The 133,296-nt window shown below is 33.5% G+C and overlaps 23 protein-coding genes and 1 pseudogene across 23 annotated transcripts; 15 read left to right on the top strand and 9 right to left on the bottom strand.

Annotated features, from left to right (window-relative positions):
* Positions 1-12,340: 12,340 nt before the first annotated feature.
* LOC133036386 (uncharacterized) lies at positions 12,341-14,674 on the bottom strand. Its single transcript, XM_061112993.1, has 2 exons — positions 12,969-14,674; positions 12,341-12,878 (listed from the first exon to the last, which is right to left on the bottom strand). Exon 1 carries the CDS (start codon positions 14,457-14,459, stop codon positions 13,359-13,361), a length of 1,101 nt encoding a protein of 366 aa, XP_060968976.1. The 5' UTR covers positions 14,460-14,674; the 3' UTR covers positions 12,341-12,878; positions 12,969-13,358.
* Positions 14,675-18,889: 4,215 nt separating this feature from the next.
* Positions 18,890-19,594, top strand: LOC133033773 (putative RING-H2 finger protein ATL50). Its single transcript, XM_061108817.1, has one exon. It carries the CDS (start codon positions 18,890-18,892, stop codon positions 19,592-19,594), a length of 705 nt encoding a protein of 234 aa, XP_060964800.1.
* Positions 19,595-20,550: 956 nt separating this feature from the next.
* LOC133033767 (uncharacterized) lies at positions 20,551-21,925 on the top strand. The gene is made up of 3 exons (XM_061108816.1): positions 20,551-20,777; positions 21,203-21,377; positions 21,473-21,925. The coding sequence occupies exons 1-3, from the start codon at positions 20,551-20,553 to the stop codon at positions 21,923-21,925; spliced, it is 855 nt and encodes a 284-aa protein (XP_060964799.1).
* Positions 21,926-25,023: 3,098 nt separating this feature from the next.
* LOC133033758 (uncharacterized) lies at positions 25,024-27,579 on the top strand. The gene is made up of 4 exons (XM_061108815.1): positions 25,024-25,027; positions 25,464-26,034; positions 26,235-26,673; positions 26,770-27,579. The coding sequence occupies exons 1-4, from the start codon at positions 25,024-25,026 to the stop codon at positions 27,577-27,579; spliced, it is 1,824 nt and encodes a 607-aa protein (XP_060964798.1).
* Positions 27,580-27,666: 87 nt separating this feature from the next.
* LOC133033750 (uncharacterized) lies at positions 27,667-28,026 on the top strand. Its single transcript, XM_061108814.1, has one exon. It carries the CDS (start codon positions 27,667-27,669, stop codon positions 28,024-28,026), a length of 360 nt encoding a protein of 119 aa, XP_060964797.1.
* Positions 28,027-29,512: 1,486 nt separating this feature from the next.
* Positions 29,513-31,127, bottom strand: LOC133033743 (uncharacterized). Its single transcript, XM_061108813.1, has 3 exons — positions 30,594-31,127; positions 29,746-30,263; positions 29,513-29,654 (listed from the first exon to the last, which is right to left on the bottom strand). The coding sequence occupies exons 1-3, from the start codon at positions 31,125-31,127 to the stop codon at positions 29,513-29,515; spliced, it is 1,194 nt and encodes a 397-aa protein (XP_060964796.1).
* Positions 31,128-31,233: 106 nt separating this feature from the next.
* Positions 31,234-32,518, bottom strand: LOC133033740 (uncharacterized). The gene is made up of 2 exons (XM_061108811.1): positions 31,754-32,518; positions 31,234-31,509 (listed from the first exon to the last, which is right to left on the bottom strand). The coding sequence occupies exons 1-2, from the start codon at positions 32,516-32,518 to the stop codon at positions 31,234-31,236; spliced, it is 1,041 nt and encodes a 346-aa protein (XP_060964794.1).
* A 3,453-nt stretch (positions 32,519-35,971) lies between these two features.
* On the top strand, positions 35,972-36,676 carry LOC133033737 (putative RING-H2 finger protein ATL50). The gene has a single exon (XM_061108808.1). It carries the CDS (start codon positions 35,972-35,974, stop codon positions 36,674-36,676), a length of 705 nt encoding a protein of 234 aa, XP_060964791.1.
* A 2,488-nt stretch (positions 36,677-39,164) lies between these two features.
* Positions 39,165-40,539, top strand: LOC133033734 (uncharacterized). The gene is made up of 3 exons (XM_061108805.1): positions 39,165-39,391; positions 39,817-39,991; positions 40,087-40,539. Exons 1-3 carry the CDS (start codon positions 39,165-39,167, stop codon positions 40,537-40,539), a joined length of 855 nt encoding a protein of 284 aa, XP_060964788.1.
* A 437-nt stretch (positions 40,540-40,976) lies between these two features.
* On the bottom strand, positions 40,977-41,882 carry LOC133033728 (uncharacterized). Its single transcript, XM_061108796.1, has one exon. It carries the CDS (start codon positions 41,880-41,882, stop codon positions 40,977-40,979), a length of 906 nt encoding a protein of 301 aa, XP_060964779.1.
* A 57-nt stretch (positions 41,883-41,939) lies between these two features.
* Positions 41,940-42,849, bottom strand: LOC133033724 (uncharacterized). The gene is made up of 2 exons (XM_061108787.1): positions 42,597-42,849; positions 41,940-42,475 (listed from the first exon to the last, which is right to left on the bottom strand). Exons 1-2 carry the CDS (start codon positions 42,847-42,849, stop codon positions 41,940-41,942), a joined length of 789 nt encoding a protein of 262 aa, XP_060964770.1.
* A 3,060-nt stretch (positions 42,850-45,909) lies between these two features.
* Positions 45,910-46,584, top strand: LOC133033719 (uncharacterized). The gene is made up of 2 exons (XM_061108781.1): positions 45,910-46,129; positions 46,271-46,584. Exons 1-2 carry the CDS (start codon positions 45,910-45,912, stop codon positions 46,582-46,584), a joined length of 534 nt encoding a protein of 177 aa, XP_060964764.1.
* Positions 46,585-48,070: 1,486 nt separating this feature from the next.
* Positions 48,071-49,628, bottom strand: LOC133033714 (uncharacterized). Its single transcript, XM_061108772.1, has 3 exons — positions 49,152-49,628; positions 48,304-48,821; positions 48,071-48,212 (listed from the first exon to the last, which is right to left on the bottom strand). Exons 1-3 carry the CDS (start codon positions 49,626-49,628, stop codon positions 48,071-48,073), a joined length of 1,137 nt encoding a protein of 378 aa, XP_060964755.1.
* A 30-nt stretch (positions 49,629-49,658) lies between these two features.
* On the bottom strand, positions 49,659-51,178 carry LOC133033711 (uncharacterized). The gene is made up of 3 exons (XM_061108766.1): positions 50,942-51,178; positions 50,313-50,861; positions 49,659-50,066 (listed from the first exon to the last, which is right to left on the bottom strand). The coding sequence occupies exons 1-3, from the start codon at positions 51,176-51,178 to the stop codon at positions 49,659-49,661; spliced, it is 1,194 nt and encodes a 397-aa protein (XP_060964749.1).
* Positions 51,179-54,493: 3,315 nt separating this feature from the next.
* Positions 54,494-55,198, top strand: LOC115704370 (putative RING-H2 finger protein ATL50). Its single transcript, XM_030631580.2, has one exon. The coding sequence runs from the start codon at positions 54,494-54,496 to the stop codon at positions 55,196-55,198; it is 705 nt and encodes a 234-aa protein (XP_030487440.2).
* A 9,188-nt stretch (positions 55,199-64,386) lies between these two features.
* On the top strand, positions 64,387-65,061 carry LOC133033700 (uncharacterized). Its single transcript, XM_061108744.1, has 2 exons — positions 64,387-64,606; positions 64,661-65,061. The coding sequence occupies exons 1-2, from the start codon at positions 64,387-64,389 to the stop codon at positions 65,059-65,061; spliced, it is 621 nt and encodes a 206-aa protein (XP_060964727.1).
* Positions 65,062-72,977: 7,916 nt separating this feature from the next.
* LOC115704371 (putative RING-H2 finger protein ATL50) lies at positions 72,978-73,682 on the top strand. Its single transcript, XM_030631581.1, has one exon. It carries the CDS (start codon positions 72,978-72,980, stop codon positions 73,680-73,682), a length of 705 nt encoding a protein of 234 aa, XP_030487441.1.
* Positions 73,683-75,515: 1,833 nt separating this feature from the next.
* LOC133033692 (uncharacterized) lies at positions 75,516-76,946 on the top strand. The gene is made up of 3 exons (XM_061108726.1): positions 75,516-75,741; positions 76,205-76,356; positions 76,518-76,946. Exons 1-3 carry the CDS (start codon positions 75,525-75,527, stop codon positions 76,944-76,946), a joined length of 798 nt encoding a protein of 265 aa, XP_060964709.1. The 5' UTR covers positions 75,516-75,524.
* A 10,718-nt stretch (positions 76,947-87,664) lies between these two features.
* Positions 87,665-88,179, bottom strand: LOC133029198 (uncharacterized). Its single transcript, XM_061101688.1, has 2 exons — positions 87,957-88,179; positions 87,665-87,876 (listed from the first exon to the last, which is right to left on the bottom strand). Exons 1-2 carry the CDS (start codon positions 88,151-88,153, stop codon positions 87,684-87,686), a joined length of 390 nt encoding a protein of 129 aa, XP_060957671.1. The 5' UTR covers positions 88,154-88,179; the 3' UTR covers positions 87,665-87,683.
* A 6,300-nt stretch (positions 88,180-94,479) lies between these two features.
* On the top strand, positions 94,480-94,618 carry LOC115715461 (small nucleolar RNA Z247; annotated as a pseudogene).
* Positions 94,619-100,588: 5,970 nt separating this feature from the next.
* LOC133033687 (ERAD-associated E3 ubiquitin-protein ligase HRD1-like) lies at positions 100,589-101,404 on the top strand. The gene has a single exon (XM_061108719.1). It carries the CDS (start codon positions 100,589-100,591, stop codon positions 101,291-101,293), a length of 705 nt encoding a protein of 234 aa, XP_060964702.1. The 3' UTR covers positions 101,294-101,404.
* Positions 101,405-110,115: 8,711 nt separating this feature from the next.
* LOC133033679 (uncharacterized) lies at positions 110,116-110,475 on the top strand. The gene has a single exon (XM_061108711.1). It carries the CDS (start codon positions 110,116-110,118, stop codon positions 110,473-110,475), a length of 360 nt encoding a protein of 119 aa, XP_060964694.1.
* A 17,613-nt stretch (positions 110,476-128,088) lies between these two features.
* Positions 128,089-128,961, top strand: LOC133033676 (uncharacterized). Its single transcript, XM_061108706.1, has 2 exons — positions 128,089-128,506; positions 128,648-128,961. The coding sequence occupies exons 1-2, from the start codon at positions 128,089-128,091 to the stop codon at positions 128,959-128,961; spliced, it is 732 nt and encodes a 243-aa protein (XP_060964689.1).
* A 1,496-nt stretch (positions 128,962-130,457) lies between these two features.
* On the bottom strand, positions 130,458-132,395 carry LOC133033673 (uncharacterized). The gene is made up of 4 exons (XM_061108703.1): positions 132,390-132,395; positions 131,542-132,300; positions 130,691-131,208; positions 130,458-130,599 (listed from the first exon to the last, which is right to left on the bottom strand). The coding sequence occupies exons 1-4, from the start codon at positions 132,393-132,395 to the stop codon at positions 130,458-130,460; spliced, it is 1,425 nt and encodes a 474-aa protein (XP_060964686.1).
* Between the last annotated feature and the right edge of the window lie 901 nt (positions 132,396-133,296).

The following is a 133,296-nucleotide window of genomic DNA, read 5'->3' as shown; positions in this document are numbered from 1 at the left end:
AGATACCCTACCCTGCATTTTACTGAGTCGTGTATGAGTTTGTTATGGTGGGTATGATACAATGATGTTACTGTTGAATATAGAGATACCCTATCCTATAACAATGGTAGGGCTGCATAGGCCCATGTTATTATATGGGCAGATTAGGCCCAGGATATTGTAGGGTCAGGCTAGGCCCGGGTTATGTAAGTAATGGCTATGATATGCCAATGTTGTGATAATGACATTATTATTTATAGTATTGATATGATTATGTTATGAGTATGATATTGGAGTTATGATCTCTGTGTATGTGTACGGTGTGAACAAATAATATAGACTTGTATGATAAAGGTTTCCATATGTACAGTTATTTGGTTATAGTTATAAAAGAGCATGTATGATATTGCTAAAACTTAATAAATACATTAATGGTATGTGTGATATTATATGGTATTGTTTGATAAGCATTTCCTTACTGAGCTTTTAGCTCACCCCCCTTACTTTCCCCCTACAGGTATTAGACAGGGAAGTATGTATAGTGAGCAGGGTCAGTTCTGGTACGTATACTGTGAGCGGCTACGGGCGGACAAACGATCTAGAACGCCAGTGGTGCCTTAGTGTTATGTTAAGCAGTTGATAAATCTAACACAGTGGAAATGCATTATTTAAAATTATTTACTTACGGTATCTTGTTTTACAAATGAACGATCCTTCTCTGTTGCATTTTGATTTTTTTTAAAATCCACTGTTGTATTTAAATTATTTTTTTTATCTTTTCAAATTATGCATGAAAATAGTATTTTTGTAAAATAAGGCAAAATATCGGGGCGTTACAGTTGGTATCAGAGCCGATCGTCCGTTAGCCCGAAGGATACTCACGGTATACATACAGAAGACTGAAAAAGATCCCTCTCACTATTATGTAAGTGTTAGTTTTAATTTTCTTGGTATTGCCATTAATAGTCTTCTATGTGATACATATAATTAGAGCCTCATCTTAGGTGGTACTTAGAGACATCAATAGTACCCTCTATCTCTTATGATTGATTACACTTTTTAGGAAGAAGATGTATAGGTTTATATTTCTTTATTGTCTTGAATTGAACTAGGAAGGACCGTGTTCCTTTCTTGAAAATTTAGAATAAATTATATTAGGAATTCATAAGACTTTATTTGATAAATAGAATATTACTAGTTAAGCTTGACAACATTAAGTTTAGATATGTACATAGAATCTTCTCTTCCAATAATTGAACTCTTTTGTTTCTTTTAAATCAACCTTTCTTGTAAGAGCTCACACATGAAATTAGAAGATCAATTAGAATCAATATGAAAGGAACGACCAATAGAGGTGGGGGCTAAGGATGTGTGTTCCGCTGACCCACAGATGGTTGATGTTCCAGAGAACCCAATAATAGTTAAGGCTAACGATCTAATAGAGGTATTGGAAGGACTACGAGCATGACTAAGACAATTTGTTGAAGAGTTTTCACAGGCTCAACAAAAGATCACCAACACTAGTAGTGGAACTTGAAGCACATAATGAAATGTACCAATAGCCAACTAAGTACCGACGCATATATTTTCACCTATCTATGAATGGTTGAAGAAGCGGTCTCTACACCTAGCCATGAATGGAAGCCCAACATATAGGAAGTAGGGATGACTTAGAATAGTAGACGTTATACCAGACTGGGACAGTATAATTTACGAAACCTCCTTATTAAGAAGGATGAAATAATAGATCTTTAAGGAGAAGGTACTATCTTGTTGGATATTCTATAAGTTACACACTCCTAAGTTAGATGGTAAGAAGTATGAGTACTGTATGCAAAGACATTGGAGATAAGTATGTTATAGAAATGAGTCAGGAGAGGACGATGCCATCATATAGAAAGGAGTGTAGTGTGCTGAATAGAATCCAAAATGAGAAGTTAGAAAGAGATATGATAAAATTACTAGAGGTAATAACTTATGAAGGTATCTTAAACACTAAGAGATAAGCAGAGCATCAACAAATATTAGATTACCGAAGGAAAGTTGTAAACTTTAAACTCAAGGTCATCTACTTGGTGGAGGAGATAATAGAGAAAAATGTGTATGGTTTCGACAGAGACATTTTCAAAGGAGAAAGACAAAAAAGGTCCAGGCACGGCTAACAATTTGGGTACAACATGAATGAGAGACAACTAAGAGGGTGACTACTCGGAATTGATCACAGCTACACAACTAAGAGATTGTGGATGCAGCTTTGTGGCGGGTGTACAACAAACAACTATAGAGAGTAGATCGCAAATTCAAAACTTGAGAAAGAGGAGGAATTAGCATTCAAGGGTGACATCCCTAGATTCCAAATACTCACTGATACAACAACAATGGTGTGGAGTATAGCTCAATGAGAAAATGTTAGGAAAGCCTCACTTAGAGACAGGAAAAAAAAAGTGAGACACAATTAGGACCAAAGTAACATATATTGAAGAATGTCATGGCATGTCAAGGACTATACAAGTTTTGATAAGTGTTGGGATTAGAAAATACACTCATGCAACATAAAGGAATTCAAGGCACAACGTAAGCAAAGGATACTACAATCCAATTACGACTTATATTATGGGCAATAGTATAAGTATGTTGGAGTGTCATCTAATGAGAAACTAAGAGGAAAACTCACAAAGTCCAGCCCTGCTGAAAAGAGATGGTGTTTCTAGGCCCTATAGTGCCCGAGAAGAAAATGACTATGGATTTGTCAAAAGCTAAAATTGTTAAGAGAAAAAAAAAAGAGGAAAATATTAGATATTTTTCTCAATCTAAAAAGCCAGTAATAGAGATCTTTGGAAGGACTCTCTCAAGCTGACAATAACTAACTTATTGCACACTACTAAGTCTTGTCCAATTGAAAGTGCAAAAGTTAGAAGAAGAAAAAAACAAGATAGGTATTGATAATTTTGTGGCGTTTGGATGTAAAATGAGACGCTTGAACGAATTATTGACTTGTGCTTAAAGGTAGTATGGGAAGTAAGAATAAAAAAATCCCTGACTAAGGAATTATAAATAGTGAGTCTCCAGTAATAAATCAAATACAAGTAGGGGTATAGGAGGTATAATAGTGATGGACAGAGTAAGGTCTGTTCGGCATAGTTTGCAAATTATATATATAGTATCCTTACCCTGATAACTTGGATGATCAATACATTATGAGATTGGTATGGTTGACTTATTGTTAAAAGTCAACAAATAATAAATAGTTGGGCTACGATAAGCTATGGTAGGATTGAACTTATTTTAAAGAGGTTATTAGTGTGCTTTCTATGTTTTAATACATATATGTTATAGTCTTAAGTAAATAATCAGTATTGGAATGTATGTTTAAGAGATTTGGAAGATTTAGAGGTACAATTAAGAAGTTGAGATATATATTTTTTTTTTTGGTGAATTAAAGAAGGCTACAATATATATAGGATATGAATATGGCTGGAATAATCAATGTTATGATAAGTATGAAGTTATGTGATACCTCAGATGGCTAGTATATTAGAAGAAGCAATCATTAAACATAACTATCAGAATCTATCGGCATTACAGATTTAAACTTCATCACTATATCGATGTAATACCAAAGTAGATAAAAGTTAGTATAGAAAACTAGCTAATCTCATAATCAAGTCAACTTGATTGAAGGGGGTAATGGAGGACCAAGCACCATAAGAGAGATTAGCAAAGAAAATACAATAGAGTGATACAAAAATCAGACAGCAAAAGGATCCAAAGACGATTATCTTGGAAAATGGGAAGTCATGACAAGTGCAACGAATGCATGGATAAACTAAATTAAGAAGTGAACGTTAGACAAAAAGGTGGTCGGATAGATAGTTAAATATTTATACATAGAAGACCTTTTAAAGAGATTCCATGTTTATTTCCAAGTGCCATGGAAAAAGTATCTATCGATGAGTAACAACTATGAAACTGCAAGAATGACACCGCAGCTTTACAGTGGAAAAAAAAAAAGACAGAGAGAGAGTAAGATTTTAGTCTGTAATAACATTCAACGAGAGAATGGGAATAATTAAAGAGAAGTTTGCATAAGATCTTTTACCCTACTCTTTGTGTTTGTTATTTTGTATTGTTTAATGTGTTCTCAAGTGACATGTAAGGATGTTCATTTAGAGAATAAATACTGTGACTCTTAATGGCATGTAAGGATGCTCATAGAAGAATAAATAATTTCACTCTTAATGGCATGTAAGGATGGTCATAAGAGAAAGAAAAACTTTTCATATATTAGGAGCATGTGATTGCAAAACTTATGTATTCAAAACATGTATATGTAAGTTATTATGATGGAGTATATTTTGGTATTTAAAGTAATGTATAGAGAAATAATAATACTTAATTAAGTTGTGTATATTTTATGTGTTATGGATTGACCGATAAGACATTGGTTAAATGCGTGTTTATTGGGTCCATATATATGGTAGATAATGAGGTAATGCAGTAAGTGGTGAAAGACATGAAGACTCAACACCCCGAGTGTTGGTAAGTTAAATTTCGAGGACGAATTTTTTTTAAGGAGGGTAGAATGTAATATCCAGATTAAAATAGTATTTAATTTTTTTTTTCTCTCCTTGGGATATTAATTGTGTGAGGATAATTATCTTATATATTTGTGTTGTTAGTGAGTTGAGATTGTTGCTTAGATTATTGTACCAATTTTTCTAGAGAGAGTTAAAGTTATATTAACTACGAAAGTAAAATATTATGGTATTTTTACAAGGTAGGTAATCATTTAATTAAAGCCCAATATGAAAGTTTATTAGGGTTTTATAAATTATTTAGTGGATTTTAATTAATGGTATAAGTGATATTAAATAACATTATTATAGAATTAATGTTAAAAATTCGTAGGTTTGGATAAATTCGCAGGATTAAAAACTGTTTTACTAAAACGATCATATCTGGAGTTCTAGAGCTCGGATTGAGGTGATTTCAGTGGCGTTGGAAAGATAATTCAAAGATCTATCAATTATGTAGAAATAGATTTATCGTAATTTTAACTTTATTGGGGTCAAAATTAAGGTACAAAGTGACGACCTGTTAAGTTTAGTATAGAAACCCTAAGTTTTAAAATTCAAATTTAAAACTTATATCTAACAAATAAGATTTTTATTTAATTATTCTATTTAGAGTTAAATTAGTATTAGATTATAGGGATTTTTTTATTATTTTCTTTTATAGGTTTAATTAGATTATAAAACCTAAATCTATCACATTCTTGATACGTAATATGCAGAGCCTCTAACCCTGAGAAAAATAAAACTCAATCTCAATCTCTTTCTTTCAGTCTGAATACAATTCTTAGAGAGGACACTCATAAAATCCTATACCCTACAAGTTATCCATCTCGCTATCTATCAAAGATTTATAATTTTCCTTCTTGTTTCATTCTCTTCGCCAAACAACTCATGATTTTCATCAACATAACATTGAGATCATCATCACCATTCTAATAATTTGAGATTTCAAGATCTAGCACTGATTAAGAAGAGTCATCAAGAGGTAGTAGTGACGAGATAACAACTCTTAAGCAGCGAGATTTGAGGTAAGGAAATTAGATAGTTTTCTATGTGTTTATCTGCATAAATTTAAATTCTTTATATATTGAAATATGATTTATGATTTGTTATTATGAATATGTATATGGTACTGAGAATGTGTGGTATGGACACAATATGAGTTTGTGAATTGATACATAGATTATGGTTGTATGACTTGTATATGTTGTATGTTGTATCTGTATGTTTCAGGTTGTATGTTGTATGATATATTTGTATGTTGTATGTTGTATGTTGTATGTTGTATGCTAACGTCTCAGGTAAAGTGGAGGACCATGGTGGGGTATGATACGGGATAAGGCCGTTGAATGTAGAGATACCCTACCCTGCATTTTACTGGGTCGTGTATCAGTTTATTATGGTGGGTATGATACAGTGATGTTACTGTTGAATATAGAGATACCCTATCCTATAACAATGGTAGGGCTGCATAGGCCCATGTTATTATATGGGCAGATTAGGCCCAGGATATTGTAGGGTCAGGCTAGGCCCGGGTTATGTAAGTAATGGCTATGATATGCCAATGTTGTGATAATGACATTATTATTTATAGTATTGATATGATTATGTTATGAGTATGATATTGGAGTTATGATCTCTGTATATGTGTACGGTGTGAACAAATAATATAGACTTGTATGATAAAGGTTTCCATATGTACATTTATTTGGTTATAGTTATAAAAGAGCATGTATGATATTGCTAAAACTTAATAAATACATTAATGGTATGTGTGATATTATATGGTATTGTTTGATAAGCATTTCCTTACTGAGCTTTTAGCTCACCCCCCTTACTTTCCCCCTACAGGTATTAGACAGGGAAGTATGTATAGTGAGCAGGGTCAGTTCTGGTACGTATACTGTGAGCGGCTACGGGCGGACAAACGATCTAGAACGCCGGTGGTGCCTTAGTTTTATGTTAAGCAGTTGATAAATCTAACACAGTGGAAATGCATTATTTAAAATTATTTACTTACGGTATCTTGTTTTACAAATGAACGATCCTTCTCTGTTGCATTTTGATTTTTTTAAAATCCACTGTTGTATTTAAATTATTTTTTTTTATCTTTTCAAATTATGCATGAAAATAGTATTTTTGTAAAATAAGGCAAAATATCGGGGCGTTACAAAGTCATTATCATTTTCTTATTGGTATATTTAAATTATTTTTTTAAAAATTTAATGACATTTTTCAATCAAGAATTGCCACGTGACAATTTCCATTTAACAGCCACCTACAAAAGTTAGGTATTTATTTGCAACTGAAAGTTAAAGTTAGATATTTATGCCCCAAATTATTTTTTTTTAAAATTCACATTTTTAAATAGGGTATTATATTTATTATTTTTTTCTACTACACTATTTGCTAACATGATTTTTTTAATAGTTTAAAATAATTGTTTTCTTTAGATTTTTTCACATCAATATATCAATCAATCATCAATATCTATATATCTATATATATATATAAAGTAGAAGTATGAACCGGTGATATGACAGTCTAAAAACGCTCGAAAGTACTATTTCTTTTTTCTTATTTTTTCTAATTTTTTTATTAAAATTAATTATTTTTTCTCACTCTAAATAATACTATTTGTTCTCTCCTTAATTTTTTTTTAATATTTTATTAGATTTATAAATATTTATTTATTATTAATTAATAATAGTATATATCAAATATCACTCGAAATCTATAGATGACGTTTTTTTAAAAAAAGAATCAAAAACAAAAAAATCTCTATTATAAAATTCAAAATCACAGTTTTAACTATTTTTAAAACAAAATATCTTAAACTATGCTACATAAATAATGCTATCAAGCCCCACGTATTTAAACAAATTTTATTAATCTAAATCTATATATAAGTGTAATCCTAAGTTGCATATATATAAAAGAGATTTCATCACCTAAGAAAGAAAAGTTTTTTTATCATGTTATTTTTAGTGTATTATGAATAGTATATATTTCCTTTTCTCATTTTTTTTAAAGAAGAATCGTGTAAACATATTTGTATATATATAAGCATACATATATAAACTACATTTTTTGTTTTGAATGATGAAAATTGAATGTTAGTTGGTATATAAATAGTATGTAATTATATAATTTTGGAGTGTGAATTGATCACTACTTGGAGATCAATATTAGTTGTCACAACAAGAATGCAACGAAATTATTTCGGAGATCATTATCAATTGTCACTACAAGAATGCAGGGAAATTATTTACGGCGAAATATACTCAGTACCGCAAAAAGTATTTTTATTTTTATGGGTGGACATCAAATAGCAAGAGTTCGCTAATACTATATATTATTATCGGTCTTTGTGCGGATGTACTTCTATTCATCAATTTACAATCTTTTTCAAGTTATTTCACAGTAATATTATAATTATTTTGTGGAAATTGTAAATACAATAAAGCAATTTTTGTTATTATTTTGTAAAAAAATAAAGTTAATTCATATATTGACGGTTAAATCTTGAGACTTTTTATAAATTATGTTTTATTTTTGAACTATATCATATCATTTATAAACTTAGTTTTCCTAATAAAAGTAGCTTGTAGTACACTAATTTAGTTACGGACCTTAAATTTTTCTAATAAACATTAATATATATAGTCTTAAAAAAGTTAAAACTAACGTGCGAGTCATTAATTATAAGTATATACGAAAGTATACATATCAAAAATTGACATTATAATACCAGTTGAATATTTCTTGATCAATATATGATTATGAATTTATGATCATGATAGAAGCACACAATTATTTATTATTTCAATATTCACAAATTTTTACTTTAAATACTAATTTTTATGATGGTTTCACAATTTTATCCTCGATGTACAATAATAGTTTATAATTTTTTTTCTTACTTTTCTATTGGGATTTTTATTTTATTTTTTTTAATGTAATTAGTTTATTTAATGCAATATATTTTGTTTTTTAGTAAACATCTAGAATTTGTATTTAGTAAATAACTAATTATTTGTTGAAAATAAAAAGTCATTATAAAATTATCAATTAGTTATTTTTCAAATCTTTCTTTTTTTAAAAAAAAAATAGTTATTTTTAATTATTATTTAAATCTTTTATTATTTTATTACTTTTTGGAGATCATTTTATTTATTTATTACTGTGTAACTTTTGTAACATTTTTTTTTTCAATTTATTTTGCTTCCTTATCTTTTTAGTCGATGTAAATTCTTACTTTTTTTTTTAGTAGTTGTTTTCTAACTCGCCTATCCCTCAGAGTCGGCCCTAACTTTAAATAATATAAAGATGATGTATTATAAGGGGAAGAGTGTTTAATTAAATAATAATAATAGCACTCTATTTTTTACTATAACAAGTTATTTATGAATTTTAACCTTTGGGGACTCTAAACTAAGTAAGTTTTTGAAAAAGTATAACACATTTTTATATTAGCGATTTAAAATTCATTTTTCTAACAATTATCAATTATAAAAAAAATATTATATCAATAAATAGTAAATAATAGAATAGGGAACAAAATTTTATCAACCTCATAAATATTAAGAAAAATATAATAATTATAATTAATATTAATAATATGCATGGTCAATATTTTTAAAGATATTCTTAGGAGATTTTTTTAATATAACAAAATTAATAATAATAATATGAAAATAAATAATGCAACTTTAATATTATTAAATATTAAAACGTTTTTAAATTATTATATATTGTATTAGTATGTTTTTTAATATTCTACTAAAAAAATTAAAAGAGCCGTGCGAAGAGCGGCTGTATTAACACATATAAAAATAAAAATTGAACCATAACTGAGTCAAAGTCAAACTCAAATCTGTCTTCTTCTTATTCTTTGGATTGGTCTCCGTTCAAGACCATTAAATTGGGTACCAATAAAATGATAAATTAAATTGTTAAGTTTAAAAATTTGAGAATTTATGCTACTATTTTTTGAATTCCAATTTTTATTAGCAATCAATTTAATATTTTAAGTATTTATGTCACAATTTTTTTAATAGTAAAATTAAAATTTTAAGATAATTTTATTAAGTAATTATTATTAATTAAATTACATAATTTATTTTTACATATAATTTAAAATATTTTACACATCCGCCACGAAGCGCGGGATGTTTACTAGTATATATATAAATGAGAAGTATAAGGCAGTGACATAGCACTCTAAAATCACTCAATTTAACTCTATCTATTTTCTCATTTAAAGTAATAAAATAATACTCTAAAATCACTTAAAATAGTTTTATCTAATTTTTAAATTTTTTATATATACTAATTGAATAATTAACTAAAATATTTATACAATTCAAAAAAATTTCAAACTAACTAAAATTAATACCAATCGTAGCAAAGCAACCAACAAAGATTTATTTTAATTAATTAATTAATTAAAAATATTTTTATACAATTTAAAAAATCAAATCTACAACAAAATATCTATTCCTATACAATATTAATCGGCTAAAAAAATAATCATACACAATCCAAAATATTAAGTTTATATATATTGATTAATTAGTTAATTTAAAAAAATCAGAAAAACACACTACTACAAAAACACCCTTTAGAGGCGGTTTTTAAGCCCTTTCAGCGTCGGTTTTCGTGAAATTCGCTACCGACGCTGATCAGGGCGACGCTAAAGGGTTTATATGAACCGACGCCATATATACCCCTATGGCGTCGGTTATTAGCTAGGAACCGACGCCATAGGGGTATATATGGCGTCGGTTCCTAGCCAATAACCGACGCCATATGTGGCGTAGCAACCGACGCCAAAAGTGAGCAGATTTCAGTTTTTTTCATTTTTTTTAATTTAATTATATAATTTTAATTTTATATTTATTAATTTATATATTATTTTATTTAATTTAAATTACATATTTATTTAAATTTTAAATTACATATTTATTTAATTTAATTATATATTAATTACATTTTAAATTAAATAGTAATTAAATTTGGGTAAAAACATAATTTGATTTCATAAAAGTAATTAAATATTACACAAACATGTAAAATTAGTTAAAAATATTAATAAGTTAATAAATCTAACTACAAGTTAATCTATAAAAATTACATAATGAAGAAAAATTCTTCGACCTTTGAACCTCAATCGTCACCGTGAATCACCGCCATCAATTGTTCGATCCACTTTCGCTGTAGTGGTAACAATTCTATTTTTGGATCGTATTGCTTCTTACCCCCAAACTGTTAAAAAAATTAAAAATTTATATTAGTTTATGTATATGTATATTATATATTTGTTATTATAGAATTTATATACTATAATCAATAATTAAAACTTACAGCTTTTTGATCTTGTATGTAACGGTTGGGGTTGGCACGTGCGACGATGTCAGTGATATATTTCAAAACATAAAAACCGCATTCTTGGCTTTTAGGTTGTCTTGGACAGTTTGCTTGTGAAATTCCTTGCCACGGGCCAAGATACTCATGTGCGTCCCCTATATACATGAATGCCCTGTTTGGGAAAATTATATTAGCATTTCAATTCGTTAGTTAATTTAAATTCGTTACATAAGAAGTCATTAAATTATTACCTTCCGATCATTTGTTCTATTTCTTCGGGAATTGGGCAGCCTTTTACAGGGTTTAAATGGATAATTTTCCTTGGCGCAACCACCACTAGTGTCCAATTAGCACTAAAGAATTTAATAAAGTTTACCCGATATTTCAAGGAATAAAGAACATTTGGTGGTTTTTGTTCATTAATGATAACCAATTAGCCAATCGTCTTGCCGCATCGTCAAAAGACTGACTCTGTTCTTCATCGTTGATCCCATGCACTGTGAGAAGCTCTGGGTCGTAAAACTTGAAAAATTTTCTCAGACCGTTGATGCTCTCCCATATGTGCCTGCCAAAAAAAGTGTTAGTGCCTTATAATAATTTAACTATAATTTGATATAAGGTTAATTAGATTAAAGAAGAGTATACATCATTCCAAACAGCATTCCCTGGTTGCCGATGTAGTCACACGTAGCAACCTGCTGTAAATCCTCTCCAGATAACATGATCTGGTACGCGGTGCAATGAATCCTCGGGGGACAGGAATTGTGATTATATCACGTTTATCTTTGAGCCTTAGGAATTCATGAATCATCCATTTTAGCGAATTAGGGATCAACGCCATCTTCTCTTCCGTGAACAAGTCATCTTCCCGTGCACCACGACCTTGTGGAGAAAGCATCGGAGCTTTCCCCTTTGACGCATCACGTCTTGAGGGCGGTTGAGCGAGTGGACCCTAAACAAAACAGAACATAATATATATATATTTATATATATATATATATATCAAATTTTATCCAAATTCTACCGAAATTTCGGCAGCATAACGGTTGTAATTGAATGACCCCAAAAATTTTGAACATGGCTGTATAACGACAAATAACACATATATAACAGTAGTTTGTTCATCCATCCCACCGCAGCACATATATTCGCAGAACCTACTTCACTACGGATGAATATTGAAGATATTCAAACTCCACTAATCATTAATAATTAATTTGAGTTGAGAAGTTACCTCGGTTGTTAAAATTAAGTGTTTAGGCCAAGGAAGGAACATCTGGTATACGTCCCTAACATATCTGCACTCTTCAATTGGGACTGGGATTTCAGCGTCCTCTTGCAGGATTTCCGAAACCATGATCCGGGCATGTGAATCATCGTACTCCTGGCAGTGAACTTTGATCATACCCACATGCTCGTACAAATACCCTCCGGCCACAATATTGTCGATGTTGTCAGAGCAGAGATGTACTTGCTGATTAAGGGCCGCATGGTCATCAAAATTGTATAGGATACCTTGGTCGTTGAGGGAAATAAACTCCTCAGCATAAATTTGTGGTTGTACCTCATCCTGAGGAGCGTATGATTGTGGAACATACGCCTCACCAGCCACCTTTCCTTCTTCCTCTTGTTCGGCAGCGTTCCTCTGCTGCTTAAGGGATTGGACTTCGGCTTTTAATTTTTCAATCTCCTTCGCTTGCCGAGCCACAACATCAGACACTTCCCTTTTCTTCCTACCGAACAGTTGAGATGCCCTGGTCAGGAACCTACAAATCATAAAATGCAAATTAGCAACGATTTCATTTGTGTAACTAAATAAATAACATTTGAAGTAATAGCATACCCAGCAGCCCTGACACGTCCAGGATGCTCTGGTGTCCCGAGCGCCTGCGTGAGGATATCGTTTTGGCCCTGGACCTGAATTTGTCCCTGACTAAGCTTCTCCTCTAATTGAGCCTAATGCACGCATATATTCAAGCAATTAGTATATGAATTATATACACTAACTCATGAGTAGAACTCAATTAAGGATTAATATATACTTACTATCTTCTCTGCAATTTCCTTGTCGTAATCAGTGACAAGTTTTCTACTCTTGGTGCGAGATTTAATCCAAACACGGTGGCGGGGGGGATCTGCAACTTTGACGTCCTTTTTCTACATAACGTTATAACAATGAAATGAGTACCAATTAAATTGTATAGCACATTATAGCACATTAAATTTTAAGTATTACTTACCACAGCTTCCCGTACGTTCACCATTCCACTCCGACCACTTCGATGTCTGGATTGAATTTTTGAGGAACGTTCACGTTGCACCTTACTCAATTCCTACAATGCCAAAAAAATACATTAGATACATGTACTTGTATTTAAGAGTTTATCTTAGTGTTAATATAATTAGCGTACCAGAAATTCAGGAGTTATTCGACTTTCAACAAATTTGCACCAAACAACCATTAGTTTTTTTATTTTTTTGCGTCTTTCCATACTTAAAATCTACAAGTTGAACTTGTTGGAGAATTTGTTCCCCAGACAGTGGCAAAGGAGCCATATCACCCTCTTCAGTACCATCGAATGCTTTCTTCTTCCGTCTATCAGGATGATTTGCAGGCAAGTACCGTCTGTGACCCATATAACACATCTTGTGTCCATTTGCCAAGCGACGAGCCGATGTGTTAGTGCAACAAATCGGACAACCTTCGTAACCTTTTGTGCTTAAGCCTGATAAATTACTATAAGCAGGGAAATCACTGACAATCCACAACAACACAGCTTTCAGATTAAAAAATTCTTTTTTAAAACCATCATAGACCTGAACCCCGTTCTCATACAATTCTATTAAATCGTCAATCAATGGTTCCAAATATACATCGATATTATGTCCAGGTTGTTGCGGGCCTGATATCATTAAAGAAAGCATGTTAAATTTTCTCTTCATCACTAACGAGGGAGGAAGATTGTACATAACTAGGAAGACAGGCCATGAACTATGACGACTACTTAGAGATCTATGTGGATTTACTCCATCCGCAGACAGACCGAGACGAATGTGTCTTGGTTCAGATTTGAATTCAGGATTTATGTAGTTTACTTTTTTCCAAGCTTGGGAATCTGCAGGATGTCTAAGTTTTCCATCTTTCACTCTCTTGGTCTCATGCCTAATCAAATTTTCAGAATGTTCTGCACTACGATATAATCGTTTCAGTCGCGGAATCAAAGGCATGTACCACATCACTTTTTGGGGGATAAGTTTCCTATTCTCCTTACTCTTGTTTACTTTATGGCGGGATAAACCGCAAGTCGGGCAATAATTCATGTCTGCATATTCCTTACGATATAAAATGCAATCGTTCGGACATGCATGAATTTTTTCATACTTTAATCCTATAGAATTTAACGTTTTTTTCACTTCATAAGTAGATTCCGGGAAGCAGTTGGCAAATGGTAAGATATCTTTAAAAGCAGCTAAAAATTGAGTAAAACATTTATCACTCACTCCATTTTCTGCTTTTATGTTGTAAAACTTTACCATTGTTGGTAATCTTAATTTTTTACAACCATCGAACAGAGGTTTATCAGCATCACTAAGAAAATTATCGAATTTCTCAGGATCATTAAGAAATTCCTCCTGTGCTTCGTTAAGCAAGTCCAATGGATAATCATCGAAATTATTACCCTCGATATCATCTACCCCCCGCTTTCCTAATGGATATGGTCCAATTAGTATAACTTCTATTGAAACCTCGTAAATACACATGGTCATTAATCATTGTAATATTCCCTTTAGATACATTACAACAATCTACACACGGACAATGAATACGATCGTGATTTGTAGAATTCTTTAAGGCAAACTCTAAAAATGCATCGAACCCTACTTGAAATCGCAGTGTGTCTCTCTCCTCACGCATCCATGATTTATCCATAACAAAAATCCTATCCAAAAAAATTCAGTAATTAGTAACTAATTATAGCTAGTTACTAATTACACAATGTAACTAACTAAGTTTCTCACAATTTATTCATATTAATTTATAAATTACTCAAATTCTCGTTTTAGATTAGTTCATATTATTAGGTTGTTTTGTTGATTAGAATGTTGGTAAAATGTTAAATATTTTTAATAAATAAAATTGAGGGGGAAAATTTTTGGTAAAGCAATAAAGGTATTAACTAATATTTTCCCCTTTTAATTAACTTTTGCTCTTTATTTTCTTTGAAAAATAAAAATCCACATTGAACCTCTCAAATGAAAGAAAAAAAAAATAAAAAAAGAAGGATTTTATATGTTTATTTTGTTAATGTATTTAGTAACTAATTATATCTAGTTACTAATTACACAATGTAACTAACTAAGTTTCTCACACAATTTATTCATATTAATTTATAAATTACTCAAATTTTCGTTTTAGATTAGTTCATGTTATTAGGTTGTTTAGTTGATTAGAATGTTGGTAAAATTAAAAAGTTTACATAAATGTGAATATTATTATTTTTTATGTGACCTAACTTCTTATTACTATGTTATAATTAACTAGTTATTTGTATTATGTAAATATTATGAATGGTTTTAGTAAGATTTATCCTAATTCTACCGAAATTTCGGCAGCATAACGGCTGTAATTGGACGTTCCCAAAAATTTTACAAGTGCCTAAAATAACAAACAAAACAGATAAACAATACAAAATTAATCCACCCATCCGACCGCAGTACATGTATTCGCAGAACCTACTTCACTACGGATGAATATTTAAGATATTCAAACTCAACTAACATGCATTGATAATTAATTATATATTAAGAAAAAGTTAGTTAAAGTATATACCTATAATTGCAAGCCCAAATACGCTACACACAAAATTATGCCGAACCCCTATAATATAAAGAAATACAACGAAATTACAAAATTAATTATTTCATAACTTATAACTAGTTATAAAAAATTGTAACAAGTTACTTAGTTACTAAATTATACATACATATATATAATCAATTATATCTCACACTATTATCTCAAAAAAATAAAATTATATCACACACTAATTCAATTTTAAAATTTTTATTTCTAAACTAATGAAATCCCTCCAATGTCATTTTATTCACAATAAATATATATTGCAAAAAATATATAAAATACAATTACAAAATTTATTTCCATAAAAAATATACACACACTATACACACACAATATATACACACATTATATACAAATATTCAATAAAATATACAAATACATATATATACTATACATTGAGGTATAAATTATTACCTAATAACCGCAATCCGACGACCACCGTAAAAAATCCCGGCACTATACACATAAAACACAAAAATATTACTAATAAAATAAAAAAAACTCAAATAATAATTTATAAAAACAAAAAATAAAACAATATACATAATACAATAAGAATAGAAGCAATATTTATACCTTAAACGAGGTTGAGATTCAAAGATTTCTCAAGAAAAATGGGTAGCCGGATTTCACACCCAAACTTTACTATTTGGGTTCGGATGACACTCAAAGAGGGTAAAAAATCAAAACTTTTTAGGTGTATGTTATTAAGTATCGAAAATGGAGGATTTTAAAAAAAAATGGGCTGAAATGGTTGAGAAATGGGGGAGATAGGGTGGGGAGAAGGTGGGTCGGCGAGGGTTTGGGCTGGATGTTTTGCTCTCTGGTTTTTGCTGGGTGGGGAAATGGTTGAGTGAAATGAAGGAGGAAGAGGAAGCCATAGGGTTTATACAGAGGTCGACCCTATGGCGTCGGTTCCTTCATAGGAACCGACGGCATAGGGTACACGTGTCAGGATATCGTGTACCCTATGCCGTCGGTTCCTATGCAGGAACCGACGGCATAGGGTATTTCAGAAAAAAAAAATAAAAATTAATTTCCAACCGCCTCTAAATGGTATAATGCAATTTTATACCTACGGTTTTTATCAAAAAACCGCCTCTAAATGTCAATTTCGAACATAGCGGGTATTTTCACACCCTTTAGCTTCCCTTTTTATAAATGGGGTTGAAAAAACTGCCTTTAACATTGTAGTAGTGACAAAAACAAAATATCTATCCCTACACAATATTAATCGGCTAAGAAAATACTCATATACAATTAAAAATATTAAGTTTATATATATTGATTAATTAGTTAATTTAAAAAAATATCAGTAAAACAAAAGTATCTGAAGGAAGTCTCATAAGTCTCATAAGCTTTACATATATAATTATAAATAATAAATATTTACTATTTCATTCTTCATTCAATGGTTTTTACTTTTGTCAATATATGCTTCTTATTAATGAACATTATAATGAGTATGTGTTATTGGATAGCATTGTTATGCTTAATCTCGTGAGGAGATACCATATCGTATTGTTATGTTTAGTCTCAAAACCACAATTGGTAATATTTACCATTAATATTCTCTTTTTATCTTCAACTCAATCTAACATTTTTACACCAAGCCATGTACAGATTTATTTCAATGATTCACATTAGAGAAAAGAGTGAATTATTTTCTTGTATGTTTAGTTAATAAAATTTTATAATTGATTTAAAATTTCATTTTTTTATGTACTAGTGAGAAAATATTTTATTTATTAAGCATATCTTTTTTCCAAATATGATGATATGTTTTTACTGTATATTCGTTCAATACATGAATCCCAATAATGTTTAAAAATTGCTATAAATCATTTTTTCTACTTATATTTTTATTTATGAGAGTAACCGACAAGAGTATTGTCAATATTAATCATCAATAAATTCTTCGAAACATGTCTAAGTCTATGAGAATGAATTATGCGAGAAGTATTTAAAAAAATAGGTGATGATATATTTTTAGTTAATTTTTTTTTAAAAAAAATAACTTATTATTTATTTATGGGATGTTTTTATTTTTTTTCTTTTCAATTTTATATAAATTTTTTCACTCTTTATTTATTGTTTTAATTAGATTTTTATTATAGTTTTATATAAAATTGAGGTATAATAATAATAATATTGAATGAATGATAATCAATATATATTTATATAAAATTGAAGTATGAGATGGTGACATAAGTTCAAAATTTGGAATAAAATCTAAGAATAAGAATTGAGATTTAGGAAGGAAGGTAGTGAGATACGATTATGAAAATTGGTAAGATTCAATAATGACAACATTTTTTTTATTTTATTTTGAATGACAACAATTTTAAAAGATCGATTATTAAAATAATATATTATGGGGAACTCCAATTTTTCCCTACACCATTTATTTATTTTAGTAATAACAATTTTTTTATTTTTTATTTTTAAAAAACAAAACAATTTATAATTTATGTATACATTGATAATCATATTAATTTTAAACTTTTTAATAAATCATTCTAAATAATAATAATAATTAATAATTTTATCATTACTATATATTAGAATTATTTGTTTATTATCATTCTAAAAAATTAAATTAACGGCGTGAAGAGCGGCTATATTACCTAGTTTTTAATAGTAATTTTAATTGTGTTTAACCATTCAAAAAAATTGTGCTTAAAGTAATGTGATTTTTTTTTTCTTTTTTTCATTTTTTTCTACTAGATTTTTTAATAGTTTAAATAGGGGATTGTTTTCTTCACATTTTTAAATAGGGCAAAATATACGATTTGTTTTGTCAGATTTTTTTAAAAAGATAATTTATAATTGTTTTGTCCCTTAATCACGGAAGAGTAAAATTAATATATCATCTTTCTTCTTTAAAGAAAAGAAAAAAGAGTAAAAGAAATATCTTCATCAAATAAGATTAAAAATTTAAAATATATAAAAACCAAATCCTAATCGTATTAGGATGTTTTAAATTTAACTTTAGTTCTATATAAGACCATAGCTTATGATTTTCCTCAATCACACCTTCACCTCTCAATCACACCTTCCTTCACCTCCAATAGAAAGAGATTCTCATTCTTCAGTTAGTGCAAGAATGGCGGTTGTTAGTCGTCGCTACGTGAGGTTGAGTTTTGATGATACTCCTTATATTCCTAATTTTACTCGTCATGATGGTATCAAATTTATAGTCTTTCATGTACGCTTAAGCCACACAATCATCGACTACTCTGAGAATTTATTATTACCAACTACCACTACTACTAAGACACATTACCTTGACCAAAGAAGCTTCTTGATAATGCATGACACCCTCACTCAAATCGTTCTCATGGGGTCGAATTTAGAGCTCCCCTTCATCGATCTCGCTACCCCCCACATATCAACTTTTGCGTTGCGCAATTTAGAAGCCAACCCCAACTCCCTCTATGTCGCTGTATCTATCAATATCCATACCATAACTGCACGCTTTCCTACTCCTCTTCAGCAACAGCAGCAAGACGAGGATGTACTTGACCGTAGCTTCAGAGAGGCGCTTGACACTGTTCAGACTGTCCCTGCCACGCAAGACTCCATTCGCGCCCTTCAAGACTTAAGCGATGATGACGACGGTTTGAGTAGCGAGACTTGCAGTATCTGTTTGGAGAAGATTTCATCTTTTGGTGATTGTAGAAGCAAAGGGGTAGAGATGCCTTGTTCTCATGTGTTTCACAAGGATTGCATTGTTCAATGGCTCGAAATTAGCCACTTGTGCCCTTTGTGCCGCTACCCAATGCCTACCACCACTTCTTCTTCATCTTGATCAATGATGATACTGTTAAATTTACTCCAACTTTACAGATTAATTATCAACTTCCTGTAATTTTCTGTTTTATATATATTCAGCAAACTGTAACTTTGTTTTGAGTTGTAATTATTGTTTTCTTTTACCTTTTCTTTCTTTCTTTGTTAGAATGGTATGCACTATTATATCTTTCACAAATATTTCCATAAGAAAACTGTAAAAACATGTCCAACTTAAATAATCATTCCAATATGAGTTAAAAGTTTTCAGGCTGATAATAAAGTGCAGCCTATCGAAAAAAGAAAAAAAAAAATTAGTGCCATTCTCTTGCAATTAAACGGATTTTCTCTAAAGAGCGATATTTAGTTCATATATTTTTTTTTGGATTTTTTAATATTTTAAAATATATTCAATATATAATAATTTTTGAAAGAAAAATACAATTATTTACATTATAATTTTTTGTAAAAAAAAATGATGATTTATAATTGTTTTATCTTTTCAATTTAAATCACGAAAAATAAATAATGTTGCCTGCATATTTAAATCTTCATTTAAAAAAAGAAAAAAAAAAAGGTAATAATCCTTAGGAAACTTAGTCAAAACTAATAAAATCTAAAAAGGAAACTAAATCCTAATCATATTAGTTTAGGAAACTTCTATATCTCCTACTCCTAATACGTTTATTATAAATCTCTCTACTGAAGTTTTATATATAAGATCGTATTTCTCAATTAAATACTCATAGTTTCAAATCTCCAACAATAATACTCGACTAAGTTTATTATCATATCACTCTCTATTAGTAGCAAGTTTCATTCAGGTATGTTTACTACTTTACTATGATTTATGTAGTTCATAATATAATATATATATATATGTAGCGTTTTTTCTTTTAAAATGCATATAATGTCGCATATATATATAAAAAAAAATGTTTCTTTCTTGGATGTAGATATAAGGCTTGAAGAATAATGAAGCCGATAAGGAGAAAAAATAATGTCTCAAGAGAAATCAGTATTTCTTGTACAAAGAAAATTCAGAAACAAAGCAAGAGTGACCCAAAATTTACAGATGATGAGACTAGTCTTCCAATAAATTCAACAAAGACTATTGATTGGCTTCCCAATGATTTAATTGTGGATATACTAGCTCATGTTGCTACCATATCAATTTCTGATTTTTTCAATGCTAAATTAAGGTAATTATTACATGTTTATTTTATTCCCTTAATTAATAAACACGTATCCCTTTCCCATAATATTTGAACCTTATATTTTGTAAATATATATATTTTAATATAAGCAATATAAGACTTGGAGTTTATCAACTTTTTCTTAAAAAAATTTTATATTCAAAAATATTTAATTTGATCAAAATTGAGCCTAAGTAACTATTTTTAATCTTCTATAAAACACAAGGTCCAAATATTACTTCTTTAAAAGCAACGGCTCCAAATGAGTAATAATATTAACACATCATCCAAAAGATAATATATAATAATTTATTATTATCATTATTATAAACTTAATTATTGTCAAGTTAATTTTTATTTCAAATTTAGTATTAGTGTTGCATCTTAAATTATTATATATATTCTTAATTAAAAATGTTATTTTTGTGCAGTTGGAAATTGTTTAATAAATTAGCCAAAGATAATGATCACTATATTTATAATAAACTATCACTTGATGAGCTTTCTTGTCACCCATGGGATTTGTACATGTCCGAGGAAGCAACTACCCTCTTCACGAAATGCCTCAACAGTCAAAATTCAGAAGCCATGTATCGATTAGGGGTGGTAATAATTACATAACTTTTTTAATATCACGCATAATTGTTTATTTTATTTTTAATTATATTTCTAATTTTTTTATATATATAATATTTATACAGACTGAATACTTGAATTTTCACAAGAAAAAGAAGTCTGGTATAGAACTGTTAGAAAAAGCTGCCAATGCAGGTCATCTTGGAGCTTCTTATTTTATGGGTATCATCTTAATTTGTAAAGAAGAAGATGAAAGTGATGATGAAACAAAGCAAAGTGGTATTAGGCATGGAATACAATTGTTGGGTCGTGTTAAAACAAGTGCCCAAATGAGAGAATGCCGAGAGAAATTGAAGCATATAGCTCAAAAATTATGGCTTACTCAAAATCATAACTTTCTCATTCCAAAGTTATTTCAGTGCCAATTTCCAAACCGAAAACGAAAGTCGTGGCCTTTGTTGGATGATTATTCGCATTCGTTATGTTGCAACACATGCCGATTTAACTATGAAATTGTTTATGTTTGCAATTTAATAGTTGGTACTTCTTTGTTTTCATGTCAAACTTGTCAACAATAATGGTTTAATATTTATTAATTATTTAAGAGTATTTGTTAAAGTACTCACTATTTGTTATATTAAAAATCTTCACTATTAAAAAAAATTGTAGAATTTTAATATTTTTTTATATAGTATTTATATAAAATTTAATACTTATCTTATTAAAATTATTTTCTTAAAAAAGATAAATAGATGCATTTATTTTCATTGCTTTGTAATCATTTTAATGTTTTTACGTTTCTTTTTGAAAAATAATAACAAATAATAATTTTTAAATCATATTCCAAGCAAAAAGATTTACCCTAACATTTTCAAAAAAAAAAAAAAAACTCGTTACAAGGTAAGTTAATTTTTGTTTTTTAGAAAAAATAAATAAATGACCTTTTATGTCAAAAAAAAAAAAAAAAAAAAAGCAAATAACCATTTTTTTTTTTTTGAATGAAAAGGATGCTTTTATTTAAACTTTAATATCATCCAGTACAATTCTTAGCAAATCATAAGGAGAGGTATCCTTAACAAAAAAACGATCTGACAAATAACAAGAATTACGCGCAAGGAAATGCGCGGCCTTATTAGCAGAACGTTTAACAAAACACAAACTAACATGAGACATCTGTGAAAGCAGGTGTTGACAATCTTGAACCAACATACCAAATGTAGAAGGCAAAGCAACACTGGTATGTATGGCTTGAACCGCCAGTAAGCAGTCGGACTCAAGCACAATTCTGCCCCATGATTTATCCTTGATCCAACTGAGAGCCTCTTTGATGCCAATCAATTCAACAAGCTCAGGAGAAGATGTCCCATTCTTATTAAAAGAACCAGCTTCAATGATCTCTCCATGACAGTCTCGAGCAATGAAACCAAAGCCAAAAGAATGCATTGCCTCAAAGATAGCCCCATCCACATTAATCTTTACCATATTCCTTTCCGGTTTCGTCCAGTGCTCTGCCTCCTTCCCTATCTCGAAATGAGACAAATGAGGCTCCAATTTAGATTGTTGAGCACACTGCCATTGGTAAAGATGAGTTCTTGCAGAAAGAATTACCTCAGCTGCTGTAGTAGATTTTTGATTCCATAGCAAATTGTTTCTTGCATTCCAAATGGCCCAAGCGACCATAAGAGCTTCCTCAAGTTGTTCACCTGAGTTACTACTCATTAAATCTTGGAACCAAGAATAAAAATAATGCTGAGAGAAAGAAATGATGTTGAGAGAAGATCGAACCCAGCAAGACTTAGCAAAGTTACAACTCACTAAAACATGCATTATAGACTCTTCGGCCGTGTTGCAGAAGCTACATAAGTTGTTAACATAGACATGTTTAGAGTTGAGTTCAACTTTAGTAGCAAGTATACCAGACATAGCTCTCCACCCGAAGTGAAGGACCTTCGGTTGCACCTTCAGCTTCCAGAAATTTTTCCATAAACCCGAATCCACACCAGCAGGAATTGACTGGTTTCTTAGCCATCTGTATGCACTTTTAACAGAGTAAAAACCAGTTTTTTCTTTACTCCAAGACCAGCAGTCTTCGTGTACAGTTAAAGGCAATGGAATACTCAAAATTAATCTTTGATCTCTCTCATTAAACAGGTCCTTAATGATGTCCATATCCCATTGTTTATCATTGATACACATTAAAGAAGACACCAACTGGTTTGCAAGTGCAGGGTGATCCGATTGAACAAAAGGACAATCTTCATGAGGCAGCCACGGGACATCAAGAATAGGAGTTTGCAAGCCACTAGCAATACTCTTTCTTACCCCTGCCAACATTAGATTTTTTGTTTCAAACAAGCTTCTCCACACATAGCTTGGGTTGTTTCCCAAAGGGGCAGCCAAGAAAGAACTTTTAGGGAAATACCTTGCTTTGAATACCCTTGTTACTAATGCAGATTCATGCACCAACAACCTCCATGATTGCTTTCCCAATAATGCAATATTATACTGTCTAAGATCTTTAAAACCAAGACCCCCACTATTCTTATGATTGCATAACTTATTCCAGCTCAACCAAGACACCCCACGGCTTTGCTTTTGTGATTGCCACCAGTACTTGCTCATAACACTTTCAATGGCTTTACAAGTCTTCATAGGCAACAGAAAAACAGACATTGCATGATTCGGATTAGCTTGAGCCACTGTTTTAAGAAGAAGTTCTTTACCTGCCTTTGATAAGAACCGTCCTTCCCAACTAAGAATACGCTTACACACTTTGTCCTTCACGAAATCGAATACTGCATTCTTATTTCTTCCAATTGTGCAAGGAAGACCTAAGTACAGGCTGTTCTCCCCTGCTTCCTGAATTCCCATCTTTTGACAAGTGAGAGTACGCATAGCAGGCTGTGTGTTACAGCTGAAGAAGACAGACGATTTCGAAAAGTTTATCTTCTGTCCAGAGGCAATTTCAAAGTCATGAAGAAGAGTTAATATCTTGTCGGAGTCATCATCATTAGCACGACAAAATACATAACTATCATCATATCATGACGTACTTATTCACCTGACATTTATTTTTAAAAAATATTTTTCACTAAAAGTCTCCACTTCATAGCTTCCATTTCTCTCATGTTTCAGAATTCAATAATTTATATTCTATTTAATGAATTTTTTTATATATATTTTTAAAATGACTTTTTTTTTATTAATTTATTAATAGATTTATACACTACTTATTTATTATAGTGTGGTTTAAGAAGGGAAATTTGACAATATATGCTTAAAAATAAATGGTACACTAAAAATATGCTAGCATATTTTACATTATGCAAAATATACTTAAACCATTTTTTCCTTACAATTTTACCCCTAAAACAAATAAAAAATAAAATTCATAACACTTTCTCTCTCTCTATCTCTCGGATTTCTCTCTCTCTCTCTCTCTCTCTCTCTCTCTCTCTCTCTCTCTCTCTCTCTCTCTCTCTCTCTCTCTCTCTCTCTCTCTCTCTCTCTCTCTCTCTCTCTCTCTCTCTCTCTCTCTCTCTCTCTCTCTCTCTCTCTCTCTCTCTCTCTCTAGAATACACACATTGCCACCACCGGAGCTAGTGTTCGACCGCCTTACTCAAAGGGAACTTGAAACCCAACCAAAGCTCTAAGAAAGTCATTCCTTTAAACAATAATGGGTATGTAATTTCTTTAGTAATTATTGTTTGATTTAGATGTATTTATGTTGAAAGTAATAGATCTACACATATCCGTGGTTTTTATGTACCCTTTTGACACCCTTTGTCAATGAAACACGAAATGCAGCAAGTCTGCGTGTTTACTGGTTTTTTTGCAATTTTAGCAATATTTTTCGACATGGTTAGCGACATTTAGCGATTACTAGCTGACAAGAGGTTAGGGATGACATTTAACAACATGTATCGACATGTCGCGACACAAGTCGCGACACATAGAATTATTGTGTTAAATTGTGGATATTTTTATTTTTCTCGACACGTTGGCGACGTTTGTCGACATACTTTTTTTGTAATTGGTTCGCGATAAGTAGCGATAGGTTCGCGATATCTTGCGACATCTTGGTTTTTTATAATTTGTGGTCATTTTGGTTTGCAGATTCAAATGTGTTTGTAGTTGTACTATATGATGGGGCTTGGGCAGTTGAAGGTTTCAACTGGATATTCAATAATCCAAAAAGTAAGATGTTAATGTTTGAGGTTGACACTACTTTAGAAAAGATGAATGATATTTTGTATGAAGAGTTGGATATAGACCCTATTGTGTATAAACTGAAAATAGAGGTGTGTTATATGTACATGAAAGGCAATATGATACCGCCAGAAGTTTTAGTGAAAGATAGTCAAGTAAGATTGTTCTTAAGAATGAAGGCAAAAATGAGTGTGGAGAACTTGCTGCCACTGTTTGTGACTAAGGTTAAAAGGCATGCGCTTTTGGGGCCTACTCCGCCAACTGTCCTCCCAAGAAGTGTTGTTGGGAGTTTTGTCCCAGAAACAGATCCAGCCGTAGGGATGAATGAGCAGGCCCCTACTAATATAGATGAGGATAATAGGGTTGACTATGAATTTGACCAGTTCAATGAGTTTGATGGTGCATTTTACAACAATGATCCTATAGTAGATTTGAACGAGGATGGTGATGCGGAGTTGGAAGTTCATGAACCTATGAGGTACCTTCTTTAAGGTTAGAACTACCTCCACCATCTCCACCACGTCCAAGGGAGCAAAGGAAAGACCAAAAAAGAAAAACCCCTCGGAGTGAAAATCATGAAACACCAGGCACCAGTAGCAGCCGCCCAGGTCCTCCTCATAGTACTGTACCATCTGATTTTGAAGTTTGTACAAAATTCAAACCTATTGTGTGGACAAGGGAAGACATAGAGGAAAATAATGTTTATACAACTTCTCTTACTGGTACACATTCAGGGGAAATATATGTTGGCAAGCTGTATACAAATAAGACTGAATTGAAAAATGTGGTTGGAAGGTTTGCATTGAAAATGAATTTTGAGTTCATGGTGAAGAAGTCTGGGACCGATGTTTTTTATGCAACTTGCAGGGGTTCAGATTGCAAATGGAGAGTGAGGGGGAGGAAGAGGGCACGTTGTGACATGTTTGAGGTTACTGTATTCCACAACGAACACACATGTAGCCTGGATTGTAGACATCCTGATAACCGTCAAGCAGTACCGTGGGTTGTTGGCCACCTCATTAAGAACAAGTTCAAATCAGATGGAACTAAGTATAAAGCTAAAGACATACAAAGGGATATGTTTCAGGAGTATGGGATCAAGATGAGCTATGAGAAGGCTTGGAGGTGCCGAGAGAAGGGACTTATGTATTCGAGGGGTACGCCAGCAGCAGCTTATAGTTAGTTACCTGGTTACTTTTACGTGCTGGAACAGAAGAATCCAGGTACTATTACAGACATTATCACAGAGGATAACAGGTTCAAGTACTGTTTCTGGTCACTGGCTGCTTGTAGGAGGGGATTTAAGTTTTGTCGTCCTGTGATTAGTATCGACGGCACGTTCTTGAAGACAAGGTTTGGGGGCACAATGCTAGTTGCTGTAGCGTACGATGCAAATAACCAATTGTTTCCGATTGCCTTTGCAATTGTTGACAGCGAGAATCATGACTCTTGGAAGTATTTCTTGCAGAAGTTAAAGGAAGCGATTGGGGAGGTTGAAAACTTAGTGTTTGTATCGGATAGGCATCAAAGCATTGAACATGTTGTCGAGGTTATTTTCCCCGAAGCATGCCACTGTGCATGCTACAAACATATTTCTATGAATGTCACCCACAAGTTCAAGACTGATGTATGTAACACGCAAATATGGCTGGCCGCTTACGCATGGTCGAAGAGGGAATGTGATAGACATTTGCAGGTGCTCCGACAGATGGATCCTCACATCGCTGCTTATGTTGACAATATAGGATTAGAAAAATGGGCTCGTCCTTATTGTCTAGGAGACAGGTACAACATCATGACAAACAACGCTGCAGAAAGCCTTAACAACGTGACTGAAGAATTCCGGGCATATCCAATAACTACTCTAGTTGAGTTCATAAGGTTCACACTACAAAATTGGTTTGCTAACCGTCTCGAGAAGGCAAGTAAGTGTGTTACCCCTTTGGCAACTCATTTTGAGGAAGATTTGATAAAGCAACACGAGGATGGTAGACGTAGAAGTGTCCTACGTAACGGTGCATAATTGTTTAATGTTGGAAGAGGTGCTGACGGTTCTGACTTTGAAAAAGGCGGAGATGTGAACTTAGTTGAGAGAACATGCACTTGCGGCATGTTCCAATTGTTGAAAATTCCGTGTCCCCATGCATGTGCCGCAGCGCTTACTCAGAATGTCAGTGTCTACGCTCTGTCATCCCCCTATTACACAAAGGACACGTGGAAGAATACTTACGATGCAACAATTAATCTTGTGGGCGAGGAGGATGAATGGGTGCTTCCAGAACACATGCAGAACATGAGAATCGGTGTACCAGTGGAGAAAAAACCTGTAGGTCGTCCAAGAAAGAGCAATGCAGGAAGACTACGGACTAACCGATTTCCATCGAACGGTCAAAAAGTCAAGGAACCACGCAAATGTTCAAACTGTGGCGCATTGGGACACAACAAAGCTACTTGCAAGGCCAGGGTTTGAGCATCATTTTCGTTTTTAAATTGCATGCTTTATTATTATTATGGTTTATGACATGTTACTTGTATTTTTTTATGTATGACTATGTTTTATCGACATTTTTTCGACATTATTTTCTGTGTATGTGGTTGTTTACTCACACTATCTCAGATTTTTGTATATAACTGTGTATTTCACGACACTTTGCGATATGTAGCGACATTTTCACGATATGTTTGGAAATTTAATTTATTCTGGACAAAGTGCGACTTTCCACGACTACACTAGCGACATGTCGCGATATAGGAAGAACTTTTATTAATTCTGGAAAAATTAAAAAATCGCGACTTTCCACGACTACACTAGCGACATGTTGCGATATAGGAAGAACATTTATTAATTCTGGAAAAATTTAAAAACTGCGACTTTCCACGATTACACTAGCGACATGGTGCGATGTAGGAAGAACTTTTATTAATTCTGGAAAAAATTTAAAAATAGCGACGTTTCACGATTACTTTTGCGACATTTTGCGACATTAATGGAACTTTTATTCATTTAGTGAAAAGTCGATATCTAGCGACGTTTAACGATTACATTAGCGACATGTAGCGACATGTAGCCTTGCAATATTTGCATAGAGATCCAGGCTTCACTTGTTTACCATTTAAATAACCTAACTTGCAGCTACGGCAGCCTTCGGGGAACCCTGGTGGTGGAGCCGGCCATACACCTGTTTTGTTAAATTTTTTTTCAAGTTGTAGAAACCTCCACTCATTCATAAATCGTTCATCTTCAAAACGTTTCATGTCGTCAAGCACTTTTTGCATTTGAGGCGTAATTTCCCCACAATCAGGCTCCTGCTTGATCTCTTCAGGAGTAAGAATCAGGTATTTGCCCTTGTTCCTTCTAGTAGACATTGCTAAGAGAATTATCTTGTAGGGGTAAAAATTAAGAAAATGTGTAACTTATGAGATAGACAATTGGCTTTTATAGACAAAACTAGTAGTTGGGAAGGTGGGATAATAAATGTAAAAATTGAATTACACAATTGTACACATGTTTGTCATGCACAAAGCAATCTAGCAATTTTCGCGACATGTCGCGACACCGGGCGACATGTTATCGACATAGTGAAGTAGTTGGTTAGGCGGGATAATAAATGTCACACATTAATTACCATTTAATGTGGAAACGTCTTTTGTATCGACGTTTCGCGACCTATTTGCGACATGTTAACGACATCAATTGAAGAGCCAAAACATGATTTTACTATCGACATTTTAACGACATGTTCGCGGTGCTTTAGCGACATGAAACCAAACACTCAGAAACTAAATTTTTTCGACATGTTAACGATTTTGTAGCGACATGTAAGTAAAAATTTTAAAATTGAACACTTTTCGATATATAAAAACTGTACAGTACTAAAAAACAACTATGCAACTATGTTTGTACAATTGTAATGGAGTTCTTAAAATACAAAAAAATTACAACCCTTGTACCTATTTTACCACGTTAAGTTCTGATAAAACAAGTCTACACACCACCGATCTCTGAACATTCTCATGTTATCATCTGTAATGTTGTCCAAGGACCGATTCAGCATTAGGTGTTCGATGTACTCAAGTGCATACACCCCGCAATCACCACTGAAAAATTAACAACAAACACATTTAGAGACTGAACTGCATTTAAAGAGTAATGGCAAATGAAATAATAATATACTATATTAACAATTACCTTGTTCTACTTTGGGGAACCACCTCACTCGGCATGCGTCTAGCATGCATTGATCTGAGTTGGCTACTGTCCCCTAAGTCCACATTCAGAATGTTGTTGTTCACTTGATCATAATAGCCAGTAGACCTCAGCAGATGTGGAAACAACTGAGTCCAAGGTAGCATGATGGCATCAAACTGTACGTCGGTGGTGCATGCTAAATCATTATCGTACACCCGAATCTGCCACATATCAATATCTACCTCAACAGCAACCCAATGTTTTTGATGATCGAAGTACAGGACGAAGTATATGAAGTTCAAATCCTTCCAACATGGCATGTAACGGCTCTCCATACCCAGATAGTACTGGTTCACTGCATCTGGCCATTCAAACGTACTTCTGTCACCAGTCTGGCAGCTCCAAATGCCTATGAGGAATTGTGGAAGTGTTGTGTCCAAAATCACACCTGGCTGAGGGTACAACTCTGGAAAATGATGGCGTCTCCTCATCATCAAGTGTGATATGGCATCTATGTGCTGCATAAAAAAAAGAGAAGATTAATCAATGTCGTAAATAAAGTCGCGAAACGCTGCGAACAATGTCATTAGATAAATTTGCCGAGTGTCGCGACAATGTCGTGATAATGTCGCGACATGTCGTTAAACAGAACGTACTAAAAAAATAATGATAATGTCGCGAGAATGTCGTGACAATATCGCGACATGTCGACAAATAAAACAGAAAGAAAAAACTTCTGTATCAGCAACAATGTCGCAAAAATGTCGCGACATTGTCGCTAACACATAGACAATAAAATATATGTTGCAAAAAACATCAAATATACTAATTAATTATTAAATACTTACATTATCGTGAAGCCACTCCGCCTTTAGAAACAATGTTGTGAAGAACTTGACATCGCCAACACCGGTGTGCACATTCTTAGGTCGGGCATTGGGAATGTCTCCAATCAACCACCTCTTGAACGTACGAAGCAATCTACGGTCTGTTGGTCTCTCCGGGTCTACGTTCTCTGGAAGAACTCGCCTCTTTTTCTTTTCCGCAGTGTAGTCGTTCAAGTACTTTGACGGCTTCCTCTTCCTCACAAATGGCACATTTTCTGGGGGTCCAGGTAGAAGTAGGACTTCGTCCTGTGATTGTGTATCACCAATGGCCGTGATAATTGCTTCCAATGGAGTTGACGGTGCCTCGTTATCATCTGCTTCCCAATCTTCTGGGAAGACATCTTCGTTATCACTCTCCACTTGTTCCTCATTTTGCGGTGCAGGTGTGGGCTCTCCAGGTGTGGGAGCTCCTTTTACCATTGCCATCAACTCGTCCATCTTAGCCAGTAGAGTCTCCTTCAGATCTTTCTGACTCTCTGTGAAGGACCGCCTCATACTGAGATGGCTATTTACTAACCCCGTCTGTGCCAACATGACGGCTTCCTGCTGGGACTCAAGCTTCTCCAGCCGGGCCTCAATGCTATCCAACCTCTTTGCAAGGTCAGTGTCCACAGTTTGTCTTGGTTGGAGCGAAGGACACCGCCGAAGTAGATGGCTCGTGTACTTCAGGTGCCGGTGGTGGTGGAACTAAATTTGCCTTTGTCACGGCCTCGTTGATGGTCTTCGCTTGAGTTTCAAACACAGACTCCTGTGTACCATCAACGTCCACCGTTTGTTCCACATCCATCTCAAAGCAAAGAGGAGCTTTACCCTCATTAATACTCTTGAAGTATGCCTCTTCACTGGGCCGGGGAAACAAGCACTTCTTCACCACCAACTGAAACAAAAAAGAAAACACAGAATAATTAAAAACTGTGAAAAGAAATCAAAAATTATGATAATCGCAAAAAGCAGCACAATGTCGCTACATGTCGATAACATGTCGCGACATATGTCGCGATAAGCGATGCAGCAATTTCTTTTGCGACATCGCATAATGTCGCTAACATATCGCGAACAATGTCGCGAATGTTCATTTTCAATAAATTTTTAAAAAAATACAGAACAGTAAAGAAACATACCCGACTGTTGAATAACAGTGCAATGTCGGTTGCCTTGACATCTTGTTTCCGCTGGCCCTCCGGTGTTTTCCAGCTCAACATTCTGGGGAACTTGGTCCCGTTGCAGTGGGCATACTTCTTCCCCAACTTCTCAATTGCTTCGTATGCCCAGTACTGAAAGGCAGGTACATAGCCACTAACAGTGTACTTTGCCTCCTGAGCAATCTTCTTCCCCTTCTTCTTGTCAACATTATCCTTGTAATGTTGCATATTCTTTCCTAATGTCTCCATCAGCTTACGAAAAGCGCGCTCGCCCCACGGATACTTAAAGAAGAATTCGAGATCGATAACAAACTTCAACATCTCAGGCCAAACTTGGACATTGCCCTCCTTTGATACTAATACACCTTCAATGAAAGCGATCAGTCCAAGCTTGTAGGCATCATCTTTATCTTCGCACCTCTCAAGTTGGAGCATAAGGGAGTCCAACTGAACAGAACTCTTCCCTTCAAAATAAGTCCGAACTAGATGGTCGTTGGACTTGGCGTGTATTTCCTCGTCTGTAGGGGCACTACCCATAGGTAAGCCAGTAATGAGTCCAAACTCTATCCGTCCGAATCTCATGTCATTTCTCCCTACATGAAACCAAACCTCATCCTCCTTTTCTGTGTCCACTTTCATTTTTTGTAAGAGGAGGTTGTGGACCAACGCGCCGGAGAAAGTCAACTCTCCAGCTTCCCAAAAGTGTCCGAAAGGACTAGCCTTCACTGTGTCAACCAAATCCATCTCAGTAAACTTGGCCTTGATATATCTGAACCTATCTGTACCCCGATAGGTAAGACGTCCCGTGAAATGCGAGGAAATTGGAAGTTTAAGTTCAAAAAGCATCTGCAAAATTGTCAACAAATTTGTTAGAAGTATGTCGTGAAACATGTCGCAGTATGTCGCTATACATCGTGAAACATAATCCTAATCAAATCGCCAAATATGTCGCTAATATATCGCTAATGAATCGCTAAACACAAAAAGAAGGATGAAAAACTAGTCCTATGTATAACTATTATATATCGCTAATCATGTCACATATGATCGCAAACATGTCGCCAAACACACATACAAGTCGATAAAAATCACGAAACCTACGTACTAAATGCAATATCGCGAATTATGTCGCTAGTATATCGCCAACACGTCGTGAAAACCACGGTTATCATAAAATCCCCAACTTTTCTAGACGATATCGCGTTATGTCGTGAACATAGTCGCGATACGTCGCAAATTTTGCACAAAAACCAGAAAATATACCAAAACAATGAAATTCAAACGAAATCAAACAAATTGAACATAAACTAACTACATTACTTTACAATGAATCACAAACAATTAAAAAGTAATGAAACAACAAAAAAGTTTAGAAAAATACCTTCTTTTATTGTTTTGAATCTGGGTTTCGTTTGGGGGTGTCGCGAATTGGGGTTTCTCGATCTCGTCTCCGGTGGTAGCGATGTCCTCTGCTGGTCGTCTGGGGTTTCACGATTTCTTCTTCGAAGAGTTCGTGATGTCGTCTGAGATTGGTTTCGCGATTTCCTCTGGACGTCTGGGGTCGGGTGGTGAGGGGGTGGTCCGTCAGTGGAGAAGAAATGGGGTGTTGTGGGTGGTCCGGTGAGTGGGGTGAGTGGGGTGTCTGGGTTGCGAGAGAGAGAGAGAGAGAGAGAGAGAGAGAGAGAGAGAGAGAGAGAGAGAGAGAGAGAGAGAGAGAGAGAGAGAGAGAGAGAGAGAGAGAGAGAGAGAGAGAGAGAGAGAGAGAGAGAGAGAGAGAGAGAGAGAGAGAGAGAGAAAGTGAGAGTTAGAGGGAGAGTGAAAGTTTAAAATGGGGAGGGTAATGTTAGGATTAAAATTAATTGGAGAGTATTTTTTTTATTTTTGTTTACCTAGTATATTAAAACAATATATGCTATTCTTAAGCATATATTGTCAAATTTCCCTTTAAGAATATCCCATACCACATAAATAATAAAATAAATATATCAAAAATTGAAATTAATATTCTATTTTTAGTTTTTTTTTTCTTTATTACTTTGATGATATATCATATGACATGTAAACGATATACATTAGAGCAATATGAATATACCGCAAATTTAAATTAATTTCTTATTAAATGAGTTTTTTTTTTCACAAATATACAATAACATACAAAAACCATATATCATTAACCTAAACATGTATACGATAGTAAAAAAAAAATAATATGATGTATCATAGCACATAAGAACAAGATATACCCTACCACAAACTTAAATTAATATTCCATAATTTTTTTTATTTCATTCATTATATACCATAACACATAAAAACAATATAGCCTAATGAAATAAACTATATCTCAAACTTAAACTAATATTCTCCACAACTTTTTTTCTCTCTTTTGTTCATTATATACCACATCATATAAAACTAATATACCACACTCTTAAATTACTGTTTTTAAGATTTTTATTTTTTTCTTAATATACTATAACAGATAAAAAAGATACACTATAGTGTAAAATAAATAACCACACACTTAAAGTAATATTCATTTCTTTTGTAAGTTAGAGTAATATAACCACAAATTTAAACTAATATTAAGAGTTTTCTTTTTCTTTTTATAATATATAGCATAACATACAAAATTCATATACCACAAACCTTAAGAGATATACCATAGTGAAAACTAAATATATACAAAATCTATCAGTTAGAAATAAATATACTAACAACAAATAAATTTCTACATTTTTTTCTCTTTCCTTTATGTTATACCATAACAAATAAATTAACACACCACAAAGGAGACAAGAGATTGAGAATGGATAGAAAGCTACAGTAAAACTTTCAAGATTATAATTGTACATTCTTTGTCGAAATTTTAACAATAAGGACATTTTGCTAAATATTTGAAAAGGGGGACATTTACTTACTTTGAAATTTTAACAATAAGGCCATTTTGCTAAATATTTGAAAAGGGGGACATTTACTTAGTTTTGAGATTTATGATTATTTTCCATCTCAACTATTTCTTTTTTGTAATTGCTCAGTGAATTTAATTGCTCATAATCTTGCTAAAATAATTTTCTATGAATATGGCAAGAGTTTCGTAGTTGGAATTACTTGAATTTGTATAAATTTTTCATTGTGCTTGGTCGATGCCTAATAAAGTGTTTCATCCTATTAAAAAAATAAATAAAGATTTCTTGTTTATTTTTCCCTCCAATTTTATTTTTAATATTATTTTTTATTTTAAAAAATACTTATATAATTACATGTAAAAATTTGTTTTAAAAAGAAAAAGAAATTAAAAATATCTTACATAGTGTCAATGCCCTTCCATCTTCATTTTTTAAAGAGTAATGTGCGTTATAAATACTCAAATTTAACTACCGATTGCAAATAAATACCTGGCGGTAGTAATACGTTTTCGAACTCTGTAGGTACATAACCATTAAATATTAAGTCATTATCATTTTTTTATTGGTATATTTAAATTAATTTTTTAAAAATTTAATGACATTTTTCAATCAAGAATTGCCACGTGACAATTTCCACATAACAGCTACCTACAAAAGTTAGGTATTTATTTGCAACTGAGAGTTAAAGTTAGATATTTATGTCCCAAATTATTTTTTTTTTAAATTCACATTTTTAAATAGAGTATTATATTTATTATTTTTTTCTACTACACTATTTGCTAACATGATTTTTTTAATAGTTTAAAATAATTGTTTTCTTTAGATTTTTTCACATTTTTAATAGTTTTAATTGTGTTTAACCATTCAAAAAAAATTGTGCTTAAAGTAACGTGATTTTTTTTTTTTTTTCATTTTTTTCTACTAGATTTTTTAATAGTTTAAATAGGGGATTGTTTTCTTCACATTTTTAAATAGGGTATACGATGATTTTTGTCAGATTTTTTTAAAAAGATAATTTATAATTGTTTTGTCCCTTAATCACGGAAGAGTAAAAAAAATATATCATCTTTCTTTTTTATAGAAAATAAAAAAAAAAAAAATCTTCATCAAATAAGATTAAAAATTTAAAATATATAAAAACCAAATCCTAATTCTATGAGGATGTTTTAAATTTTAAAATTAATAATAAATCCTAGTAACTTGTTATAAATCTCTCTAACATACTTCTATATAAGAACATCTCGAACTAAATATTCAACTAGACTCTTTTTCTTCCGTTAGTGCAAGAATGGCGGTTGTTAGTCGTCGCTACGTGAGGTTGAGTTTTGATGATACTCCTTATATTCCTAATTTTACTCGTCATGATGGTATCAAATTTATAGTCTTTCATGTACGCTTAAGCCACACAATCATCGACTACTCTGAGAATTTATTATTACCAACTACCACTACTACTAAGACACATTACCTTGACCAAAGAAGCTTCTTGATAATGCATGACACCCTCACTCAAATCGTTCTCATGGGGTCGAATTTAGAGCTCCCCTTCATCGATCTCGCTACCCCCCACATATCAACTTTTGCGTTGCGCAATTTAGAAGCCAACCCCAACTCCCTCTATGTCGCTGTATCTATCAATATCCATACCATAACTGCACGCTTTCCTACTCCTCTTCAGCAACAGCAGCAAGACGAGGATGTACTTGACCGTAGCTTCAGAGAGGCGCTTGACACTGTTCAGACTGTCCCTGCCACGCAAGACTCCATTCGCGCCCTTCAAGACTTAAGCGATGATGACGACGGTTTGAGTAGCGAGACTTGCAGTATCTGTTTGGAGAAGATTTCATCTTTTGGTGATTGTAGAAGCAAAGGGGTAGAGATGCCTTGTTCTCATGTGTTTCACAAGGATTGCATTGTTCAATGGCTCGAAATTAGCCACTTGTGCCCTTTGTGCCGCTACCCAATGCCTACCACCACTTCTTCTTCATCTTGATCAATGATGATACTGTTAAATTTACTCCAACTTTACAGATTAATTATCAACTTCCTGTAATAATTTTCTGTTTTATATATATTCAGCAAACTGTAACTTTGTTTTGAGTTGTAATTATTGTTTTCTTTTACCTTTTCTTTCTTTCTTTGTTAGAATGGTATGCACTATTATATCTTTCACAAATATTTCCATAAGAAAACTGTAAAAACATGTCCAACTTAAATAATCATTCCAATATGAGTTAAAAGTTTTTATTATTGTTGTTGTTATTTATTTGGAAATATAGATATATAGTTATAATCTATAAGAAACTAATACATGATTATATATGAAACTCAAGATATATAACAATCAAATTTGCGAGGGAAAAATATGGAGAGCATAGTGTAATAAGAAAAGAAATAACGACTTAAAATGGAAAATAAGAACTAAGAAATATTGTCATAAACTATCTTCAACAAGTTCTTACTACAAAAGTTAAACAAAAGAAAAAGGGTGAAGGGTTGAGGCTGCTTCAAAAGTTAAATATTTAGATTTTTATTTCAATAAGGTCAGCATCTGAATATATAAACTTGAATACTTTCAATGCTATTTTTGCTGCAACTGCTGCCGTTTATATATTTATTTTCATTTGATTTTATAAACAGATTTTGTCATCCATTTACCATGTCATGTTTGTTTATGTATTTTATGCCTTACAATAATTTGTATAGGATTCCTTTGAATAAGAAGTAATTTATATACTGCAGTTTGTTTCTGGTATAAGCCGTCTACTTGCAACTCTACAGAATCTGAAGACCTAATGACTTTTAAGATTGATTTGGACGGGCAAGTCATTGGACTTTTAACATTTTGACTTTGTTCAATGTGGCTGCCACTTTTTTCATATCTGTCCTATCTTCTGGTGCTGTGTAACAGAATAAGTTAGAGCCGATTTCACTATGGCAGATAGACATTCCGTTCTAAGCGCATAGTGTTCCTCTTCTGTCCTCAGTAAATTGAATTTATGACTTCAGTTTATTGTATGTTGAATTGAATTTTCAATCCTTTGTTTTAAATTCATTTCTCTAGTGAACATTTCATGAGTTGCCTTTTTCCAGTGAATGTCTCCAATCTCCATGAGTGTGATACCATAACTATAAACATCCCCTCTTTCTCGAAACCAAACCTTCCAGTCCATGCTCTGTATTAAAATGATAACCCTTTAAGGAAGACTTGAACATTAAATTATCTAATTTTAAATTTATAGATTCACTCACCCACAACATACATACCTCTAATAGTTATATCTTTCCTATAGCCATGTGTCTGAATGTCCAGAGTCATGGTTTGCCTCATAGAGTCTTCTCTATTTTATGAGCTTTGGAATACCAGTCAGCTACAGAAGCAACCATATCTTGATCTAGTAAAACATTGCTAAGCTTCAAATCAAAATGAAAAATTGGTGTCGAATAACCATGGTGAAGATATTCAACAGCTGATGTGCAATCTCTGTAGGAAACTCAAGTGGAGTTCATTCGAGTATGACCACTTCTCAAGGGCATATAGTCTAGTTCTAAGGCTTAAAATCAGGTTTACTAGATGAATGTTAATACTCACATTCAGCATCATAAATCTTAAGTCCATTTTCCAATACTTTTACTGCCACATCTTATCCCTCTAAAAGTGTTCCTCTATTTACTGAACTGCAACTCCCAATTCCTTTCTTGTTGCTTTCATTGATTCCACTTGTTACCCTTAAAAAGGTCATTATAGGAGTTGCTTGAGGTAAGAATGTACGTAAGTTTCAGGCTGATAATAAAGTGCAGCCTATCGAAAAAAGAAAAAAAAAATTAGTGCCATTCTCTTGCAATTAAACGGATTTTCTCTAAAGAGCGATATTTAGTTCATATATTTTTTTTTGGATTTTTTAATATTTTAAAATATATTCAATATATAATAATTTTTGAAAGAAAAATACAATTATTTACATTATAATTTTTTGTAAAAAAAAATGATGATTTATAATTGTTTTATCTTTTCAATTTAAATCACGAAAAATAAATAATGTTGCCTGCATATTTAAATCTTCATTTAAAAAAAAAAAAAAAAGGTAATAATCCTTAGGAAACTTAGTCAAAACTAATAAAATCTAAAAAGGAAACTAAATCCTAATCATATTAGTTTAGGAAACTTCTATATCTCCTACTCCTAATACGTTTATTATAAATCTCTCTACTGAAGTTTTATATATAAGATCGTATTTCTCAATTAAATACTCATAGTTTCAAATCTCCAACAATAATACTCGACTAAGTTTATTATCATATCACTCTTTATTAGTAGCAAGTTTCATTCAGGTATGTTTACTACTTTACTATGATTTATGTAGTTCATAATATAATATATATATATGTAGCGTTTTTTCTTTTAAAATGCATATAATGTCGCATATATATAAAAAAAAAAATGTTTCTTTCTTGGATGTAGATATAAGGCTTGAAGAATAATGAAGCCGATAAGGAGAAAAAATAATGTCTCAAGAGAAATCAGTATTTCTTGTACAAAGAAAATTCAGAAACAAAGCAAGAGTGACCCAAAATTTACAGATGATGAGACTAGTCTTCCAATAAATTCAACAAAGACTATTGATTGGCTTCCCAATGATTTAATTGTGGATATACTAGCTCATGTTGCTACCATATCAATTTCTGATTTTTTCAATGCTAAATTAAGGTAATTATTACATGTTTATTTTATTCCCTTAATTAATAAACACGTATCCCTTTCCCATAATATTTGAACCTTATATTTTGTAAATATATATATTTTAATATAAGCAATATAAGACTTGGAGTTTATCAACTTTTTCTTAAAAAAATTTTATATTCAAAAATATTTAATTTGATCAAAATTGAGCCTAAGTAACTATTTTTAATCTTCTATAAAACACAAGGTCCAAATATTACTTCTTTAAAAGCAACGGCTCCAAATGAGTAATAATATTAACACATCATCCAAAAGATAATATATAATAATTTATTATTATCATTATTATAAACTTAATTATTGTCAAGTTAATTTTTATTTCAAATTTAGTATTAGTGTTGCATCTTAAATTATTATATATATTCTTAATTAAAAATGTCATTTTTGTGCAGTTGGAAATTGTTTAATAAATTAGCCAAAGATAATGATCACTATATTTATAATAAACTATCACTTGATGAGCTTTCTTGTCACCCATGGGATTTGTACATGTCCGAGGAAGCAACTACCCTCTTCACGAAATGCCTCAACAGTCAAAATTCAGAAGCCATGTATCGATTAGGGGTGGTAATAATTACATAACTTTTTTAATATCACGCATAATTGTTTATTTTATTTTTAATTATATTTCTAATTTTTTTATATATATAATATTTATACAGACTGAATACTTGAATTTTCACAAGAAAAAGAAGTCTGGTATAGAACTGTTAGAAAAAGCTACCAATGCAGGTCATCTTGGAGCTTCTTATTTTATGGGTATCATCTTAATTTGTAAAGAAGAAGATGAAAGTGATGATGAAACAAAGCAAAGTGGTATTAGGCATGGAATACAATTGTTGGGTCGTGTTAAAACAAGTGCCCAAATGAGAGAATGCCGAGAGAAATTGAAGCATATAGCTCAAAAATTATGGCTTACTCAAAATCCTAACTTTCTCATTCCAAAGTTATTTCAGTGCCAATTTCCAAACCGAAAAAGAAAGTCGTGGCCTTTGTTGGATGATTATTCGCATTCGTTATGTTGCAACACATGCCGATTTAACTATGAAATTGTTTATGTTTGCAATTTAGTAGTTGGTACTTCTTTGTTTTCATGTCAAACTTGTCAACAATAATGGTTTAATATTTATTAATTATTTAAGAGTATTTGTTAAAGTACTCACTATTTGTTATATTAAAAATCTTCACTATTAAAAAAAATTGTAGAATTTTAATATTTTTTTATATAGTATTTATATAAAATTTAATACTTATCTTATTAAAATTATTTTCTTAAAAAAGATAAATAGATGCATTTATTTTCATTGCTTTGTAATCATTTTGATGTTTTTAAGTTTCTTTTTGAAAAATAATAACAAATAATAATTTTTAAATCATATTCCAAGCAAAAAGATTTACCCTAACATTTTCAAAAAAAAAAAAAAAACTCGTTACAAGGTAAGTTAATTTTTGTTTTTTTAAAAAAATAAATAAATGACCTTTTATGTCAAAAAAAAAAAAAAAGCAAATAACCTTTTTTTTTTTTTTTTTTGAATGAAAATGATGCTTTTATTTAAACTTTAATATCATCCAGTACAATTCTTAGCAAATCATAAGGAGAGGTATCCTTAACAAAAAAACGATCTGACAAATAACAAGAATTACGCGCAAGGAAATGCGCGGCCTTATTAGCAGAACGTTTAACAAAACACAAACTAACATGAGACATCTGTGAAAGCAGGTGTTGACAATCTTGAACCAACATACCAAATGTAGAAGGCAAAGCAACACTGGTATGTATGGCTTGAACCGCCAGTAAGCAGTCGGACTCAAGCACAATTCTGCCCCATGATTTATCCTTGATCCAACTGAGAGCCTCTTTGATGCCAATCAATTCAACAAGCTCAGGAGAAGATGTCCCATTCTTATTAAAAGAACCAGCTTCAATGATCTCTCCATGACAGTCTCGAGCAATGAAACCAAAGCCAAAAGAATGCATTGCCTCAAAGATAGCCCCATCCACATTAATCTTTACCATATTCCTTTCCGGTTTCGTCCAGTGCTCTGCCTCCTTCCCTATCTCGAAATGAGACAAAGGAGGCTCCAATTTAGATTGTTGAGCACACTGCCATTGGTAAAGATGAGTTCTTGCAGAAAGAATTACCTCAGCTGCTGTAGTAGATTTTTGATTCCATAGCAAATTGTTTCTTGCATTCCAAATGGCCCAAGCGACCATAAGAGCTTCCTCAAGTTGTTCACCTGAGTTACTACTCATTAAATCTTGGAACCAAGAATAAAAATAATGCTGAGAGAAAGAAATGATGTTGAGAGAAGATCGAACCCAGCAAGACTTAGCAAAGTTACAACTCACTAAAACATGCATTATAGACTCTTCGGCCGTGTTGCAGAAGCTACATAAGTTGTTAACATAGACATGTTTAGAGTTGAGTTCAACTTTAGTAGCAAGTATACCAGACATAGCTCTCCACCCGAAGTGAAGGACCTTCGGTTGCACCTTCAGCTTCCAGAAATTTTTTCATAAACCCGAATCCACACCAGCAGGAATTGACTGGTTTCTTAGCCATCTGTATGCACTTTTAACAGAGTAAAAACCAGTTTTTTCTTTACTCCAAGACCAGCAGTCTTCGTGTACAGTTAAAGGCAATGGAATACTCAAAATTAATCTTTGATCTCTCTCATTAAATAGGTCCTTAATGATGTCCATATCCCATTGTTTATCATTGATACACATTAAAGAAGACACCAACTGGTTTGCAAGTGCAGGGTGATCCGATTGAACAAAAGGACAATCTTCATGAGGCAGCCACGGGACATCAAGAATAGGAGTTTGCAAGCCACTAGCAATACTCTTTCTTACCCCTGCCAACATTAGATTTTTTGTTTCAAACAAGCTTCTCCACACATAGCTTGGGTTGTTTCCCAAAGGGGCAGCCAAGAAAGAACTTTTAGGGAAATACCTTGCTTTGAATACCCTTGTTACTAATGCAGATTCATGCACCAACAACCTCCATGATTGCTTTCCCAATAATGCAATATTATACTGTCTAAGATCTTTAAAACCAAGACCCATTCTTATGATTGCATAACTTATTCCAGCTCAACCAAGACACCCCACGGCTTTGCTTTTGTGATTGCCACCAGTACTTGCTCATAACACTTTCAATGGCTTTACAAGTCTTCATAGGCAACAGAAAAACAGACATTGCATGATTCGGAATAGCTTGAGCCACTGTTTTAAGAAGAAGTTCTTTACCTGCCTTTGATAAGAACCGTCCTTCCCAACTAAGAATACGCTTACACACTTTGTCCTTCACGAAATCGAATACCGCATTCTTATTTCTTCCAATGGTGCAAGGAAGACCTAAGTACAGGCTGTTCTCCCCTGCTTCCTGAATTCCCATCTTTTGACAAGTGAGAGTACGCATAGCAGGCTGTGTGTTACAAATTCGAAGAAGACAGACGATTTCGAAAAGTTTATCTTCTGTCCAGAGGCAATTTCAAAGTCATGAAGAAGAGTTAATATCTTGTCGGAGTCATCATCATTAGCACGATAAAATACATAACTATCATCATATCATGACGTACTTATTCACCTGACATTTATTTTTAAAAAATATTTTTCACTAAAAGTCTCCACTTCATAGCTTTCATTTCTCTCATGTTTCAGAATTCAATAATTTATATTCTATTTAATGAATTTTTTTATATATATTTTTAAAATGACTTTTTTTTTATTAATTTATTAATAGATTTATACACTACTTATTTATTATAGTGTGGTTTAAAAAGGGAAATTTGACAATATATGCTTAAAAATAAATGGTACACTAAAAATATGCTAGCATATTTTACATTATGCAAAATATACTTAAACCATTTTTTCCTTACAATTTTACCCCTAAAACAAATAAAAAATAAAATTCATAACACTTTCTCTCTCTCTATCTCTCGCATTTCTCTCTCTCTCTCTCTCTCTCTCTCTCTCTCTCTCTCTCTCTCTCTCTCTCTCTCTCTCTCTCTCTCTCTCTCTCTCTCTCTCTCTCTCTCTCTCTCTCTCTCTCTCTCTCTCTCTCTCTCTCTCTCTCTCTCTAGAATACACACATTGCCACCACCGGAGCTAGTGTTCGGCCGCCTTACTCAAAGGGAACTTGAAACCCAACCAAAGCTCTAAGAAAGTCATTCCTTTAAACAATAATGGGTATGTAATTTCTTTAGTAATTATTGTTTGATTTAGATGTATTTATGTTGAAAGTAATAGATCTACACATATCCGTGGTTTTTATGTACCCTTTTGACACCCTTTGTCAATGAAACACGAAATGCAGCAAGTCTGCGTGTTTACTGGTTTTTTTGTAATTTTAGCAATATTTTTCGACATGGTTAGCGACATTTAGCGATTACTTGACATTTAACAACATGTATCGACATACACATAGAATTATTGTGTTATATTGTGGATATTTTTATTTTTCTCGACACGTTGGCGACGTTTGTCGACATACTTTTTTTGTAATTGGTTCGCGATAAGTAGCGATGGGTTCGCGATATCTTGCGACATCTTGGTTTTTTATAATTTGTGGTCATTTTGGTTTGCAGATTCAAATGTGTTTGTAGTTGTACTATATGATGGGGCTTGGGCAGTTGAAGGTTTCAACTGGATATTCAATAATCCAAAAAGTAAGATGTTAATGTTTGAGGTTGACACTACTTTAGAAAAGATGAATGATATTTTGTATGAAGAGTTCGATATAGACCCTATTGTGTATAAACTGAAAATAGAGGTGTGTTATATGTACATGAAAGGCAATATGATACCGCCAGAAGTTTTAGTGAAAGATAGTCAAGTAAGATTGTTCTTAAGAATGAAGGCAAAAATGAGTGTGGAGAACTTGCTGCCACTATTTGTGACTAAGGTTAAAAGGCATGCGCTTTTGGGGCCTACTCCGCCAACTGTCCTCCCAAGAAGTGTTGTTGGCAGTTTTGTCCCAGAAACAGATCCAGCCGTAGGGATGAATGAGCAGGCCCCTACTAATATAGATGAGGATAATAGGGTTGACTATGGATTTGACCAGTTCAATGAGTTTGATGGTGCATTTTACAACAATGATCCTATAGTAGATTTGAACGAGGATGGTGATGCGGAGTTGGAAGTTCATGAACCTATAGAGGTACCTTCTTTAAGGTTAGAACTACCTCCACCATCTCCACCACGTCCAAGGGAGCAAAGGAAAGACCAAGAAAGAAGAACCCCTCGGAGTGAAAATCATGAAACACCAGGCACCAGTAGCAGCCGCCCAGGTCCTCCTCATAGTACTGTACCATCTGATTTTGAAGTTTGTACAAAATTCAAACATATTGTGTGGACAAGGGAAGACATAGAGGAAAATAATGTTTATACAACTTCTCTTACTGGTACACATTCAGGGGAAATATATGTTGGCAAGCTGTATACAAATAAGACTGAATTGAAAAATGTGGTTGGAAGGTTTGCATTGAAAATGAATTTTGAGTTCATGGTGAAGAAGTCTGGGACCGATGTTTTTTATGCAACTTGCAGGGGTTCAAATTGTAAATGGAGAGTGAGGGGGAGGAAGAGGGCACGTTGTGACATGTTTGAGGTTACTGTATTCCACAACGAACACACATGTAGCCTGGATTGTAGACATGCTGATAACCGTCAAGCAGTACCGTGGGTTGTTGTCCACCTCATTAAGAACAAGTTCAAATCAGATGGAACTAAGTACAAAGCTAAAGACATACAAAGGGATATGTTTCAGGAGTATGGGATCAAGATGAGCTATGAGAAGGCTTGGAGGTGCCGAGAGAAGGGACTTATGTATTCGAGGGGTACGCCAGCAGCAGCTTATAGTTAGTTACCTGGTTACTTTTACGTGCTGGAACAGAAGAATCCAGGTACTATTACAGACATTATCACAGAGGATAACAGGTTCAAGTACTGTTTCTGGTCACTGGCTGCTTGTAGGAGGGGATTTAAGTTTTGTCGTCCTGTGATTAGTATCGACGGCACGTTCTTGAAGACAAGGTTTGGGGGCACAATGCTAGTTGCTGTAGCGTACGATGCAAATAACCAACTGTTTCCGATTGCCTTTGCAATTGTTGACAGCGAGAATCATGACTCTTGGAAGTATTTCTTGCAGAAGTTAAAGGAAGCGATTGGGGAGGTTGAAAACTTAGTGTTTGTATCGGATAGGCATCAAAGCATTGAACATGCTGTCGAGGTTATTTTCCCCGAAGCATGCCACTGTGCATGCTACAAACATATTTCTATGAATGTCACCCACAAGTTTAAGACTGATGTATGTAACACGCAAATATGGCTGGCCGCTTACGCATGGTCGAAGAGGGAATGTGATAGACATTTGCAGGTGCTCCGACAGATGGATCCTCCCATCGCTGCTTATGTTGACAATATAGGATTAGAAAAATAGGCTCGTCCTTATTGTCTAGGAGACAGGTACAACATCATGACAAACAACGCTGCAGAAAGCCTTAACAACGTGACTGAAGAATTCCGGGCATATCCAATAACTACTCTAGTTGAGTTCATAAGGTTCACACTACAAAATTGGTTTGCTAACCGTCTCGAGAAGGCAAGTAAGTGTGTTACCCCTTTGGCAACTCATTTTGAGGAAGATTTGATAAAGCAACACGAGGATGGTAGACGTAGAAGTGTCCTACGTAACGGTGCATAATTGTTTAATGTTGGAAGAGGTGCTGACGGTTCTGACTTTGAAAAAGGCAGAGATGTGAACTTAGTTGAGAAAACATGCACTTGCGGCATGTTCCAATTGTTGAAAATTCCTTGTCCCCATGCATGTGCCGCAGCGCTTACTCAGAATGTCAGTGTCTACGCTCTGTCATCCCCCTATTACACAAAGGACACGTGGAAGAATACTTACGATGCAACAATTAATCTTGTGGGCGAGGAGGATGAATGGGTGCTTCCAGAACACATGCAGAACATGAGAATCGGTGTACCAGTGGAGAAAAAACCTGTAGGTCGTCCAAGAAAGAGCAATGCAGGAAGACTACGGACTAACCGATTTCCATCGAACGGTCAAAAAGTCAAGGAACCACGCAAATGTTCAAACTGTGGTGCATTTGGACACAACAAAGCTACTTGCAAGGCCAGGGTTTGAGCATCATTTTCGTTTTTAAATTGCATGCATTATTATTATTATGGGTTATGACATGTTACTTGTATTTTTTTATGTATGACTATGTTTTATCGACATTTTTTCGACATTATTTTCTGTGTATGTGGTTGTTTACTCTCACTATCTCAGATTTTTGTATATAATTGTGTATTTCACGACACTTTGCGATATGTAGCGACATTTTCACGATATGTTTGGAAATTTAATTTATTCTGGACAAAGTGCGACTTTCCACGACTACACTAGCGACATGTCGCGATATAGGAAGAACTTTTATTAATTCTGGAAAAATTAAAAAATCGCGACTTTCCACGACTACACTAGCGACATGTTGCGATATAGGAAGAACATTTATTAATTCTGGAAAAATTTAAAAACTGCGACTTTCCACGATTACACTAGCGACATGGTGCGATGTAGGAAGAACTTTTATCAATTCTGGAAAAAATTTAAAAATAGCGACGTTTCACGATTACTTTTGCGACATTTTGCGACATTAATGGAACTTTTATTCATTTAGTGAAAAGTCGATATCTAGCGACGTTTAACGATTACATTAGCGACATGTAGCGACATGTAGCCTTGCAATATTTGCATAGAGATCCAGGCTTCACTTGTTTACCATTTAAATAACCTAACTTGCAGCGACGGCAGCCTTCGGGGAACCCTGGTGGTGGAGCCGGCCATACACCTGTTTTGTTAAATTTTTTTTCAAGTTGTAGAAACCTCCACTCATTCATAAATCGTTCATCTTCAAAACGTTTCATGTCGTCAAGCACTTTTTGCATTTGAGGCGTAATTTCCCCACAATCAGGCTCCTGCTTGATCTCTTCAGGAGTAAGAATCAGGTATTTGCCCTTGTTCCTTCTAGTAGACATTGCTAAGAGAATTATCTTGTAGGGGTAAAAATTAAGAAAATGTGTAACTTATGAGATAGACAATTGGCTTTTATAGACAAAACTAGTAGTTGGGAAGGTGGGATAATAAATGTAAAAATTGAATTACACAATTGTACACATGTTTGTCATGCACAAAGCAATCTAGCAATTTTCGCGACATGTCGCGACACCGGGCGACATGTTATCGACATAGTGAAGTAGTTGGTTAGGCGGGATAATAAATGTCACACATTAATTACCATTTAATGTGGAAACGTCTTTTGTATCGACGTTTCGCGACCTATTTGCGACATGGTAACGACATCAACTGAAGAGCCAAAACATGATTTTACTATCGACATTTTAACGACATGTTCGCGGTGCTTTAGCGACATGAAACCAAACACTCAGAAACTAAATTTTTTCGACATGTTAACGATTTTGTAGCGACATGTAAGTAAAAATTTTAAAATTGAACACTTTTCGATATATAAAAACTGTGCAGTACTAAAAAACAACTATGCAACTATGTTTGTACAATTGTAATGGAGTTCTTAAAATACAAAAAAATTACAACCCTTGTACCTATTTTACCACGTTAAGTTCTGATAAAACAAGTCTACACACCACCGATCTCTGAACATTCTCATGTTATCATCTGTAATGTTGTCCAAGGACCGATTCAGCATTAGGTGTTCGATGTACTCAAGTGCATACACCCCGCAATCACCACTGAAAAATTAACAACAAACACATTTAGAGACTGAACTGCATTTAAAGAGTAATGGCAAATGAAATAATAATATACTATATTAACAATTACCTTGTTCTACTTTGGGGAACCACCTCACTCGGCATGCGTCTAGCATGCATTGATCTGAGTTGGCTACTGTCCCCTAAGTCCACATTCAGAATGTTGTTGTTCACTTGATCATAATAGCCAGTAGACCTCAGCAGATGTGGAAACAACTGAGTCCAAGGTAGCATGATGGCATCAAACTGTGCGTCGGTGGTGCATGCTAAATCATTATCGTACACCCGAATCTGCCACATATCAATATCTACCTCAACAGCAACCCAATGTTTTTGATGATCGAAGTACAGGACGAAGTATATGAAGTTCAAATCCTTCCAACATGGCATGTAACGGCTCTCCATACCCAGATAGTACTGGTTCACTGCATCTGGCCATTCAAACGTACTTCTGTCACCAGTCTGGCAACTCCAAATGCTTATGAGGAATTGTGGAAGTGTTGTGTCCAAAATCACACCTGGCTGAGGGTACAACTCTGGAAAATGATGGCGTCTCCTCATCATCAAGTGTGATATGGCATCTATGTGCTGCATAAAAAAAAGAGAAGATTAATCAATGTCGTAAATAAAGTCGCGAAACACTGCGAACAATGTCGTTAGATAAATTTGCCGAGTGTCGCGACAATGTCGTGATAATGTCACGACATGTCGTTAAACAGAACGTACTAAAAAAATAATGATAATGTCGCGAGAATGTCGTGACAATATCGCGACATGTCGACAAATAAAACAGAAAGAAAAAACTTCTGTATCAGCAACAATGTCGCAAAAATGTCGCGACATTGTCGCTAACACATAGACAATAAAATATATGTTGCAAAAAACATCAAATATACTAATTAATTATTAAATACTTACATCATCGTGAAGCCACTCCGCCATTAGAAACAATGTTGTGAAGAACTTGACATCGCCAACACCGGTGTGCACATTCTTAGGTCGGGCATTGGGAATGTCTCCAATCAACCACCTCTTGAACGTACGAAGCAATCTACGGTCTGTTGGTCTCTCCGGGTCTACGTTCTCTGGAAGAACTCGCCTCTTTTTCTTTTCCGCAGTGTAGTCGTTCAAGTACTTTGGCGGCTTCCTCTTCCTCACAAATGGCACATTTTCTGGGGGTCCAGGTAGAAGTAGGACTTCGTCCTGTGATTGTGTATCACCAATGGCCGTGATAATTGCTTCCAATGGAGTTGACGGTGCCTCGTTATCATCTGCTTCCCAATCTTCTGGGAAGACATCTTCGTTATCACTCTCCACTTGTTCCTCATTTTTCGGTGCAGGTGTGGGCTCTCCAGGTGTGGGAGCTCCTTTTACCATTGCCATCAACTCGTCCATCTTAGCCAGTAGAGTCTCCTTCAGATCTTTCTAACTCTCTGTGAAGGACCGCCTCATACTGAGATGGCTATTTACTAACCCCGTCTGTGCCAACATGACGGCTTCCTGCTGGGACTCAAGCTTCTCCAGCCGGGCCTCAATGCTATCCAACCTCTTTGCAAGGTCAGTGTCCACAGTTGTACTGGTTGGAGCAGAAGGACCTGCTGAAGTAGATGGCTCGTGTACTTCAGGTGCCGGTGGTGGTGGAACTAAATTTGCCTTTGTCACGGCCTCGTTGATGGTCTTCGCTTGAGTTTCAAACACAGACTCCTGTGTACCATCAACGTCCACCGTTTGTTCCACATCCATCTCAAAGCAAAGAGGAGCTTTACCCTCATTAATACTCTTGAAGTATGCCTCTTCACTGGGCCGGGGAAACAAGCACTTCTTCACCACCAACTGAAACAAAAAAGAAAACACAGAATAATTAAAAACTGTGAAAAGAAATCAAAAATTATGATAATCGCAAAAAGCAGCACAATGTCGCTACATGTCGATAACATGTCGCGACATATGTCGCGATAAGCGATGCAGCAATTTCTTTTGCGACATCGCATAATGTCGCTAACATATCGCGAACAATGTCGCGAATGTTCATTTTCAATAAATTTTTTTAAAAAAATACAGAACAGTAAAGAAACATACCCGACTGTTGAATAACAGTGCAATGTCGGTTGCCTTGACATCTTGTTTCCGCTGGCCCTCCGGTGTTTTCCAGCTCAACATTCTGGGGAACTTGGTCCCGTTGCAGTGGGCATACTTCTTCCCCAACTTCTCAATTGCTTCGTATGCCCAGTACTGAAAGGCAGGTACATAGCCACTAACAGTGTACTTTGCCTCCTGAGCAATCTTCTTCCCCTTCTTCTTGTCAACATTATCCTTGTAATGTTGCATATTCTTTCCTAATGTCTCCATCAGCTTACGAAAAGCGCGCTCGCCCCACGGATACTTAAAGAAGAATTCGAGATCGTTAACAAACTTCAACATCTCAGGCCAAACTTGGACATTGCCCTCCTTTGATACTAATACACCTTCAATGAAAGCGATCAGTCCAAGCTTGTAGGCATCATCTTTATCTTCGCACCTCTCAAGTTGGAGCATAAGGGAGTCCAACTGAACAGAACTCTTCCCTTCAAAATAAGTCCGAACTAGATGGTCGTTGGACTTAGCGTGTATTTCCTCGTCTGTAGGGCACTACCCATAGGTAAGCCAGTAATGAGTCCAAACTCTATCCGTCCGAATCTCATGTCATTTCTCCCTACATGAAACCAAACCTCATCCTCCTTTTCTGTGTCCACTTTCATTTTTTGTAAGAGGAGGCTGTGGACCAACGCGCCGGAGAAAGTCAACTCTCCAGCTTCCCAAAAGTGTCCGAAAGGACTAGCCTTCACTGTGTCAACCAAATCCATCTCAGTAAACTTGGCCTTGATATATCTGAACCTATCTGTACCCCGATAGGTAAGACGTCCCGTGAAATGCGAGGAAATTGGAAGTTTAAGTTCAAGAGCCATCTGCAAAATTGTCAACAAATTTGTTAGAAGTATGTCGTGAAACATGTCGCAGTATGTCGCTATACATCGTGAAACATAATCCTAATCAAATCGCCAAATATGTCGCTAATATATCACTAATGAATCGCTAAACACAAAAAGAAGGATGAAAAACTAGTCCTATGTATAACTATTATATATCGCTGATCATGTCACATATGATCGCAAACATGTCGCCAAACACACATACAAGTCGATAAAAATCACGAAACCTACGTACTAAATGCAATATCGCGAATTATGTCGCTAGTATATCGCCAACACGTCGTGAAAACCACGGTTATCATAAAATCCCCAACTTTTCTAGACGATATCGCGTTATGTCGTGAACATAGTCGCGATACGTCGCAAATTTTGCACAAAAACCAGAAAATATACCAAAACAATGAAATTCAAACGAAATCAAACAAATTGAACATAAACTAACTACATTACTTTACAATGAATCACAAACAATTAAAAAGTAATGAAACAACAAAAAAGTTTAGAAAAATACCTTCTTTTATTGTTTTGGATCTGGGTTTCGTTTGGGGGTGTCGCGAATTGGGGTTTCTCGATCTCGTCTCCGGTGGTAGCGATGTCCTCTGCTGGTCGTCTGGGGTTTCACGATTTCTTCTTCGAAGAGTTCGCGATGTCGTCTGAGATTGGTTTCGCGATTTCCTCTGGACGTCTGGGGTCGGGTGGTGAGGGGGTGGTCCGTCAGTGGAGAAGAAATGGGGTGCCGTGGGTGGTCCGCTGAGTGAGGGGGTGGTCCGTGAGGTGGTCCGGTGAGTGGGGTGAGTGGGGTGTCTAGGTTGCGTGAGAGAGAGAGAGAGAGAGAGAGAGAGAGAGAGAGAGAGAGAGAGAGAGAGAGAGAGAGAGAGAGAGAGAGAGAGAGAAAGTGAGAGTTAGAGGGAGAGTGAAAGTTTAAAATGGGGAGGGTAATGTTAGGATTAAAATTAATTGGAGAGTATTTTTTTTATTTTTGTTTACCTAGTATATTAAAACAATATATGCTATTTTTAAGCATATATTGTCAAATTTCCCTTTAAGAATATCCCATACCACATAAATAATAAAATAAATATATCAAAAATTGAAATTAATATTCTATTTTTAGTTTGTTTTTTCTTTATTACTTTGATGATATATCATATGACATGTAAACGATATACATTAGAGCAATATGAATATACCGCAAATTTAAATTAATTTCTTATTAAATGAGTTTTTTTTTTCACAAATATACAATAACATACAAAAACCATATATCATTAACCTAAACATGTATACGATAGTAAAAAAAAATAATATGATGTATCATAGCACATAAGAACAAGATATACCCTACCACAAACTTAAATTAATATTCCATAATTTTTTTTATTTCATTCATTATATACCATAACACATAAAAACAATATAGCCTAATGAAATAAACTATATCTCAAACTTAAACTAATATTCTCCACAACTTTTTTTCTCTCTTTTGTTCATTATATACCACATCATATAAAACTAATATACCACACTCTTAAATTACTGTTTTTAAGATTTTTATTTTTTTCTTAATATACTATAACAGATAAAAAAGATACACTATAGTGTAAAATAAATAACCACACACTTAAAGTAATATTCCTTTCTTTTGTAAGTTAGAGTAATATAAATATACCACAAATTTAAACTAATATTAAGAATTTTCTTTTTCTTTTTATAATATATAGCATAACATACAAAATTCATATACCACAAACCTTAAGAGATATACCATAGTGAAAACTAAATATATACAAAATCTATCAGTTAGAAATAAATATACTAAAAATAAATAAATTTCTACATTTTTTCTCTTTCCTTTATGTTATACCATAACAAATAAATTAACACACCACAAAGGAGACAAGAGATTGAGAATAGATAGAAAGCTACAGTAAAACTTTCAAGATTATAATTGTACATTCTTTGTCGAAATTTTAACAATAAGAACATTTTGCTAAATATTTGAAAAGGGGGACATTTACTTACTTTGAAATTTTAACAATAAGGCCATTTTGCTAAATATTTGAAAAGGGGGACATTTACTTAGTTTTGAGATTTATGATTATTTTCCATCTCAACTATTTCTTTTTTGTAATTGCTCAGTGAATTTAATTGCTCATAATCTTGCTAAAATAATTTTCTATGAATATGGCAAGAGTTTCGTGGTTGGAATTACTTGAATTTGTATAAATTTTTCATTGTGCTTGGTCGATGCCTAATAAAGTGTTTCATCCTATTAAAAAAAAATAAAGATTTCTTGTTTATTTTTCCCTCCAATTTTATTTTTAATATTATTTTTTATTTTAAAAAATACTTATATAATTACATGTAAAAATTTGTTTTAAAAAAAAAAAGAAATTAAAAATATCTTACATAGTGTCAATGCCCTTCCATCTTCATTTTTTAAAGAGTAATGTGCGTTATAAATACTCAAATTTAACTACCGATTGCAAATAAATACCTGGCGGTAGTAATACGTTTTCGAACTCTGTAGGTACATAACCATTAAATATTAAGTCATTATCATTTTCTTATTGGTATATTTAAATTAATTTTTTAAAAATTTAATGACATTTTTCAATCAAGAATTGCCACGTGACAATTTCCACATAACAGCTACCTACAAAAGTTAGGTATTTATTTGCAACTGAGAGTTAAAGTTAGATATTTATGTCCCAAATTATTTTTTTTAAAATTCACATTTTTAAATAGAGTATTATATTTATTATTTTTTTCTACTACACTATTTGCTAACATAATTTGTTTAATAGTTTAAAATAATTGTTTTCTTTAGATTTTTTCACATTTTTAATAGTTTTAATTGTGTTTAACCATTCAAAAAAAATTGTGCTTAAAGTAACGTGATTTTTTTTTTTTTTTCATTTTTTTCTACTAGATTTTTTAATAGTTTAAATAGGGGATTGTTTTCTTCACATTTTTAAATAGGGTATACGATGATTTTTGTCAGATTTTTTTAAAAAGATAATTTATAATTGTTTTGTCCCTTAATCACGGAAGAGTAAAAAAAATATATCATCTTTCTTTTTTATAGAAAATAATAAAAAAAAAATCTTCATCAAATAAGATTAAAAATTTAAAATGTATAAAAACCAAATCCTAATTCTATGAGGATGTTTTAAATTTTAAAATTAATAATAAATCCTAGTAACTTGTTATAAATCTCTCCACACTTCTATATAAGAACATCTCGAACTAAATATTCAACTAGACTCTTTTTCTTCCGTTAGTGCAAGAATGGCGGTTGTTAGTCGTCGCTACGTGAGGTTGAGTTTTGATGATACTCCTTATATTCCTAATTTTACTCGTCATGATGGTATCAAATTTATAGTCTTTCATGTACGCTTAAGCCACACAATCATCGACTACTCTGAGAATTTATTATTACCAACTACCACTACTACTAAGACACATTACCTTGACCAAAGAAGCTTCTTGATAATGCATGACACCCTCACTCAAATCGTTCTCATGGGGTCGAATTTAGAGCTCCCCTTCATCGATCTCGCTACCCCCCACATATCAACTTTTGCGTTGCGCAATTTAGAAGCCAACCCCAACTCCCTCTATGTCGCTGTATCTATCAATATCCATACCATAACTGCACGCTTTCCTACTCCTCTTCAGCAACAGCAGCAAGACGAGGATGTACTTGACCGTAGCTTCAGAGAGGCGCTTGACACTGTTCAGACTGTCCCTGCCACGCAAGACTCCATTCGCGCCCTTCAAGACTTAAGCGATGATGACGACGGTTTGAGTAGCGAGACTTGCAGTATCTGTTTGGAGAAGATTTCATCTTTTGGTGATTGTAGAAGCAAAGGGGTAGAGATGCCTTGTTCTCATGTGTTTCACAAGGATTGCATTGTTCAATGGCTCGAAATTAGCCACTTGTGCCCTTTGTGCCGCTACCCAATGCCTACCACCACTTCTTCTTCATCTTGATCAATGATGATACTGTTAAATTTACTCCAACTTTACAGATTAATTATCAACTTCCTGTAATTTTCTGTTTTATATATATTCAGCAAACTGTAACTTTGTTTTGAGTTGTAATTATTGTTTTCTTTTACCTTTTCTTTCTTTCTTTGTTAGAATGGTATGCACTATTATATCTTTCACAAATATTTCCATAAGAAAACTGTAAAAACATGTCCAACTTAAATAATCATTCCAATATGAGTTAAAAGTTTTTATTATTGTTGTTGTTATTTATTTGGAAATATAGATATATAGTTATAATCTATAAGAAACTAATACATGATTATATATGAAACTCAAGATATATAACAATCAAATTTGCGAGGGAAAAATATGGAGAGCATAGTCATGTAATAAGAAAAGAAATAACGACTTAAAATGGAAAATAAGAACTAAGAAATATTGTCATAAACTATCTTCAACAAGTTCTTACTACAAAAGTTAAACAAAAGAAAAAGGGTGAAGGGTTGAGGCTGCTTCAAAAGTTAAATATTTAGATTTTTATTTCAATAAGGTCAGCATCTGAATATATAAACTTGAATACTTTCAATGCTATTTTTGCTGCAACTGCTGCCGTTTATATATTTATTTTCATTTGATTTTATAAACAGATTTTGTCATCCATTTACCATGTCATGTTTGTTTATGTATTTTATGCCTTATAATAATTTGTATAGGATTCCTTTGAATAAGAAGTAATTTATATACTGCAGTTTGTTTCTGGTATAAGCCGTCTACTTGCAACTCTACAGAATCTGAAGACCTAATGACTTTTAAGATTGATTTGGACGGGCAAGTCATTGGACTTTTAACATTTTGACTTTGTTCAATGTGGCTGCCACTTTTTTCATATCTGTCCTATCTTCTGGTGCTGTGTAACAGAATAAGTTAGAGCCGATTTCACTATGGCAGATAGACATTCCGTTCTAAGCGCATAGTGTTCCTCTTCTGTCCTCAGTAAATTGAATTTATGACTTCAGTTTATTGTATGTTGAATTGAATTTTCAATCCTTTGTTTTAAATTCATTTCTCTAGTGAACATTTCATGAGTTGCCTTTTTCCAGTGAATGTCTCCAATCTCCATGAGTGTGATACCATAACTATAAACATCCCCTCTTTCTCGAAACCACACCTTCCAGTCCATGCTCTGTATTAAAAATGATAACCCTTTAAGGAAGACTTGAACATTAAATTATGAGCTTTGTGTCTGAATGTCCAGAGTCATGGTTTGCCTCATTAAATTATCAGCTACAGAAGCAACCATATCTTGATCTAGTAAAATATTGCTAAGCTTCAAATCAAAATGAAAAATTGGTGTCGAATAACCATGGTGAAGATATTCAACAGCTGATGTGCAATCTCTGTAGGAAATTCAAGTGGAGTTCATTCGAGTATGACCACTTCTCAAGGGCATATAGTCTAGTTCTAAGGCTTAAAATCAGGTTTACTAGATGAATGTTAATACTCACATTCAGCATCATAAATCTTAAGTCCATTTTCCAATACTTTTACTGCCACATCTTATCCCTCTAAAAGTGTTCCTCTATTTACTGAACTGCAACTCCCAATTCCTTTCTTGTTGCTTTCATTGATTCCACTTGTTACCCTTAAAAAGGTCATTATAGGAGTTGCTTGAGGTAAGAATGTACGTAAGTTTCAGGCTGATAATAAAGTGCAGCCTATCGAAAAAAGAAAAAAAAAATTAGTGCCATTCTCTTGCAATTAAACGGATTTTCTCTAAAGAGCGATATTTAGTTCATATATTTTTTTTTGGATTTTTTAATATTTTAAAATATATTCAATATATAATAATTTTTGAAAGAAAAATACAATTATTTACATTATAATTTTTTGTAAAAAAAAAATGATGATTTATAATTGTTTTATCTTTTCAATTTAAATCACGAAAAATAAATAATGTTGCCTGCATATTTAAATTTTCATTTAAAAAAAAAAAAAAAAAGGTAATAATTCTGAGGAAACTTAGTCAAAACTAATAAAATCTAAAAAGGAAACTAAATCCTAATCATATTAGTTTAGGAAACTTCTATATCTCCTACTCCTAATACGTTTATTATAAATCTCTCTACTGAAGTTTTATATATAAGATCGTATTTCTCAATTAAATACTCATAGTTTCAAATCTCCAACAATAATACTCGACTAAGTTTATTATCATATCACTCTCTATTAGTAGCAAGTTTCATTCAGGTATATTTACTACTTTACAATGAATTTTTTTTTTTCACATTTCTGTTATGTAGTTCATAATATAATATATATATATATATGTAGCGTTTTTTCTTTTAAAATGCATATAATGTCGCATATATATAAAAAAAAAATGTTTCTTTCTTGGATGTAGATATAAGGCTTGAAGAATAATGAAGCCGATAAGGAGAAAAAATAATGTCTCAAGAGAAATCAGTATTTCTTGTACAAAGAAAATTCAAAAACAAAGCAAGAGTGACCCAAAATTTACAGATGATGAGACTAGTCTTCCAATAAATTCAACAAAGACTATTGATTGGCTTCCCAATGATTTAATTGTGGATATACTAACTCATGTTGCTACCATATCAATTTCTGATTTTTTCAATGCTAAATTAAGGTAATTATTACATGTTTATTTTATTCCCTTAATTAATAAACACGTATCCCTTTCCCATAATATTTGAACCTTATATTTTGTAAATATATATATTTTAATATAAGCAATATAAGACTTGGAGTTTATCAACTTTTTCTTAAAAAAATTTTATATTCAAAAATATTTAATTTGATCAAAATTGAGCCTAAGTAACTATTTTTAATCTTCTATAAAACACAAGGTTCAAATATTACTTCTTTAAAAGCAACGGCTCCAAATGAGTAATAATATTAACACATCATCCAAAAGATAATATATAATAATTTATTATTATCATTATTATAAACGTAATTATTGTCAAGTTAATTTTTATTTCAAATTTAGTATTAGTGTTGCATCTTAAATTATTATATATATTCTTAATTAAAAATGTTATTTTTGTGCAGTTGGAAATTGTTTAATAAATTAGCCAAAGATAATGATCACTATATTTATAATAAACTATCACTTGATGAGCTTTCTTGTCACCCATGGGATTTGTACATGTCCGAGGAAGCAACTACCCTCTTCACGAAATGCCTCAACAGTCAAAATTCAGAAGCCATGTATCGATTAGGGGTGGTAATAATTACATAACTTTTTTAATATCACGCATAATTGTTTATTTTATTTTTAATTATATTTCTAATTTTTTTATATATATAATATTTATACAGACTGAATACTTGAATTTTCACAAGAAAAAGAAGTCTGGTATAGAACTGTTAGAAAAAGCTGCCAATGCAGGTCATCTTGGAGCTTCTTATTTTATGGGTATCATCTTAATTTGTAAAGAAGAAGATGAAAGTGATGATGAAACAAAGCAAAGTGGTATTAGGCATGGAATACAATTGTTGGGTCGTGTTAAAACAAGTGCCCAAATGAGAGAATGCCGAGAAAAATTGAAGCATATAGCTCAAAAATTATGGCTTACTCAAAATCATAACTTTCTCATTCCAAAGTTATTTCAGTGCCAATTTCCAAACCGAAAACGAAAGTCGTGGCCTTTGTTGGATGATTATTCGCATTCGTTATGTTGCAACACATGCCGATTTAACTATGAAATTGTTTATGTTTGCAATTTAATAGCTGGTACTTCTTTGTTTTCATGTCAAACTTGTCAACAATAATAGTTTAATATTTATTAATTATTTAAGAGTATTTGTTAAAGTACTCACTATTTGTTATATTAAAAATCTTCACTATTAAAAAAAATTGTAGAATTTTAATATTTTTTTATATAGTATTTATATAAAATTTAATACTTATCTTATTAAAATTATTTTCTTAAAAAAGATAAATAGATGCATTTATTTTCATTGCTTTGTAATCATTTTAATGTTTTTAAGTTTCTTTTTGAAAAATAATAACAAATAATAATTTTTAAATCATATTCCAAGCAAAAAGATTTACCCTAACATTTTCAAAAAAAAAAAAAAAAAAAAAAAAAACTCGTTACAAGGTAAGTTAATTTTTGTTTTTTAGAAAAAATAAATAAATGACCTTTTATGTCAAAAAAAAAAAAAAAGCAAATAACCATTTTTTTTTTTTGAATGAAAAGGATGCTTTTATTTAAACTTTAATATCATCCTGTACAATTCTTAGCAAATCATAAGGAGAGGTATCCTTAACAAAAAAACGATCTGACAAATAACAAGAATTACGCGCAAGGAAATGCGCGGCCTTATTAGCAGAACGCTTAACAAAACACAAACTAACATGAGACATCTGTGAAAGCAAGTGTTGACAATCTTGAACCAACATACCAAATGTAGAAGGCAAAGCAACACTGGTATGTATGGCTTGAACCGCCAGTAAGCAGTCGGACTCAAGCACAATTCTGCCCCATGATTTATCATTGATCCAACTGAGAGCCTCTTTGATGCCAATCAATTCAACAAGCTCAGGAGAAGATGTCCCATTCTTATTAAAAGAACCAGCTTCAATGATCTCTCCATGACAGTCTCGAGCAATGAAACCAAAGCCAAAAGAATGCATTGCCTCAAAGATAGCCCCATCCACATTAATCTTTACCATATTCCTTTCCGGTTTCGTCCAGTGCTCTACCTCCTTCCCTATCTCGAAATGAGACAAACGAGGCTCCAATTTAGATTGTTGAGCACACTGCCATTGGTAAAGATGAGTTCTTGCAGAAAGAATTACCTCAGCTGCTGTAGTAGATTTTTGATTCCATAGCAAATTGTTTCTTGCATTCCAAATGGCCCAAGCGACCATAAGAGCTTCCTCAAGTTGTTCACCTGAGTTACTACTCATTAAATCTTGGAACCAAGAATAAAAATAATGCTGAGAGAAAGAAATGATGTTGAGAGAAGATCGAACCGAGCAAGACTTAGCAAAGTTACAACTCACTAAAACATGCATTATAGACTCTTCGGCCGTGTTGCAGAAGCTACATAAGTTGTTAACATAGACATGTTTAGAGTTGAGTTCAACTTTAGTAGCAAGTATACCAGACATAGCTCTCCACCCGAAGTGAAGGACCTTCGGTTGCACCTTCAGCTTCCAGAAATTTTTCCATAAACCCGAATCCACACCAGCAGGAATTGACTGGTTTCTTAGCCATCTGTATGCACTTTTAACAGAGTAAAAACCAGTTTTTTCTTTACTCCAAGACCAGCAGTCTTCGTGTACAGTTAAAGGCAATGGAATACTCAAAATTAATCTTTGATCTCTCTCATTAAACAGGTCCTTAATGATGTCCATATCCCATTGTTTATCATTGATACACATTAAAGAAGACACCAACTGGTTTGCAAGTGCAGGGTGATCCGATTGAACAAAAGGACAATCTTCATGAGGCAGCCACGGGACATCAAGAATAGGAGTTTGCAAGCCACTAGCAATACTCTTTCTTACCCCTGCCAACATTAGATTTTTTGTTTCAAACAAGCTTCTCCACACATAGCTTGGGTTGTTTCCCAAAGGGGCAGCCAAGAAAGAACTTTTAGGGAAATACCTTGCTTTGAATACCCTTGTTACTAATGCAGATTCATGCACCAACAACCTCCATGATTGCTTTCCCAATAATGCAATATTATACTGTCTAAGATCTTTAAAACCAAGACCCCCACTATTCTTATGATTGCATAACTTATTCCAGTTCAACCAAGACACCCCACGGCTTTGCTTTTGTGATTGCCACCAGTACTTGCTCATAACACTTTCAATGGCTTTACAAGTCTTCATAGGCAACAGAAAAACAGACATTGCATGATTCGGAATAGCTTGAGCCACTGTTTTAAGAAGAAGTTCTTTACCTGCCTTTGATAAGAACCGTCCTTCCCAACTAAGCATACGCTTACACACTTTGTCCTTCACGAAATCGAATACCGCATTCTTATTTCTTCTAATGGTGCAAGGAAGACCTAAGTACAGGCTGTTCTCCCCTGCTTCCTGAATTCCCATCTTTTGACAAGTGAGAGTACGCATAGCAGGCTGTGTGTCACAGCTGAAGAAGACAGACGATTTCGAAAAGTTTATCTTCTGTCCAGAGGCAATTTCAAAGTCATGAAGAAGAGTTAATATCTTGTCGGAGTCATCATCATTAGCACGACAAAATACATAACTATCATCATATCATGACGTACTTATTCACCTGACATTTATTTTTAAAAAATATTTTTCACTAAAAGTCTCCACTTCATAGCTTCCATTTCTCTCATGTTTCAGAATTCAATAATTTATATTCTATTTAATGAATTTTTTTATATATATTTTTAAAATGACTTTTTTTTTTATTAATTTATTAATAGATTTATACACTACTTATTTATTATAGTGTGGTTTAAGAAGGGAAATTTGACAATATATGCTTAAAAATAAATGGTACACTAAAAATATGCTAGCATATTTTACATTATGCAAAATATACTTAAACCATTTTTTCCTTACAATTTTACCCCTAAAACAAATAAAAAATAAAATTCATAACACTTTCTCTCTCTCTATCTCTCGGATTTCTCGCTCTCTCTCTCTCTCTCTCTCTCTCTCTCTCTCTCTCTCTCTCTCTCTCTCTCTCTCTCTCTCTCTCTCTCTCTCTCTCTCTCTCTCTCTCTCTCTCTCTCTCTCTAGAATACACACATTGCCACCACCGGAGCTAGTGTTCGACCGCCTTACTCAAAGGGAACTTGAAACCCAACCAAAGCTCTAAGAAAGTCATTCCTTTAAACAATAATGGGTATGTAATTTCTTTAGTAATTATTGTTTGATTTAGATGTATTTATGTTGAAAGTAATAGATCTACACATATCCGTGGTTTTTATGTACCCTTTTGACACCCTTTGTCAATGAAACACGAAATGCAGCAAGTCTGCGTGTTTACTGGTTTTTTTGCAATTTTAGCAATATTTTTCGACATGGTTAGCGACATTTAGCGATTACTAGCTGACAAGAGGTTAGGGATGACATTTAACAACATGTATCGACATGTCGCGACACAAGTCGCGACACATAGAATTATTGTGTTATATTGTGGATATTTTTATTTTTCTCGACACGTTGGCGACGTTTGTCGACATACTTTTTTTGTAATTGGTTCGCGATAAGTAGCGATAGGTTCGCGATATCTTGCGACATCTTGGTTTTTTATAATTTGTGGTCATTTTGGTTTGCAGATTCAAATGTGTTTGTAGTTGTACTATATGATGGGGCTTGGGCAGTTGAAGGTTTCAACTGGATATTCAATAATCCAAAAAGTAAGATGTTAATGTTTGAGGTTGACACTACTTTAGAAAAGATGAATGATATTTTGTATGAAGAGTTGGATATAGACCCTATTGTGTATAAACTGAAAATAGAGGTGTGTTATATGTACATGAAAGGCAATATGATACCGCCAGAAGTTTTAGTGAAAGATAATCAAGTAAGATTGTTCTTAAGAATGAAGGCAAAAATGAGTGTGGAGAACTTGCTGCCACTGTTTGTGACTAAGGTTAAAAGGCATGCGCTTTTGGGGCCTACTCCGCCAACTGTCCTCCCAAGAAGTGTTGTTGGGAGTTTTGTCCCAGAAACAGATCCAGCCGTAGGGATGAATGAGCAGGCCCCTACTAATATAGATGAGGATAATAGGGTTGACTATGAATTTGACCAGTTCAATGAGTTTGATGGTGCATTTTACAACAATGATCCTATAGTAGATTTGAACGAGGATGGTGATGCGGAGTTGGAAGTTCATGAACCTATAGAGGTACCTTCTTTAAGGTTAGAACTACCTCCACCATCTCCACCACGTCCAAGGGAGCAAAGGAAAGACCAAGAAAGAAGAACCCCTCGGAGTGAAAATCATGAAACACCAGGCACCAGTAGCAGCCGCCCAGGTCCTCCTCATAGTACTGTACCATCTGATTTTGAAGTTTGTACAAAATTCAAACCTATTGTGTGGACAAGGGAAGACATAGAGGAAAATAATGTTTATACAACTTCTCTTACTGGTACACATTCAGGGGAAATATATGTTGGCAAGCTGTATACAAATAAGACTGAATTGAAAAATGTGGTTGGAAGGTTTGCATTGAAAATGAATTTTGAGTTCATGGTGAAGAAGTCTGGGACCGATGTTTTTTATGCAACTTGCAGGGGTTCAGATTGCAAATGGAGAGTGAGGGGGAGGAAGAGGGCACGTTGTGACATGTTTGAGGTTACTGTATTCCACAACGAACACACATGTAGCCTGGATTGTAGACATCCTGATAACCGTCAAGCAGTACCGTGGGTTGTTGGCCACCTCATTAAGAACAAGTTCAAATCAGATGGAACTAAGTACAAAGCTAAAGACATACAAAGGGATATGTTTCAGGAGTATGGGATCAAGATGAGCTATGAGAAGGCTTGGAGGTGCCGAGAGAAGGGACTTATGTATTCGAGGGGTACGCCAGCAGCAGCTTATAGTTAGTTACCTGGTTACTTTTACGTGCTGGAACAGAAGAATCCAGGTACTATTACAGACATTATCACAAAGGATAACAGGTTCAAGTACTGTTTCTGGTCACCGGTCGCTTGTAGGAGGGGATTTAAGTTTTGTCGTCCTGTGATTAGTATCGACGGCACGTTCTTGAAGACAAGGTTTGGGGGCACAATGCTAGTTGCTGTAGCGTACGATGCAAATAACCAACTGTTTCCGATTGCCTTTGCAATTGTTGACAGCGAGAATCATGACTCTTGGAAGTATTTCTTGCAAAAGTTAAAGGAAGCGATTGGGGAGGTTGAAAACTTAGTGTTTGTATCGGATAGGCATCAAAGCATTGAACATGCTGTCGAGGTTATTTTCCCCGAAGCATGCCACTGTGCATGCTACAAACATATTTCTATGAATGTCACCCACAAGTTCAAGACTGATGTATGTAACACGCAAATATGGCTGGCCGCTTACGCATGGTCGAAGAGGGAATGTGATAGACATTTGCAGGTGCTCCGACAGATGGATCCTCCCATCGCTGCTTATGTTGACAATATATGATTAGAAAAATGGGCTCGTCCTTATTGTCTAGGAGACAGGTACAACATCATGACAAACAACGCTGCAGAAAGCCTTAACAACGTGACTGAAGAATTCCGGGCATATCCAATAACTACTCTAGTTGAGTTCATAAGGTTCACACTACAAAATTGGTTTGCTAACCGTCTCGAGAAGGCAAGTAAGTGTGTTACCCCTTTGGCAACTCATTTTGAGGAAGATTTGATAAAGCAACACGAGGATGGTAGACGTAGAAGTGTCCTACGTAACGGTGCATAATTGTTTAATGTTGGAAGAGGTGCTGACGGTTCTGACTTTGAAAAAGGCGGAGATGTGAACTTAGTTGAGAGAACATGCACTTGCGGCATGTTCCAATTGTTGAAAATTCCTTGTCCCCATGCATGTGCCGCAGCGCTTACTCAGAATGTCAGTGTCTACGCTCTGTCATCCCCCTATTACACAAAGGACACGTGGAAGAATACTTACGATGCAACAATTAATCTTGTGGGCGAGGAGGATGAATGGGTGCTTCCAGAACACATGCAGAACATGAGAATCGGTGTACCAGTGGAGAAAAAACCTGTAGGTCGTCCAAGAAAGAGCAATGCAGGAAGACTACGGACTAACCGATTTCCATCGAACGGTCAAAAAGTTAAGGAACCACGCAAATGTTCAAACTGTGGCGCATTGGGACACAACAAAGCTACTTGCAAGGCCAGGGTTTGAGCATCATTTTTGTTTTTAAATTGCATGCATTATTATTATTATGGTTTATGACATGTTACTTGTATTTTTTTATGTATGACTATGTTTTATCGACATTTTTTCGACATTATTTTCTGTGTATGTGGTTGTTTACTCTCACTATCTCAGATTTTTGTATATAATTGTGTATTTCACGACACTTTGCGATATGTAGCGACATTTTCACGATATGTTTGGAAATTTAATTTATTCTGGACAAAGTGCGACTTTCCACGACTACACTAGCGACATGTCGCGATATAGGAAGAACTTTTATTAATTCTGGAAAAATTAAAAAAATCGCGACTTTCCACGACTACACTAGCGACATGTTGCGATATAGGAAGAACATTTATTAATTCTGGAAAAATTTAAAAACTGCGACTTTCCACGATTACACTAGCGACATGGTGCGATGTAGGAAGAACTTTTATCAATTCTGGAAAAAATTTAAAAATAGCGACGTTTCACGATTACTTTTGCGACATTAATGGAACTTTTATTCATTTAGTGAAAAGTCGATATCTAGCGACGTTTAACGATTACATTAGCGACATGTAGCGACATGTAGCCTTGCAATATTTGCATAGAGATCCAGGCTTCACTTGTTTACCATTTAAATAACCTAACTTGCAGCGACGGCAGCCTTCGGGGAACCCTGGTGGTGGAGCCGGCCATACACCTGTTTTGTTAAAAAAAATTTCAAGTTGTAGAAACCTCCACTCATTCATAAATCGTTCATCTTCAAAACGTTTCATGTCGTCAAGCACTTTTTGCATTTGAGGCGTAATTTCCCCACAATCAGGCTCCTGCTTGATCTCTTCAGGAGTAAGAATCGGGTATTTGCCCTTGTTCCTTCTAGTAGACATTGCTAAGAGAATTATCTTGTAGGGGTAAAAATTAAGAAAATGTGTAACTTATGAGATAGACAATTGGCTTTTATTGACAAAACTAGTAGTTGGGAAGGTGGGATAATAAATGTAAAAATTGAATTACACAATTGTACACATGTTTGTCATGCACAAAGCAATCTGGCAATTTTCGCAACATGTCGCGACACCGGGCGACATGTTATCGACATAGTGAAGTAGTTGGTTAGGTGGGATAATAAATGTCACACATTAATTACCATTTAATGTGGAAACGTCTTTTGTATCGACGTTTCGCGACCTATTTGCGACATGTTAACGACATCAACTGAAGAGCCAAAACATGATTTTACTATCGACATTTTAACGACATGTTCGCGGTGCTTTAGCGACATGAAACCAAACACTCAGAAACTAAATTTTTTCGACATTTAACGACATGTTAACGATTTTGTAGCGACATGTAAGTAAAAATTTTAAAATTGAACACTTTTCGATATATAAAAACTGTACAGTACTAAAAAACAACTATGCAACTATGTTTGTACAATTGTAATGGAGTTCTTAAAATACAAAAAAATTACAACCCTTGTACCTATTTTACCACGTTAAGTTCTGATAAAACAAGTCTACACACCACCGATCTCTGAACATTCTCATGTTATCATCTGTAATGTTGTCCAAGGACCGATTCAGCATTAGGTGTTCGATGTACTCAAGTGCATACACCCCGCAATCACCACTGAAAAATTAACAACAAACACATTTAGAGACTGAACTGCATTTAAAGAGTAATGGCAAATGAAATAATAATATACTATATTAACAATTACCTTGTTCTACTTTGGGGAACCACCTCACTCGGCATGCGTCTAGCATGCATTGATCTGAGTTGGCTACTGTCCCCTAAGTCCACATTCAGAATGTTGTTGTTCACTTGATCATAATAGCCAGTAGACCTCAGCAGATGTGGAAACAACTGAGTCCAAGGTAGCATGATGGCATCAAACTGTGCGTCGGTGGTGCATGCTAAATCATTATCGTACACCCGAATCTGCCACATATCAATATCTACCTCAACAGCAACCCAATGTTTTTGATGATCGAAGTACAGGACGAAGTATATGAAGTTCAAATCCTTCCAACATGGCATGTAACGGCTCTCCATACCCAGATAGTACTGGTTCACTGCATCTGGCCATTCAAACGTACTTCGTCACTGTCTGGCAGCGACTCCAAATGCCTATGAGGAATTGTGGAAGTGTTGTGTCCAAAATCACACCTGGCTGAGGGTACAACTCTGGAAAATGATGGCGTCTCCTCATCATCAAGTGTGATATGGCATCTATGTGCTGCATAAAAAAAAGAGAAGATTAATCAATGTCGTAAATAAAGTCGCGAAACGCTGCGAACAATGTCGTTAGATAAATTTGCCGAGTGTCGCGACAATGTCGTGATAATGTCGCGACATGTCGTTAAACAGAACGTACTAAAAAAATAATGATAATGTCGCGAGAATGTCGTGACAATATCGCGACATGTCGACAAATAAAACAGAAAGAAAAAACTTCTGTATCAGCAACAATGTCGCAAAAATGTCGCGACATTGTCGCTAACACATAGACAATAAAATATATGTTGCAAAAAACATCAAATATACTAATTAATTATTAAATACTTACATTATCGTGAAGCCACTCCGCCTTTAGAAACAATGTTGTGAAGAACTTGACATCGCCAACACCGGTGTGCACATTCTTAGGTCGGGCATTGGGAATGTCTCCAATCAACCACCTCTTGAACGTACGAAGCAATCTACGGTCTGTTGGTCTCTCCGGGTCTACGTTCTCTGGAAGAACTCGCCTCTTTTTCTTTTCCGCAGTGTAGTCGTTCAAGTACTTTGGCGGCTTCCTCTTCCTCACAAATGGCACATTTTCTGGGGTTCCAGGTAGAAGTAGGACTTCGTCCTGTGATTGTGTATCACCAATGGCCGTGATAATTGCTTCCAATGGAGTTGACGGTGCCTCGTTATCATCTGCTTCCCAATCTTCTGGGAAGACATCTTCGTTATCACTCTCCACTTGTTCCTCATTTTGCGGTGCAGGTGTGGGCTCTCCAGGTGTGGGAGCTCCTTTTACCATTGCCATCAACTCGTCCATCTTAGCCAGTAGAGTCTCCTTCGCATCTTTCGACTCTCTCGTGAAGGACCGCCTCATACCGAGATGGCTATTTACTAACCCCGTCCGTGCCAACATGACGGCTTCCGCCGGGACTCAAGCTTCTCCACCGGCCTCAATGCTATCCAACCTCTTTGCAAGGTCGGTGTCCACGGTTATGCTGGTTGGAGCGAAGGACCGAAGTAGATGGCTCGTGTACTTCAGGTGTCGGTGGTGGTGGAACTAAATTTGCCTTTGTCACGGCCTCGTTGATGGTCTTCGCTTGAGTTTCAAACACAGACTCCTGTGTACCATCAACGTCCACCGTTTGTTCCACATCCATCTCAAAGCAAAGAGGAGCTTTACCCTCATTAATACTCTTGAAGTATGCCTCTTCACTGGGCCGGGGAAACAAGCACTTCTTCACCACCAACTGAAACAAAAAAGAAAACACAGAATAATTAAAAACTATGAAAAGAAATCAAAAATTATGATAATCGCAAAAAGCAGCACAATGTCGCTACATGTCGATAACATGTCGCGACATATGTCGCGATAAGCGATGCAGCAATTTCTTTTGCGACATCGCATAATGTCGCTAACATATCGCGAACAATGTCGCGAATGTTCATTTTCAATAAATTTAAAAAAAATACAGAACAGTAAAGAAACATACCCGACTGTTGAATAACAGTGCAATGTCGGTTGCCTTGACATCTTGTTTCCGCCGGCCCTCCGTGTTTTCCACTCAACATTCCGGGAACTTGGTCCCGTTGCAGTGGGCATACTTCTTCCCCAACTTCTCAATTGCTTCGTATGCCCAGTACTGAAAGGCAGGTACATAGCCACTAACAGTGTACTTTGCCTCCTGAGCAATCTTCTTCCCCTTCTTCTTGTCAACATTATCCTTGTAATGTTGCATATTCTTTCCTAATGTCTCCATCAGCTTACGAAAAGCGCGCTCGCCCCACGGATACTTAAAGAAGAATTCGAGATCGTTAACAAACTTCAACATCTCAGGCCAAACTTGGACATTGCCCTCCTTTGATACTAATACACCTTCAATGAAAGCGATCAGTCCAAGCTTGTAGGCATCATCTTTATCTTCGCACCTCTCAAGTTGGAGCATAAGGGAGTCCAACTGAACAGAACTCTTCCCTTCAAAATAAGTCCGAACTAGATGGTCGTTGGACTTGGCGTGTATTTCCTCGTCTGTAGCGGCACTACCCATAGGTAAGCCAGTAATGAGTCCAAACTCTATCCGTCCGAATCTCATGTCATTTCTCCCTACATGAAACCAAACCTCATCCTCCTTTTCTGTGTCCACTTTCATTTTTTGTAAGAGGAGGCTGTGGACCAACGCGCCGGAGAAAGTCAACTCTCCAGCTTCCCAAAAGTGTCCGAAAGGACTAGCCTTCACTGTGTCAACCAAATCCATCTCAGTAAACTTGGCCTTGATATATCTGAACCTATCTGTACCCCGATAGGTAAGACGTCCCGTGAAATGCGAGGAAATTGGAAGTTTAAGTTCAAGAGTCATCTGCAAAATTGTCAACAAATTTGTTAGAAGTATGTCGTGAAACATGTCGCAGTATGTCGTTATACATCGTGAAACATAATCCTAATCAAATCGCCAAATATGTCGCTACTATATCGCTAATGAATCGCTAAACACAAAAAGAAGGATGAAAAACTAGTCCTATGTATAACTATTATATATCGCTAATCATGTCACATATGATCGCAAACATGTCGCCAAACACACATACAAGTCGATAAAAATCACGAAACCTACGTACTAAATGCAATATCGCGAATTATGTCGCTAGTATATCGCCAACACGTCGTGAAAACCACGGTTATCATAAAATCCCCAACTTTTCTAGACGATATCGCGTTATGTCGTGAACATAGTCGCGATACGTCGCAAATTTTGCACAAAAACCAGAAAATATACCAAAACAATGAAATTCAAACGAAATCAAACAAATTGAACATAAACTAACTACATTAATTTACAATGAATCACAAACAATTAAAAAGTAATGAAACAACAAAAAAGTTTAGAAAAATACCTTCTTTTATTGTTTTGGATCTGGGTTTCGTTTGGGGGTGTCGCGAATTGAGGTTTCTCGATCTCGTCTCCGGTGGTAGCGATGTCCTCTGCTGGTCGTCTGGGGTTTCACGATTTCTTCTTCGAAGAGTTCGCGATGTCGTCTGAGATTGGTTTCGCGATTTCCTCTGGACGTCTGGGGTCGAGTGGTGAGGGGGTGGTCCGTCAGTGGAGAAGAAATGGGGTGTCGTGGGTGGTCCGGTGAGTGGGGTGAGTGGGGTGTCTGGGTTGCGAGAGAGAGAGAGAGAGAGAGAGAGAGAGAGAGAGAGAGAGAGAGAGAGAGAGAGAGAGAGAGAGAGAGAGAGAGAGAGAGAGAGAGAGAGAGAGAGAGAGAGAGAGAGAGAGAGAGAGAGAAAAAAAGTGAGAGTTAGAGGGAGAGTGAAAGTTTAAAATAGGGAGGGTAATGTTAGGATTAAAATTAATTGGAGAGTATTTTTTTTTATTTTTGTTTACCTAGTATATTAAAACAATATATGCTATTTTTAAGCATATATTGTCAAATTTCCCTTTAAGAATATCCCATACCACATAAATAATAAAATAAATATATCAAAAATTGAAATTCATATTCTATTTTTAGTTTTTTTTTTCTTTATTACTTTGATGATATATCATATGACATGTAAACGATATACATTACAGCAATATGAATATACCGCAAATTTAAATTAATTTCTTATTAAATGAGTTTTTTTTTCACAAATATACAATAACATACAAAAACCATATATCATTAACCTAAACATGTATACCATAGTAAGAAAAAAAATAATATGATGTATCATAGCACATAAGAACAAGATATACCCTACCACAAACTTAAATTAATATTCCATAATTTTTTTTATTTCATTCATTATATACCATAACACATAAAAACAATATAGCCTAATGAAATAAACTATATCTCAAACTTAAACTAATATTATCCACAACTTTTTTTCTCTCTTTTGTTCATTATATACCACATCATATAAAACTAATATACCACACTCTTAAATTACTGTTTTTAAGATTTTTATTTTTTTCTTAATATACTATAACAGATAAAAAAGATACACTATAGTGTAAAATAAATAACCACACACTTAAAGTAATATTCCTTTCTTTTGTAAGTTAGAGTAATATAAATATACTACAAATTTAAACTAATATTAAGAGTTTTCTTTTTCTTTTTATAATATATAGCATAACATACAAAATTCATATACCACAAACCTTAAGAGATATACCATAGTGAAAACTAAATATATACAAAATCTATCAGTTAGAAATAAATATACTAAAAACAAATAAATTTCTACATTTTTTTCTCTTTCCTTTATGTTATACCATAACAAATAAATTAACACACCACAAAGGAGACAAGAGATTGAGAATGGATAGAAAGCTACAGTAAAACTTTCAAGATTATAATTGTACATTCTTTGTCGAAATTTTAACAATAAGGACATTTTGCTAAATATTTGAAAAGGGGGACATTTACTTACTTTGAAATTTTAACAATAAGGCCATTTTGCTAAATATTTGAAAAGGGGGACATTTACTTAGTTTTGAGATTTATGATTATTTTCCATCTCAACTATTTCTTTTTTGTAATTGCTCAGTGAATTTAATTGCTCATAATCTTGCTAAAATAATTTTCTATGAATATGGCAAAAGTTTCGTAGTTGGAATTACTTGAATTTGTATAAATTTTTCATTGTGCTTGGTCGATGCCTAATAAAGTGTTTCATCCTATTAAAAAAATAAATAAAGATTTCTTGTTTATTTTTCCCTCCAATTTTATTTTTAATATTATTTTTTATTTTAAAAAATACTTATATAATTACATGTAAAAATTTGTTTTAAAAAGAAAAAGAAATTAAAAATATCTTACATAGTGTCAATGCCCTTCCATCTTCATTTTTTAAAGAGTAATGTGCGTTATAAATACTCAAATTTAACTACCGATTGCAAATAAATACCTGGAGGTAGTAATACGTTTTCGAACTCTGTAGGTACATAACCATTAAATATTAAGTCATTATCATTTTCTTATTGGTATATTTAAATTAATTTTTTAAAAATTTAATGACATTTTTCAATCAAGAATTGCCACGTGACAATTTCCACATAACAGCTACCTACAAAAGTTAGGTATTTATTTGCAACTGAGAGTTAAAGTTAGATATTTATGTCCCAAATTATTTTTTTTTAAATTCACATTTTTAAATAGAGTATTATATTTATTATTTTTTTCTACTACACTATTTGCTAACATGATTTTTTTAATAGTTTAAAATAATTGTTTTCTTTAGATTTTTTCACATTTTTAATAGTTTTAATTGTGTTTAACCATTCAAAAAAAATTGTGCTTAAAGTAACGTGATTTTTTTTTTTTTTCATTTTTTTCTACTAGATTTTTTAATAGTTTAAATAGGGGATTGTTTTCTTCACATTTTTAAATAGGGTATACGATGATTTTTGTCAGATTTTTTTAAAAAGATAATTTATAATTGTTTTGTCCCTTAATCACGGAAGAGTAAAAAAAATATATCATCTTTCTTTTTTATAGAAAATAATAAAAAAAAAATCTTCATCAAATAAGATTAAAAATTTAAAATATATAAAAACCAAATCCTAATTCTATGAGGATGTTTTAAATTTTAAAATTAATAATAAATCCTAGTAACTTGTTATAAATCTCTCCACACTTCTATATAAGAACATCTCGAACTAAATATTCAACTAGACTCTTTTTCTTCCGTTAGTGCAAGAATGGCGGTTGTTAGTCGTCGCTACGTGAGGTTGAGTTTTGATGATACTCCTTATATTCCTAATTTTACTCGTCATGATGGTATCAAATTTATAGTCTTTCATGTACGCTTAAGCCACACAATCATCGACTACTCTGAGAATTTATTATTACCAACTACCACTACTACTAAGACACATTACCTTGACCAAAGAAGCTTCTTGATAATGCATGACACCCTCACTCAAATCGTTCTCATGGGGTCGAATTTAGAGCTCCCCTTCATCGATCTCGCTACCCCCCACATATCAACTTTTGCGTTGCGCAATTTAGAAGCCAACCCCAACTCCCTCTATGTCGCTGTATCTATCAATATCCATACCATAACTGCACGCTTTCCTACTCCTCTTCAGCAACAGCAGCAAGACGAGGATGTACTTGACCGTAGCTTCAGAGAGGCGCTTGACACTGTTCAGACTGTCCCTGCCACGCAAGACTCCATTCGCGCCCTTCAAGACTTAAGCGATGATGACGACGGTTTGAGTAGCGAGACTTGCAGTATCTGTTTGGAGAAGATTTCATCTTTTGGTGATTGTAGAAGCAAAGGGGTAGAGATGCCTTGTTCTCATGTGTTTCACAAGGATTGCATTGTTCAATGGCTCGAAATTAGCCACTTGTGCCCTTTGTGCCGCTACCCAATGCCTACCACCACTTCTTCTTCATCTTGATCAATGATGATACTGTTAAATTTACTCCAACTTTACAGATTATCAACTTCCTGTAATTTTCTGTTTTATATATATTCAGCAAACTGTAACTTTGTTTTGAGTTGTAATTATTGTTTTCTTTTACCTTTTCTTTCTTTCTTTGTTAGAATGGTATGCACTATTATATCTTTCACAAATATTTCCATAAGAAAACTGTAAAAACATGTCCAACTTAAATAATCATTCCAATATATATGAGTTAAAAGTTTTTATTATTGTTGTTGTTATTTATTTGGAAATATAGATATATAGTTATAATCTATAAGAAACTAATACATGATTATATATGAAACTCAAGATATATAACAATCAAATTTGCGAGGGAAAAATATGGAGAGCATAGTGTAATAAGAAAAGAAATAACGACTTAAAATGGAAAATAAGAACTAAGAAATATTGTCATAAACTATCTTCAACAAGTTCTTACTACAAAAGTTAAACAAAAGAAAAAGGGTGAAGGGTTGAGGCTGCTTCAAAAGTTAAATATTTAGATTTTTATTTCAATAAGGTCAGCATCTGAATATATAAACTTGAATACTTTCAATGCTATTTTTGCTGCAACTGCTGCCGTTTATATATTTATTTTCATTTGATTTTAGAAACAGATTTTGTCATCCATTTACCATGTCATGTTTGTTTATGTATTTTATGCCTTATAATTTTTATAGGATTCCTTTGAATAAGAAGTAATTTATATACTGCAGTTTGTTTCTGGTGTTGAATAACCATGGTGAAGATATTCAACAGCTGATGTGCAATCTCTGTAGGAAATTCAAGTGGAGTTCATTCGAGTATGACCACTTCTCAAGGGCATATAGTCTAGTTCTAAGGCTTAAAATCAGGTTTACTAGATGAATGTTAATACTCACATTCAGCATCATAAATCTTAAGTCCATTTTCCAATACTTTTACTGCCACATCTTATCCCTCTAAAAGTGTTCCTCTATTTACTGAACTGCAACTCCCAATTCCTATCTTGTTGCTCTCATTGATTCCACTTGTTACCCTTAAAAAGGTCATAATATGAGTTGCTTGAGGTAAGAATGTACGTAAGTTCCAGGCTGATAATAAAGTGCTGCCTATTGAAAAAAGGAAAAAAAAAAAAATTAGTGCCATTCTCTTGCAATTAAACGGATTTTCTCTAAAGCGCGATATTTAGTTAATATATTTTTTTTTTGGACTTTTTAATATCTTAAAATATATTCATATATAATAATTTTTGAAAGAAAAATACAATTATTTACATTATAATTTTTTTAAAAAAAAAATGATGATTTATAATTGTTTTATCTTTTCAATTTAAATCACGAAAAATAAATAATGTTGCCTGCATATTTAAATCTTCATTTAAAAAAAGAAAAAAAGAAGGTAATAATCCTTAAAGGAAACTTAGTCAAAACTAATAAAATCTAAAAAGGAAACTAAATCCTAATCATATTAGTTTAGGAAACTTCTATATCTCTTACTCCTAATACGTTTATTATAAATCTCTCTACTGAAGTTTTATATATGAGTGTATTTCTCAATTAAATACTCATAGTTTCAAATCTCCAACAATAATACTCGACTAAGTTTATTATCATATCACTCTCTATTAGTAGCAAGTTTCATTCAGGTATATTTACTACTTTACAATGATTTTTTTTTTTTTTCACATTTCTGTTATGTAGTTCATAATATAATATATATATATATATATATATATATATATATGTAGCGTTTTTTCTTTTAAAATGCCTATAATGTCGCATATATAAAAAAAAATGTTTCTTTCTTGGATGTAGATATAAGGCTTGAAGAATAATGAAGCCGATAAGGAGAAAAAATAATGTCTCAAGAGAAATCAGTATTTCTTGTACAAAGAAAATTCAGAAACAAAGCAAGAGTGACCCAAAATTTACAGATGATGAGACTAGTCTTCCAATGAATTCAACAAAGACTATTGATTGGCTTCCCAATGATTTAATTGTGGATATATTAGCTCATGTTGCTACCATATCAATTTCTGATTTTTTTCAATGCTAAATTAAGGTAATTATATTACATGTTTATTTTATTCTCTTAATTAATAAACGTATCTCTTTCCCATAATATTTGAACCTTATATTTTGTATATATATATATATATATATTTTAATATAAGCAATATAAGACTTGGAGTTTATCAACTTTTTCTTAAAAAAATTTTATATTCAAAAATATTTAATTTGATCAAAATTGAGCCTAAGTAACTTATTTAATCTTCTATAAAACACAAGGTCCAAATATTACTTCTTTAAAAGCATCGGCTCCAAATGAGTAATAATATTGACACAACATCCAAAAGATAATATATAATAATTTATTATTATTATTATTATAAACTTAATTATCGTCAAGTTAATTTTTATTTCAAATTTAGTATTAGTGTTGCATCTTAAATTATATATATTCTTAATTAAAAATGTCATTTTTGTGCAGTTGGAAATTGTTTAATAAATTAGCCAAAGATAATGATCACTATATTTATAATAAATTATCACTTGATGAGCTTTCTTGTCACCCATGGGATTTGTACATGTCCAAGGAAGCAACTACCCTCTTCACAAAATGCCTCAACAGTCAAAATTCAGAAGCCATGTATCGATTAGGAGTGGTAATAATTACATAACTTTTTTAATATCACGCATAATTGTTTATTTTATTTTTAATTATATTTCTAATTTTTTTTCTATATATAATATTTATACAGACTGAATACTTGAATTTTCACAAGAAAAAGAAGTCTGGTGGACTGAATACTTGAATTTTCACAAGAAAAAGAAGTCTGGTGTGGAACTGTTAGAAAAAGCTGCCAATGCAGGTCATCTTGGAGCTTCTTATTTTATGGGTATCATCTTAATTTGTAAAGAAGAAGATGAAAGTGATGATGAAACAAAGCAAAGTGGTATTAGGCATGGAATACAATTGTTGGGTTGTATTAAAACAAGTGCCCAAATGAGAGAATGTCGTGAGAAATTGAAGCATATAGTTCAAAAATTATGGCTTACTCAAAATCATAACTTTCTCATTCCAAAGTTATTTCAGTGCCAATTTCCAAACCGAAAACCAAATTCGTGGCCTTTGTTGGATGATTATTCGCATACGTTATGTTGCAACACATGCCGATTTAACTATGAAATTGTTTATGTTTGCAATTTAGTAGCTGGTACTTCTTTGTTTTCATGTCAAACTTGTCAAGAATAATGGTTTAATATTTATTAATTATTTAAGAGTATTTGTTAATAAAGTACTCACTATTTGTTATATTAAAAATCTTCACTATTAAAAAAAATTGTAGAATTTTAATATTTTTTTATATAGTATTTATATAAAATTTAATACTTATCTTATTAAAATTATTTTCTTAAAAAAGATAAATAGATGCATTTATTTTCATTGCTTTGTAATCATTTTAATGTTTTTAAGTTTCTTTTTGAAAAATAATAACAAATAATAATTTTTAAATCATATTTCAAGCAAAAAGATTTACCCTAACATTTTCAAAAAAAAAAAAAAACTCGTTACATTTAATTTTGTTTTTTAGAAAAAATAAATAAATGACCTTTTATGTTAAAAAAAGCAAATAACCTTTTTAATATATGATGACGTACTTATTCACCTGACATTTATTTTTAAAAAATATTTTTCACTAAAAGTCTCCACTTCATAGCTTCCATTTCTCTCATGTTTCAGAATTCAATAATTAATATTCTATTTAATGAATTTTTTATATATATTTTTTAAAAATCACTTTTTTTTATTAATTTATTAATAGATTTATACACTACTTATTTATTATAGTGTGGTTTAAGAATATCCCATACCACATAAATAATAAAATAAATATATCAAAATTGAAATTAATATTCTATTTTTAGTTTTTTTTTTTCTTTATTACCTTGATGATATATCATATCACATATAAACGATATACATTAGAGCAATATGAATATACCGCAAATTTAAATTAATTTCTTATTAAATGAGTTTTTTTTTTTCACAAATATACAATAACATGCAAAAACCATATATCATTAACCTAAACATGTATACCATAGTAAAAAAAATAATAATACCCTTTATGATGTACCATAGCACATAAGAATAAGATATACCCTACCACAAACTTAAACTAATATTCCACATTTTTTTTATTTTATTCATTATATACCATAACACATAAAAACAGTATAGCCTAATGAAATAAACTATATCTCAAACTTAAACTAATATTCTCCACAACTTTTTTTCTCTCTTTTGTTCATTATATACCACATCATATAAAACTAATATACCACACTCTTAAAGTACCGTTTTGAAGATTTTTATTTTTTTCTTAAGATACTATAACAGATAAAAAATAATACACCATAGTGTAAAATAAATAACCACACACTTAAAGTAATATTCCTTTCTTTTGTATTTTTTTTTTAATTTCTTTATGATATACTATATCACATACAAATAATATATGTAAATTAGAGTAATATAAATATACCACAAATTTAAACTAATATTAAGAGTTTTCTTTTTCTTTTTATAATATATAGCATAACATACAAATTCATATACCACAAACCTTAAGAGATATACCATAGTGAAAACTTAATGTATACAAAATCTATCAGTTAGAAATAAATATACTAAAAACAAATAAATTTCTACATTTTTTTCTCTTTCCTTTATGTTATACCATAACAAATAAATTAACACACCACAAAGGAGACAAGAGATTGAGAATGGATAAAAAGCTACAGTAAAACTTTCAAGATTATAATTGTACATTCTTTGTCGAAATTTTAACAATAAGGCCATTTTGCTAAATATTTGAAAAGGGGGACATTTACTTAGTTTTGAGATTTATGGTTATTTTGCATCTCAACTATTTCTTTTTTGTAATTGCTCAGTGAATTTAATTGCTCATAATCTTGCTAAAATAATTTTCTATGAATATGGCAAGAGTTTGGTGGTCGGAATTACTTGAATTTGTATAAATTTTTCATTGTGCTTGGTCGATGCCTAATAAAGTGTTTCATCCTATTGAAAAAATAAATAAAGATTTCTTGTTTATTTTTCCCTCCAATTTTATTTATAATATTATTTTTTATTTTAAAAAATACTTATGTAATTACATGTAAAAAAAATTTTTAAAAAAAAAAAAGAAATTAAAAATATCTTACATAGTGTCAATGCCCTTCTATCTTCATTTTTTAAAGAGTAATGTGCGTTATAAATACTCAAATTTAACTACAGATTGCAAATAAATACCTAGCGGTAATAATACTATTTTAAAGGGTAATGTGCGTTATAAATACTCAAATTTAACTACTGGTTGTAAATAAATACCTGGCGGTAATAATACGTTTTGGAACTCTGTAGATACATAACAATTAAATATTAAGTCTGTAATATCCAGATTAAAATAGTATTTAATTATTTTTTTCTCTCCTTGGGATATTAATTGTGTGAGGATAATTATCTTATATATTTGTGTTGTTAGTGAGTTGAGATTGTTGCTTAGATTATTGTACCAATTTTTCTAGAGAGAGTTAAAGTTATATTAACTACGAAAGTAACATATTATGGTATTTTTACAAGGTAGGTAATCATTTAATTAAAGCCCAATATGAAAGTTTATTAGGGTTTTATAAATTATTTAGTGGATTTTAATTAATGGTATAAGTGATATTAAATAACATTATTATAGAATTAATGTTAAAAATTCGTAGGTTTGGATAAATTCGTAGGATTAAAAACTGTTTTACTAAAACGATCATATCTGGAGTTTTAGAGCTCGGATTGAGGTGATTTCAGTGGCGTTGGAAAGATAATTCAAAGATCTATCAATTATGTAGAAATAGATTTATCGTAATTTTAACTTTATTGGGGTCAAAATTAAGGTACAAAGTGACGACTTGTTAAGTTTAGTATAGAAACCCTAAGTTTTAAAATTCAAATTTAAAACTTATATCTAACAAATAAGATTTTTATTTAATTATTCTATTTAGAGTTAAATTAGTATCAGATTATAGGGATTTTTTATTATTTTCTTTTATAGGTTTAATTAGATTATAAAACCTAAATCTATCACATTCTTGATACGTAATATGCAGAGCCTCTAACCCTGAGAAAAATAAAACTCAATCTCAATCTCTTTCTTTCAGCCTGAATACAATTCTTAGAGAGGACACTCATAAAATCCTATACCCTACAAGTTATCCATCTCGCTATCTATCAAAGATTTATAATTTTCCTTCTTGTTTCATTCTCTTCGCCAAATAACTCATGATTTTCATCAACATAACATTGAGATCATCATCACCATTCTAATTATTTGAGATTTCAAGATCTAGCACTGATTAAGAAGAGTCATCAAGAGGTAGTAGTGACGAGATAACAACTCTTAAGCAGCGGGATTTGAGGTAAGGAAATTAGATAGTTTTCTATGTGTTTATCTGCATAAATTTAAATTCTTTATATATTGAAATATGATTTATGATTTGTTATTATGAATATGTATATGGTACTGAGAATGTGTGGTATGGACACAATATGAGTTTGTGAATTGATACATAGATTATGGTTGTATGACTTGTATATGTTGTATGTTGTATTTGTATGTTTCAGGTTGTATGTTGTATGATATATTTGTATGTTGTATGTTGTATGTTGTATGCTAACGCCTCAGGTAAAGTGGGGGACCATGGTGGGGTATGATACGGGATAAGGCCGTTGAATGTAGAGATACCCTACCCTGCATTTTACTGAGTCGTGTATGAGTTTGTTATGGTGGGTATGATACAGTGATGTTACTGTTGAATATAGAGATACCCTATCCTATAACAGTGGTAGGGCTGCATAGGCCCATGTTATTATATGGGCAGATTAGGCCCAGGATATTGTAGGGTCAGGCTAGGCCCGGGTTATGTAAGTAATGGCTATGATATGCCAATGTTGTGATAATGACATTATTATTTATAGTATTGATATGATTATGTTATGAGTATGATATTGGAGTTATGATCTCTGTATATGTGTACGGTGTGAACAAATAATATATACTTGTATGATAAAGGTTTCCATATGTACAATTATTTGGTTATAGTTATAAAAGAGCATGTATGATATTGCTAAAACTTAATAAATACATTAATGGTATGTGTGATATTATATGGTATTGTTTGATAAGCATTTCCTTACTGAGCTTTTAGCTCACCCCCCTTACTTTCCCCCTACAGGTATTAGACAGGGAAGTATGTATAGTGAGCAGGGTCGGTTAAGTACGTATACTGTGAGCGGCTACGGGCGGACAAACGATCTAGAACGCCGGTGGTGCCTTAGTTTTATGTTAAGCAGTTGATAAATCTAACACAGTGGAAATGCATTATTTAAAATTATTTACTTACAGTATCTTGTTTTACAAATGAACGATCCTTCTCTGTTGCATTTTGATTTTTTTAAAATCCACTGTTGTATTTAAATTATTTTTTTTTATCTTTTCAAATTATGCATGAAAATAGTATTTTTGTAAAATAAGGCAAAATATCGGGGCGTTACAAAGTCATTATCATTTTCTTATTGGTATATTTAAATTATTTTTTAAAAAATTTAATGACATTTTTCAATCAAGAATTGCCACGTGACAATTTCCATTTAACAGCCACCTACAAAAGTTAGGTATTTATTTGCAACTGAAAGTTAAAGTTAGATATTTATGCCCCAAATTATTTTTTTTAAAAATTCACATTTTTAAATAGGGTATTATATTTATTATTTTTTTCTACTACACTATTTGCTAACATGATTTTTTTAATAGTTTAAAATAATTGTTTTCTTTAGATTTTTTCACATCAATATATCAATCAATCATCAATATCTATATATCTATATATACTAGCAAAAATTACGTGCGAGGCACGTATACTAAATTTTATGCTAGTTTTTTTCTATGTTATTTGAAAATGATACAATTAAAAATTAAAGAAAAAATATTATTAGTTATTAGGTGAGATTATTATTATGTGTATTTAAATATTATAGTTTATAATGTTGTCAATTAAAAGTGAATACCGAATGTAATATATTTAGTGTTTAAGAAAGCTTGATGATTTAAATATGTTCTTAAGTAATCCAAAAATAAATTAAAAGGTGATGTTCTAATACTTAAAGAAACATTACTTAAATTGGTGTAAGATAGAAAGAAATTAAAAATCAATCTCTAAATTGTTGATAATTGAAGATAGCATTTGTCTAAAAATTGTAGATAAGAAAACTAATGATAGTCATTGGTGGATTTCAATCTTCATTTGCTTCGATAGAGACAATAGTGTAATTTTTGTATTTTGCACTTTTCATTCTAGCCGGGTCCGCATATATCTGGATTGTCCATTTTTTCATTGATAAATTAAATATGGTAGTGTCGACAAAGCGGCGGTGTTCCTACAAATCGTGATGTATTTTCATTTAAAATGATTAGACATGGTGTGCATAGCTTATTTAATTAAAAAAATTAACTTATGAAAGACATGTAAAACTATTTTATTTTTTAAAAATTACACCTTTGCGGTATATTTCATTAGTTGGGCAGCAGTACACGAAAATATTTTTTCCACAATATCTGCGAACATGACAGCAGATAGGCTCTTTGTATTGTCATCAAGTTCAACATATGCTATAGCACTGTAAAATGCATAATAAGATTGTTAGTATCTTTTTTTTATTATTATTTTAACTTAATTTCAATAACATCATATGTTTTTTGTAATATACCGTAGTGCAAGAAATCCTTCCTGGCTGCATGATGGCTTGTCACATATAATTTTTTCATTGCGATTGTATAAATCTATTTTTTTTATGACATGCGTCACATAACATGTAATAAAAACTCTGGACAGTATCAATTATTTTTATTGCCGCCTCAATTCAAAAATATTTTTTCTACATCCAAATTAAAATGGTGTTAATAATAGTAAGATATTGAAACAAAAGTTTTATAAAGTAAATATAAAACTTTAATTGTGCTTCTAAAGTTCTACATCAACTCTGAAATTTGGATGGTAGTCACTATTTCGCTAATATATTTAATTGTGCTTCTGATTTATGAGCACGTGATCAAAAACAGTGCTGTAATGTACTCTCTGATTTGTTTTTTTTTTTTTTTTTTGCATCTAATGCCTCAAGTTTAATTATGATAAGTTTTGGTGGGTTTTAGTAAATGTTTTTCTTTTTCTGGTTTGCATTAATAGCTAGAACATGGAGAAATTAATAAGATTGACATTCTTTTTTGTCGCAGCATGTACAAAGCAGCATAATTATAATAATGCTTCAAGTTGCTATTATTTTTATATAACAGAAAACAAAATTATAAATTTTATGACTTCTTAGTTATACTGTATGTGCTAAAATATAACTTTTTCTTTTAGTGAGTGTTTTTATAGGAAAATGGTAATTCTAGAAGAGAAGAAGAGAAGAAGAAGAGAAGAATCATAAATGTACAACAACAAAAACCCAATCGTATTTTTTTTTAAATTTAATGGGATTTATTTTATTTATTTTATTATATATAAATAAAAAATGACCCATGAATTTTTCATAAATTATTTTATTTTTAATAATAAATCATTTTATTTTTAATATAAAATAAAAAGTCTCCCACGAATTTCTCATAAACCAAGAATTCGGTTATATAGGCACACTTTATATAGAATAGATATAAAGAAGAAGTATGAACCGGTGACATGACAGTCTAAAAACGCTCGAAAGTACTATTTCTTTTTTCTTATTTTTTCTAATTTTTTTATTAAAATTAATTATTTTTTCTCACTCTAAATAATACTATTTGTTCTCTCCTTAATTTTTTTTTAATATTTTATTAGATTTATAAATATTTATTTATTATTAATTAATAATAGTATAAATCAAATATCACTCTAAATCTATAGATGACGTTTTTTTTAAAAAAGAATCAAAAACAAAAAAATCTCTATTATAAAATTCAAAATCACAGTTTTAACTATTTTTAAAACAAAATATCTTAAACTATGCTACATAAATAATGCTATCAAGCCCCACGTATTTAAACAAATTTTATTAATCTAAATCTATATATAAGTGTAATCGTAAGTTGCATATATATAAAAGAGATTTCATCACCTAAGAAAGAAAAGTTTTTTTATCATGTTATTTTTAGTGTATTATGAATAGTATATATTTCCTTTTCTCATTTTTTTTAAAGAAGAATCGTGTAAACATATTTGTATATATATAAGCATACATATATAAACTACATTTTTTGTTTTGAATGATGAAAATTGAATGTTAGTTGGTATATAAATAGTATGTAATTATATAATTTTGGAGTGTGAATTGATCACTACTTGGAGATCAATATTAGTTGTCACAACAAGAATGCAACGAAATTATTTCGGAGATCATTATCAATTGTCACTACAAGAATGCAGGGAAATTATTTACGGCGAAATATACTCAGTACCGCAAAAAGTATTTTTATTTTTATGGGTGGACATCAAATAGCAAGAGTTCGCTAATACTATATATTATTATCGGTCTTTGTGCGGGTGTACTTCTATTCATCAATTTACAATCTTTTTCAAGTTATTTCACAGTAATATTATAATTATTTTGTGGAAATTGTAAATACAATAAAGCAATTTTTGTTATTATTTTGTAAAAAAATAAAGTTAATTCATATATTGACGGTTAAATCTTGAGACTTTTTATAAATTATGTTTTATTTTTGAACTATATCATATCATTTATAAACTTAGTTTTCCTAATAAAAGTAGCTTGTAGTACACTAATTTAGTTACGGACCTTAAATTTTTCTAATAAACATTAATATATATAGTCTTAAAAAAGTTAAAACTAACGTGCGAGTCATTAATTATAAGTATATACGAAAGTATACATATCAAAAATTGACATTATAATACCAGTTGAATATTTCTTGATCAATATATGATTATGAATTTATGATCATGATAGAAGCACACAATTATTTATTATTTCAATATTCACAAATTTTTACTTTAAATACTAATTTTTATGATGGTTTCACAATTTTATCCTCGATGTACAATAATAGTTTATAATTTTTTTTCTTACTTTTCTATTGGGATTTTTATTTTATTTTTTTAATGTAATTAGTTTATTTAATGCAATATATTTTGTTTTTTAGTAAACATCTAGAATTTGTATTTAGTAAATAACTAATTATTTGTTGAAAATAAAAAGTCATTATAAAATTATCAATTAGTTATTTTTCAAATCTTTCTTTTTTTTTAAAAAAAAATAGTTATTTTTAATTATTATTTAAATCTTTTATTATTTTATTACTTTTTGGAGATCATTTTATTTATTTATTACTGTGTAACTTTTGTAACATTTTTTTTTTCAATTTATTTTGCTTCCTTATCTTTTTAGTCGATGTAAATTCTTACTTTTTTTTAGTAGTTGTTTTCTAACTCGCCTATCCCTCAGAGTCGGCCCTAACTTTAAATAATATAAAGATGATGTATTATAAAGGGAAGAGTGTTTAATTAAATAATAATAATAGCACTCTATTTTTTACTATAACAAGTTATTTATGAATTTTAACCTTTGGGGACTCTAAACTAAGTAAGTTTTTGAAAAAGTATAACACATTTTTATATTAGCGATTTAAAATTCATTTTTCTAACAATTATCAATTATAAAAAAAAATATTATATCAATAAATAGTAAATAATAGAATAGGGAACAAAATTTTATCAACCTCATAAATATTAAGAAAAATATAATAATTATAATTAATATTAATAATATGCATGGTCAATATTTTTAAAGATATTCTTAGGAGATTTTTTTAATATAACAAAATTAATAATAATAATATGAAAATAAATAATGCAACTTTAATATTATTAAATATTAAAACGTTTTTAAATTATTATATATTGTATTAGTATGTTTTTTAATATTCTACTAAAAAAATTAAAAGAGCCGCGCAAAAAGCGGCTGTATTAACACATATAAAAATAAAAATTGAACCATAACTGAGTCAAAGTCAAACTCAAATCTGTCTTCTTCTTATTCTTTGGATTGGTCTCCGTTCAAGACCATTAAATTGGGTACCAATAAAATGATAAATTAAATTGTTAAGTTTAAAAATTTGAGAATTTATGCTACTATTTTTTGAATTCCAATTTTTATTAGCAATCAATTTAATATTTTAAGTATTTATGTCACAATTTTTTTAATAGTAAAATTAAAATTTTAAGATAATTTTACTAAGTAATTATTATTAATTAAATTACATAATTTATTTTTACATATAATTTAAAATATTTTACACATCCGCCACGAAGCGCGGGATGTTTACTAGTATATATATAAAGGAGAAGTATAAGGCAGTGACATAGCACTCTAAAATCACTCAATTTAACTCTATCTATTTTCTCATTTAAAGTAATAAAATAATACTCTAAAATCACTTAAAATAGTTTTATCTAATTTTTAAATTTTTTATATATACTAATTGAATAATTAACTAAAATATTTATACAATTCAAAAAAATTTCAAACTAACTAAAATTAATACCAATCGTAGCAAAGCAACCAACAAAAATTTATTTTAATTAATTAATTAATTAAAAATATTTTTATACAATTTAAAAAATCAAATCTACAACAAAATATCTATTCCTATACAATATTAATCGGCTAAAAAAATAATCATACACAATCCAAAATATTAAGTTTATATATATTGATTAATTAGTTAATTTAAAAAAATCAGAAAAACACACTACTACAAAAACACCCTTTAGAGGCGGTTTTTAAGCCCTTTCAGCGTCGGTTTTCGTGAAATTCGCTACCGACGCTGATCAGGGCGACGCTAAAAGGTTTATATGAACCGACGCCATATATACCCCTATGGCGTCGGTTATTAGCTAGGAACCGACGCCATAGGGGTATATATGGCGTCGGTTCCTAGCCAATAACCGACGCCATATGTGGCGTAGCAACCGACGCCAAAAGTGAGCAGATTTCAGTTTTTTTCATTTTTTTTAATTTAATTATATAATTTTAATTTTATATTTATTAATTTATATATTATTTTATTTAATTTAAATTACATATTTATTTAAATTTTAAATTACATATTTATTTAATTTAATTATATATTAATTACATTTTAAATTAAATAGTAATTAAATTTGGGTAAAAACATAATTTGATTTCATAAAAGTAATTAAATATTACACAAACATGTAAAATTAGTTAAAAATATTAATAAGTTAATAAATCTAACTACAAGTTAATCTATAAAAATTACATAATGAAGAAAAATTCTTCGACCTTTGAACCTCAATCGTCACCGTGAATCACCGCCATCAATTGTTCGATCCACTTTCGCTGTAGTGGTAACAATTCTGTTTTTGGATCGTATTGCTTCTTACCCCCAAACTGTTAAAAAAATTAAAAATTTATATTAGTTTATGTATATGTATATTATATATTTGTTATTATAGAATTTATATACTATAATCAATAATTAAAACTTACAGCTTTTTGATCTTGTATGTAACGGTTGGGGTTGGCACGTGCGACGATGTCAGTGATATATTTCAAAACATAAAAACTGCATTCTTGGCTTTTAGGTTGTCTTGGACAGTTTGCTTGTGAAATTCCTTGCCACGGGCCAAGATACTCATGTGCGTCCCCTATATACATGAATGCCCTATTTGGGAAAATTATATTAGCATTTCAATTCGTTAGTTAATTTAAATTCGTTACATAAGAAGTCATTAAATTATTACCTTCCGATCATTTGTTCTATTTCTTCGGGAATTGGGCAGCCTTTTACAGGGTTTAAATGGATAATTTTCCTTGGCGCAACCACCACTAGCGTCCAATTAGCACTAAAGAATTTAATAAAGTTTACCCGATATTCCAAGGAATAAAGAACATTTGGTGGTTGTTGTTCATTAATGATAACCAATTAGCCAATCGTCTTGCCGCATCGTCAAAAGACTGACTATGTTCTTCATCGTTGATCCCATGCACTGTGAGAAGCTCTGGGTCGTAAAACTTGAAAAATTTTCTCAGACCATTGATGCTCTCCCATATGTGCCTGCCAAAAAAAGTGTTAGTGCCTTATAATAATTTAACTATAATTTGATATAAGGTTAATTAGATTAAAGAAGAGTATACATCATTCCAAACAGCATTCCCTGGTTGCCGATGTAGTCACACGTAGCAACCTGCTGCAAATCCTCTCCAGATAACGTGATCTGGGTACGCGGTGCAATGAATCCTCGGGGGACAGGAATTGTGATTATATCACGTTTATCTTTGAGCCTTAGGAATTCATGAATCATCCATTTTAGCGAATTAGGGATCAACGCCATCTTCTCTTCCGTGAACAAGTCATCTTCCCGTGCACCACGGCCTTGTGGAGAAAGCATCGAAGCTTTCCCCTTTGACGCATCACGTCTTGAGGGCGGTTGAGCGAGTGGACCCTAAACAAAACAGAACATAATATATATATATCAAATTTTATCCAAATTCTACCGAAATTTCTAAGTAAAGATAATCTATTGTAATTGAATGACCCCAAAATTTTTGAACATGGCCGTATAACGACAAATAACACATATATAACGGTAGTTTGTTCATCCATCCCACCGCAAAGACATATATTCGCAGAACCTACTTCACTACGGATGAATATTGAAGATATTCAAACTCCACTAATCATTAATAATTAATTTGAGTTGAGAAGTTACCTCGGTTGTTAAAATTAAGTGTTTAGGCCAAGGAAGGAACATCTGGTATACGTCCCTAACATATCTGCACTCTTCAATTGGGATTGGGATTTCAGCGTCCTCTTGCAGGATTTCCGAAACCATGATCCGGGCATGTGAATCATCGTACTCCTGGCAGTGAACTTTGATCATACCCACATGCTCGTACAAATACCCTCGGGCCACAATATTGTCGATGTTGTCAGAGCAGAGATGTACTTGCTGATTAAGGGCCGCATGGTCATTAAAATTGTATAGGATACCTTGGTCGTTGAGGGAAATAAACTCCTCAGCATAAATTTGTGGTTGTACCTCATCCTGAGGAACGTATGGTTGTGGAACATACGCCTCACCAGCCACCTCTCCTTCTTCCTCTTGTTCGGCAGCGTTCCTCTGCTGCTTAAGGGATTGGACTTCGGCTTTTAATTTTTCAATCTCCTTCGCTTGCCGAGCCACAACATCAAACACTTCCCTTTTCTTCCTGCCGAACAGTTGAGATGCCCTGGTCAGGAACCTACAAATCATAAAATGCAAATTAGCAACGATTTCATTTGTGTAACTAAATAAATAACATTTGAAGTAATAGCATACCCAGCAGCCCTGACACGTCCAGGATGCTCTGGTGTCCCGAGCGCCTGCGTGAGGATATCGTTTTGGCCCTGGACCTGAATTTGTCCCTGACTAAGCTTCTCCTCTAATTGAGCCTAATGCACGCATATATTCAAGCAATTAGTATATGAATTATATACACTAACTCATGAGTAGAACTCAATTAAGGATTAATATATACTTACTATCTTCTCTGCAATTTCCTTGTCGTAATCAGTGACAAGTTTTCTACTCTTGGTGCGAGATTTAATCCAAGCACGGTGGCGGGGGGGATCTGCAACTTCGAGGTCCTTTTTCTACATAACGTTATAACAATGAAATGAGTACCAATTAAATTGTATAGCACATTATAGCACATTAAATTTTAAGTATTACTTACCACAGCTTCCCGTACGTTCACCATTCCACTCCGACCACTTCGATGTCTGGATTGAATTTTTGAGGAACGTTCACGTTGCACCTTACTCAATTCCTACAATGCCAAAAAAATACATTAGATACATGTACTTGTATTTAAGAGTTTATCTTAGTGTTAATATAATTAGCGTACCAGAAATTCAGGAGTTAGTCGACTTTCAACAAATTTGCACCAAACAACCATTAGTTTTTTTATTTTTTTGCGTCTTTCCATACTTAAAATCTACAAGTTGAACTTGTTGGAGAATTTGTTCCCCAGACAGTGGCAAAGGAGCCATATCACCCTCTTCAGTACCATCGAATGCTTTCTTCTTTCGTCTATCAGGATGATTTGCAGGCAAGTACCGTCTGTGACCCATATAACACATCTTGTGTCCATTTGCCAAGCGACGAGTCGATGTGTTAGTGCAACAAATCGGACAACCTTCGTAACCTTTTGTGCTTAAGCCTGATAAATTACTATAAGTAGGGAAATCACTGACAGTCCACAACAACACAGCTTTCAGATTAAAAAATTCTTTTTTAAAACCATCATAGACTTGAACCCCGTTCTCATACAATTCTATTAAATCGTCAATCAATGGTTCCAAATATACATCGATATTATGTCCAGGTTGTTGCGGGCCTGATATCATTAAAGAAAGCATGTTAAATTTCCTCTTCATCACTAACCAGGGAGGAAGATTGTACATAACTAGGAAGACAGGCCATGAACTATGACGACTACTTAGAGATCTATGTGGATTTACTCCATCCGCGTACGTACCGAGACGAATGTGTCTTGGTTCAGATTTGAATTCAGGATTTATGTAGTTTACTTTTTTCCAAGCTTGGGAATCTGCAGGATGTCTGAGTTTTCCATCTTTCACTCTCTTGGTCTCATGCCAAATCAAATTTTCAGAATGTTCTGCACTACGATATAATCGTTTCAGTCGCGGAATCAAAGGCATGTACCACATCACTTTTTGGGGGATAAGTTTCCTATTCTCCTTACTCTTGTTTACTTTATGGCGGGATAAACCGCAAGTCGGGCAATAATTCATGTCTGCATATTCCTTACGATATAAAATGCAATCGTTCGGACATGCATGAATTTTTTCATACTTCAATCCTATAGAATTTAACGTTTTTTTCACTTCATAAGTAGATTCCGGGAAGCAGTTGGCAAATGGTAAGATATCTTTAAAAGCAGCTAAAAATTGAGTAAAACATTTATCGCTCACTCCATTTTCTGCTTTTATGTTGTAAAACTTTACCATTGTTGGTAATCTTAGTTTTTTACAACCATCGAACAGAGGTTTATCAGCATCACTAAGAAAATTATCGAATTTCTCAGGGTCATTAAGAAATTCCTCCTGTGCTTCGTTAAGCAAGTCCAATGGATAATCATCGAAATTATTACCCTCGATATCATCTACCCCCCGCTTTCCTAATGGATATGGATCATTAGGTAAATGTTCGCCATGGTAATACCAATTAGTATAACTTCTATTGAAACCTCGTAAATACACATGGTCCTTAATCATTGTAATATTCCCTTTAGATACATTACAACAATCTACACACGGACAATGAATACGATCGTGATTTGTAGAATTCTTTAAGGCAAACTCTAAAAATGCATCGAACCCTACTTGAAATCGCAGTGTGTCTCTCTCCTCACGCATCCATGATTTATCCATAACAAAAATCCTATCCAAAAAAATTCAGTATTTAGTAACTAATTATAGCTAGTTACTAATTACACAATGTAACTAACTAAGTTTCTCACAATTTATTCATATTAATTTATAAATTACTCAAATTCTCGTTTTAGATTAGTTCATATTATTAGGTTGTTTTGTTGATTAGAATGTTGGTAAAATGTTAAATATTTTTAATAAATAAAATTGAGGGGAAAAATTTTTGGTAAAGCAATAAAGGTATTAACTAATATTTTCCCCTTTTAATTAACTTTTTCTCTTTATTTTCTTTGAAAAATAAAAATCCACATTGAACCTCTCAAATGAAAGAAAAAAAAAATAAAAAAAGAAGGATTTTATATGTTTATTTTGTTAATGTATTTAGTAACTAATTATATCTAGTTACTAATTACACAATGTAACTAACTAAGTTTCTCACACAATTTATTCATATTAATTTATAAATTACTCAAATTTTCGTTTTAGATTAGTTCATGTTATTAGGTTGTTTAGTTGATTAGAATGTTGGTAAAATTAAAAAGTTTACATAAATGTGAATATTATTATTTTTTATGTGACCTAACTTCTTATTACTATGTTATAATTAACTAGTTATTTGTATTATGTAAATATTATGAACGGTTTTAGTAAGATTTATCCTAATTCTACCGAAATTTCGGCAGCATAACGGCTGTAATCGGACGTTCCCAAAAATTTTACAAGTGCCTAAAATAACAAACAAAACAGATAAACAATACAAAATTAATCCACCCATCCGACCGCAGTACATGTATTCGCAGAACCTACTTCACTACGGATGAATATTTAAGATATTCAAACTCAACTAACATGCATTGATAATTAATTATATATTAAGAAAAAGTTAGTTAAAGTATATACCTATAATTGCAAGCCCAAATACGCTACACACAAAATTATGCCGAACCCCTATAATATAAAGAAATACAACGAAATTACAAAATTAATTATTTCATAACTTATAACTAGTTATAAAAAATTGTAACAAGTTACTTAGTTACTAAATTATACATACATATATATAATCAATTATATCTCACACTATTATCTCAAAAAAATAAAATTATATCACACACTAATTCAATTTTAAAATTTTTATTTCTAAACTAATGAAATCCCTCCAATGTCATTTTATTCACAATAAATATATATTGCAAAAAATATATAAAATACAATTACAAAATTTATTTCTATAAAAAATATACACACACTATACACACACAATATATACACACATTATATACAAATATTCAATAAAATATACAAATACATATATATACTATACATTGAGGTATAAATTATTACCTAATAACCGCAATCCGACGACCACCGTAAAAAATCCCAGCACTATACACATAAAACACAAAAATATTACTAATAAAATAAAAAAACTCAAATAATAATTTACAAAAACAAAAAATAAAACAATATACATAATACAATAAGAATAGAAGCAATATTTATACCTTAAACGAGGTTGAGATTCAAAGATTTCTCAAGAAAAATGGGTGGCCGGATTTCACACCCAAACTTTACTATTTGGGTTCGGATGACACTCAAAGAGGGTAAAAAATCAAAACTTTTTAGGTGTATGTTATTAAGTATCGAAAATGGAGGATTTTAAAAAAAAAATGGGCTGAAATGGTTGAGAAATGGGGGAGATAGGGTGGGGAGAAGGTGGGTCGGCGAGGGTTTGGGCTGGATGTTTTGCTCTCTGGTTTTTGCTGGGTGGGGAAATGGTTGAGTGAAATGAAGGAGGAAGACGAAGCCATAGGGTTTATACAGAGGTCGACCCTATGGCGTCGGTTCCTTCATAGGAACCGACGGCATAGGGTACACGTGTCAGGATATCGTGTACCCTATGCCGTCGGTTCCTATGCAGGAACCGACGGCATAGGGTATTTCAGAAAAAAAAAAATAAAAATTAATTTCCAACCGCCTCTAAATGGTATAATGCAATTTTATACCTACGGTTTTTATCAAAAAACCGCCTCTAAATGTCAATTTCGAACATAGCGGGTATTTTCACACCCTTTAGCTTCCTTTTTATAAATGGGGTTGAAAAAACTGCCTTTAACATTGTAGTAGTGACAAAAACAAAATATCTATCCCTATACAATATTAATCGGCTAAGAAAATACTCATATACAATTCAAAATATTAAGTTTATATATATTGATTAATTAGTTAATTTAAAAAAATATCAGTAAAACAAAAGTATCTGAAGGAAGTCTCATAAGTCTCATAAGCTTTACATTGTTAAAATTGTGAATGGACCCTACCGCACCAGATGACTCCCTGAATTGGTGTGCTGTCATTTTTGAACTTCTAGATGATTCCCAATCATGAGCTGTCATACAATTCATAAAATCTTGGGATTCCCTTTTTATACTCAACCAATCATTGGACAAGAGAATATTATATTGTTAGGATTAATATTCCTTTTCGTGTACTATATATACCCCTGATTATTTGCTGTAAAAACACTGAGAATTCAATACAGAAATATATACCAAATATATCTTGCTGCAATACTCTGCTCTTTTTATACTCTGCTTCATTATTTTCCTTTTATATCTCAGTATTGTGTTTTAGCTTGGTATCAGAGCGGGAATGGCGTCTCCTGGCGATTCTTCAGTCAATAATGCCAGATCTCAAGCTGTCGAAGCTCCTCCTCAAGCTCCAGCTCCTGCACCAGCTGCTCCTGCACAACCCGTGCCCCTGCTGCAACCCTTGGCCCCCATCAGCATCCGCCTAGACAGAGACAACTATCCATACTGGAGATCACAAGTTGTTCCAGCCATCCGCGCTCACGATCTCGACGGATTTCTCTTTGGCACAAGACCAGTTCCACCTCAGCACATCGAAGTCCAAGACGAGGTAAACCCCGATTTGCAGCAACAGCAGGTAAACCCCCAATTTACTCTTTGGGTTCGCACTGACCAAGCCATTTTGAGCTGGCTTTTAAACTCTATTTCTGAGGCTATGCTTGGCCATGTTTTACGTTGTCGTGTTTCCTATGAGCTCTGGTCTTTGCTAGAAAATCTCTTCACAACTCAATCCCGAGCTCGCATACTTCAACTCCGATTTCAGTTGCAGTCACTCAAAAAGGGATCCATGACCATTCATGACTACATTCTCAAAATGAAGTCTATTGCTGATGGTTTAAACTCAGCTGGCCAAACGTTCAGTGATGATGATCTTATTCTATACATCCTAGGAGGTCTTGGAGCTGAATACGATTCTGTTGTCATCAATCTTACTTCTCGAGCAGATCATTTAACCCTCTCTGAAGTACAGTTTCTTCTACAAAGCCAGGAGATGCGAATCGACCAATTGAACACTGCCTCTACACCAGATCTTGCTGCCCCATCTGCTAATTTTGCGACTCGCGGAAGGAGAAATTTTCCCCCTTCCAACGCTGGCAGATCTAATGGTTCTCGTGGCCGTGGTCGTGGCCGTGGGCGTGGAAACCAGGGGCGTATAATCTGCCAACTGTGCAGCAAGCCTGGGCACTCAGCCAACAAGTGCTACTATCGATTCGATGTTAGTTTTATTCCACCTGCCAACAACAACAACAACCAAAGTCAGAATACTTCTTTTAGCAGCAACAATACTCATCACGGATCCAACCAGCAGGCCTTTGTCGCTAATTCCAGTCAGAATCCTAGAGCCGATGACACTAACTGGTATGTGGACAGCGGAGCTACGAACCATATCACAGACAATGCCAACAACATTCAGACTTCTACTGAATACAATGGTAAGACTCGATTGACAGTAGGTAATGGCCAATCTCTTGCTATTTCTCACACGGGTAACTCAGTCATAAAAACCAGCAATCAATCCAAATCTGTCAAATTAAACAATATTCTTTGTGTTCCTAAGATTGCAAAAAATTTATTAAGTGTTTCACAACTCACCAGAGACAATAATGCCTATGCTAAATTCTATGCTAACTCTTGTGTTTTGAAGGACATGGATTCGAGGAAGGTGCTTCTTCAAGGGAAACTTAGCAATGGTCTTTATCAACTCACAACACCAATATCACAACATGCAAGTCACAGTAGCAGCCATCAACCTACACCTAAGTCACCCAAAAGCAGTCCTAGTACTAAGTTTAATGAGTCTTGTTTTCTAATTTCCGTTAATGAATCAAGTTTGTGGCATCATAGGTTAGGCCATCCTTCCTCTAATGTACTCAAACATGTTTTAATCAATGAAAAGAAGTCTTTACCTTCTCACTTACAATTTTGTCAAAGCTGTCAATTAGGAAAGGCTCATCACAAACCATATCCTGCTGCAATTAAAGAGTCCAAACAACCCCTTGAATTGATACATTCCGATATATGGGGTCCTTCTCCAACCATATCAAGACATGGTTATCGCTACTATATTCATTTTATAGATGACTATAGTCGCTACACTTGGATTTTCCCACTCAAAACCAAAGATGAAGCCCTACCTACATTTAAAAACTTTCAACTACAAGTTGAAAAACAACTCAACACCTCCATTAAAACCGTTCAAACCGATTGGGGAGGTGAATACCGTAAGTTTGAACCATATCTCCAATCCATAGGTGTCAAGTTTAGACATCCATGTCCTCATACCCATCAACAAAATGGGAAAGCCGAAAGAAAACACCGACACATAGTCGAAACTGGTCTTACTCTCTTAGCACACTCTAGTATGCCTCAAAGATTTTGGTGGGAAGCCTTCCAAACAGCCACATTTCTCATTAATCACCTTGCCACACCTGTACTCCAATACAAATGTCCTATTCAAAAACTTTTTGGACTCTCTCCCAACTATAAATTCTTGAAAGTTTTTGGTTGTGCTTGCTACCCCTACCTTAGACCTTACAACACCAATAAACTTCAATTTCGGTCCGCTAAGTGTGTTTTCATAGGCTACAGCCCGAGTCACAAAGGCTACTTGTGTCTCCACAATTCAGGTCGTGTCTACGTTGCTAGTAGTGTGTCCTTTGATGAAAATGATTTTCCTTTTGCTAGTGGTTTTACTTATCCTAGTGCACACACCGATCCTCCACTACAACCTAGTAACTTTCCTCAATGGCTTCCTTACTTATCTACTGTGACTTCAGATTGTGATACTGGTGCATCTGTGAGTAATCAAGATGTTGTCTCTGCTGCCCCAGGAGAAAATCTTTCCTCAAGTCCACTTGCTAATTCATCACATCAGAACCTCTCTCCACTTGAGCACACACCAATGTCAAACAAATCATCACACTCATACTCCACTATTCCCCTACATATGCAGCTTCCAATATCACCTCTTACTCAGCCACGTTCATCAATTCCCTCCCCCCAACCCAATTCGACTTCACCCTCCTCTCTTCCTATGCCACAGCAACCATCCCATCCTATGATCACACGGGCTAAAGCCGGTATCCGTAAACCTCGTGTGTTCAATGCTTTCTTCCCATCTCCCATGGCCTTTATGACTGAGTTTGAACCCGATAGTGCTCTTACTGCAATTCAAAATCCTCGCTGGAAAGCTGCTATGGACACCGAAGTCTTTGCTCTGCGAAAGAATAACACTTGGGTTCTTGTGCCTCGACAACCAGGTATGAGTGTGGTTGATAATAGATGGATTTTTCGAGTGAAACTTAATCGAGATGGGACTGTGCAACGCCTCAAAGCTCGGCTCGTTGCTAAAGGTTTCCAACAGCAGCCTGGTATTGACTTCTTCGAAACCTTCAGCCCAGTTGTAAAAAGTGCCACTATTCGCATCATTCTTGCTCTCGCTGCCACAAATAATTGGGACATTCAGCAAGTCGACATCGACAATGCTTTTCTCAATGGAGTTCTCACTGAAGATGTATACATGGAGCAACCCTTTGGTTATGTTAGCTCCACACACCCCTCATATGTGTGTAAATTACAAAAGGCTTTATACGGACTTCGGCAGGCCCCTCGGGCGTGGTTTGATCGCCTCAAATCTGTGCTTCTCTCTATTGGTTTCTGCAATTCCATCTCAGATTCCTCACTGTTTTATTATAAAAATGCAGGTGCTGAACTCTATCTTATCGTCTATGTTGACGATATACTGCTCACTGGCAACAATAATTCCACAGTCCGCACAATCATCTCTCAACTACAACAGTTTTTCTCCCTCAAAACACTTGGTTCGGTCAACTATTTTCTTGGGTTCGAAATCACTAGAGGGGCGTATGGTATTCATCTCTCACAAGGCAAATACACTACTGATTTACTCACCAAGACCAACATGCTACTCTCTCATGACAGCCCAACTCCTATCTCAGTTGGTGACAAACTTAGTGCCAATGATAGTAAATTGTTCGATCAGCCCACTTTCTTTAGAAGTGTTCTTGGGGGACTTCAATATCTGACACTTAGTCGCCCTGACATTGCATTCACTGTCAATAAGTTGAGTCAATTTATGCACAACCCCACTCAACATCACTGGAATGTTTGCAAGCGGCTGTTAAGATACTTAAAAGGGACGGTTGGACAGGGTATTATGTTCAAACAATCCAAAGAACTTAATGTTGAGTGCTTCAGCGATGCCGATTGGGCTGGCTCTATCGATGACAGAAAATCCACAACCGGCTATTGTGTTTACTTGGGAGGCAACCTCATTACTTGGAGCTCAAAGAAACAAAAAGCAGTCGCAAAATCTTCTACGGAAGCCGAATACAGAGCTTTGTCACAAACAGCCACCGAAGTAGCTTGGCTTCACTCTCTATTCAAAGAACTTGGTATCCCACACAAGCTACCTGCCATAATTTGGTGCGATAATGCAGGAGCAAAACAGCTCTCCTCCAATCCTATTTTTCACAGCAGAACAAAGCACATCGAAGTTGATGTACACTACATTCGTGATCAAGTTAAGCAAGGGAAAATCGAAGTTAGACACCTCCCTACTTCTGAGCAAACGGCTGACATATTCACAAAGGCTATATCCATTCAACAATTCACCTATCTGAAAAACAAACTTGCCGTCGTCACTCAGCCACGCCAAGTTTGAGGGAGCATGTTAAAATTGTGAATGGACCCTACCGCACCAGATGACTCCCTGAATTGGTGTGCTGTCATTTTTGAACTTCTAGATGATTCCCAATCATGAGCTGTCATACAATTCATAAAATCTTGGGATTCCCTTTTTATACTCAACCAATCATTGGACAAGAGAATATTATATTGTTAGGATTAATATTCCTTTTCGTGTACTATATATACCCCTGATTATTTGCTGTAAAAACACTGAGAATTCAATACAGAAATATATACCAAATATATCTTGCTGCAATACTCTGCTCTTTTTATACTCTGCTTCATTATTTTCCTTTTATATCTCAGTATTGTGTTAAAAAACTGCCTTTAACATTGTAGTAGTGACAAAAACAAAATATCTATCCCTATACAATATTAATCGGCTAAGAAAATACTCATATACAATTAAAAATATTAAGTTTATATATATTGATTAATTAGTTAATTTAAAAAAATATCAGTAAAACAAAAGTATCTGAAGGAAGTCTCATAAGTCTCATAAGCTTTACATATATAATTATAAATAATAAATATTTACTATTTCATTCTTCATTCAATGGTTTTTACTTTTGTCAATATATGCTTCTTATTAATGAACATTATAATGAGTATGTGTTATTGGATAGCATTGTTATGCTTAATCTCGTGAGGAGATACCATATCGTATTGTTATGTTTAGTCTCAAAACCACAATTGGTAATATTTACCATTAATATTCTCTTTTTATCTTCAACTCAATCTAACATTTTTACACCAAGCCATGTACAGATTTATTTCAATGATTCACATTAGAGAAAAGAGTGAATTATTTTCTTGTATGTTTAGTTAATAAAATTTTATAATTGATTTAAAATTTCATTTTTTTATGTACTAGTGAGAAAATATTTTATTTATTAAGCATATCTTTTTTCCAAATATGATGATATGTTTTTACTGTATATTCGTTCAATACATGAATCCCAATAATGTTTAAAAATTGCTATAAATCATTTTTTCTACTTATATTTTTATTTATGAGAGTAACCGACAAGAGTATTGTCAATATTAATCATCAATAAATTCTTCGAAACATGTCTAAGTCTATGAGAATGAATTATGCGAGAAGTATTTAAAAAAATAGGCGATGATATATTTTTAGTTAATTTTTTTTTTTAAAAAAATAACTTATTATTTATTTATGGGATGTTTTTATTTTTTTTCTTTTCAATTTTATATAAATTTTTTCACTCTTTATTTATTGTTTTAATTAGATTTTTATTATAGTTTTATATAAAATTGAGGTATAATAATAATAATATTGAATGAATGATAATCAATATATATTTATATAAAATTGAAGTATGAGATGGTGACATAAGTTCAAAATTTGGAATAAAATCTAAGAATAAGAATTGAGATTTAGGAAGGAAGGTAGTGAGATACGATTATGAAAATTGGTAAGATTCAATAATGACAACATTTTTTTATTTTATTTTGAATGACAACAATTTTAAAAGATCGATTATTAAAATAATATATTATGGGGAACTCCAATTTTTCCCTACACCATTTATTTATTTTAGTAATAACAATTTTTTTATTTTTTATTTTTAAAAAACAAAACAATTTATAATTTATGTATACATTGATAATCATATTAATTTTAAACTTTTTAATAAATCATTCTAAATAATAATAATAATTAATAATTTTATCATTACTATATATTAGAATTATTTGTTTATTATCATTCTAAAAAATTAAATTAACGGCGTGAAGAGCGGCTATATTACCTAGTTTTTAATAGTAATTTTAATTGTGTTTAACCATTCAAAAAAATTGTGCTCAAAGTAATGTGATTTTTTTTTTTCTTTTTTTCATTTTTTTCTACTAGATTTTTTAATAGTTTAAATAGGGGATTGTTTTCTTCACATTTTTAAATACGGCAAAATATACGATTTGTTTTGTCAGATTTTTTTAAAAAGATAATTTATAATTGTTTTGTCCCTTAATCACGGAAGAGTAAAATTAATATATCATCTTTCTTCTTTAAAGAAAAGAAAAAAGAGTAAAAGAAATATCTTCATCAAATAAGATTAAAAATTTAAAATATATAAAAACCAAATCCTAATCGTATTAGGATGTTTTAAATTTAACTTTAGTTCTATATAAGACCATAGCTTATGATTTTCCTCAATCACACCTTCACCTCTCAATCACACCTTCCTTCACCTCCAATAGAAAGAGATTCTCATTCTTCAGTTAGTGCAAGAATGGCGGTTGTTAGTCGTCGCTACGTGAGGTTGAGTTTTGATGATACTCCTTATATTCCTAATTTTACTCGTCATGATGGTATCAAATTTATAGTCTTTCATGTACGCTTAAGCCACACAATCATCGACTACTCTGAGAATTTATTATTACCAACTACCACTACTACTAAGACACATTACCTTGACCAAAGAAGCTTCTTGATAATGCATGACACCCTCACTCAAATCGTTCTCATGGGGTCGAATTTAGAGCTCCCCTTGATCGATCTCGCTACCCCCCACATATCAACTTTTGCGTTGCGCAATTTAGAAGCCAACCCCAACTCCCTCTATGTCGCTGTATCTATCAATATCCATACCATAACTGCACGCTTTCCTACTCCTCTTCAGCAACAGCAGCAAGACGAGGATGTACTTGACCGTAGCTTCAGAGAGGCGCTTGACACTGTTCAGACTGTCCCTGCCACGCAAGACTCCATTCGCGCCCTTCAAGACTTAAGCGATGATGACGACGGTTTGAGTAGCGAGACTTGCAGTATCTGTTTGGAGAAGATTTCATCTTTTGGTGATTGTAGAAGCAAAGGGGTAGAGATGCCTTGTTCTCATGTGTTTCACAAGGATTGCATTGTTCAATGGCTCGAAATTAGCCACTTGTGCCCTTTGTGCCGCTACCCAATGCCTACCACCACTTCTTCTTCATCTTGATCAATGATGATACTGTTAAATTTACTCCAACTTTACAGATTAATTATCAACTTCCTGTAATTTTCTGTTTTATATATATTCAGCAAACTGTAACTTTGTTTTGAGTTGTAATTATTGTTTTCTTTTACCTTTTCTTTCTTTCTTTGTTAGAATGGTATGCACTATTATATCTTTCACAAATATTTCCATAAGAAAACTGTAAAAACATGTCCAACTTAAATAATCATTCCAATATATATGAGTTAAAAGTTTTTATTATTGTTGTTGTTATTTATTTGGAAATATAGATATATAGTTATAATCTATAAGAAACTAATACATGATTATATATGAAACTCAAGATATATAACAATCAAATTTGCGAGGGAAAAATATGGAGAGCATAGTGTAATAAGAAAAGAAATAACGACTTAAAATGGAAAATAAGAACTAAGAAATATTGTCATAAACTATCTTCAACAAGTTCTTACTACAAAAGTTAAACAAAAGAAAAAGGGTGAAGGGTTGAGGCTGCTTCAAAAGTTAAATATTTAGATTTTTATTTCAATAAGGTCAGCATCTGAATATATAAACTTGAATACTTTCAATGCTATTTTTGCTGCAACTGCTGCCGTTTATATATTTATTTTCATTTGATTTTAGAAACAGATTTTGTCATCCATTTACCATGTCATGTTTGTTTATGTATTTTATGCCTTATAATTTTTATAGGATTCCTTTGAATAAGAAGTAATTTATATACTGCAGTTTGTTTCTGGTGTTGAATAACCATGGTGAAGATATTCAACAGCTGATGTGCAATCTCTGTAGGAAATTCAAGTGGAGTTCATTCGAGTATGACCACTTCTCAAGGGCATATAGTCTAGTTCTAAGGCTTAAAATCAGGTTTACTAGATGAATGTTAATACTCACATTCAGCATCATAAATCTTAAGTCCATTTTCCAATACTTTTACTGCCACATCTTATCCCTCTAAAAGTGTTCCTCTATTTACTGAACTGCAACTCCCAATTCCTATCTTGTTGCTCTCATTGATTCCACTTGTTACCCTTAAAAAGGTCATAATATGAGTTGCTTGAGGTAAGAATGTACGTAAGTTCCAGGCTGATAATAAAGTGCTGCCTATTGAAAAAAGGAAAAAAAAAAAAATTAGTGCCATTCTCTTGCAATTAAACGGATTTTCTCTAAAGCGCGATATTTAGTTAATATATTTTTTTTTTGGACTTTTTAATATCTTAAAATATATTCATATATAATAATTTTTGAAAGAAAAATACAATTATTTACATTATAATTTTTTTAAAAAAAAAATGATGATTTATAATTGTTTTATCTTTTCAATTTAAATCACGAAAAATAAATAATGTTGCCTGCATATTTAAATCTTCATTTAAAAAAAGAAAAAAAAAAGGTAATAATCCTTAGGAAACTTAGTCAAAACTAATAAAATCTAAAAAGGAAACTAAATCCTAATCATATTAGTTTAGGAAACTTCTATATCTCCTACTCCTAATACGTTTATTATAAATCTCTCTACTGAAGTTTTATATATAAGATCGTATTTCTCAATTAAATACTCATAGTTTCAAATCTCCAACAATAATACTCGACTAAGTTTATTATCATATCACTTTCTATTAGTAGCAAGTTTCATTCAGGTATGTTTACTACTTTACTATGATTTATGTAGTTCATAAGATAATATATATATATGTAGCGTTTTTTCTTTTAAAATGCATATAATGTCGCATATATATAAAAAAAAAAAATGTTTCTTTCTTGGATGTAGATATAAGGCTTGAAGAATAATGAAGCCGATAAGGAGAAAAAATAATGTCTCAAGAGAAATCAGTATTTCTTGTACAAAGAAAATTCAGAAACAAAGCAAGAGTGACCCAAAATTTACAGATGATGAGACTAGTCTTCCAATAAATTCAACAAAGACTATTGATTGGCTTCCCAATGATTTAATTGTGGATATACTAGCTCATGTTGCTACCATATCAATTTCTGATTTTTTCAATGCTAAATTAAGGTAATTATTACATGTTTATTTTATTCCCTTAATTAATAAACATGTATCCCTTTCCCATAATATTTGAACCTTATATTTTGTAAATATATATATTTTAATATAAGCAATATAAGACTTGGAGTTTATCAACTTTTTCTTAAAAAAATTTTATATTCAAAAATATTTAATTTGATCAAAATTGAGCCTAAGTAACTATTTTTAATCTTCTATAAAACACAAGGTCCAAATATTACTTCTTTAAAAGCAACGGCTCCAAATGAGTAATAATATTAACACATCATCCAAAAGATAATATATAATAATTTATTATTATCATTATTATAAACTTAATTATTGTCAAGTTAATTTTTATTTCAAATTTAGTATTAGTGTTGCATCTTAAATTATTATATATATTCTTAATTAAAAATGTCATTTTTGTGCAGTTGGAAATTGTTTAATAAATTAGCCAAAAATAATGATCACTATATTTATAATAAACTATCACTTGATGAGCTTTCTTGTCACCCATGGGATTTGTACATGTCCGAGGAAGCAACTACCCTCTTCACGAAATGCCTCAACAGTCAAAATTCAGAAGCCATGTATCGATTAGGGGTGGTAATAATTACATAACTTTTTTAATATCACGCATAATTGTTTATTTTATTTTTAATTATATTTCTAATTTTTTTATATATATAATATTTATACAGACTGAATACTTGAATTTTCACAAGAAAAAGAAGTCTGGTATAGAACTGTTAGAAAAAGCTACCAATGCAGGTCATCTTGGAGCTTCTTATTTTATGGGTATCATCTTAATTTGTAAAGAAGAAGATGAAAGTGATGATGAAACAAAGCAAAGTGGTATTAGGCATGGAATACAATTGTTGGGTCGTGTTAAAACAAGTTCCCAAATGAGAGAATGCCGAGAGAAATTGAAGCATATAGCTCAAAAATTATGGCTTACTCAAAATCATAACTTTCTCATTCCAAAGTTATTTCAGTGCCAATTTCCAAACCGAAAAAGAAAGTCGTGGCCTTTGTTGGATGATTATTCGCATTCGTTATGTTGCAACACATGCCGATTTAACTATGAAATTGTTTATGTTTGCAATTTAGTAGTTGGTACTTCTTTGTTTTCATGTCAAACTTGTCAACAATAATGGTTTAATATTTATTAATTATTTAAGAGTATTTGTTAAAGTACTCACTATTTGTTATATTAAAAATCTTCACTATTAAAAAAAATTGTAGAATTTTAATATTTTTTTATATAGTATTTATATAAAATTTAATACTTATCTTATTAAAATTATTTTCTTAAAAAAGATAAATAGATGCATTTATTTTCATTGCTTTGTAATCATTTTGATGTTTTTAAGTTTCTTTTTGAAAAATAATAACAAATAATAATTTTTAAATCATATTCCAAGCAAAAAGATTTACCCTAACATTTTCAAAAAAAAAAAAAAAACTCGTTACAAGGTAAGTTAATTTTTGTTTTTTTAAAAAAATAAATAAATGACCTTTTATGTCAAAAAAAAAATAAAAAAAAAAAGCAAATAACCTTTTTTTTTTTTTTGAATGAAATGCGCGGCCTTATTAGCAGAACGCTTAACAAAACACAAACTAACATGAGACATCTGTGAAAGCAAGTGTTGACAATCTTGAACCAACATACCAAATGTAGAAGGCAAAGCAACACTGGTATGTATGGCTTGAACCGCCAGTAAGCAGTCGGACTCAAGCACAATTCTGCCCCATGATTTATCCTTGATCCAACTGAGAGCCTCTTTGTTGCCAATCAATTCAACAAGCTCAGGAGAAGATGTCCCATTCTTATTAAAAGAACCAGCTTCAATGATCTCTCCATGACAGTCTCGAGCAATGAAACCAAAGCCAAAAGAATGCATTGCCTCAAAGATAGCCCCATCCACATTAATCTTTACCATATTCCTTTCCGGTTTCGTCCAGTGCTCTGCCTCCTTCCCTATCTCGAAATGAGACAAAGGAGGCTCCAATTTAGATTGTTGAGCACACTGCCATTGGTAAAGATGAGTTCTTGCAGAAAGAATTACCTCAGCTGCTGTAGTAGATTTTTGATTCCATAGCAAATTGTTTCTTGCATTCCAAATGGCCCAAGCGACCATAAGAGCTTCCTCAAGTTGTTCACCTGAGTTACTACTCATTAAATCTTGGAACCAAGAATAAAAATAATGCTGAGAGAAAGAAATGATGTTGAGAGAAGATCGAACCCAGCAAGACTTAGCAAAGTTACAACTCACTAAAACATGCATTATAGACTCTTCGGCCGTGTTGCAGAAGCTACATAAGTTGTTAACATAGACATGTTTAGAGTTGAGTTCAACTTTAGTAGCAAGTATACCAGACATAGCTCTCCACCCGAAGTGAAGGACCTTCGGTTGCACCTTCAGCTTCCAGAAATTTTTCCATAAACCCGAATCCACACCAGCAGGAATTGACTGGTTTCTTAGCCATCTGTATGCACTTTTAACAGAGTAAAAACCAGTTTTTTCTTTACTCCAAGACCAGCAGTCTTCGTGTACAGTTAAAGGCAATGGAATACTCAAAATTAATCTTTGATCTCTCTCATTAAACAGGTCCTTAATGATGTCCATATCCCATTGTTTATCATTGATACATATTAAAGAAGACACCAACTGGTTTGCAAGTGCAGGGTGATCCGATTGAACAAAAGGACAATCTTCATGAGGCAGCCACGGGACATCAAGAATAGGAGTTTGCAAGCCACTAGCAATACTCTTTCTTACCCCTGCCAACATTAGATTTTTTGTTTCAAACAAGCTTCTCCACACATAGCTTGGGTTGTTTCCCAAAGGGGCAGCCAAGAAAGAACTTTTAGGGAAATACCTTGCTTTGAATACCCTTGTTACTAATGCAGATTCATGCACCAACAACCTCCATGATTGCTTTCCCAATAATGCAATATTATACTGTCTAAGATCTTTAAAACCAAGACCCCCACTATTCTTATGATTGCATAACTTATTCCAGCTCAACCAAGACACCCCACGGCTTTGCTTTTGTGATTGCCACCAGTACTTGCTCATAACACTTTCAATGGCTTTACAAGTCTTCATAGGCAACAGAAAAACAGACATTGCATGATTCGGAATAGCTTGAGCCACTGTTTTAAGAAGAAGTTCTTTACCTGCCTTTGATAAGAACTGTCCTTCCCAACTAAGAATACGCTTACACACTTTGTCCTTCACGAAATCGAATACCGCATTCTTATTTCTTCCAATGGTGCAAGGAAGACCTAAGTACAGGCTGTTCTCCCCTGCTTCCTGAATTCCCATCTTTTGACAAGTGAGAGTACGCATAGCAGGCTGTGTGTTACAGCTGAAGAAGACAGACGATTTTGAAAAGTTTATCTTCTGTCCAGAGGCAATTTCAAAGTCATGAAGAAGAGTTAATATCTTGTCGGAGTCATCATCATTAGCACGACAAAATACATAACTATCATCATATCATGACGTACTTATTCACCTGACATTTATTTTTAAAAAATATTTTTCACTAAAAGTCTCCACTTCATAGCTTCCATTTCTCTCATGTTTCAGAATTCAATAATTTATATTCTATTTAATGAATTTTTTTATATATATTTTTAAAATGACTTTTTTTTTATTAATTTATTAATAGATTTATACACTACTTATTTATTATAGTGTGGTTTAAGAAGGGAAATTTGACAATATATGCTTAAAAATAAATGGTACACTAAAAATATGCTAGCATATTTTACATTATGCAAAATATACTTAAACCATTTTTTCCTTACAATTTTACCCCTAAAACAAATAAAAAATAAAATTCATAACACTTTCTCTCTCTCTATCTCTCGGATTTCTCTCTCTCTCTCTCTCTCTCTCTCTCTCTCTCTCTCTCTCTCTCTCTCTCTCTCTCTCTCTCTCTCTCTCTCTCTCTCTCTCTCTCTCTCTCTCTCTCTCTCTCTCTCTCTCTCTCTCTCTCTCTCTCTCTCTCTCTCTCTCTAGAATACACACATTGCCACCACCGGAGCTAGTGTTCGGCCGCCTTACTCAAAGGGAACTTGAAACCCAACCAAAGCTCTAAGAAAGTCATTCCTTTAAACAATAATGGGTATGTAATTTCTTTAGTAATTATTGTTTGATTTAGATGTATTTATGTTGAAAGTAATAGATCTACACATATCCGTGGTTTTTATGTACCCTTTTGACACCCTTTGTCAATGAAACACGAAATGCAGCAAGTCTGCGTGTTTACTGGTTTTTTTGCAATTTTAGCAATATTTTTCGACATGGTTAGCGACATTTAGCGATTACTAGTTGACAAGAGGTTAGGGATGACATTTAACAACATGTATCGACATGTCGCGACACAAGTCGCGACACAAGTCGCGACACATAGAATTATTGTGTTATATTGTGGATATTTTTATTTTTCTCGACACGTTGGCGACGTTTGTCGACATACTTTTTTTGTAATTGGTTCGCGATAAGTAGCGATAGGTTCGCGATATCTTGCGACATCTTGGTTTTTTATAATTTGTGGTCATTTTGGTTTGCAGATTCAAATGTGTTTGTAGTTGTACTATATGATGGGGCTTGGGCAGTTGAAGGTTTCAACTGGATATTCAATAATCCAAAAAGTAAGATGTTAATGTTTGAGGTTGACACTACTTTAGAAAAGATGAATGATATTTTGTATGAAGAGTTGGATATAGACTCTATTGTGTATAAACTGAAAATAGAGGTGTGTTATATGTACATGAAAGGCAATATGATACCGCCAGAAGTTTTAGTGAAAGATAGTCAAGTAAGATTGTTCTTAAGAATGAAGGCAAAAATGAGTGTGGAGAACTTGCTGCCACTGTTTGTGACTAAGGTTAAAAGGCATGCGCTTTTGGGGCCTACTCCGCCAACTGTCCTCCCAAGAAGTGTTGTTGGGAGTTTTGTCCCGAACGTATCCGGCCGTAGGGATGAATGAGCAGGCCCCTACTAATATAGATGAGGATAATAGGGTTGACTATGGATTTGACCAGTTCAATGAGTTTGATGGTGCATTTTACAACAATGATCCTATAGTAGATTTGAACGAGGATGGTGATGCGGAGTTGGAAGTTCATGAACCTATAGAGGTACCTTCTTTAAGGTTAGAACTACCTCCACCATCTCCACCACGTCCAAGGGAGCAAAGGAAAGACCAAGAAAGAAGAACCCCTCGGAGTGAAAATCATGAAACACTGTGCACCGCAGAAGTACCGCCTGTGTCCTCCTCATAGTACTGTACCATCTGATTTTGAAGTTTGTACAAAATTCAAACCTATTGTGTGGACAAGGGAAGACATAGAGGAAAATAATGTTTATACAACTTCTCTTACTGGTACACATTCAGGGGAAATATATGTTGGCAAGCTGTATACAAATAAGATTTGAATTGAAAAATGTGGTTGGAAGGTTTGCATTGAAAATGAATTTTGAGTTCATGGTGAAGAAGTCTGGGACCGATGTTTTTTATGCAACTTGCAGGGGTTCAGATTGCAAATGGAGAGTGAGGGGGAGGAAGAGGGCACGTTGTGACATGTTTGAGGTTACTGTATTCCACAACGAACACACATGTAGCCTGGATTGTAGACATGCTGATAACCGTCAAGCGCATGCCGTGGGTTGTTGGCCACCTCATTAAGAACAAGTTCAAATCAGATGGAACTAAGTACAAAGCTAAAGACATACAAAGGGATATGTTTCAGGAGTATGGGATCAAGATGAGCTATGAGAAGGCTTGGAGGTGCCGAGAGAAGGGACTTATGTATTCGAGGGGTACGCCGGCGGCGGCTTATAGTTAGTTACACAGTTACTTTTACGTGCTTTGGAACGTAAGAATCCGAGTACTATTACGGACATTATCACGGAGGATAACGGGTTCAAGTCTTGTTTCGGTCACTTTGGCCGCTTGTAGGAGGGGATTTAAGTTTTGTCGTCCTGTGATTAGTATCGACGGCACGTTCTTGAAGACAAGGTTTGGGGGCACAATGCTAGTTGCTGTAGCGTACGATGCAAATAACCAACTGTTTCCGATTGCCTTTGCAATTGTTGACAGCGAGAATCATGACTCTTGGAAGTATTTCTTGCAGAAGTTAAAGGAAGCGATTGGGGAGGTTGAAAACTTAGTGTTTGTATCGGATAGGCATCAAAGCATTGAACATGCTGTCGAGGTTATTTTCCCCGAAGCATGCCACTGTGCATGCTACAAACATATTTCTATGAATGTCACCCACAAGTTCAAGACTGATGTATGTAACACGCAAATATGGCTGGCCGCTTACGCATGGTCGAAGAGGGAATGTGATAGACATTTGCAGGTGCTCCGACAGATGGATCCTCCCATCGCTGCTTATGTTGACAATATAGGATTAGAAAAATGGGCTCGTCCTTATTGTCTAGGAGACAGGTACAACATCATGACAAACAACGCTGCAGAAAGCCTTAACAACGTGACTGAAGAATTCCGGGCATATCCAATAACTACTCTAGTTGAGTTCATAAGGTTCACACTACAAAATTGGTTTGCTAACCGTCTCGAGAAGGCAAGTAAGTGTGTTACCCCTTTGGCAACTCATTTTGAGGAAGATTTGATAAAGCAACACGAGGATGGTAGACGTAGAAGTGTCCTACGTAACGGTGCATAATTGTTTAATGTTGGAAGAGGTGCTGACGGTTCTGACTTTGAAAAAGGCGGAGATGTGAACTTAGTTGAGAGAACATGCACTTGCGGCATGTTCCAATTGTTGAAAATTCCTTGTCCCCATGCATGTGCCGCAGCGCTTACTCAGAATGTCAGTGTCTACGCTCTGTCATCCCCCTATTACACAAAGGACACGTGGAAGAATACTTACGATGCAACAATTAATCTTGTGGGCGAGGAGGATGAATGGGTGCTTCCAGAACACATGCAGAACATGAGAATCGGTGTACCAGTGGAGAAAAAACATGTAGGTCGTCCAAGAAAGAGCAATGCAGGAAGACTACGGACTAACAGATTTCCATCGAACGGTCAAAAAGTCAAGGAACCACGCAAATGTTCAAACTGTGGCGCATTGGGACACAACAAAGCTACTTGCAAGGCCAGGGTTTGAGCATGATTTTCGTTTTTAAATTGCATGCATTATTATTATTATTATGGTTTATGACATGTTACTTGTATTTTTTTATGTATGACTATGTTTTATCGACATTTTTTCGACATTATTTTCTGTGTATGTGGTTGTTTACTCTCACTATCTCAGATTTTTGTATATAATTGTGTATTTCACGACACTTTGCGATATGTAGCGACATTTTCACGATATGTTTGGAAATTTAATTTATTCTGGACAAAGTGCGACTTTCCACGACTACACTAGCGACATGTCGCGATATAGGAAGAACTTTTATTAATTCTGGAAAAATTAAAAAATCGCGACTTTCCACGACTACACTAGCGACATGTTGCGATATAGGAAGAACATTTATTAATTCTGGAAAAATTTAAAAACTGCGACTTTCCACGATTACACTAGCGACATGGTGCGATGTAGGAAGAAGTTTTATCAATTCTGGAAAAAATTTAAAAATAGCGACGTTTCACGATTACTTTTGCGACATTTTGCGACATTTTGCGACATTAATGGAACTTTTATTCATTTAGTGAAAAGTCGATATCTAGCGACGTTTAACGATTACATTAGCGACATGTAGCGACATGTAGCCTTGCAATATTTGCATAGAGATCCAGGCTTCACTTGTTCACCATTTAAATAACCTAACTTGCAGCGACGACAGCCTTCGGGGAACCCTGGTGGTGGAGCTGGCCATACACCTGTTTTGTTAAATTTTTTTTCAAGTTGTAGAAACCTCCACTCATTCATAAATCGTTCATCTTCAAAACGTTTCATGTCGTCAAGCACTTTTTGCATTTGAGGCGTAATTTCCCCACAATCAGGCTCCTGCTTGATCTCTTCAGGAGTAAGAATCGGGTATTTGCCCTTGTTCCTTCTAGTAGACATTGCTAAGAGAATTATCTTGTAGGGGTAAAAATTAAGAAAATGTGTAACTTATGAGATAGACAATTGGCTTTTATAGACAAAACTAGTAGTTGGGAAGGTGGGATAATAAATGTAAAAATTGAATTACACAATTGTACACATGTTTGTCATGCACAAAGCAATCTGGCAATTTTCGCGACATGTCGCGACACCGGGCGACATGTTATCGACATAGTGAAGTAGTTGGTTAGGCGGGATAATAAATGTCACACATTAATTACCATTTAATGTGGAAACGTCTTTTGTATCGACGTTTCGCGACCTATTTGCGACATGTTAACGACATCAACTGAAGAGCCAAAACATGATTTTACTATCGACATTTTAACGACATGTTCGCGGTGCTTTAGCGACATGAAACCAAACACTCAGAAACTAAATTTTTTCGACATTTAACGACATGTTAACGATTTTGTAACGACATGTAAGTAAAAATTTTAAAATTGAACACTTTTCGATATATAAAAACTGTACAGTACTAAAAAACAACTATGCAACTATGTTTGTACAATTGTAATGGAGTTCTTAAAATACAAAAAAATTACAACCCTTGTACCTATTTTACCACGTTAAGTTCTGATAAAACAAGTCTACACACCACCGATCTCTGAACATTCTCATGTTATCATCTGTAATGTTGTCCAAGGACCGATTCAGCATTAGGTGTTCGATGTACTCAAGTGCATACACCCCGCAATCACCACTGAAAAATTAACAACAAACACATTTAGAGACTGAACTGTATTTAAAGAGTAATGGCAAATGAAATAATAATATACTATATTAACAATTACCTTGTTCTACTTTGGGGAACCACCTCACTCGGCATGCGTCTAGCATGCATTGATCTGAGTTGGCTACTGTCCCCTAAGTCCACATTCAGAATGTTGTTGTTCACTTGATCATAATAGCCAGTAGACCTCAGCAGATGTGGAAACAACTGAGTCCAAGGTAGCATGATGGCATCAAACTGTGCGTCGGTGGTGCATGCTAAATCATTATCGTACACCCGAATCTGCCACATATCAATATCTACCTCAACAGCAACCCAATGTTTTTGATGATCGAAGTACAGGACGAAGTATATGAAGTTCAAATCCTTCCAACATGGCATGTAACGGCTCTCCATACCCAGATAGTACTGGTTCACTGCATCTGGCCATTCAAACGTACTTCTGTCACCGTCAGCGGCTCCAAATGCCTATGAGGAATTGTGGAAGTGTTGTGTCCAAAATCACACCTGGCTGAGGGTACAACTCTGGAAAATGATGGCGTCTCCTCATCATCAAGTGTGATATGGCATCTATGTGCTGCATAAAAAAAAAAAAGAAGATTAATCAATGTCGTAAATAAAATCGCGAAACGCTGCGAACAATGTCGTTAGATAAATTTGCCGAGTGTCGCGACAATGTCGTGATAATGTCGCGACATGTCGTTAAACAGAACGTACTAAAAAAATAATGATAATGTCGCGAGAATGTCGTGACAATATCGCGACATGTCGACAAATAAAACAGAAAGAAAAAACTTCTGTATCAGCAACAATGTCGCAAAAATATCGAGACATTGTCGCTAACACATAGACAATAAAATATATGTTGCAAAAAACATCAAATATACTAATTAATTATTAAATACTTACATCATCGTGAAGCCACTCCGCCTTTAGAAACAATGTTGTGAAGAACTTGACATCGCCAACACCGGTGTGCACATTCTTAGGTCGGGCATTGGGAATGTCTCCAATCAACCACCTCTTGAACGTACGAAGCAATCTACGGTCTGTTGGTCTCTCCGGGTCTACGTTCTCTGGAAGAACTCGCCTCTTTTTCTTTTCGGCAGTGTAGTCGTTCAAGTACTTTGGCGGCTTCCTCTTCCTCACAAATGGCACATTTTACGGGGTCCAGTAGAAGTAGGACTTCGTCCTGTGATTGTGTATCACCAATGGCCGTGATAATTGCTTCCAATGGAGTTGACGGTGCCTCGTTATCATCTGCTTCCCAATCTTCTGGGAAGACATCTTCGTTATCACTCTCCACTTGTTCCTCATTTTGCGGTGCAGGTGTGGGCTCTCCAGGTGTGGGAGCTCCTTTTACCATTGCCATCAACTCGTCCATCTTAGCCAGTAGAGTCTCCTTCAGATCTTTCTGACTCTCTGTGAAGGACCGCCTCATACTGAGATGGCTATTTACTAACCCCGTCTGTGCCAACATGACGGCTTCCTGCTGGGACTCAAGCTTCTCCAGCCGGGCCTCAATGCTATCCAAACTCTTTGCAAGGTCAGTGTCCACAGTTGTACTGGTTGGAGCAGAAGGACCTGCTGATGTAGATGGCTCGTGTACTTCAGGTGCCGGTGGTGGTGGAACTAAATTTGCCTTTGTCACGGCCTCGTTGATGGTCTTCGCTTGAGTTTCAAACACAGACTCATGTGTACCATCAACGTCCACCGTTTGTTCCACATCCATCTCAAAGCAAAGAGGAGCTTTACCCTCATTAATACTCTTGAAGTATGCCTCTTCACTGGGCCGGGGAAACAAGCACTTCTTCACCACCAACTGAAACAAAAAAGAAAACTCTGAATAATTAAAAAGCTCGTGAAAAGAAATCAAAAATTATGATAATCGCAAAAAGCAGCACAATGTCGCTACATGTCGATAACATGTCGCGACATATGTCGCGATAACCGATGCAGCAATTTCTTTTGCGACATCGCATAATGTCGCTAACATATCGCGAACAATGTCGCGAATGTTCATTTTCAATAAATTTAAAAAAAATACAGAACAGTAAAGAAACATACCCGACTGTTGAATAACAGTGCAATGTCGGTTGCCTTGACATCTTGTTTCCGCTGGCCCTCCGGTGTTTTCCAGCTCAACATTACGGGAACTTGGTCCCGTTGCAGTGGGCATACTTCTTCCCCAACTTCTCAATTGCTTCGTATGCCCAGTACTGAAAGGCAGGTACATAGCCACTAACAGTGTACTTTGCCTCCTGAGCAATCTTCTTCCCCTTCTTCTTGTCAACATTATCCTTGTAATGTTGCATATTCTTTCCTAATGTCTCCATCAGCTTACGAAAAGCGCGCTCGCCCCACGGATACTTAAAGAAGAATTCGAGATCGTTAACAAACTTCAACATCTCAGGCCAAACTTGGACATTGCCCTCCTTTGATACTAATACACCTTCAATGAAAGCGATCAGTCCAAGCTTGTAGGCATCATCTTTATCTTCGCACCTCTCAAGTTGGAGCATAAGGGAGTCCAACTGAACAGAACTCTTCCCTTCAAAATAAGTCCGAACTAGATGGTCGTTGGACTTGGCGTGTATTTCCTCGTCTGTAGGGGCACTACCCATAGGTAAGCCAGTAATGAGTCCAAACTCTATCCGTCCGAATCTCATGTCATTTCTCCCTACATGAAACCAAACCTCATCCTCCTTTTCTGTGTCCACTTTCATTTTTTGTAAGAGGAGGCTGTGGACCAACGCGCCGGAGAAAGTCAACTCTCCAGCTTCCCAAAAGTGTCCGAAAGGACTAGCCTTCACTGTGTCAACCAAATCCATCTCAGTAAACTTGGCCTTGATATATCTGAACCTATCTGTACCCCGATAGGTAAGACGTCCCGTGAAATGCGAGGAAATTGGAAGTTTAAGTTCAAGAGCCATCTGCAAAATTGTCAACAAATTTGTTAGAAGTATGTCGTGAAACATGTCGCAGTATGTCGCTATACATCGTGAAACATAATCCTAATCAAATCGCCAAATATGTCGCTAATATATCGCTAATGAATCGCTAAACACAAAAAGAAGGATGAAAAACTAGTCCTATGTATAACTATTATATATCGCTAATCATGTCACATATGATCGCAAACATGTCGCCAAACACACATACAAGTCGATAAAAATCACGAAACCTACGTACTAAATGCAATATCGCGAATTATATCGCTAGTATATCACCAACACGTCGTGAAAACCACGGTTATCATAAAATCCCCAACTTTTCTAGACGATATCGCGTTATGTCGTGAACATAGTCGCGATATGTCGCAAATTTTGCACAAAAACCAGAAAATATACCAAAACAATGAAATTCAAACGAAATCAAACAAATTGAACATAAACTAACTACATTACTTTACAATGAATCACAAACAATTAAAAAGTAATGAAACAACAAAAAAGTTTAGAAAAATACCTTCTTTTATTGTTTTGGATCTGGGTTTCGTTTGGGGGTGTCGCGAATTGGGGTTTCTCGATCTCATCTCCGGTGGTAGCGATGTCCTCTGCTGGTCGTCTGGGGTTTCACGATTTCTTCTTCGAAGAGTTCGCGATGTCGTCTGAGATTGGTTTCGCGATTTCCTCTGGACGTCTGGGGTCGGGTGGTGAGGGGGTGGTCCGTCAGTGGAGAAGAAATGGGGTGTCGTGGGTGGTCCGGTGAGTGAGGGGGTGGTCCGGTGAGTGGGGTGAGTGGGGTGTCTGGGTTGCGTGAGAACGAGAGAGAGAGAGAGAGAGAGAGAGAGAGAGAGAGAGAGAGAGAGAGAGAGAGAGAGAGAGAGAGAGAGAGAGAGAGAGAGAGAGAGAGAGAGATAGAGAGAGAGAGGGAGAGTGAAAGTTTAAAATGGGGAGGGTAATGTTAGGATTAAAATTAATTGGAGAGTATTTTTTTTTTATTTTTGTTTACCTAGTATATTAAAACATTATATGCTATTTTTAAGCATATATTGTCAAATTTCCCTTTAAGAATATCCCATACCACATAAATAATAAAATAAATATATCAAAAATTGAAATTAATATTCTATTTTTAGTTTTTTTTTTTCTTTATTACTTTGATGATATATCATATGACATGTAAACGATATACATTAGAGCAATATGAATATACCGCAAATTTAAATTAATTTCTTATTAAATGAGTTTTTTTTTTTCACAAATATACAATAACATACAAAAACCATATATCATTAACCTAAACATGTATACGATAGTAAAAAAAAAATAATATGATGTATCATAGCACATAAGAACAAGATATACCCTACCACAAACTTAAATTAATATTCCATAATTTTTTTTATTTCATTCATTATATACCATAACACATAAAAACAATATAGCCTAATGAAATAAACTATATCTCAAACTTAAACTAATATTCTCCACAACTTTTTTTCTCTCTTTTGTTCATTATATACCACATCATATAAAACTAATATACCACACTCTTAAATTACTGTTTTTAAGATTTTTATTTTTTTCTTAATATACTATAACAGATAAAAAAGATACACTATAGTGTAAAATAAATAACCACACACTTAAAGTAATATTCCTTTCTTTTGTAAGTTAGAGTAATATAAATATACCACAAATTTAAACTAATATTAAGAGTTTTCTTTTTCTTTTTATAATATATAGCATAACATACAAAATTCATATACCACAAACCTTAAGAGATATACCATAGTGAAAACTAAATATATACAAAATCTATCAGTTAGAAATAAATATACTAAAAACAAATAAATTTCTACATTTTTTTCTCTTTCCTTTATGTTATACCATAACAAATAAATTAACACACCACAAAGGAGACAAGAGATTGAGAATGGATAGAAAGCTACAGTAAAACTTTCAAGATTATAATTGTACATTCTTTGTCGAAATTTTAACAATAAGGACATTTTGCTAAATATTTGAAAAGGGGGACATTTACTTACTTTGAAATTTTAACAATAAGGCCATTTTGCTAAATATTTGAAAAGGGGGACATTTACTTAGTTTTGAGATTTATGATTATTTTCCATCTCAACTATTTCTTTTTTGTAATTGCTTAGTGAATTTAATTGCTCATAATCTTGCTAAAATAATTTTCTATGAATATGGCAAGAGTTTCGTGGTTGGAATTACTTGAATTTGTATAAATTTTTCATTGTGCTTGGTCGATGCCTAATAAAGTGTTTCATCCTATTAAAAAAATAAATAAAGATTTCTTGTTTTTTTTTCCCTCCAATTTTATTTTTAATATTATTTTTTATTTTAAAAAATACTTATATAATTACATGTAAAAATTTGTTTTAAAAAAAAAAGAAATTAAAAATATCTTACATAGTGTCAATGTCCTTCCATCTTCATTTTTTAAAGAGTAATGTGCGTTATAAATACTCAAATTTAACTACCGATTGCAAATAAATACCTGGCGGTAGTAATACGTTTTCGAACTCTGTAGGTACATAACCATTAAATATTAAGTCATTATCATTTTCTTATTGGTATATTTAAATTAATTTTTTAAAAATTTAATGACATTTTTCAATCAAGAATTGCCACGTGACAATTTCCACATAACAGCTACCTACAAAAGTTAGGTATTTATTTGCAACTGAGAGTTAAAGTTAGATATTTATGTCCCAAATTATTTTTTTTAAAATTCACATTTTTAAATAGAGTATTATATTTATTATTTTTTTCTACTACACTATTTGCTAACATGATTTTTTTAATAGTTTAAAATAATTGTTTTCTTTAGATTTTTTCACATTTTTAATAGTTTTAATTGTGTTTAACCATTCAAAAAAAATTGTGCTTAAAGTAACGTGATTTTTTTTTTTTTTCATTTTTTTCTACTAGATTTTTTAATAGTTTAAATAGGGGATTGTTTTCTTCACATTTTTAAATAGGGTATACGATGATTTTTGTCAGATTTTTTTAAAAAGATAATTTATAATTGTTTTGTCCCTTAATCACGGAAGAGTAAAAAAAATATATCATCTTTCTTTTTTATAGAAAATAATAAAAAAAAAATCTTCATCAAATAAGATTAAAAATTTAAAATATATAAAAACCAAATCCTAATTCTATGAGGATGTTTTAAATTTTAAAATTAATAATAAATCCTAGTAACTTGTTATAAATCTCTCCACACTTCTATATAAGAACATCTCGAACTAAATATTCAACTAGACTCTTTTTCTTCCGTTAGTGCAAGAATGGCGGTTGTTAGTCGTCGCTACGTGAGGTTGAGTTTTGATGATACTCCTTATATTCCTAATTTTACTCGTCATGATGGTATCAAATTTATAGTCTTTCATGTACGCTTAAGCCACACAATCATCGACTACTCTGAGAATTTATTATTACCAACTACCACTACTACTAAGACACATTACCTTGACCAAAGAAGCTTCTTGATAATGCATGACACCCTCACTCAAATCGTTCTCATGGGGTCGAATTTAGAGCTCCCCTTCATCGATCTCGCTACCCCCCACATATCAACTTTTGCGTTGCGCAATTTAGAAGCCAACCCCAACTCCCTCTATGTCGCTGTATCTATCAATATCCATACCATAACTGCACGCTTTCCTACTCCTCTTCGGCAACAGCGGCAAGACGAGGATGTACTTGACCGTAGCTTCGAGAGGCGCTTGACAACCTGTTCGGAGGCCCGTCACCTGCCACGCAAGACTCCATTCGCGCCCTTCAAGACTTAAGCGATGATGACGACGGTTTGAGTAGCGAGACTTGCGATGCTCGTTTGGAGAAGATTTCATCTTTTGGTGATTGTAGAAGCAAAGGGGTAGAGATGCCTTGTTCTCATGTGTTTCACAAGGATTGCATTGTTCAATGGCTCGAAATTAGCCACTTGTGCCCTTTGTGCCGCTACCCAATGCCTACCACCACTTCTTCTTCATCTTGATCAATGATGATACTGTTAAATTTACTCCAACTTTACGGATTAATTATCAACTTCCTGTAATAATTTTCTGTTTTATATATATTCAGCAAACTGTAACTTTGTTTTGAGTTGTAATTATTGTTTTCTTTTACCTTTTCTTTCTTTCTTTGTTAGAATGGTATGCACTATTATATCTTTCACAAATATTTCCATAAGAAAACTGTAAAAACATGTCCAACTTAAATAATCATTCCAATATGAGTTAAAAGTTTTTATTATTGTTGTTGTTATTTATTTGGAAATATAGATATATAGTTATAATCTATAAGAAACTAATACATGATTATATATGAAACTCAAGATATATAACAATCAAATTTGCGAGGGAAAAATATGGAGAGCATAGTGTAATAAGAAAAGAAATAACGACTTAAAATGGAAAATAAGAACTAAGAAATATTGTCATAAACTATCTTCAACAAGTTCTTACTACAAAAGTTAAACAAAAGAAAAAGGGTGAAGGGTTGAGGCTGCTTCAAAAGTTAAATATTTAGATTTTTATTTCAATAAGGTCAGCATCTGAATATATAAACTTGAATACTTTCAATGCTATTTTTGCTGCAACTGCTGCCGTTTATATATTTATTTTCATTTGATTTTATAAACAGATTTTGTCATCCATTTACCATGTCATGTTTGTTTATGTATTTTATGCCTTACAATAATTTGTATAGGATTCCTTTGAATAAGAAGTAATTTATATACTGCAGTTTGTTTCTGGTATAAGCCGTCTACTTGCAACTCTACAGAATCTGAAGACCTAATGACTTTTAAGATTGATTTGGACGGGCAAGTCATTGGACTTTTAACATTTTGACTTTGTTCAATGTGGCTGCCACTTTTTTCATATCTGTCCTATCTTCTGGTGCTGTGTAACAGAATAAGTTAGAGCCGATTTCACTATGGCAGATAGACATTCCGTTCTAAGCGCATAGTGTTCCTCTTCTGTCCTCAGTAAATTGAATTTATGACTTCAGTTTATTGTATGTTGAATTGAATTTTCAATCCTTTGTTTTAAATTCATTTCTCTAGTGAACATTTCATGAGTTGCCTTTTTCCAGTGAATGTCTCCAATCTCCATGAGTGTGATACCATAACTATAAACATCCCCTCTTTCTCGAAACCAAACCTTCCAGTCCATGCTCTGTATTAAAAATGATAACCCTTTAAGGAAGACTTGAACATTAAATTATCTAATTTTAAATTTATAGATTCACTCACCCACAACATACATACCTCTAATAGTTATATCTTTCCTATAGCCATGTGTCTGAATGTCCAGAGTCATGGTTTGCCTCATAGAGTCTTCTCTATTTTATGAGCTTTGGAATACCAGTCAGCTACAGAAGCAACCATATCTTGATCTAGTAAAACATTGCTAAGCTTCAAATCAAAATGAAAAATTGGTGTCGAATAACCATGGTGAAGATATTCAACAGCTGATGTGCAATCTCTGTAGGAAACTCAAGTGGAGTTCATTCGAGTATGACCACTTCTCAAGGGCATATAGTCTAGTTCTAAGGCTTAAAATCAGGTTTACTAGATGAATGTTAATACTCACATTCAGCATCATAAATCTTAAGTCCATTTTCCAATACTTTTACTGCCACATCTTATCCCTCTAAAAGTGTTCCTCTATTTACTGAACTGCAACTCCCAATTCCTTTCTTGTTGCTTTCATTGATTCCACTTGTTACCCTTAAAAAGGTCATTATAGGAGTTGCTTGAGGTAAGAATGTACGTAAGTTTCAGGCTGATAATAAAGTGCTGCCTATCGAAAAAAGAAAAAAAAATTAGTGCCATTCTCTTGCAATCAAACGGATTTTCTCTAAAGCGCGATATTTAGTTCATATATTTTTTTTTTGGATTTTTTAATATTTTAAAATATATTCATATATAATAATTTTTGAAAGAAAAATACAATTATTTACATTATAATTTTTTGTAAAAAAAATGATGATTTATAATTGTTTTATCTTTTCAATTTAAATCACGAAAAATAAATAATGTTGCCTGCATATTTAAATCTTCATTTAAAAAAAGAAAAAAAAAAGGTAATAATCCTTAGGAAACTTAGTCAAAACTAATAAAATCTAAAAAGGAAACTAAATCCTAATCATATTAGTTTAGGAAACTTCTATATCTCCTACTCCTAATACGTTTATTATAAATCTCTCTACTGAAGTTTTATATATAAGATCGTATTTCTCAATTAAATACTCATAGTTTCAAATCTCCAACAATAATACTCGACTAAGTTTATTATCATATCACTTTCTATTAGTAGCAAGTTTCATTCAGGTATGTTTACTACTTTACTATGATTTATGTAGTTCATAAGATAATATATATATATGTAGCGTTTTTTCTTTTAAAATGCATATAATGTCGCATATATATAAAAAAAAAAAAATGTTTCTTTCTTGGATGTAGATATAAGGCTTGAAGAATAATGAAGCCGATAAGGAGAAAAAATAATGTCTCACGAGAAATCAGTATTTCTTGTACAAAGAAAATTCAGAAACAAAGCAAGAGTGACCCAAAATTTACAGATGATGAGACTAGTCTTCCAATAAATTCAACAAAGACTATTGATTGGCTTCCCAATGATTTAATTGTGGATATACTAGCTCATGTTGCTACCATATCAATTTCTGATTTTTTCAATGCTAAATTAAGGTAATTATTACATGTTTATTTTATTCCCTTAATTAATAAACATGTATCCCTTTCCCATAATATTTGAACCTTATATTTTGTAAATATATATATTTTAATATAAGCAATATAAGACTTGGAGTTTATCAACTTTTTCTTAAAAAAATTTTATATTCAAAAATATTTAATTTGATCAAAATTGAGCCTAAGTAACTATTTTTAATCTTCTATAAAACACAAGGTCCAAATATTACTTCTTTAAAAGCAACGGCTCCAAATGAGTAATAATATTAACACATCATCCAAAAGATAATATATAATAATTTATTATTATCATTATTATAAACTTAATTATTGTCAAGTTAATTTTTATTTCAAATTTAGTATTAGTGTTGCATCTTAAATTATTATATATATTCTTAATTAAAAATGTCATTTTTGTGCAGTTGGAAATTGTTTAATAAATTAGCCAAAAATAATGATCACTATATTTATAATAAACTATCACTTGATGAGCTTTCTTGTCACCCATGGGATTTGTACATGTCCGAGGAAGCAACTACCCTCTTCACGAAATGCCTCAACAGTCAAAATTCAGAAGCCATGTATCGATTAGGGGTGGTAATAATTACATAACTTTTTTAATATCACGCATAATTATTTATTTTAGTTTTAATTATATTTCTAATTTTTTTATATATATAATATTTATACAGACTGAATACTTAAATTTTCACAAGAAAAAGAAGTCTGGTATAGAACTGTTAGAAAAAGCTACCAATGCAGGTCATCTTGGAGCTTCTTATTTTATGGGTATCATCTTAATTTGTAAAGAAGAAGATGAAAGTGATGATGAAACAAAGCAAAGTGGTATTAGGCATGGAATACAATTGTTGGGTCGTGTTAAAACAAGTTCCCAAATGAGAGAATGCCGAGAGAAATTGAAGCATATAGCTCAAAAATTATGGCTTACTCAAAATCATAACTTTCTCATTCCAAAGTTATTTCAGTGCCAATTTCCAAACCGAAAAAGAAAGTCGTGGCCTTTGTTGGATGATTATTCGCATTCGTTATGTTGCAACACATGCCGATTTAACTATGAAATTGTTTATGTTTGCAATTTAGTAGTTGGTACTTCTTTGTTTTCATGTCAAACTTGTCAACAATAATGGTTTAATATTTATTAATTATTTAAGAGTATTTGTTAAAGTACTCACTATTTGTTATATTAAAAATCTTCACTATTAAAAAAAATTGTAGAATTTTAATATTTTTTTATATAGTATTTATATAAAATTTAATACTTATCTTATTAAAATTATTTTCTTAAAAAAGATAAATAGATGCATTTATTTTCATTGCTTTGTAATCATTTTGATGTTTTTAAGTTTCTTTTTGAAAAATAATAACAAATAATAATTTTTAAATCATATTCCAAGCAAAAAGATTTACCCTAACATTTTCAAAAAAAAAAAAAAAAAAAAACTCGTTACAAGGTAAGTTAATTTTTTTTTTTTTAAAAAAATAAATAAATGACCTTTTATGTCAAATAAAAAAAAAAAGCAAATAACCTTTTTTTTTTTTTTTGAATGAAATGCGCGGCCTTATTAGCAGAACGCTTAACAAAACACAAACTAACATGAGACATCTGTGAAAGCAAGTGTTGACAATCTTGAACCAACATACCAAATGTAGAAGGCAAAGCAACACTGGTATGTATGGCTTGAACCGCCAGTAAGCAGTCGGACTCAAGCACAATTCTGCCCCATGATTTATCCTTGATCCAACTGAGAGCCTCTTTGTTGCCAATCAATTCAACAAGCTCGTGAGAAGATGTCCCATTCTTATTAAAAGAACCGGCTTCAATGATCTCTCCATGACAAGCCTCGAGCAATGAAACCAAAGCCAAAAGAATGCATTGCCTCAAAGATAGCCCCATCCACATTAATCTTTACCATATTCCTTTCCGGTTTCGTCCAGTGCTCTGCCTCCTTCCCTATCTCGAAATGAGACAAAGGAGGCTCCAATTTAGATTGTTGAGCACACTGCCATTGGTAAAGATGAGTTCTTGCAGAAAGAATTACCTCAGCTGCTGTAGTAGATTTTTGATTCCATAGCAAATTGTTTCTTGCATTCCAAATGGCCCAAGCGACCATAAGAGCTTCCTCAAGTTGTTCACCTGAGTTACTACTCATTAAATCTTGGAACCAAGAATAAAAATAATGCTGAGAGAAAGAAATGATGTTGAGAGAAGATCGAACCCAGCAAGACTTAGCAAAGTTACAACTCACTAAAACATGCATTATAGACTCTTCTAGTGTTGCGAAGCTACATAAGTTGTTAACATAGACATGTTTAGAGTTGAGTTCAACTTTAGTAGCAAGTATACCGTACATAGCTCTCCACCCGAAGTGAAGGACCTTCGGTTGCACCTTCGGCTTCCGTAAATTTTTCCATAAACCCGAATCCACACCGGCAGAATTGATCGGTTTCTTAGCCATCCGTATGCACTTTTAACGAGTAAAAACCGCTTTTTCTTTACTCCAAGACCAAAGATCTTCGTGTACGAGTTAAAGGCAATGGAATACTCAAAATTAATCTTTGATCTCTCTCATTAAACAGTCCTTAATGATGTCCATATCCCATTGTTTATCATTGATACATATTAAAGAAGACACCAACCGGTTTGCAAGTGCGGGGTGATCCGATTGAACAAAAGGACAATCTTCATGAGGCGGCCACGGGACATCAAGAATAGGAGTTTGCAAGCCACTAGCAATACTCTTTCTTACCCCCGCCAACATTAGATTTTTTGTTTCAAACAAGCTTCTCCACACATAGCTTGGGTTGTTTCCCAAAGGGCAGCCAAGAAAGAACTTTTAGGGAAATACCTTGCTTTGAATACCCTTGTTACTAATGCAGATTCATGCACCAACAACCTCCATGATTGCTTTCCCAATAATGCAATATTATACTGTCTAAGATCTTTAAAACCAAGACCCCCACTATTCTTATGATTGCATAACTTATTCCAGCTCAACCAAGACACCCCACGGCTTTGCTTTTGTGATTGCCACCAGTACTTGCTCATAACACTTTCAATGGCTTTACAAGTCTTCATAGGCAACGAAAAACGTACATTGCATGATTCGAATAGCTTGAGCCACTTTGTTTTAAGAAGAAGTTCTTTACCGCCTTTGATAAGAACTGTCCTTCCCAACTAAGAATACGCTTACACACTTTGTCCTTCACGAAATCGAATACCGCATTCTTATTTCTTCCAATGGTGCAAGGAAGACCTAAGTACAGGCTGTTCTCCCCTGCTTCCTGAATTCCCATCTTTTGACAAGTGAGAGTACGCATAGCAGGCTGTGTGTTACAGCTGAAGAAGACAGACGATTTTGAAAAGTTTATCTTCTGTCCAGAGGCAATTTCAAAGTCATGAAGAAGAGTTAATATCTTGTCGGAGTCATCATCATTAGCACGACAAAATACATAACTATCATCATATCATGACGTACTTATTCACCTGACATTTATTTTTAAAAAATATTTTTCACTAAAAGTCTCCACTTCATAGCTTCCATTTCTCTCATGTTTCAGAATTCAATAATTTATATTCTATTTAATGAATTTTTTTATATATATTTTTAAAATGACTTTTTTTTTATTAATTTATTAATAGATTTATACACTACTTATTTATTATAGTGTGGTTTAAGAAGGGAAATTTGACAATATATGCTTAAAAATAAATGGTACACTAAAAATATGCTAGCATATTTTACATTATGCAAAATATACTTAAACCATTTTTTCCTTACAATTTTACCCCTAAAACAAATAAAAAATAAAATTCATAACACTTTCTCTCTCTCTATCTCTCTCTCTCTCTCTCTCTCTCTCTCTCTCTCTCTCTCTCTCTCTCTCTCTCTCTCTCTCTCTCTCTCTCTCTCTCTCTCTCTCTCTCTCTCTCTCTCTCTCTCTCTCTCTCTCTCTCTCTCTCTCTCTCTCTCTCTAGAATACACACATTGCCACCACCGGAGCTAGTGTTCGGCCGCCTTACTCAAAGGGAACTTGAAACCCAACCAAAGCTCTAAGAAAGTCATTCCTTTAAACAATAATGGGTATGTAATTTCTTTAGTAATTATTGTTTGATTTAGATGTATTTATGTTGAAAGTAATAGATCTACACATATCCGTGGTTTTTATGTACCCTTTTGACACCCTTTGTCAATGAAACACGAAATGCAGCAAGTCTGCGTGTTTACTGGTTTTTTTGCAATTTTAGCAATATTTTTCGACATGGTTAGCGACATTTAGCGATTACTAGTTGACAAGAGGTTAGGGATGACATTTAACAACATGTATCGACATGTCGCGACACAAGTCGCGACACAAGTCGCGACACATAGAATTATTGTGTTATATTGTGGATATTTTTATTTTTCTCGACACGTTGGCGACGTTTGTCGACATACTTTTTTTGTAATTGGTTCGCGATAAGTAGCGATAGGTTCGCGATATCTTGCGACATCTTGGTTTTTTATAATTTGTGGTCATTTTGGTTTGCAGATTCAAATGTGTTTGTAGTTGTACTATATGATGGGGCTTGGGCAGTTGAAGGTTTCAACTGGATATTCAATAATCCAAAAAGTAAGATGTTAATGTTTGAGGTTGACACTACTTTAGAAAAGATGAATGATATTTTGTATGAAGAGTTGGATATAGACTCTATTGTGTATAAACTGAAAATAGAGGTGTGTTATATGTACATGAAAGGCAATATGATACCGCCAGAAGTTTTAGTGAAAGATAGTCAAGTAAGATTGTTCTTAAGAATGAAGGAAAAAATGAGTGTGGAGAACTTGCTGCCACTGTTTGTGACTAAGGTTAAAAGGCATGCGCTTTTGGGGCCTACTCCGCCAACTGTCCTCCCAAGAAGTGTTGTTGGGAGTTTTGTCCCAGAAACAGATCCAGCCGTAGGGATGAATGAGCAGGCCCCTACTAATATAGATGAGGATAATAGGGTTGACTATGGATTTGACCAGTTCAATGAGTTTGATGGTGCATTTTACAACAATGATCCTATAGTAGATTTGAACGAGGATGGTGATGCGGAGTTGGAAGTTCATGAACCTATAGAGGTACCTTCTTTAAGGTTAGAACTACCTCCACCATCTCCACCACGTCCAAGGGAGCAAAGGAAAGACCAAGAAAGAAGAACCCCTCGGAGTGAAAATCATGAAACACTGTGCACCCGGTACGGCCCTGTGTCCTCCTCATAGTACTGTACCATCTGATTTTGAAGTTTGTACAAAATTCAAACCTATTGTGTGGACAAGGGAAGACATAGAGGAAAATAATGTTTATACAACTTCTCTTACTGGTACACATTCAGAGGAAATATATGTTGGCAAGCTGTATACAAATAAGACTGAATTGAAAAATGTGGTTGGAAGGTTTGCATTGAAAATGAATTTTGAGTTCATGGTGAAGAAGTCTGGGACCGATGTTTTTTATGCAACTTGCAGGGGTTCGCATTGCAAATGGAGAGTGAGGGGAGGAAGAGGGCACGTTGTGACATGTTTGAGGTTACCGTATTCCACAACGAACACACATGTAGCCTGGATTGTAGACATGCTGATTACCGTCAAGCGATGCAGTGGGTTGTTGGCCACCTCATTAAGAACAAGTTCAAATCAGATGGAACTAAGTACAAAGCTAAAGACATACAAAGGGATATGTTTCAGGAGTATGGGATCAAGATGAGCTATGAGAAGGCTTGGAGGTGCCGAGAGAAGGGACTTATGTATTCGAGGGGTACGCCAGCAGCAGCTTATAGTTAGTTACCTGGTTACTTTTACGTGCTGGAACAGAAGAATCCGGGTACTATTACAGACATTATCACAGAGGATAACAGGTTCAAGTACTGTTTCGGTCACACGGCCGCTTGTAGGAGGGGATTTAAGTTTTGTCGTCCTGTGATTAGTATCGACGGCACGTTCTTGAAGACAAGGTTTGGGGGCACAATGCTAGTTGCTGTAGCGTACAATGCAAATAACCAACTGTTTCCGATTGCCTTTGCAATTGTTGACAGCGAGAATCATGACTCTTGGAAGTATTTCTTGCAGAAGTTAAAGTAAGCGATTGGGGAGGTTGAAAACTTAGTGTTTGTATCGGATAGGCATCAAAGCATTGAACATGCTGTCGAGGTTATTTTCCCCGAAGCATGCCATTGTGCATGCTACAAACATATTTCTATGAATGTCACCCACAAGTTCAAGACTGATGTATGTAACACGCAAATATGGCTGGCCGCTTACGCATGGTCGAAGAGGGAATGTGATAGACATTTGCAGGTGCTCCGACAGATGGATCCTCCCATCGCTGCTTATGTTGACAATATAGGATTAGAAAAATGGGCTCGTCCTTATTGTCTAGGAGACAGGTACAACATCATGACAAACAACGATGCAGAAAGCCTTAACAACGTGACTGAAGAATTCCGGGCATATCCAATAACTACTCTAGTTGAGTTCATAAGGTTCACACTACAAAATTGGTTTGCTAACCGTCTCGAGAAGGCAAGTAAGTGTGTTACCCCTTTGGCAACTCATTTTGAGGAAGATTTGATAAAGCAACACGAGGATGGTAGACGTAGAAGTGTCCTACGTAACGGTGCATAATTGTTTAATGTTGGAAGAGGTGCTGACGGTTCTGACTTTGAAAAAGGCGGAGATGTGAACTTAGTTGAGAGAACATGCACTTGCGGCATGTTCCAATTGTTGAAAATTCCTTGTCCCCATGCATGTGTCGCAGCGCTTACTCAGAATGTCAGTGTCTACGCTCTGTCATCCCCCTATTACACAAAGGACACGTGGAAAAATACTTACGATGCAACAATTAATCTTGTGGGCGAGGAGGATGAATGGGTGCTTCCTGAACACATGCAAAACATGAGAATCGGTGTACCAGTGGAGAAAAAACCTGTAGGTCGTCCAAGAAAGAGCAATGCAGGAAGTCTACGGACTAACCGATTTCCATCGAACGGTCAAAAAGTCAAGGAACCACGCAAATGTTCAAACTGTGGCGCATTGGGACGCAACAAAGCTACTTGCAAGGCCAGGGTTTGAGCATCATTTTCGTTTTTAAATTGCATGCATTATTATTATTATGGTTTATGACATGTTACTTGTATTTTTTTATGTATGACTATGTTTTATCGACATTTTTTCGACATTATTTTCTGTGTATGTGGTTGTTTACTCTCATTATCTCAGATTTTTGTATATAATTGTGTATTTCACGACACTTTGCGATATGTAGCGACATTTTCACGATATGTTTGGAAATTTAATTTATTATGGACAAAGTGCGACTTTCCACGACTACACTAGCGACATGTCGCGATATAGGAAGAACTTTTATTAATTCTGGAAAAATTAAAAAATCGCGACTTTCCACGACTACACTAGCGACATGTTGCGATAGAGGAAGAACATTTATTAATTCTGGAAAAATTTAAAAACTGCGACTTTCCACGATTACACTAGCGACATGGTGCGATGTAGGAAGAACTTTTATCAATTCTGGAAAAAATTTAAAAATAGCGACGTTTCACGATTACTTTTGCGACATTTTGCGACATTAATGGAACTTTTATTCATTTAGTGAAAAGTCGATATCTAGCGACGTTTAACGATTACATTAGCGACATGTAGCGACATGTAGCCTTGCAATATTTGCATAGAGATCCAGGCTTCACTTGTTTACCATTTAAATAACCTAACTTGCAGCGACGGCAGCCTTCGGGGAACCCTGGTGGTGGAGCCGGCCATACACCTGTTTTGTTAAATTTTTTTTCAAGTTGTAGAAACCTCCACTCATTCATAAATCGTTCATCTTCAAAACGTTTCATGTCGTCAAGCACTTTTTGCATTTGAGGCGTAATTTCCCCACAATCAGGCTCCTGCTTGATCTCTTCAGGAGTAAGAATCGGGTATTTGCCCTTGTTCCTTCTAGTAGACATTGCTAAGAGAATTATCTTGTAGGGGTAAAAATTAAGAAAATGTGTAACTTATGAGATAGACAATTGGCTTTTATAGACAAAACTAGTAGTTGGGAAGGTGGGATAATAAATGTAAAAATTGAATTACACAATTGTACACATGTTTGTCATGCACAAAGCAATCTGGCAATTTTCGCGACATGTCGCGACACCGGGCGACATGTTATCGACATAGTGAAGTAGTTGGTTAGGCGGGATAATAAATGTCACACATTAATTACCATTTAATGTGGAAACGTCTTTTGTATCGACGTTTCGCGACCTATTTGCGACATGTTAACGACATCAACTGAAGAGCCAAAACATGATTTTACTATCGACATTTTAACGACATGTTCGCGGTGCTTTAGCGACATGAAACCAAACACTCAGAAACTAAATTTTTTCGACATTTAACGACATGTTAATGATTTTGTAACGACATGTAAGTAAAAATTTTAAAATTGAACACTTTTCGATATATAAAAACTGTACAGTACTAAAAAACAACTATGCAACTATGTTTGTACAATTGTAATGGAGTTCTTAAAATACAAAAAAATTACAACCCTTGTACCTATTTTACCACGTTAAGTTCTGATAAAACAAGTCTACACACCACCGATCTCTGAACATTCTCATGTTATCATCTGTAATGTTGTCCAAGGACCGATTCAGCATTAGGTGTTCGATGTACTCAAGTGCATACACCCCGCAATCACCACTGAAAAATTAACAACAAACACATTTAGAGACTGAACTGTATTTAAAGAGTAATGGCAAATGAAATAATAATATACTATATTAACAATTACCTTGTTCTACTTTGGGGAACCACCTCACTCGGCATGCGTCTAGCATGCATTGATCTGAGTTGGCTACTGTCCCCTAAGTCCACATTCAGAATGTTGTTGTTCACTTGATCATAATAGCCAGTAGACCTCAGCAGATGTGGAAACAACTGAGTCCAAGGTAGCATGATGGCATCAAACTGTGCGTCGGTGGTGCATGCTAAATCATTATCGTACACCCGAATCTGCCACATATCAATATCTACCTCAACAGCAACCCAATGTTTTTGATGATCGAAGTACAGGACGAAGTATATGAAGTTCAAATCCTTCCAACATGGCATGTAACGGCTCTCCATACCCAGATAGTACTGGTTCACTGCATCTGGCCATTCAAACGTACTTCTGTCACCAGTCTGGCAGCTCCAAATGCCTATGAGGAATTGTGGAAGTGTTGTGTCCAAAATCACACCTGGCTGAGGGTACAACTCTGGAAAATGATGGCGTCTCCTCATCATCAAGTGTGATATGGCATCTATGTGCTGCATAAAAAAAAAAAAAGAAGATTAATCAATGTCGTAAATAAAATCGCGAAACGCTGCGAACAATGTCGTTAGATAAATTTGCCGAGTGTCGCGACAATGTCGTGATAATGTCGCGACATGTCGTTAAACAGAACGTACTAAAAAAATAATGATAATGTCGCGAGAATGTCGTGACAATATCGCGACATGTCGACAAATAAAACAGAAAGAAAAAACTTCTGTATCAGCAACAATGTCGCAAAAATGTCGCGACATTGTCGCTAACACATAGACAATAAAATATATGTTGCAAAAAACATCAAATATACTAATTAATTATTAAATACTTACATCATCGTGAAGCCACTCCGCCTTTAGAAACAATGTTGTGAAGAACTTGACATCGCCAACACCGGTGTGCACATTCTTAGGTCGGGCATTGGGAATGTCTCCAATCAACCACCTCTTGAACGTACGAAGCAATCTACGGTCTGTTGGTCTCTCCGGGTCTACGTTCTCTGGAAGAACTCGCCTCTTTTTCTTTTCGGCAGTGTAGTCGTTCAAGTACTTTGGCGGCTTCCTCTTCCTCACAAATGGCACATTTTCTGGGGGTCCAGGTAGAAGTAGGACTTCGTCCTGTGATTGTGTATCACCAATGGCCGTGATAATTGCTTCCAATGGAGTTGACGGTGCCTCGTTATCATCTGCTTCCCAATCTTCTGGGAAGACATCTTCGTTATCACTCTCCACTTGTTCCTCATTTTGCGGTGCAGGTGAGGGCTCTCCAGGTGTGGGAGCTCCTTTTACCATTGCCATCAACTCGTCCATCTTAGCCAGTAGAGTCTCCTTCAGATCTTTCTGACTCTCTGTGAAGGACCGCCTCATACTGAGATGGCTATTTACTAACCCCGTCTGTGCCAACATGACGGCTTCCTGCTGGGACTCAAGCTTCTCCAGCCGGGCCTCAATGCTATCCAACCTCTTTGCAAGGTCAGTGTCCACAGTTGTACTGGTTGGAGCAGAAGGACCTGCTGATGTAGATGGCTCGTGTACTTCAGGTGCCGGTGGTGGTGGAACTAAATTTGCCTTTGTCACGGCCTCGTTGATGGTCTTCGCTTGAGTTTCAAACACAGACTCATGTGTACCATCAACGTCCACCGTTTGTTACACATCCATCTCAAAGCAAAGAGGAGCTTTACCCTCATTAATACTCTTGAAGTATGCCTCTTACTTTGATGATATATCATATGACATGTAAACGATATACATTAGAGCAATATGAATATACCGCAAATTTAAATTAATTTCTTATTAAATGAGTTTTTTTTTTCACAAATATACAATAACATACAAAAACCATATATCATTAACCTAAACATGTATACGATAGTAAAAAAATAATAATATGATGTATCATAGCACATAAGAACAAGATATACCCTACCACAAACTTAAATTAATATTCCATAATTTTTTTTATTTCATTCATTATATACCATAACACATAAAAACAATATAGCCTAATGAAATAAACTATATCTCAAACTTAAACTAATATTCTCCACAACTTTTTTTCTCTCTTTTGTTCATTATATACCACATCATATAAAACTAATATACCACACTCTTAAATTACTGTTTTTAAGATTTTTATTTTTTTCTTAATATACTATAACAGATAAAAAAGATACACTATAGTGTAAAATAAATAACCACACACTTAAAGTAATATTCCTTTCTTTTGTAAGTTAGAGTAATATAAATATACCACAAATTTAAACTAATATTAAGAGTTTTCTTTTTCTTTTTATAATATATAGCATAACATACAAAATTCATATACCACAAACCTTAAGAGATATACCATAGTGAAAACTAAATATATACAAAATCTATCAGTTAGAAATAAATATACTAAAAACAAATAAATTTCTACATTTTTTTCTCTTTCCTTTATGTTATACCATAACAAATAAATTAACACACCACAAAGGAGACAAGAGATTGAGAATGGATAGAAAGCTACAGTAAAACTTTCAAGATTATAATTGTACATTCTTTGTCGAAATTTTAACAATAAGGACATTTTGCTAAATATTTGAAAAG

Source organism: Cannabis sativa, chromosome 1 (genome assembly GCF_029168945.1).
Source record: "Cannabis sativa cultivar Pink pepper isolate KNU-18-1 chromosome 1, ASM2916894v1, whole genome shotgun sequence".
Taxonomy (NCBI): Eukaryota; Viridiplantae; Streptophyta; class Magnoliopsida; order Rosales; family Cannabaceae; genus Cannabis; species Cannabis sativa.
The sequence above is the reverse complement of the archived record's forward strand: the minus strand, read 5'-3'. Positions and strand labels throughout refer to the sequence as shown.

Bases quoted from the DNA above. Each gene is read 5' to 3' on its own strand.
- LOC133036386 (XM_061112993.1), bottom strand. From the start codon at position 14,459: ATGGTAAAGTTTTACAACATAAAAGCAGAAAATGGAGTGAGTGATAAA.
- LOC133033773 (XM_061108817.1), top strand. From the start codon at position 18,890: ATGGCGGTTGTTAGTCGTCGCTACGTGAGGTTGAGTTTTGATGATACT.
- LOC133033767 (XM_061108816.1), top strand. From the start codon at position 20,551: ATGAAGCCGATAAGGAGAAAAAATAATGTCTCAAGAGAAATCAGTATT. The intron at 20,778-21,202 runs GTAATTATTACA...ATTTTTGTGCAG, and splicing joins TTTTTCAATGCTAAATTAAG to TTGGAAATTGTTTAATAAAT. The intron at 21,378-21,472 runs GTAATAATTACA...ATATTTATACAG, and splicing joins CCATGTATCGATTAGGGGTG to ACTGAATACTTGAATTTTCA.
- LOC133033758 (XM_061108815.1), top strand. The intron at 26,035-26,234 runs GTACCTTCTTTA...TGTGTGGACAAG, and splicing joins GAAGTTCATGAACCTATGAG to GGAAGACATAGAGGAAAATA. The intron at 26,674-26,769 runs GCTTGGAGGTGC...GTGCTGGAACAG, and splicing joins TCAAGATGAGCTATGAGAAG to AAGAATCCAGGTACTATTAC.
- LOC133033750 (XM_061108814.1), top strand. From the start codon at position 27,667: ATGTTCCAATTGTTGAAAATTCCGTGTCCCCATGCATGTGCCGCAGCG.
- LOC133033743 (XM_061108813.1), bottom strand. From the start codon at position 31,127: ATGAGGCGGTCCTTCACAGAGAGTCAGAAAGATCTGAAGGAGACTCTA. The intron at 30,264-30,593 runs GTAAGTATTTAA...TTTTTTATGCAG, and splicing joins CGGAGTGGCTTCACGATAAT to CACATAGATGCCATATCACA. The intron at 29,655-29,745 runs GTAATTGTTAAT...TTAATTTTTCAG, and splicing joins GTTCCCCAAAGTAGAACAAG to TGGTGATTGCGGGGTGTATG.
- LOC133033740 (XM_061108811.1), bottom strand. From the start codon at position 32,518: ATGGATTTGGTTGACACAGTGAAGGCTAGTCCTTTCGGACACTTTTGG. The intron at 31,510-31,753 runs GTATGTTTCTTT...TTTTTGTTTCAG, and splicing joins CACTGTTATTCAACAGTCGG to TTGGTGGTGAAGAAGTGCTT.
- LOC133033737 (XM_061108808.1), top strand. From the start codon at position 35,972: ATGGCGGTTGTTAGTCGTCGCTACGTGAGGTTGAGTTTTGATGATACT.
- LOC133033734 (XM_061108805.1), top strand. From the start codon at position 39,165: ATGAAGCCGATAAGGAGAAAAAATAATGTCTCAAGAGAAATCAGTATT. The intron at 39,392-39,816 runs GTAATTATTACA...ATTTTTGTGCAG, and splicing joins TTTTTCAATGCTAAATTAAG to TTGGAAATTGTTTAATAAAT. The intron at 39,992-40,086 runs GTAATAATTACA...ATATTTATACAG, and splicing joins CCATGTATCGATTAGGGGTG to ACTGAATACTTGAATTTTCA.
- LOC133033728 (XM_061108796.1), bottom strand. From the start codon at position 41,882: ATGTCTGGTATACTTGCTACTAAAGTTGAACTCAACTCTAAACATGTC.
- LOC133033724 (XM_061108787.1), bottom strand. From the start codon at position 42,849: ATGCGTACTCTCACTTGTCAAAAGATGGGAATTCAGGAAGCAGGGGAG. The intron at 42,476-42,596 runs GTAAAGCCATTG...TTGGTTTTAAAG, and splicing joins TCTGTTGCCTATGAAGACTT to ATCTTAGACAGTATAATATT.
- LOC133033719 (XM_061108781.1), top strand. From the start codon at position 45,910: ATGACAAACAACGCTGCAGAAAGCCTTAACAACGTGACTGAAGAATTC. The intron at 46,130-46,270 runs GTGCATAATTGT...CATGTGCCGCAG, and splicing joins TAGAAGTGTCCTACGTAACG to CGCTTACTCAGAATGTCAGT.
- LOC133033714 (XM_061108772.1), bottom strand. From the start codon at position 49,628: ATGGACGAGTTGATGGCAATGGTAAAAGGAGCTCCCACACCTGGAGAG. The intron at 48,822-49,151 runs GTAAGTATTTAA...TTTTTTATGCAG, and splicing joins CGGAGTGGCTTCACGATGAT to CACATAGATGCCATATCACA. The intron at 48,213-48,303 runs GTAATTGTTAAT...TTAATTTTTCAG, and splicing joins GTTCCCCAAAGTAGAACAAG to TGGTGATTGCGGGGTGTATG.
- LOC133033711 (XM_061108766.1), bottom strand. From the start codon at position 51,178: ATGGCTCTTGAACTTAAACTTCCAATTTCCTCGCATTTCACGGGACGT. The intron at 50,862-50,941 runs GTTTGGTTTCAT...ACCTATGGGTAG, and splicing joins ACACAGAAAAGGAGGATGAG to TGCCCTACAGACGAGGAAAT. The intron at 50,067-50,312 runs GTATGTTTCTTT...TTTTTGTTTCAG, and splicing joins CACTGTTATTCAACAGTCGG to TTGGTGGTGAAGAAGTGCTT.
- LOC115704370 (XM_030631580.2), top strand. From the start codon at position 54,494: ATGGCGGTTGTTAGTCGTCGCTACGTGAGGTTGAGTTTTGATGATACT.
- LOC133033700 (XM_061108744.1), top strand. From the start codon at position 64,387: ATGACAAACAACGCTGCAGAAAGCCTTAACAACGTGACTGAAGAATTC. The intron at 64,607-64,660 runs GTGCATAATTGT...ACTTTGAAAAAG, and splicing joins TAGAAGTGTCCTACGTAACG to GCGGAGATGTGAACTTAGTT.
- LOC115704371 (XM_030631581.1), top strand. From the start codon at position 72,978: ATGGCGGTTGTTAGTCGTCGCTACGTGAGGTTGAGTTTTGATGATACT.
- LOC133033692 (XM_061108726.1), top strand. From the start codon at position 75,525: ATGAAGCCGATAAGGAGAAAAAATAATGTCTCAAGAGAAATCAGTATT. The intron at 75,742-76,204 runs GCTAAATTAAGG...TTAATAAATTAG, and splicing joins AATTTCTGATTTTTTTCAAT to CCAAAGATAATGATCACTAT. The intron at 76,357-76,517 runs GTAATAATTACA...AATTTTCACAAG, and splicing joins CCATGTATCGATTAGGAGTG to AAAAAGAAGTCTGGTGTGGA.
- LOC133029198 (XM_061101688.1), bottom strand. From the start codon at position 88,153: ATGGCGTTGATCCCTAATTCGCTAAAATGGATGATTCATGAATTCCTA. The intron at 87,877-87,956 runs GTATACTCTTCT...TTTTTTTGGCAG, and splicing joins GGAATGCTGTTTGGAATGAT to GCACATATGGGAGAGCATCA.
- LOC133033687 (XM_061108719.1), top strand. From the start codon at position 100,589: ATGGCGGTTGTTAGTCGTCGCTACGTGAGGTTGAGTTTTGATGATACT.
- LOC133033679 (XM_061108711.1), top strand. From the start codon at position 110,116: ATGTTCCAATTGTTGAAAATTCCTTGTCCCCATGCATGTGCCGCAGCG.
- LOC133033676 (XM_061108706.1), top strand. From the start codon at position 128,089: ATGAATGTCACCCACAAGTTCAAGACTGATGTATGTAACACGCAAATA. The intron at 128,507-128,647 runs GTGCATAATTGT...CATGTGTCGCAG, and splicing joins TAGAAGTGTCCTACGTAACG to CGCTTACTCAGAATGTCAGT.
- LOC133033673 (XM_061108703.1), bottom strand. The intron at 131,209-131,541 runs GTAAGTATTTAA...TTTTTTATGCAG, and splicing joins CGGAGTGGCTTCACGATGAT to CACATAGATGCCATATCACA. The intron at 130,600-130,690 runs GTAATTGTTAAT...TTAATTTTTCAG, and splicing joins GTTCCCCAAAGTAGAACAAG to TGGTGATTGCGGGGTGTATG.